This window comes from Mugil cephalus, chromosome 6 (genome assembly GCF_022458985.1).
Source record: "Mugil cephalus isolate CIBA_MC_2020 chromosome 6, CIBA_Mcephalus_1.1, whole genome shotgun sequence".
In the NCBI taxonomy this organism is placed as follows: domain Eukaryota; kingdom Metazoa; phylum Chordata; class Actinopteri; order Mugiliformes; family Mugilidae; genus Mugil; species Mugil cephalus.
Window position 1 is genome coordinate 23,430,173 of NC_061775.1, and position 113,913 is coordinate 23,544,085.

Genomic DNA, 113,913 nt, shown 5'->3' on the forward strand with positions numbered 1-113,913 from the left:
GATGAGCTCAATAGCTCACCTGGATGAGAGGCCACCTCTAACTGTTATTTTTTACATTTGTTAGATTTTTTGGTTTTTGAAGAAATAAATAATAATTAAGATTTGCAGTAGTCTGGTAGTCAGACGAACGTCCTCACCCACAACAGGCCTGGAACTGATCATTGCATCGGCTCAATTACTTTTTAATGTGAAAATGGACCAAAAAAATAGTCATACATGTCATCTGCACGCAACTGAATTCAATTTGTTTACAACACATTGTCTCTCATTGGTTGTAGGACTGTCCAGTTGCATGCAGAAGGGTTATTTTTCTCTGTATCAGTTGAAGTACGTCTCAAGATGAGATTAAAACAGCATGTTACAGTTGGCTGTACAAGGCTAGACTTGCAGCCTAAAGGAATGCTATGTTTTTTAAGTTTAGGCTCAATTCATTAGTAGTTTCGATGAAGTGTAGGAGTGTGATATAAAGTCAGGTTAATGGTCATGTACAGTGGACTTGGCAAAAATGCATGCAAACACATTTTCACCTCCACGCTCTGCCAAGTGAAGAACTGCAATATAACTTTAGGGCTCTCTGGGTATTTGCAAGCCTTCAAAATGTTTCCAGTTGCTCTTTAGGTCGGGTCAGGCGCAGGTTAGTACAGTGTGTGGTAGCGTTCGCACACTGCGTCTTGTGTAGAACCATAATAAGTTAGTTTTGGGCGAATTTGCTACGCAGTGTGGTAGCTGTGGCTTTTACGAGCGTTGCAGCCTCTAATGCGTCCTGCTGGTCATTAACGCGGCCCTTTTACCGCGACGCAGCGTCTCATTTGAAGAGCAAGCCGCAAAACCCCGGGCTCTGTCACTCAGTGTCATTTAAACCAGGACTGATTGGAACTATCTCTGGCCTTTGCTTTCCCACCTTCCTCCCCGCTTGCGTTCTTTCCTGGTCGGTTCATGAATAATGAATGAGGATATATGCAGGCTGGAGCTCAGATATTAATGGAGCTGAAAAACAGAAGCAGAACCATCCTTTGTGCTGCCAGCCATTCCTTCTCTACACTGCTGAAGCTGCCCCTGCCCGGTCACCCCTTTTTCTTACCTTTTCCTTCCTTTCCTTTCCGCCTGCTGCCAGTGGGCCGAGATGAGACAATGCTCTCTCTCTGTTTCTTTCTCTCTTGAATAGAGTTATTCACTTCTCTCCTGGCTGTCACTGCGGGGGCAAAGGGTGGGCAGCGACTATGAAATGAGAGGGGCTAACTTTCAAATTTTATATCTTAAAACAAAGATAAATGCTGGGAGATAAATGAAAAGTCCACTTGGCTGCAAATGCACGGGGGCTATTGTCCGTTCGAGCTCAAATTCATTCAAGGACATGGCAACGAGCTTCCTCCTTTGTTTGCCCCCGTCCTGTCTTTCTTCCAGCCCTTCCATGATCTGTCAACTCCGGCCAGAGAAGCCCCCGGCCAAACTGTGGCAGTCAAGGGCGAGAGGTACAGGGCTAATAGGTGGAGGGGCAGCAGAGTGAACACTAGCCTCAGCATGCACAGATAACCAATTGTTGTTGCAATATTCAAGACTTTTGTTAAAATGAATTGATAATAATGCAATTTGACACGTCAGTTGCAAAATAAATAAATAAATAAATAAATAATCTCAACTGTATTGCGCTCTGTCACGCAACCAACAAAGGCTTGCTGAGAGTGTCCATGTGGCAACGAGGGGGCTGGCAGTCAGTGAAGTCTGGCCCCGGGCTGGCAGAGTCGCATCCCAACTAGGCCAGAGGGCACAGATAATGGGCAGAGTCTTCTAACCCTTTATTTGTGCCAGAATGTCTCCGCATTCAACAATGTCACATCCACACCTTATAAGGTCAGACACAGACGGAGAGTCGCTATTCTGTGGTCCAGAAAACTGTGAATTGGCTACTGATGGAGGGGTGTGGTAGGCAGGGCAGACCTCAACCTCTGACCCAGAGCTGCATCATCTTCTCCTGTGGATCAACTCTCCTCCTTCACACACTGTACGTACAGTATAATGACCTATTTATTTGAGCGTTTTCATCAAATAATTTTTAGCACCGGAACCTCCAATAAAAAAATTACTTTTGCAATTAATTTAACATGTAACTAAGTGACTCCTTGTCCTCAAAGTCTTAACCTCCTTAGACCCCACGTCCTCATATGGGGACATTAGGTTTTAGGTTTTAGTGGAGTGCATTCAGCTTCATTTAAACCCTCATTAGTGGACGGTTTGGTGTGCCATCTAGTGGTAGCAAAGTTTAAAAATATTTATTTATTCTTATTAACATTTCTAGTTTGATATGATGTTAATGAAATTTAAAAATGTTGTCAAAAGCAATGAGCTACAACAGCGCTAATTAGCAGGTACTCGTTTGAGATGTTGGGACTTCATCTCAGTCTTTGCCATGTTCAGGTATTAAAATAATTATATTTTGTTACACATTGGGTGACTTTATTATATTATGAATAATGAAATAATCCACATGTGAAAACCTCGTTTCTTTTTTCAAAAACTACTACTTCCTGTTCAAAGATGATGCCTCGTTTTTATACACCTTAGGTCCTGCTAGTACCAAATACCTTGGAGAAATTAAAAAAAAGCATAGGAAACAAAAGCTCGGTTCTCAGGAGGTTAAAGGAAAATGGTTGAGACACTTCTCATATGCGGCTCATTTGGACGTTTCACGTTCAGAATAGCTGCAGTAAACAAAGGGCAGGGTAAAAATGACCCTGTCTTAAAACAACGGTCAGTGGATCCAATTACTTTCACTGTCACATTTCATCAATATATACATATATACTCACAGTCATTATTTTTCCTTTTTTTTTTCCACGCACACACATTGCACAGTTTTAACTTTGCACAACTTGCTAATGGGACTTGCAAGTTGGCAGCGCTGTTTTGCTGTCCACATACTCCAAAGACTCATATAAAATATATTTCTACCACGAAGCAAGGTTTTGATCTTGGAAGTGAAGCAGAGTGTCAGTGAAATACCGTTAAAAGGGAGTATAGTTCAAAAAGTTGAAAAATTTAACTTTTTTGTGCTCGCTTGGGTGAGCGTTTCAGCTAATTACGCACAAATCCCTCACGCTCACAGCTCCAATCCACCGGCGCCGCTGTCTCGGCAGAGGACAAAGAAAACAAAGGAGACTGACAAACAAACAGTGAGTGAAAAAAATATATAAAAGGGAGGGAAGCTTTCTTTCCATATAGCAGCTGAGCTGAGGCGACAGTGGCGTTTAATCAGTTGGTTTTTCCAGCGCCGTCAGCGTGAGCAGCCTCGGCAGTGCAGCCCTCTGATCAGCGCTGGGAGAGGAGCTCCCCACAGAGCTGCTGCCGCCCCTGAACCACAGGTCAGTCCTTGGTGAGTAGGTTTCATTCTGCTGTCGCCTTCATAGTACCATCTCCTTTTCTCATTAAGATACAGTGTGTGTCTGTGTATGTGCACATGCATGTATTTACGGGTGTTTGTTTCTCTCTGCGTCTCTGTGTGTGTGTGTGTGTGTGTAGTGTAACTGCACCCCAGGACTAGCCTAAAGGGGATGTGGATTCCCGGCCTCCGCTGAGATACGGCAGCACAACTAGGATTTCTACCAGTGGGGGGGGGGGTTGGTTGGCTGTGTGGGTGTGTGTGTGTGTGTGCGTGCGTGCATTCGAGTGTGTGTTAGACGGAGATGGAAGACGCATCAAGTGACTCGGTGCCTCGGGGTCAGACACACACACATGCAGAGAAGGAGCCGGTGCTGCGTCGGGGTAAACAAGAGCAGGCTGTTAGATCTCATCAGCCTCATCACACGCTTTATTATGCTGATTTGGGAGTATACTGTAAACTAATCAGGAATCCAGGAGTCACAGGGGGGCACCGGGCTTAAAGGTTAGGTGTACAGAGACAGAGAGAGAAAACTTGCTGCGAGTCTACACTCTTAACTTTTTTTCACGTTATCATTTTCTTCCTCGCAAAAAAAACCTCCACCGACACGGGGAGAACTCGGAGCTGAAATGCTGTAACCTTTCACCCAGGTTTGAAAGGTCCGCTTCACGTCTCACGCCTCGGTTCATTTCCGAGGTGTGGGGTGATTGACTGGCACCGCGGAGCCCGGCGCGGACTGGGGATTTTACGAATTGAAGTCAGGACCCCGCCTGCCTGTCGCTGTATGCTAATATTGGCCTTTAAACAAATTCACAAAACACACTTCTTCCAGCCGCACGCTTGTTCACTTGCATAAATGCATATGATTCTTATTCTCGCGCCGAACATCTATTTTGACTTACACAACGGCGCGGCGGAGGAGCGTCATAAAGTTCACAGCGTCTATTAATTTTGAGGCAGCTGAGTAACGTCTCGGGGTGTTTATTAAACCTGCCTCCGCGCTTCACAAATAATAAATAAACCCTCGCGCTTTGTGTACGTGTACTTTCTAAACCTTTCCGTTTGAGAACGACTTTAATAAAATGGTTCAACCTTTTCTAAACCAGGTTGTAAGAAGGAAATGTGCGTGTTGTGAGTGTTGCAAGTCAAAAGACAGAAGAGACAGAAGAGGCAGAAGAGCAGGTTAGAAAACAAGAAGCAGAACACGTTCTGGCGAGAAACAGCTGATGAGAAGTGGGGAAGTAATTCTTATCAGGTGTTACAGGCCGGGATATAAATTTGGCTCCAGACCCGTAACATCAGGTCATGGTGGCAGAGCAGAGACAGCAGAGCTGATGTGAGTTCTGGGTGAATGGGACTAGGGCACAAAAGCTGCATCTGGCAGGACTGTCACCACCATCCACAGCAGATTTAACATTTTAGACATGAAGAAATCGTTTCTGAAGAGGGTGTGAGCTCAGGCAAAATTAGACAAGAGAGTTTAAGTAAATGCCAGAAAATCCAAATTATTGTCCAAAGCTGTCCAGACAACGACAACACCACACAAACACGCAAGCACAGTGGTTAGTTCATTCATCAATTAGTTTTTTTTGTTGCTTGTTTTTCAAAAACTGAAAATGACATATATGTCATATTTAAAGGAAACACTGTACATATCATATACACTGATCAGCCAAAACATTATGACCACTGACAGGAGAAGTAAATAACATTTAAACCATGCTGTGTTCTGCTGGGAAACTTTTTGACCTGGCATTCATTCGTGTGGATGTTACTTAGACATGTAGGACCCACCTAGACCAGACCAGGCCCCCCCCCCACAGCAATGACACAGCAGGATTCAACCCTGACACAGACACAAATAATAATAATGAAAAAGTCACTAGATCCCAAACTGATCCAAGTACCACCATAGAGACCCATCCCTTCATCCCACAGGACCCAAAGACCCCCCCCCAACTAACAACATCCTGTTACCAGACACTGCAGGACCCCCTCAGATGTCCCATGTCCATTCCATGATGAGTCACGACTGTTCTGCACAGTGAATACTAACCGATAGTTTCTTCAGCTGGTAACAGGTCTGACCTTTTACATCATTGTATGGACTAGGTTCCTCACCTCTAAATGAACACAGTCAGTGGGAGTTTAATCACCCACAGAGCGTTTGTGTCAACATGTACAGCATGTGCTTTGCGGCGCGGTGGTGCACTTGTGCGGCCAGATGGAGAGAGCGTCGGTTTTAATCTGCACCTGCGTGCACTGGTGCACCTTGATATAATAAGCTGTCTTGAGTGCGCTCGCGTGGGCTGTCATTATCAGATTGTGTTTGTGTTCAACCCCAGCGGATCCTGCGCTCCCCCTCCTCTGACACAGGAGGCTCCAGCGGGGCTGTCTGTCGTTTAGGACTCGTAAACAAGGTGCATGTTGAGAGTCTAAGGGTCCTGCTGCTTTGGTGTCTCCTGTCTGCTGTCAGAGAACATGCAACACACGGAAGAGCGGCGCAGAGGAGGTGAGGACAAGACGGGAAAGGATGGACGAGGACAAGCCAGGGGGAGACATGCGAGACGGGGAAGGGACAAAAGAGAACATCACATGCGGGAATGACAGGAACGATGAGACAAATGACAGAAAAGGAAAAGATAAACAGAGAAACGAGACAGAACAAAATGACAGGAGACAAATTGGAAAAGAACACTATTGAACCGAAGACGGTGAATCCTTAGAGAACATGAGAGAAGAAACAGACATGACAGAAGAAGGGCTGCGACTGATGATTCTCGATAATGTTTTGGTCTAGAAGATGTGAAATCTTCAAAAATGTCCATCAAAACGACTACAGTGGAGGACAAATGCATAGAACAGGACAGAAGAAGACAAAGTGAGATGACTTGACAAAAAGAGCGTACTGATAGAAAGACAGAGGATAAAAAAACATAAAAAGAACATAAAATTCTGGGGGACAAGACAGGGCAAGACAAAAAAAGAGTGGACAAAACATTTAAAGACAGAACAGATAAAAAGACAATACGAAGTACTAAGACGGAACAAGACAGAAGAGATGATCAAAAGAAGGAAGAGGAAGTCAAAAAGGACAAAAGAAGAAGAAAGAATACGGCTCCAGAAGAGAGGAGAGACACGAAGAGGACAGAACATGAACATCTGGGGAAGAAAGATGTAAGACTGATTGAGTTGGAATAAAAAGGAATGAGGACATTAAAGCGGAGAAGACACAACACAAAGAAATAAACTAAAATAAAGGCAGAAGGAGGAAGACGACACCACAACACAAGACAGTTTAAGACAGTGTGAGACGGTTTAAGAGAGCGTGAGACGAGGGCCAGCTTCCTGTGTTACGACCTGCCAGCCTCACTGTGCAGCTCCTCTCTGATTTCTATAAAAGAAGTGCTTTTGTTTTTCTGTGTGCGCTCATGTATGTGTATAAAAAAAAATAAAAATCATTTGGGTTAGCCTGCACACACACACACACAGACACAGACACACACAGCTCACCTGGAGGTGGTGGGTGGGAGTGGGAGGATGGGGTCTGTGTTTAGCTGTGGGCCCTGCAGACAGGGCGATCAAAGGCTCCTCAGTCTTTGTCTGCTAACGTTGAATAGACAATAGTAAAGAGGGCTCGCTTTGATTTCAGCTCACTTTTATTGATCACAGAAGAGCAGGGATTGAAATATGAGAGACAACCCTGAACTGGATTCCTCTTCAGCTATTGATTATATCCAGAACAGACGGCATTTCACGATGATCCAAGTTTTTATTTTATCCTTTTTTTTTTTTCTTTTTTTTTTTTTGAACCATAAAAACGTGTGTCTGGCTCCTTGCCTGTCTTCTTTCAGGTGCAGCACCGGCTGCCATTATTTTACCAGACAATGCCTTGTCTTGAGTCTCATTTTTTAACAGCTTCTTAAAGTTGACATCCAAAACTTATGTAGGATATGATGACAGACCCCCTCCCATCGCACCCCAAACACACACACACACACACACACATACACACACACACTCTTTCTTCAGCTCTTTCTTCTCCAGCCTTAGCAACCTTTAAACCTGACTTTTAGGAGGACGTTCTGTTTCCATAACTTCAGAGGCGGTATGGTCTCGGCGTACTCGGGAAACCAAGGTGGGGGTGGAGAGGGTACAGGGGGCGGAGAGGGGCTGGCTGCAGCACAAAAAGCACCGTGGGAACGTGGAAACACAGCTTGGCCAGGTACAACAAACCTACCCCCACCAACCCTACCCGCCTTTCCCTTTCACAACACACGCACTCATTCTTCTCCCCGGTGTATTCGGCCTCAACTCATCTCACGGCAGCTGTGTTTAAATCACTCCTGAGACAGCAAACTGCATGGCCTAAATCTGAGACCAGCAATCAGTTTATTGTCCCGGGCTTTTACCGTTAGGAGGTGAGCTGCAGGAAGAGCCTTCTGTGCAAGTGTGTGATGGTTTAAATTTAACTTTGCTGGTAATAAAGCAAAAAAAAACAGAGAGAAACTGCAGTATTGTATAATATATAATGAGTGAATGGTTCAACCCCTATTAAAAAATGACACATATTCAAGTAATGCTGGTTTATAATCTCAAAAAAAAAAAAAAGCTAAAACATTTCTCTTGTTATCTAGGTAAGGACGTTCTCTGACTGAGTCTGCGTGCAGCCGACCGAGTCCCTTCATCTTTAAGCGTGAGTCTTTAGGGCCTGTTTAAGTTGAGCTGACAGATGTGGTTATTTGGGGACAGCTCATTGGCAAGTTTATGGCCAGAGTGCTTATTTTACTAGAGCCGAGCACATGTGCCTGTGACAGTGAGGGAAATCCTTTTGGAAGTCTGGCATACGGGTGAAATACTGACGACTTAAGAGGACGTAAAACCCACCTGATGTTTATCACTAAAGAAAAAAAAAAAAAAGAAGGAAAAAAGAAATCTCAGGGAGTCTTGTCCAAGAACAGATGATAAAATTGTACAGTGGTCACGAAACAATGAAACAGGATTTTAACCTCCTGAGATACAAGCTTTTATTTGGTATGCATTTTTAATTTCTCAGTATGTAGTAGGACCTAAGATGTATAAAAACTAAGCATTGTCTTTGAACAGGAAGTAGTAGTTTTTTTTCCTTTTTTTAAAAAAAAAATTATGATGTCTTCCTATATGGACACTGGATTCATTATTTATATTATAAAGAAGTCACCAATGTGTGACAAAATATAAAAATGTTTATTTTAACACCTGAACATGGTTGAGCAAAGACAGATTTGCAAACAATTAAGTCCCAATGTCCTCAAACGAGTACTTGCTAATTAAATTATAATATATAATAATATATAATATTATATATTATATCAAACTAGAAATGTAAACAAGCAAAAACAAATATGTTTTAACCCTTGCTACCACTAGATGGCAGACTAAAGCGTCCACTAATGAGGACAACTGGTTGAAATGAAGCAGAATAAGCTGCAATAAAACCTAAAACTTAACGTCCTCATATCTTTTTGCAAATTAACTCAATGAAATGGATTTTTTTCTAGAAATTTAAAAATCCAAACTGCAGGTGTTATTTAATGTGATGGTTTATTTTACAAACATACAGCACTATATAAATATAAGGATACTTTAAAAAGAACTGCATGAATAGGTCTGGGAAGGTTCTCAGTCTTTCAGGAAAGGCAAAAACTAAGTCCAGTTGCCTGTCTTTTTTTTTTTTTTTGGATATAATTGCATGATTTTTTTTATTTTTTATTTTTTTTGCATTCATAGACTCAGACTTGTGAGACAGACATTGTATCCTGTCTCTATGTGTGAGCCTAGAATCAGGAGGACCCTGGGGTTGGATCGCACCATCTGCTGCAGCAGGACTCCTTGTTCTTTTTGTCGGTAAAGATAGGTTTGTGTGCACGTAGAATGATTTTGGGACTGATCCTTGTTGAATATATTCTGCGACAGACATTAATCCAAACATCTAAAGTGCTTAAAACAAAAACAAAACCTACTGCACACGTCTGTAGCTGAGATCTTTCTCTATTCACAGGCTGTAGTGTGGTCAACACCAGAGGGGGCAGGGAATGCACATAGGAAGTAAAAAAATAAAAAAATAAATAAAAAACCGCAGTGGTGAGCGACTACATCTGACACACCCCCGGCCACCTGTAAAGCGTCTCTCTGAGGATCAGGTTTCTTTTGAACATGTTTAAGACGACATTTGTTCCCAATGGTTTACAGTTTGTGAAAAACGCCTGTTCCGGAAGGCTGGGCCGACGCTTCCCAGCTAAGTTTTTGCGGGCCGGAGTTTTATAAACCTCCTGTAGGCCTGCTGGATATTTCGAGGGAGAAGCAGTGCATGCCTTTTAAGAGCCCCCGACGGGTTTAGTGAGCCACTTGGCTTTTTTTATTCTGGCTCAGCTCACTGCAGGCTGCTTGTACTTTACTGTGCCCCCTCTGCGCTGGCCCGGTGGTTGCAGATTAAGGACGTGCAGAGCGAGAGTCACTCATTACGTCTGGGTTTGTGTGCGTACACATGCTTATTATGTGCAGTGTTTACTGTGTGTGTGCCTCTGCCTTCACATATGTTAGTGTGTCAGGAACGGCGCTGATGAGTGACGCCAGTTTCGGCCTGCTGGGTGTAGCTTCCAACTGATAAATGACTGCGGGGACCGTCTTTCACTACCTGAAGCTCACAGCGTTTTCCCCTGAGAGAAGCCGCTGACAAATATTCTAACCTGAAAAGGGAGCGGGCCTACAAGACAACAGTTTCATTCTAAATATGAGTTTAACCTGTTTAAAGTTACTGAAGTTCAAACAATAGCAGCTTTCAGATGATGAACAGGACCGTGCTGCCGTTTCCCGGACGTGTTTGGAGACCGTCCCTGGTGATTCTACTCTCCCAGCAAACTAATATGTTTGAAGCTCAGGCTGCCATCGCCAAGCATGCGCCACAAGCTATTTCAAATGTGCAAAAGATATTGATATTCCAAGCTTCTAAAAACAAAACAAAACAAACACGCGGGAGGGGGAAAAAAATCAAGTCAACGTCCCCTAAAACGGCCCCATTTTTCTGCCTCTGAACAGTGATCACCTGGGACAAACGATGAGCTGAGAGATTATTCTATTCCTTCCACCGTTCTTTTCTCTTAATGCGTGAACACAACACTTAGACCACGGCTCATGCAGGAACTTGAAGTCCTGACGTCTTCTCATGCTCTATTTAAAGAGTGAGTTTAGAACTTCCTCTTTTTCTAAATTTGTGATTTCAATAAATGCTCATGATGAAACCTTATGTGGTTTGATCACGGGTTGACCTTCACCAACAATCGAAAAAAACAACCATATTTGGTACACGCTTAGGGTAAGATACATACCATAACGCATTCGACTGTTCCGGCTTCCTCCCATTATTCTTTAAATAGTCTTTTACAGAGCATAGTCGTGCACATGCACATATAGTGACATCTACATTGTGCTCCCAGTACTGAATGTCTCATGTAGTACTTCTTTTTTGTGAGTGAGCCTGTAACATCATCTTAGTTTGACAATCGTGGTCTATCAGTCGGGGCCCATCAACCTAACAAACTGTGCGTCAAACATCCAGGTGGAGCTGGCCAACACGATGTAGTCATCAAAAGACAGGACAGGGTTCCTATTCCACTTTGAAGATTTTGGACTACATACAAGAATACATTTTGTTACATTATCTACATTGATGGTTTTTGTGGAACAGTTTGATTTTTGCTTTCTTTGCTTATTGAAATCCTTAGGAACAGAATTAACACATTTCTAACACACTAATGTGTCCACATATAAGGGCCTTACATTTGTGGCTCTTATATAGACACATTGGTGTGTTAATGTGTTAATATTAACACGTTTTAAGAGTGCATGTTATAACGTGACCAGTGGAAGAGAACTGCAGTGAAGGTATTTCACCACAAGATGGACTTAGGGATACGTGTTTCTGGGATGTATGGCAAACAAGAAGGGGAAAAGAAGCATGCTTTTTATTATTTCTTTTAGTGTCACTACACCTATAAATGCAGAGACAGTTTCCAACACTATACAAATATCTGTATACATACAGACAAGGAGTGCGTGAAGGTGGGGCTTTAGATAAGACGCCAAACAACTTGAGTATTAATTCTAGATATTTACTTTTTACTGTTTGTTTTCACTGTGTCCGGGCTCCATGGGAGCAATTTTTACTGTGATGAAACTGAACAGCAGTCTCTGTGGAGTTCATTACAGGGGAGAAAGCCTAGTGCCCCAGCCCCACTGCTCCCACGCCAAGAGGGAGTTGGAGGACCCAGAGGGATTGGGTTAGTTTGGTGGGTGGAGTAAAGGGAACCTACGGAATTGGGTGAAGGGGTGTGGAGGAAGAGGGTCTTACACATGGGACTCGAGCAGGAGGGAGACCATAGACACCAAGCTAATGACCTCCAACACACAAACAACACATCACCAACTAAACCACTCACTTATAATAGTAACGTTTTTTGGTTGATGATAAATTGTCTTAAAATAAAAGAGGAAATGAAACCTTAAAGCACTCATTTATAGTGAGAACATCTATTAGTCTCCTGTCAGAAAGGCACATACACTCCAACTCCCTGATATGGCAGGTTGCTGTGCTCTCAGGGTCCTGCTGCTGTGGGCCGGCATGGTTTCTGTGACTGTAAGTCAATGTAAGTGAATTCTTATTATTTTATTTCATTCATTCTAAAATCTGATCCGTTGGATATTGCACACGTTTTAGAATACGGAATATATGCATTAAAGTTGATTCCAAACTAAAAATTCCGGGATTTTTTATGAAAAAGAATAAGGTGGAGACGTCCCAACAAAACACAACGCTATGGAGCCAAAATACTGACTTTAATCTTTGGCATTGAAAATAATATTTGACATTGTAACAAAAATTACATTGATATTGAAAAAAAATATTGACATATTTTTAGTCGCAGTGGTTTTCAGTTCAAATTTTTTGTTTTTTCAGTTTCGAGCAGGGGTGGATCCAGAGTATTGTCAAGTGGGGGGCAGAAGGTGTAACAACAGTTAAACTCGGGGGCCACCTAAAAGTGACAAAAAAATTAAGGCTTTCACTGAACTCTGTCTTCAATATTTAGACTACTAAGTGGAAATTATTTCTTTTCTTACGCCATGTATTTTTGTATTCATCGTGCGTTTGTTGGCTACATTAGCTCTTATATTATCTTATAAAGATCTTATCTTGTTTACAATTTTCTCATCAACATCTGGCTATTATGTGCAACGAGTAAACTCACCACTAATAGCATTTATAGCACTGTCAACGATCACATAATGCAATATTTAATATCATTATGACATTGTTTGAATGATTATGATCAGTGTTCCTTAATTCTGTAAACAAGAAGTGTTCAGTAGAATAAGCAAAAAACATCTGAATATAATTTATACTAATTATAATTAATATAATTATAAGACACGAAGCAGTGACGCACTGCCAAATAAAAGAGGTCCAGAGAGGCCACATTTGACTATCAGAAAACGCTGATGACCAAATAAAAATAGAAAAAACTAAAATATTCCCTATTGTAGGCCTACTTTGTGTCCAGTTAATTGGCTTATTTTTTGTGATTAGGGACACATGAACGCACCTACAGGTTATAAAACGGGGCTGAGATAAATGGCGGTGTTGGTATATATGTCTGTTGGTACTAGATCCACCAGATCAGCTCGGGTAGCTGTGCTCACAGATGACTTCTTTTCTTTGATGACTGGTAGTCGGTAAGGATTTTATAATTGGACTGACAACAAGACGAAGCGGAAGAAGTTGGAATATTTTTTCTTCTTCTCATGAATTGTGAAATGTTATATATTCTTGTCTATATAGTCTATATTCATTCAAAACTTTATCAAGAAGTTTCTTTCAAACAGACCAGTCCTGAGCATAGGCAGTACATTTTTCATAGTAGCAGCCTACTACATGTACTACTTTATATGCTATTATTTCATAAAATTACCAAAAACCACTACAACGTATATAAAGCATATTAGTCAATGCAAAAACAACATTACACATCCCGTACCGAGCTGAAAAGGGACATGTCCCGTGTTTCCATGAGAATCAAAAAAAGTCGATAAAATGTCAATGTTGGGACTTTATATGAACATATAAGCCCTCTCTTGCTCTCTGACCACTGAACTGCAGCACACTCACATGTTAGATGACAATGCGGAATCTGCCTCATCTTATTGGTCGAGGTATCTGCTTGGAAACGATTGTGTAATTGTGTCCCCTGGAACGGCCCCATTTTCCTGATCACCTGTGACAAATAATGAACTTCCACTGTTATTTTCTCTTAATGCATGAACACAACATTTAGAACAAGGCCCATACAGCATCTTGAAGCCATGATGTCTGCTCACGCTCTATTTAAAGAGTTTAGACATTCCTCTTTTTCTAAATTTGTGATCTCAGTGGTATACAGTTATTATTCAGTAACACATTCATGTGTATGCATAGATCGCTCTAGTTTTGTGTAAATGCCAGTTCGTCAGGACCTCTCTATACGCCAGTAAGTTTGTTACTCTGTTTTACTGTTATTCACGTAGGACCTCTGTAGCGAGTAGTGTAGTAGTAATGTTGCAGTGAGTCGGTCCTTATATCCTTTTATTTTTCAGTTGATTATTTTTCAGTGCTATTACTTTTATTACACTTTTGTTTCAATGCCAAAGATTCTGTATTCAATGTCAGATATTAAAGTCATTGTTCTGGCTCCATACATGCGTAAGGTAGACAAGCAAGTGCATAATTTTTTACTTAACTTGTGCTCCTGAAAAGACAAGAAAGGGAAAAAAACGAACAAAAAACCCCCAGAAAATCTGATGTTCACACACTCCTCTTTACAATGTATTTATAATTAAATTCTATTTATTCTTTAAAAATGAGTGTCAAGTGAATGAATGAAGCAACAAGCAACAAAAGTAGCAAAATAAAACCACAACAAAACTTAACACATTTTTATGTCACATGCACTTAAATTTAGTGATTTGGTGGAGTTCAAAATTGCACATATTATGTTCAAAGTAAGAAATAATCTACTTTCTAACAGTATACAAAACATGTTCATGGACAGAGAGGGGGGTCATAATCTCAGAGGGAATTTAAACTTTAAACATTGATGTTTTCTCACAACACATGAAAGCATGTGCATATCCTTTTGTGGGGTGACTTTGTGGAATACATTGGGCGAGAAAATCAGGGACAGTGAAGACGTTACACAATATGAGAAGAAAGAGATCATTTTCACAAGGAAGAGGTATGTAAGTCACTTTAAATATTATCATTGTTTTTATTCTTCTTATTGTTGCTTATTATTTTTAAGAAAACAGTGAATTATGACATTAATACTGACAAGGGGTGGGGCCAGATAAGTGTGTTTCTTCCCCCAATGCCTTTTTGAACTTTGAATTTATGTTACTCAATGGGAGTATTTTATTTTTCTGTATTTTTTTTTTTAATTGTATATGCATTTGATGCATTTCTTTTCACTTGAATGATTGAAATAAATAAATTAAAACTAAACTAACGTGTAAAACTGTTGATAGTGTGAACGGCACCTGTTTCCCTCTTAGTAAAACGTTCATTGGACATTTGTTGAAAGTTTGGTTGAAAAGTGTGTGTGCAGTTCCTCAGTAATCTCATCCTCTGAACATTGTCAAGCAGCTTTTTACAAAATATTATTTACAATTTCACTATGAAACAAAAGCAAAAGAAATTTTTCAGTGTGTTTGTTCGAAGAGTGAAAATTACAGAGTGTACAGATCTGACTACCAGCAACTTATGTTAATGTTTTTCTCTTGGAAAGCTACTGTTTCATCCTCCTTGCCTCCACACACCACCACCAAACTGCTCCTTCATCTCAAGCAACCAGCCTTAATGTTACCACCTCACCTCCACTCACCACAGTAGCAGCTATTTACAAGTCAGAAGCTACTACCAATGGCACAGACATCCCAGCTCCTACCCCCATACCTCCACTCACCTCTACATCCGTCAACTCAACCTCCTCATTTCAGTCTAACATGACTACAGCACCGCCCATTAACATATCCAGACTCTGTTTACAGTTTTAATGCTGTAAGAAACATGATGAAATCATGACGTCTCAGTTTAGTGTCATGTCAGGTAAGACTGTTGGCAGTAGAGGTTTTCTGTCTGAAGGTGACCTCCAACATGCTCTCTATCCTGCAGACATCACTTCTCCTACAAGCATCTCAAACACAACCACTTTTCCTGCAAACACTTCATCCATCCTCCAGCCAACCTCTCTAACAGACAGAACTCAAAACCAGACCTCACCTCCAGTCACCAAGGAGAAAACCACCACCAAAGGTTTGAGTTCTCTCTATGATTTAATGGCATTGTGGTAAGATTGTGTTATTCATGGAAGTATAGACAATGGGCGCTCACACCACGAGGTACCTGCTGTAGTTTAGAAAAGTGTTTTAAATGACTCATGTCACAGAATCACATATTAATGTTTGTTTCCCTCTTTTTTAATCTCCTCTAAATGTGTCTTTCTGACTCAACACGTCCAGAGTGTGAGTATCACTTTAAAGATAATTCATCTCCTAGTATTTATGTCCAGCGTCTGTGTTTCTATCTTTACATTAACTCCAGTGAAAGTATATTTCTATTTCAGTCAGTGTACAGAATATATTTTATCAGCAGCAGACACAGAACCATGTTGATTTTCTGTGCAGGTTCTTACACTGTTACACCCATCAAGTTTGGTCTAAAGATTACAGTGATGAACTTCATCACTGGAAACTATAGCATCAGTATTTCTGAAGCAGATGGATCAGAGACAAAGACGTACAACCTTCAAAACTCAGTCCTTGAAATCAAACACCTGAAGCCCTGTACTGACTATGAGCATAGAGTTACTTTCATTGACAGTTATAGAAATCAAACACTCTGTGACTCTGACCAATATGTGACTGAAACTTTTACATTGAGTGAGTACAAATAATTAATACTGTTTCTGTTAATTGAAGAAATGTGAATAAAACAGACATGTGTTCATCACTTGTGTGTTTCAGGTGAAGTCGACATTAAAGTTGTCAGCTGCATGTCTGGATATGTTTGTTACCAAAGTGACTGGAACATCAGCTCTTCACTGTCAACACCAGATAAGATTCAATGCAACAGAGAAACACAAAATAAAACATGGTGTGTCAAACCTGGTTACGAGGACATTTGCTCAAATTTTACTTCAACCTTCACGTGTGGGAGCTCTTCTTTTAGTCGCACCACATTCATCTCTCTTGGTTTGTACAAACTATCAAACTTCATTTTCATACTCATGTGCTTTACATCTAAAGTTATCAAGTTTTATGTTTCTAATTCCCTTTTCTCATGGATTTCTTAGATCCAAGTGACATAAATCAGACTCCTCCCACTGACCTTCCTGCAGAAATTAAACCAGTGTTTCCACCAAAGTGTCAGAATCTCACCGTTGATTACACCTGTTCAGGTAAAGAAGAGAAGCAGAGAGAAGATTTACAGTGAAACAGATCAGATGTTCTTATTATTGTAAAACTGTGAACAGTGATGAAAATCAATGCTGCTTTTTGTTCTCTGTGATCTATTTATTTATCCTGAATGTGTCCAAATTTGAATTTAAACTTAAAGATAACTGCTCCTAATAATCACTGAGATATAAAAATCATGACTGAAGAAATCATCTCATCCTGGTTTCTCTTCAGAAAGTGGAAAAGTCAACGACTCCAAGAAACTGTCTGAGCTGGAGCCCTTCACAGAATACAGCTGTACTGGTCAGATCAAGGAGAACAACATCTCCATAAATAAAACAACTCCACCCATTAGAGTTAATATTGACTGTGGTGAGTTGATCTTTACTTTACCTCATGAATGGAATAAAAACGTTTATCCTCTGATTGTTTACAGATACTGAATTTATCCTTTCTGTGTCTGATGTCTGTTATATTCCAACAGGTTTTAAAATAACTGACATGAAGAGAAGCTCAACCAATACGTCCATTGAGCTGAGCTGGACAACAACTAGGGCCAAGTGTCAACGTTTAAACATTTCTCATGAGTGTAGCTGTCATGAAACCTACAATCATAAACCTATTCAAAGTAAGTGAAGTTGTTTTAGATTGACTCTACTTTGTGTTTATATTTTATTTATATATTTCCAACAAGTCACATTTTAGTTTCCTGTGTTATTAAAATACACATGAGACTGAAATCACGTTTGATTCTGTTTTTCTACTGAAGATGTGGTGGCAAAATGTGATTTGATGCTAAAATGTGTTTCCTTCAAAAATAGTGATAAAGGCAGTATCTCTACAGGTCATATAGTATGTAGTGTATGTATATATGTATATATAAAAGTTCATTTAATACATTTATTAAGTATATTTGCAACTCATTTTAATTGACTTTCATCTCGGATATAACTTAAAATTATTGTGTTTCTATTTTTATGAAGCACTTTGTAATGTTGGTGATGAAAGTGCTATAGAAATAAAGACTATTGTCATTGTTATCATTTGTTGTAGCTTGTAGGACCAGAATCAGAGCTCTAAAGCAGCGGTGACATATTAGTCATGTTCTTGTCATTTAATGTGTTAACACGACCTGATGACTTCATTTCTGAATTAACGGGATATTTCTGACACTTTAAGCTGAAATTCAGTCGATTTAAATAAAGCTGCTGTTATTAAATCAGACACCACTGATGACATTTCTCTGACATTTACAGTCGTCACAAATCCAGGCCGTGATGGAGGGAGATGTACGTTTACTGGATTAAAACCATTCACTGATTATACCTGTGAAGTCAAAGCCATCTACAACAACAAGGAAGTCGGTCAAAGACAAGTGGTTAAAGAGAGGACTCTGCCTGGAAGTAAGTGAACAAGAAAAAATAAATCTATGGAGAAAATTAGAATATCAATTCATGATCAAAATCATTTATTCATGAACATCTATGTTTTGTGATTTCTCTGTTAAGATAATGTCATGGATGTAAAAGCTTTGAAAGTTAGGGATCAGCTGACATGTGATGTTTAGTACCATAACTCTTTTAGGTCTTGTTCAAGACGTATGGTTGTGAAATTCTAGTAAAGATTTGAATTAGGATCCTCAACTCAACATAATAATGTAATGAAAAGCTCAGTAATTATTTAAGGTAATTTAATGCTAATAATTCTAGTCTTGATCATTATGAAGTGAATTAAAGAGTATACCATTCATTGATACCAGTAGTGTTTATGAATGAATGTTATAGATGACACTCTAAAACATTTCTAAAACGTACTAGGATCACAGTAATGATGGATCTTTAGAGTTAATTGTTGGTAATTTCTGTCAGTCATGGTTCAGACGTTATGTATCTTATTAGTCTGAAATACTAACACTTAAATACTGACATTTAGGTGTTGATTCAGTTCATTATGACAATTAGCATGAACTGAAAAAAGAATACGTGAAATAACAATTACAATAAACTATTACCAAAGTAAAAAAAAAATAAAACAAAAACAAAAACAAAACATTTTCCAGTAATGATTTTATTCTGATGCTTTGAATATACTTGAAGTATTGGATTATTAAATTAAAAATATATTTCTGAATATTTAGGTTATAAATAAAGTCAAAGCACCAAACTATAAAAGTTTGAGTTTATAAGGAATCATTGTTGAATATCAGATGTAACTTTCTTTCATTGGTTCTTTTTTATTTATTACATTTTTTATTTGTGTCACGACTGATGCACATGACAATAAATACAGAAATTTATTAATTATGCAAATATATATTAAATTTCTGTTTTAACATATTGATTTGTGTTCTCATTCTCTTTCAGTACCAGAAGGTATTCCACAACTTGATGTGTCTCATCCAGAGAATAATGTGATTATAGTGACCTGTAAATATTATGGTCCTTTGAATGGACCTGAGAATAGGAGGTTATACAGAGCACGTCTTAATGATGGCACAAGGTTGAGAAGAAAGAATGTGGCTTTGAATTCAGAGATCTGAGCTACTCTACGAGCTACGAAGTGAAGGTTAGTGTAATATTACTGTTTGGTTTCACTAGAATATGATCATTTCAATCCTTTATTATTAATTAACTTTCTGTCTTTTCAGGTGACTGTCTGGAATGGACACTTTGAGAGTAATCCCACAATACAAACAGTGACCACTTACTGTATGAACAGTTTTAATTACTAGCAAAACAAATAATAATAATAAACAAATGCCATATTTTTCATATATTTCTGCTACAACTATCATTTACAGACAATGATAAAGCTGTCATCGGATTTTTCGTCTTCCTAATCATCACCATCTCATGTGTGGCGCTGGTTGTGGTGTTCTACAAGATTTACAGACTAAAACACAGAAACTCCACAAAGTAAAGAACACACATCTAATATCCTGCATGATCATGATTACATTTTTTTTTTAAATTTTATTTTAAACTTTACTGATAAAACCATGTGTCAAACATTCATTTAAACTGAATGTCTCCACAGTGACGTGAATGAAGATATGGAAATGGATTCAGAACCAAGTGAGTCGACTTCACATTTATCATATTTTTACTAATGATAATGATTTGTTTCAAAGCAGGAGTTACCAATAGTTTGTAGTTTTAAGAGAAGTAAATCAATAAAATGTCTTATATAAGTATATTTTAAGAGTGTACTATGGTTGTATTGAATTAAATGATGTCCTGTCTGTTGTTGTAGTTTATGTGAATGCTCGACCTCCTGCACGGCGTCATAAAGAAGCTTACTGATAAAGAAACCAGATCACCATCAACTCTCAGTGCTCAGGCATGAAGTGTCTCAGTGTGGAGCAAATATTTAGTTAGTTTTTAGAACTTTAATTGCCTTTTAATCATTTGCTAATGTCTCAAATATTACATCTTTTTAACATGTGTGCTACCTTGATGTGTCATTTACAAAACTGCCTTTTTCTTACTGAGCTTTTTAATCTTCATGAAAATCTTGAGTCTGAAAAAAGTTGCTTATTTTTTTTTTTTAAATAATTTATCTAATTAATTCTTCTTGTTGTCCAACCAATTATAAGACGCGACTATAAGACTCATCCAGAAGCGCTGGATACTCAGGGCGAACAGGAAATGCTCGGGGAAACTTCAAAATAAAATCTCTGCACCTCCCCTGAAATTCATTTCTCAAAATAAAAGTGATTTTTTTTTTCGTGTAGATTAATTACTCAACAAACGTAACATCAAAACTACTTATTTCTTGAATGTAGGTTTTTGCCATTTCATCTATGTAACATGTGTGCCCCTTACTGGGTATTTATGCACATAAGAGATTGTATATTATATATTTTATCAGTAATATTATCTCTGCAGTATTGATTAATAGGACAAAATGCAATCCATACTGCCTTACGATATAAATTATTAAAGGAAAAGTCATAAAGCTCATGACTTGAACAATTTATGATGTGAAGAATTATTATTTCCTTAAAGCCTACACAGCATTTTAGAGTTTAATTCATTGGAGAAAAAATGGATAAATGTGGGTGATACATACTATATAGGGCTCACCGTTATTTTATTTTATTTTTTTTAACTGTACTGCTTTGTTGATTTTATTTAATGTATACTGCTCTAGTGCTTTTGGGCTATTCTGTATTCCTAGCCATTATTAATTTCATATTTGGTCCCAGTTATCTATTATCTGCTATTTTGTGCTTGTGTTCTGCTGTAACAGATACATTTACACCTGGGTGTGTCAATAAATATATTACCTTACCTCTGAGATGTCCATGGTATAGTTCAAGTTCACTAAAGTGACCTTGCACCAATAGTATCTGACAGACAGAGACTGGGAAACAAGACTTCCTCTTTCACTGTTGTCTCCCCATCTGGGGGAGGTACATCCAGTGGGAAACAAACATTAGTCTGCTGCTCTTCTCACTTCAAACTTTAAATCTTGATAACATATTATTTTAAATAACATGTAACCAGCTGTGAAAAACTCAGCTCCTTTACTTAAGAAGAACTGCACTGTGAAAAGACTCCACTACAAGCAAATGTCCAGCATTCAAAAACGCATTAAAGTTAAAGTGGGTAAAACAAGACACTTCAGTTGTAAGTTATCAGCCAAATATACTAAAGTAAAATTACTCATTGTGCAGTACTACTTACCAATTCCCCTTAGTGCAATAGAATAGCTATTGCACTGAGTGTTTATCGATGGCTAAACTCAAAACATTACTCTTAATAACTTTGTTTGTTTTATCTCCTGTTTTTAATATTAGTTTTTCTGTTTTTATGAAGAACTTTGACATGTTGATTGTAAAAGTGCTGTAGAAATAAAGATTATTATTTGTTTTAGCTCTAAAGTAAAGATGACATGAAAGTTGTCAGCTGCATGTCTGGATATGTTTGTTACCAAAGTGTCTGGGACATCAGTTCTTCAAATGCAATCAAAAATAAAAATAGGCCTCGTTCAGATTAGTACCTAAACATATATTATATCAAGATAGAGAAAATGCCGTAATAACTAAGAGTTCTGCAGCCTACATTAAAAATATAAAAAGATAACATCAACTTAAATAAATCTGTCCAATTCAGTCAATACAATTGTCTCATCTCATGCGCTGCGCTGGCATGTGACCCCGAAACAAACACATCCAATAAAGCCAGTCGCAGAAGAAGAAGAGAAACGGAGCAGCTAAAAGAACCGTCTGAGGGACAGCGCGGATTTAACCTGCACCAGAAATAGTGCGAACATTACGTATGAGATTAAAAAGTGTAGTATTATCCGTCTGGTTGTTGTTTGAAATGCCGGTCCGCCGCATGAACGACTCTTGTTTGTTATATTGCATATTAGGTCAACTGGAAATCGGGCCGTATTAACGTGGTATTATCCCGCTGAAAAGACATGTATCGCCACCTAGTGTGGAGGAGGAGAACAGTTATTCGATTTTCTTGCGCTGCATGTAAACTGGGACGAGGACTGTAGTCAGAAAATTGAATTTTGAGCATAGCTTGATTAAGCTCTACATGTAAACGCACAGACAGACACCGGTCGAACATGCAAACTGCACCCAGAAAGGCCTGGGCCGCACTCAAACCCAGTCATTCATGTTGGGAGGCATCAGTGCTAACCACCGAGCCGCTGTGTCGCCCAATACAATTGCTGACATTTTAAATGTTAAATTGTTTTAAATCATCTCCATACCCCCACCCCCTCGCACGTCGCAGCTTGCTGCATTCACCTGTGAACCTCATTTGCTCTTCTGTCGTCTCCACTCATTACTTTAAGTGTTCCTAAGTCTCTTAAAATAAAGGGGGCCGCATGTGTGCATTTGTTTTCATGTAGATTGACTCAACATTAGCCGTTAGCCGGAGAAACAGAAGTTATGAGAGCGTATACATGGCTTCACCGTGAGGAGGAAGCAGAGAACTCAGGGCAGGCAGAGTCATTCTAGTGAACCCTGACTGACTCAGTAAGTGAACCTATTCACTGGCTGATCCCCCGGACGCTTGGGTGAAGGGGTGTGGAGGAAGATGATCTTACGCATGGGATGCAAACAGGAGGGAGAATCATAGACACCAACCTAATGACCTCCAACACAGAAACAACACATCACCATCACCAACTAAACCAACGGTCCTAAGGAGGAAACTCACTTCTAAGGGTTCCTTTTGTGTGGTTTTACAATGAATCCTCTCAAAATAAAAGAGGAAATGAAACCTTAAAGCACTCGTTTGCTGTGAGAACATATTCTTTTGGTCTCCTGTCAGAGAGGCATATGCACCTCAACTCCCTGATATGGCAGGTCGCTGTGCTCTCAGGGTCCTGCTGCTGTGGGCTGGCATGGTTTCTGTGACTGTAAGTCAATGTAAGTGAATTCTTATTATTTTATTTCATTCATTCTAAAATCTGATGCATTGGATATTGCCGTACACATTTTAGAATATGGCACATATGTATTAAAGTTGAGTAATCGATTTGGGATTTTTTATGAAAAGAATAAGGAGAGGAAGTCCCAACCTAACACAACTGTAAGTATGGGGCCAAAATACTGACTTTAATATTTTGCATTGAAAATAATATTTGACATTGTAACAAAAATTATATTGATATTGAAATAAATATTGACATTGAAAAATAGGCATAGAAACAGCATAGAAAACTAATATTGTATTTCAAGCAGGGGCGGATCCAGTGTATTTTCAAGTGGGTAACAACAGTTAAACTTCACTACAAGTGACAAAAAAATGAATGACCTCTGTCTTCAATATTAAGACGTGGAAATAATTTATTATCTTAAACCATGTATTTTTGTATTCAACATGCTTTTGTTGGCTGCATTAGCTCTTAGCTTATAAGGATCTTATCTTGTTTACAATTTTCTCGTCAATATCTAACTATTATGTGCAATTAGTAAGCTCACCAACAGAAGCATTTGCAGCACTGTCAATGATCACATATTGCAATATTTAATATAATTATGATAACTTTTTAAATACTTCTTAACTGTGTAGTAAACAAGAAGAGAAAGAAGCACAATGAGCATAACCATAAATTTGCGCTACTGGTGTTCACCATTCACACTCTGAGAGAGCAGAGTGACAGCAAGTGCAAAATGACATTTGGTGCCGTCACATCAGAGGTGTCACCCAAACACATTATCGAGTTAGAGCAAAAACCATCTGAATATAATTATAAGACACGGTGCAGTGATGCAATGTCAAATAAAAGAGATCCAGAGAGGCCACGTTTAACTCTCAGAAAATGCTGATGACCAAACAAATAGAAAAAAGAAAAATATTCCATATTGTTACTTTGTCTACTTTGTTTCCAGTTAATTGGCTGTTTAGTTTATTTTTTTGCGACTAGGAACACATGAATGCGCCAGGTTATAAAACAGGGCTGAGATAAAAGGAGGTGTCAGTATATATGTCTGTGGGTACTAGATCCACCAGATCGGCTCAGCTAGCTGTGCTAACAGATTTTCATTCAAAACTTTATCGAGCAGTTTCTTCCAAACAGAGCCGGCCCTGAGTATAAGCAGTATAGATAAATGCTAAGGGTGCAGTGGATCCACAGGGGGCGAACTGAGGCTGCGTTGGTTATTTTTTTTCATAATAGCAGCCTACTACTTGTACTACTTTACATACTATTATTTCATAAAATTACCAAAACCCACTACAAAACCCCCTTTATCTAATAAGTGAAAAGTTATGCAAAAACAACATTACGCATCCCGTATTGAGCTGAAAAGAAACGCACTTTGTCCAGTGTTTCCATGAGAACTTGTGACAAATGTTGAGCTTCCACTGTTCTTTTCTCTGAATGTGTGAACACAACACTCAGAACACGACTCATACAGCATCTTGAAGACATGATGTCTGCTCACGCTCTATTTAAATGAGTTTACCTTCCTCTTTTTCTAAATTTGTGATCTCAATGGCGTGTAGTTATTATTCAGTAACGCGTTCATATGTATGCATAGATCGGTCTAGATTTGTGTAGCGTAAAAGTTCTGCTTCTTCGTGTTGTCTACCTAACGAAAGACAACATGGAAGGAACCAGTTCGCCAGGACGAACGCCAGTAAGTCTGTTACTCTCTTTTTCTGTTATTCACGTAGGACCTTGCAGCTAGTAATGTTGCAGTGAGTCAGTCCTCATATCCTTTTATTTTTCAGCTAATTATTTTTCAGTGCCATTACTTTTGTTACACTCTTGTGTCAATGCCAAAGACTCTGTTTTCAATGTCAAATATTAAAGTCATTGTTCTGGCTCCATACTTGTGTAAAGTAGACATGCCAGTCTTGGATAAATATTTACTTGACTTGTGCTCCTGATGAATTTATAATTAAATTCTGTTCTAAAAAAGAATAAGTGAATGATTGAAAATGTATTTCAACACAGAAGAAATAAAAGAACAAAAAACAAACAAACAAGCAACAATAATCAACACAACACAATTTTATGCTACATGCATTTAAATTTAGTGGAGTTGGAGTTTGGTGGAATTCAAAACTGTACATATCATGTTCAAAGTAAGAAATAATCTACTTTATGGGGAGAGGTATAAAGAGATGATTTTCACAGGTTAAAGGAATGAAGAAGACGTATGTAAGGCACTTTAAATATTATCATTGTTGTTATTATTTAGCAGAGGCAGAAGAAAACATTGAATATCTTTTTGCCTTTATCTTACGCCCGAACATTACCAGTAATTTATGTTACTCATTGGAAGTATTTTTATTTTTCTGTGTTTTTTTTTCTATTCATTTGATGCATTTCTTTTTATTTGAATGTTTGAAATATATAAATTAAAACTAAGCTAATGGTCAAAAGGACGAAAGTGTTGATAGTGTGAACGCCAACTGTTTCATTTGTTGAACGTTTAGTTGAAAAGTGTGTGTGCAGTTCCTCAGTAATCTCGTCCTCTGAACATTGTCTGTCAAGCAGCTTTTTACAAAATATTATTGACAATTTCACCCTCAACTATTAAAAAAGGCAACATAAAATTTTCAGTGTGTTTGTTCGAATGAGTGAAAATTACAGAGTGTACAGATCTGACAACCAGCAACTTGTGTTAATGTTTTTCTCTTGGAAAGCTGCTGTTTTATCCTCCTTGCGTCAACGCACCACCACCACAACTGCTCCTTCATCTCAAGCAACCAGTCTTAATGTTACCACCTCACCACCACTCACCATAGTAGCAGCTATTAACAAGTCAAAAGCTACTACCAGTGGCACAGACATCCCAGCTCCTGCCCCCACACCTCCACTCACCTCTACATCCCTCAACTCAACCTCCTCATTTCAGTCTAACATGACTACAGCACCGTCCGGTAATCTTCTGACACTTTTCAACTGATGTCTCAGTTTAGTGTCATGTCAGGTAAGACTGTTGGCAGTAGAGGTTTTGTGTCTGAAGGTGACCTCCAATATGCTCTCTATACTGCAGACATCACTCCTCCTACAAGCATCTCAAACACAACCACTCTTCCTGAAACCACTTCATCCACCCTCCAGCCAACCTCTCTAACAGACAGAACTCAAATCCAGACCTCTCCTCCAGTCATCCAGTCCTTCACCAAAGGTTGGAGTTCTCTCTATGATTTAATGACACTGTGGTAAGACTGTGTTATTCATGGAAGTATAGACAATGGGCGCTCACACCACGAGATACCTGCTGTAGTTTAGAAAAGTGTTTTAAATGACTCATGTCACGGAATCACATATTAATGTTGGTTTTCCTCTTTTCTAATCTCCTTTAAATGTGTCTTCCTGACTCAGCACGTCCAGAGTGTGAGTATCACTTTAAAGATAATTCATCTCATAGTATTTATGTCCAGCGTCTGTGTTTCTATCTTTACATTAACTCCAGTGAAAGTATATTTCTATTTCAGTCAGTGTACAGAATATATTTTATCAGCAGCAGACACAGAACCATGTTCAACATCAGTTTAACATGTTTAATAATTCTGTTGATTTTCTTTGCAGGTTCTTACACTGTTACACCCATCAAGTTTGGTTTCAAAATTACAGTGATGAACTTCATCACTGGAAACTACAACATCAGTATTTCTGAAGTGAACGGATCAGAGACAAAGACGTACACTGAGTTCCTCGATGAAAACTCATCACGTGAAATCAAACACCTGAAGCCCTGTACTGACTATGAGCACAGAGTTACTTTCATTGACAGTGATGGAAATGAAACACTCTGTGACTCTGACCAAGATGTGACTAGAACTTCTACATTGAGTGAGTACAAATAATTAATACTGTTCTGGTTCTGTTAATTGAAGAAATGTGAATAAAACAGACATGTGTTCATCACTTGTGTATTTCAGGTGAAGGTGACATTAAAGATGTCAGCTGCATGTCTGGATTTGTTTGTTACCAAAGTGACTGGGACATCAACTCATACCTGTCAACACCAGATAAGATTCAATGTAACAGAGAAACACAAATTAAAACATGGTGTGTCAAACCTGGTTACGAGGACATTTGCTCAGATTTTACTTCAACCTTCACGTGTGGGAGCTCTTCTTTTAGTCGCACCACATTCATCTCTCTTGGTTTGTACAAACTATCAAACTTCATTTTCAAACTCATGTGCTTTACATCTAAAGTTATCAAGTTTTATGTTTCTAATTCTTTTTTTCTCATGGATTTCTTAGATCCAAGTGACATAAATCAGACTGCTCCCACTGACCTTCCTGCAGAAATTAAACCAGTGTTTCCACCAAAGTGTCAGAATCTCACCGTTGATTACACCTGTTCAGGTAAAGAAGAGAAGCAGAGAGAAGAAGATTTACAGTAAAACAGATCAGATGTTCTTATTATTGTAAAACTGTGAACAGTGATGAAAATCAATGCTGCTTTTTGTTCTCTGTGATATATTTATTTATCCTGAATGTGTCCAAATTTGAATTTGAAGTTAAAGATAACTGCTCATAATAATCACTGAGATATAAAAACCATGACTGAAGAAGTCATCTCATCCTGGTTTCTCTTCAGAAAGTGGAAAAGTCAACGACTACAAGAAACTGTCTGAGCTGGAGCCCTTCACAGAATACAGCTGTACTGGTCAGATCAAGAAGAACAACATCTTCATAAATAAAACAACTCCACCCATTAGAGTTAATATTGACTGTGGTGAGTTGATCTTTACTTTACCTCATGAATGGAATAAAAACTTTTATCCTCTGATTGTTAAGAGATACTGAATTCATCGTTTCTGACGTCTGTTATATTCCAACAGGTTTTGAAATAACCACTGTGAGCAAAAACCCAACTCAAACTTCCATTGAGCTGAGCTGGACAACAACTAGTGACAACTGTCAACGTGTCCTCCACACACTTGAGAAGCTTTCTCATGAGTGTAGCTGTCATGAAACCTACAGTCATAAACCTACTCAAAGTAAGTGAAGTTGTTTTAGATTGACTCTACTTTGTGTTTATATTTTATTTATATATTTCCAGCAAGTCTCACATTTTAGTTCACTGTGTTATTAAAATACACATGAGACTGAAATCATGTTTGATTCTGTTTTGTTACTGAAGATGTGGTGGGAAAATGTGATTTGATGCTAAAATGTGTTTCCTTCAAAAATAGTGATAAAGGCAGTATCTCTACAGATCATATAGTATGTAGTGTATGTATAAAAGTTAATTTAATACATTTATTAAGTACATTTGCAACTCATTTTAATTGACTTTTGACTGGGATCTAACTTAAATTGAATGTATTTTACTGTTAACTTTGTTTTATGCACCTGTTATTTATACTACAGTGTTTCTGTTTTATGAAGCTCTTTGTAATGTTGGTGATGAAAGTGCTATAGAAATAAAGATTATTGTCATTGTTATTATTTGTTGTAGCTTATAGGACCAGAATCAGAGCTCTAAAGCAGCGGTGACACATGAGACATGTTCTTGTCATTTAATGTGTTAACACGACCAGATGACTTCATTTGTGATTTACTGGATATTTCTGACACTTTAAGCTGAAATTCAATGATTTCAAATGTCTTTAAATCAAGCTGCTGTTATTAAATCAGACACCACTGATGACATTTCTCTGACATTTACAGTCGCCACATATCCAGGCCGTGATGGAGGGAGATGTACGTTTACTGGATTAAAACCATTCACTGTTTATACCTGTGAAGTCAAACCCATCTACAACAACAAGGAGGTCGGTCAAGGACAAGAGGTTAAAGAGATGACTCTGCCTGGAAGTAAGTGAACAAGAAGAAATAAATCTATGGAGAAAATTAGAATACCAATTCATGATCAAAATCATTTATTTGTGAACATCTATGTTTTGTGATTTCTCTGTTAAGATAATGTCATGGATGTAAAAGCTTTGATGTGATGTTTAGTACCATAACTCTTTTAGGTCTTGTACAGGACGTATGGTTGTGAAATTCTAGTAAAGATTTGAATTACGATCCTCAACTCAACATAATGATGTAATGAAAAGCTCAGTAATTATGTAAGGTAATTTAATGCTAATAATTGTAGTCTTGATCATTATGAAGTGAATTTAGAGAGTATACCATTCATTGATATCAGTAGTGTTTAGGAGAGAATGAATGTTATAGATGACACTCTAAAACATTTCTAAAACGTACCAGGATCACGGTAATGATGGATCTTTAGAGTTAATTGTTGGTAATTTCTGTCAGTCATGGTTCAGATGTTATTGATCTTATTAGTCTGAAAAACTAACACTTAAATACTGACATTTAGGTGTTGATTCAGTTCATTATGACAATTAGCATGAACTAAAAAAAAGAATACGTAAAATAACAATTACAATAAACTATTACCAAAGTAAAAAAATAAAAATATAAAAATATAAAAAATATATTTCTGAATATACAGGTTATAATTAAAGTCAAAGCACCTAAAAGTTTGAGTTTATAAGGAATCATTGTTGAATATCAGATGTAACTTTCTTTCATTGGTTCTTTTTTATTTATTACATTTTTTATTTGTGTCACGACTGATGTACATGACAACAAATACAGAAATGTATAGATTATGAATATATATATATGTTAAAATTTCTGTTTTAACATATTGATTTGTGTTTTCATTCTCTTTCAGTACCAGCAGATATTCGAGACATGTCTGTGATTCAACCAGAGAATAATGTGATTATAGTGACCTGTAAATATTCTGGTCGTTTCAATGGACCTAAGAGGAAATACATAGCACGTCTCAGTAATGGTGTCACATTGGAGAAGGACAAATGTGAGTTTGAATTCAGAGAGCTGAGCTACTCTACGAGCTATGAAGTGAAGGTTAGTATAATATTACTGTTTGGTTTCACTAGAATATGATCATTTCAGTCCTTTATTATTAATGAACTTTCTGTCTTTTCAGGTGACTGTCTTGAATGGAGTCTATGAGAGTAATCCCACAATAAAAACAGTGACCACCCTCTGTACGTACAGTTTTAATTACTAGCAAAACAAATAATAACAATAAACTATAAATGCCATATTTTTCATATATTTCTGCTACAACTATCATTTACAGACAATGATAAAGCTGTCATCAGATTTTTCGTCTTCCTCATCATCATCATCTCATGTGTGGTGCTGGTTGTGGTGTTCTACAAGATTTACAAACGAAAGCACAGAAACTCCACAAAGTAAAGAACACACATCTAATATTCTGCATGAGCATGATTGCATTTTTTTAAATTTTATTTTAAACTTGACTACTGATAAAACCATGTGTTAAACATTCATTTAAACTGAATGTCTCCACAGTGACGTGAATGAAGATATGGAGATGGATTCAGAACCAAGTGAGTCGACTTCACATTTATCAGATTTTTACTAATGATAATGATTTATTTCAAAGCAGGAGTTACCGATAATTTGTTTTAAGGGAATTAAATCAATAAAATGTCTTATATTAGTATATTTTAAGAGTGTACTATGGTTGTATTGAATTAAATGATGTCCTGTTTGTTGTTGTAGTTTATGTGAATGCTCGTCCTCCTGCACAATGTCATAAAGAAGCTCAGTGATGAAGAAACCAGATCACCATCAACTCTCTGTGCTGAGGAATGAAGTGTCTCGGTGTGGAGCAAATATTTAGAAGTTTTAGAACTTTAATTACCTTTTAATCATTAGCTAATGTCTCAAATATTACATCTTTTAACATGTGTGCTACCTTGATGTGTCATTTACAAAACTGCCTTTTTCTTACTGAGCTTTTTAATCTCCATGAGGGTCTTGTTAAACAAATAAAAGTCAAACTGAAAAAAATTAAAGAAGTTGCTGATTTTTTAATAATTTCTCTAAACGGAAGAAAAAAAAAGTGCAGTGCTGGTTGAAGAGAACAGTTACACTGAGGTACAGCTTGTCAACCTCTCAGGGCCTCAGGCCTTAAAGAGACACGTGGTTGTTGAAAACTTCCTGTTTTAAGCAGCGTAGCAGAAATCCAAGACAGCCTGGCTGCAGACCTCTGTAGGTACCAGATCTGTTCAATCAGAGTATCTGCCGCTTCCAGATGACGTCACTATATGTTCGACCTGTTTATTTGGCTTCATTCGGCTCGGACTGCAAGATCGGTTCCTGGTTAGACAACTCAAGTATAATTTATAATTCACAATATGATTGTAAAAGTGCTATAGAAATAAAGATTATTATTTGATTTAGCTTGTACAACCAGAATCAGAGAATCAAAAAGTAAAGGTGACATGAATGTTGTCAGCTGAATGTCTGGATATGTTCGTTACCAAAGTGTCTGGGACATCAGTTCTTCAAATGCAATCAAAAATAAAAAAAATAGGCCTCATTTAGATTAGTATCTAAACATATATTATATCAAGATAGAGAAAATGCCATAAAAACTAAGAGTTCTGCAGTATACATTAAGAATATAAAAAACAACATCAACTTAAATAGACTTAAACATGCAATAAAAAAAGAAAATAAAAACATGCAAAATTTGCTATCTATCTATCTATCTATCTATCTATCTATCTATCTATCTATCTAATTCAGTCAATACAATTGTCTCATTTCATCCTCAGGGTGTGTGAATTTGATTTCATGTATATTGACTCAACATTAGCCGGAGAAACAGAAGTTATGAGAGCGTATACCCGGCTTCACCGTGAGGAGGAAGCAGAGAACTAAGGGCAGGCAGAGTCATTCTAGTAAAGGAAGAGGAAGAGGGTCTCACCCATTGGACGCAAGCAGGAGGGAGACCATAGACACCAAGCTAATGACCTCCAACACACAAACAACACATCACCATCAACTAAACTAACGGTCCTAAGGAGGAAACTCACTTCTAAGAGTTCCTTTTGTGTGGTTTACAAGGAATTATCTTAAAATAAAAGAGGAAATGAGTCTTTGAAGCACTCGTTTGCAGTGAGAACATATTCTATTGGTCTCCTGTCAGAGAGACATATGCACCTCAACTCCCTGATATGGCAGGTCGCTGTGCTCTCAGGGTCCTGCTGCTGTGGGCCGGCATGGTTTCTGTGACTGTAAGTCAATGTAAGTGAATGCTTATTATTTTATTTCATTCATTCTAAAATCTGATGTGTTGGATATTGCCGTACACATTTTAGAATATGGCACATATGTATTAAAGTTGAGTAATCCATTTGGGATTTTTTATGAAAAGAATAAGGCAGAGGAAGTCCCAACCTAACACAACTGTAATTATGGGGCCAAAATACTGACTTTAATATTTTGCATTGAAAATAATATTTGACATTGTAACAAAATTTATACTGATATTGAAAAAAATATTGACATTGAAAAATAGGCATAGAAACGGCATAGAAAACTAATATTGTATTTGGGTAATTTTTTTAGTTTTAGTCTCAGTGGTTTTCAGTTTCAAGCAGGGGCGGATCCAGAGTATTTTCAAGTGGGGGGCACAGGGGGTAACAACAGTTAAACTTCACTACAAGTGACAAAAAAATGAATGACCTCTGTCTTCAATATTAAGACGTGGAAATAATTTATTTTCTTAGACCATGTATTTTTGTATACATCATGTTTTTGTTGGCTACATTAGCTCTTAGCATATGAGGATCGTCAATATCTAACTAGCATTTGCAGCACTGTCAATGATCACATATCGCAATATTTAATATAATTATGAAAAATTTTTAAATCCTTAACTGTGTAGTAAACAAGAAGTGTTCAGCACAATATGCAAAACCATAAATTCGCGCTACTGGTGTTCACCGTTGAAACTTGAAGCAGAGTGACAGCAAGCGCAATGTGACATTTGGTGCCGTCACATCAGAGGTGTCAGCTGTAGAGGTCAATAAACACATCATGGAGTTAGAGCAAAAACCATCTGAATATAATTATAAGACACAGCGCAGTGATGCAATGCCAAATAAAAGAGGTCCAGAGAGGCCACGTTTAACTCTCAGAAAATGCTGATGACCAAACAAATAGAAAAAAGAAAAATATTCCATATTTTTGGCCTACTTTGTTTCCAGTTAATCGGCTGTTTAGTTATTTTTTTGAAAAGCAACGCACTATGTCCAGAGTTTCCATAAGAATGTGACAAATGATGAGCTTCCACCGTTCTTTTCTGTTAATGCATGAACACAACACTTAGAACACGACTCATACAGCATCTTGAAGACATGACGCTCTCACGCTCTATTTAAATGAGTTTACCTTCCTCTTTTTCTAAATTTGTGCTCTCAGTGGCATGTAGTTATTATTCAGTAACGCTTTCATATGTATGCATAGAACGCTCTAGATTTGTGTAGCGTAAACGTTGTGCTTCTTCGTGTTGTCTAACTAACGAAAGACAACATGGAAGGAACCAGTTCGCCAGGATGAACGCCAGTAAGTCTTCTACTCTCTTTTTCTGTTATTCACGTAGGACCTTGCAGCTAGTTATGTTGCAGTGAGTCAGTCCTCATATCCTTTTATTTTTCAGCTGATTATTTTTCAATGCCATTACTTTTGTTACACTTTTGTGTCAATGCCAAAGACTGTGTTTTCAGTGTCAAATATTAAAGTCATTGTTCTGGCTCCATACTTGTGTGAGGTAGACATGCAAGTTCTGGATACATTTTTACTTGAGTTGTGCTCCTGATGAATTTATGAATAAATTCTGTTGTAAAAAAATGAGAATTAAGTGAATGATTGAAAATGTTTTTGAACACAGAATAAAAGAAGAAAAAACTAACAAACAAGCAACAATAATCAAAGCAACACAATTTTATGCTACATGCACTTAAATTTAGTGGAGTTGGAGTTTGGTGGATTTCAAAACTGTACATATTATGTTCAAAGTAAGAAATAATCTACTTTATAGCGGTATAAAGAGATGATTTGTAAGGCACTTTAAATATTATCATTGTTGTTATTATTTAGCAGAGGAGGAAGAAAACATTGAATACCTTTTTGCCTTTACCTTACGCCTTTTCGAACATTACCAGTAATTTATGTTACTCATTGGAAGCAATTTTACTTTTCTGTCTGTTTTTCCCAATTGTATTTGCATTTGATGCATTTCTTTTGATTTGAATGTTCGAAATATATAAATTATAACTAAGCTAAGCCTCAGTAATCTCGTCCTCTGAATATTGTCTGTCAATCAGCTTTTTACAAAATATTATTTACAATTTCACCCTCAACTATGAAACAAAAGCAAAAGAAATTTTTCAGTGTGTTTGTTCGAATGAGTGAAAATTAGTGTACAGAGTGTACAGATCTGACTACCACCAACTTGTGTTAATGTTTTTCTCTTGGAAAGCTACCGTTTCATCCTCGCCTCCACGCACCACCAACACAACTGCTCCTTCATCTCAAGCAACCACCCTTAATGTTACCACCTCACCTCCACTCACCACGGTATCAGCTAATAACAAGTCAGAAGCTACTACCAATGGCACAGACATCCCAGCTCCTGCCCCCATACCTCCACTCACCTCTACATCCCTCAACTCAACCTCCTCATTTCAGTCTAACATGACTACAGCACCGTTCGGTAACGTATCCAGACTGTTTACAGTTTTAATGCTGTAGGAAACATGATGAAATGATGATGTCTCAGTTTAGTGTCATGTCAGGTAAGACTGTTGGCAGTAGAGGTTTTCTGTCTGAAGGTGACCTCCAACATGCTCTCTATCCTGCAGCCACCACTTCTCCTACAAGCATCTCAAACACAACCACTCCTCCTACAACCACTTCATCCACCCTCCAACCAACCTCTCTAACAGACAGAACTCAAAACCAGACCTCACCTCCAGTCACCACGGAGGAAACCACCACCAAAGGTTTGAGTTCTCTCTATGATTTAATGGCATTGTGGTAAGATTGTGTTATTCATGGAAGTATAGACAATGGGCGCTCACACCACGAGGTACCTGCTATAGTTTAGAAAAGTGTTTTAAATGACTCATGTCACAGAATCACATATTAATGTTTGTTTTCCTCTTTTTTAATCTCCTTTAAATGTGTCTTCCTGACTCAACACGTCCAGAGTGTGAGTATCACTTTAAAGATACTTCATCTCTTTTTTTTTTTTTACAAAATATTATTTACAATTTCACCCTCAACTATGAAACAAAAGCAACATAAAATTTTCAGTGTGTTTGTTCGAATGAGTGAAAATTACAGAGTGTACAGATCTGACTACCAGCGACTTGTGTTAATGTTTTTCTCTTGGAAAGCTGTTGTTTCATCCTCCTTGCCTTCACACACCACCACCACAACTGCTCCTTCATCTCAAGCAACCAGCCTTAATGTTACCATCTCACCTCCACTCACCACAGTAGCAGCTAATAACAAGTCAGAAGCTACTACCAATGGCACAGATATCCCAGCTCCTACCCCCATACCTCCACTCACCTCTACATCCCTCAACTCAACCTCCTCATTTCAGTCACACATGACTACAGCACCGCCCATTAACATATCCAGACTCTGTTTACAGTTTTAATGCTGTAAGAAAATTGATGAAATGATGATATCTCAGTTTAGTGTCATGTCATTCATCCACTCCTCCAATCAATCTCTTTAACAGACAGAACTCAAAACCAGACCTCTCCTCCAGTCACCATGGAGACAACCACCACAAAAGGTTTGAGTTCTCTCTATGATTTAATGGCACTGTGGTAAGATTGTGTTATCTAGGAAGTATAGACAATGGGCGCTCACACCACGAGATACCTGCCGTAGTTTAGAAAAGAGTTTTAAATGACTCATGTCACAAAATCACATATTTCTTATCTCCTTTAAATGTGTCTTCCTGACTCAACACGTCCAGAGTGTGAGTATCACTTTAAAGATAATTCATCTCGTAGTATTTGTGTCCAGCGTCTGTGCTTCTATCTTTACATTAACTCCAGTGCAAGTATATTTCTATTTTAGTTAGTGTACGGAATATATTTTATCAGCAGCAGACACAGAACCATGTTCAACAACAGATGTCAGCTGCATGTATGGATATGTTTGTTACCAAAGTGACTGGGACATCAGCTCTTCACTGTCAACACAAGATAAGATTCAATGTAACAGAGAGACACAAATTAAAACATGGTGTGTCAAACGTGGTGTCAACGACATTTGCTCAGATTTTACTTCAACCTTCACGTGTGGGAACTCTTCTTTTAGTCGCATCACATTCATCTCTCTTGGTTTGCACGAACTATCAAACTTCATTTTCAAACTCATGTGCTTTACATCTAAAGTTATCAGGTTTTATGTTTCTAATTCTTTTTTTTCTCATGGATTTCTTAGATCCAAGTGACATAAATCAGACTCCTCCCACTGAACTTCCTGCAGAAATCAAACCAGAGTTTCCACCAAAGTGTCAGAATCTCACCATTAATTACACCTGTTCAGGTAAAGAAGAGAAGCAGAGAGAAGAAGATTTACAGTGAAACAGATCAGATGTTCTTATTATTGTAAAACTGTGAACAGTGATGACAATCAATGCTGCTTTTTGTTCTCTGTGATCTATTTATTTATCCTGAATGTGTCCAAATTTGAATTTAAACTTAGAAAGACAACTGCTCCTAATAATCACTGAGATATAAAAATCATGACTGAAGAAATAATCTCATCCTGGTTTCTTTTCAGAAAGTGGAAAAGTCAACGACTCCAAGGAACCGTCTGACATGGAGCCCTTGACACAGCCCTTTCTTGTCTTCCTCATCATCATCAAGTCATGTGTGGTGCTGGTTGTGGTGTTCTACAAGATTTACAGACTAAAGCACAGAAACTCCACAAAGTAAGGAACACACATCTAATATCCTGCATGAGTTTGACCATGATTGCATGTTTATATTTTATTTTTACCTTTACTGATAAAACCATGTGTTAAACATTCATTTGAACTGAATGTCTCCACAGTGACGTGAATGAAGATATGGAGATGGATTCAGAAGCAAGTGAGTCGACTTCACATTTATCAGATTTTAACATCAGTTGCTAATGATAATGATTTGTTTCAGAGCAGTAGTTACCAATAGTTTGTAGTTTTAAGAGAAGTAAATCAATAAAATGTCTTATATTAGGATATTTTAAGAGTGTACTATGGTTGTATTGAATTACATGATGTCCTGTTTCTTGTTGTAGTTTATGCGAATGTTGAATCTCCTGCATACCATCATCATGAAGCGATCTTCAGTGATGAAGAAACCAGATCACCATCAACTCTCAGTGCTCAGGAATGAAGTGTCTCAGTGTGGAGCAAATATTTAGGAGTTTTTAGAACTTTAATTACCTTTTAATCATTAGCTAATGTCTCAAATATTATACCTTTTTAACATGTGTGCTACCGTGATGTGTCATTTACAAAACTGCCTTTTTCTCACTGAGCTTTTTAATCTCCATGATGGTCTTGTTAAACAAATAAAAGTCAATTAAAGAAGTTGCTGATTTATTTATTTATTTTTCTCTAATTAAATGGAAGTAAAAAAAAAATAAAATAAAAGTGCAGTGCTGGTTGAAGAGAACAGTTACACTGAGGTACAGCTTGTCAACCACTCAGGGCCTCAGGCCTTAAAGAGACACGTGGTTGTAGAAAAGTTCCTGTTTAAAGCAGCATAGCGGAAATCCAAGACAGCCTGGCTGCAGACCTCTGTAGGTACCAGATCTGTTCGATCAGAGTATCTGGCGCTTCCAGATGACGTCACTATATGTTCGACCTGTTTGTTTGGCTCTATCCAGCTCGGACTGCAAGATCGGTTCCTGGTTAGACAACCCTAAGTTTAATTTATAATTCACAATATGTTTGAAAGACATAGTTCGATAACGTTTTTATTTATAAGTTTTAATTTTGCACAAAACAAAAAAATATGAAAGCACATTATTGATAAAAAAATAATATGATAAAATGTCAAAATAATTTGAGTTTAATCCATTTATTTGTACATCAGGCGCAAAAGGATTTAAGAAGTTTTATCCTGAAAAAGCATTAGCTATTGCATAGAGGGTTTACTCTTAATAACTAATAGACATTTGTTTTGCTTTCTGTTTTTAATATGACAGTGTTTCTGTTTTTATGAAGAACATTCACATGTTGATCGTAAAAGTGCTATAGAAAAAAAAGATAATTATTTGTTTTAGATTGTACAACCAGAATCAGAGCTCTAAAGTAAAGATGACATTAAAGTTGTCAGCTGCATGTCTGGATATGTTTACCAAAGTGTCTGGGACATCAGCTCTTCAAATGCAATCACAAAAAAACAAAAACAAAAAAAAACAGGCCTATTTTAGATTAGTATCTAAACATATATTATATCAAGATAGAGAAAATGCCATGAAAAATAAGAGTTCCTGCAGTCTACATTAATAATATAAAGAAACATCATCAACTCAAATAGAGTTAAACATGCAATAAAAAATAGAATGCGATCTATCTATCTATCTATCTATCTATCTATCTATCTATCTATCTATCTATCTATCTATCTATCTATTTCAGTCAATACAATCGTCTCATCTCATCTTCAGAGTTGCGGGGGTTGCTGAAGTCTATCCCAGCTATCATCAGCTGAGAGGTGGGGTACACCCTGGACAGGGTCCATAGGTCCTGTCTATCACAGGGCTGACACAGAAACAAACAACCTCTCACACTCACATCTAGAGTCAATTTAGAGTCACCAACTAACCTAAACTAACCAAACAAGCATGTCTTTGGAGAAAACCAGAATACCCAGAGATAACCCACACAGACACAGGAAGAACATGCAAACTCCACCCAGGAAGGCCTGATCTGATCTCAAACTCAGTCGTTCTTGCTGGGAGGCAACAGTGCTAACCACCGAGGCGCTGAGCCGCCCAATACAATTGTTGACCACATCACGCAGCTTGCCGCACTCACCTGTGAGTCTCATTCGCTCTTCTGTCTCCTCCACTAACTACTTTAAGTGTTCCTAAGTATTTCTGAGGGTGACTGCATGTGTGAATTTGATTTCATGTAGATTGACTCAACATTAGCCGGAGAAACAGAAGTTATGAGAGCGTATACCCGGCTTCACCGTGAGGAGGAAGCAGAGAACTAAGGGCAGGCAGAGTCATTCTAGTGAAGGAAGAGGAAAAGGGTCTCACCCATTGGAAGCAAGCAGGAGGGAGACCATTGACACCAAGCTAATGACCTCCAACACACAAACAACACATCACCATCAACTAAACCAACGGTCCTAAGGAGGAAACTCACTTCTAAGAGTTCCTTTTGTGTGGTTTACAAGGAATTATCTTAAAATAAAAGAGGAAATGAATCTCTGAAGCACTCGTTTGCAGTGAGAACAAATTCTATTGGTCTCCGGTCAGAGAGGCATATGCACCCCAACTCCCTGATATGGCAGGTCGCTGTGCTCTCAGGGTCCTGCTGCTGTGGGTCGGCATGGTTTCTGTGACTGTAAGTCAATGTAAGTGAATGCTTATTATTTTATTTCATTCATTCTAAAATCGGATGTGTTGGATATTGCCGTACCCATTTTAGAATATGGCACATATGTATTAAAGTTGAGTAATCCGATTGGGATTTTTTATGAAAAGAATAAGGAGAGGAAGTCCCAACCTAACACAACTGTAATTATGGTGCCAAAATACTGACTTTAATATTTTGCATTGAAAATAATATTTGACATTGTAACAAAATTTATACTGATATTGAAAAAAATACTGACATTGAAAAATAGGCATAGAAACGGCATAGAAAAGGAATATTGTATTTGGGTAATTTTTTTAGTTTTAGTCTCAGTGGTTTTCAGTTTCAAGCAGGGGCAGATCCAGAGTATTTTCAAGTGGGGGGCACAGGGGGTAACAACAGTTAAACTTCACTACAAGTGACAAAAAAATGAATGACCTCTGTCTTCAATATTAAGACTTGGAAATAATTTATTTTCTTAAACCATGTATTTTTGTATTCATCGTGCTTTTGTTGGCTGCATTAGCTCTTAGCATATGAGGATCGTCAATATCTAACTATTATGTGCAATTAGTAAGCTCACCAACAGAAGCATTTGCAGCACTGTCAATGAACACATATCGCAATATTAATATAATTATGAACATTTTTTAAATCCTTAACTGTGTAGTAAACAAAAAGTGTTCAGCACAATAAGCAAAACCATAGATTTGTGATTCTGATGTTCACCTTTGAAACTCAGAGAGCAGAGTGACAGCAAGCGCAAAATGACATTTGGTGCCATCACATCAGATGTGTCAGCTGTAGAGGTCAATAAACACATTATTGAGTTAGAGCAAAAACCATCTGAATATAATTATAAGACACGGCTCAGTGATGCAATGCCAAATAAAAGAGATCCAGAGAGGCCACATTTAACTCTAAGAAAATGCTGATGACCAAACAAATAGAAAAAAGAAAAATATTCCATATTTTTGGCCTACTTTGTTTCCAGTTAATTGGCTGTTTAGTTATTTTTTTGAAAAGCAACGCACTATGTCCAGCGTTTCCATGAGAATGTGACAAATGATGAGCTTCCACCGTTCTTTTCTGTTAATGCATGAACACAACACTTAGAACACGACTCATACAGCATCTTGAAGACATGACGCTCTCACATTTTATTTAAATGAGTTTACCTTCCCCTTTTTCTAAATTTGTGCTCTCAGTGGCATGTAGTTATTATTCAGTAACGCTTTCATATGTGTGCATAGAACGCTCTAGATTTGTGTAGCATAAACGTTCTGCTTCTTCGTGTTGTCTACCTAACGAAAGACAACATGGAAGGAACCAGTTCGCCAGGACGAACGCCAGTAAGTCTTCTACTCTCTTTTTCTGTTATTCACGTAGGACCTTGCAGCTAGTTATGTTGCAGTAAGTCAGTCCTCATATCCTTTTATTTTTCAGTTGATTATTTTTCAATGCCATTACTTTGTTACACTTTTGTGTCAATGCCAAAGACTGTGTTTTCAATGTCAAATATTAAAGTCATTGTTCTGGCTCCATACTTGTGTGAGGTAGACATGCAAGTTCTGGATCAATTTTTACTTGAGTTGTGCTCCTGATGAATTTATGATTAAATTCTGTTCTAAAACAATGAGAGTTAAGTGAATGATTGAAAATGTTTTTGAACACAGAATAAAAGAAGAAACAAACAAACAAACAAGCAACAATAAACAAAGCAACACAATTTCATGCTACATGCACTTAAATTTAGTGGAGTTGGAGTTTGGTGGAGTTCAAAACTGTACATATTAAGTTCAAAGTAAGAAATAATCTACTTCATGGGAAGCGGTATAAAGAGATGATTTGTAAGGCACTTTAAATATTATTATTGTTGTTATTATTTAGCAGAGGAGGAAGAAAACATTGAATACCTTTTTTGCCTTAACCTTACGCCTTTTCGAACATTACCAGTAATTTATGTTACTCATTGGAAGAAATTTTATTTTTCTGTCTGTTTTTCCCAATTATTTGCATTTGATGCATTTCTTTTGATTTGAATGTTCGAAATATATAAATTAAAACTAAGCTAATGATCAAAAGGACAAAAGTGTTGATAGTGTGAACGCCAACTGTTTTACTAGTTGGACATTTGTTGAAAGTTTAGTTGAAAAGTGTGTGTGCAGTTCCTCAGTAATCTCGTCCTCTGAACATTGTCCGTCAAGCAGCTTTTTACAAAATATTATTTACAATTTCACCCTCAACTATGAAACAAAAGCAAAAGAAATTTTTCAGTGTGTTTGTTCGAATAAGTGAAAATTACAGAGTGTACAGATCTGACTACCAGCGACTTGTGTTAATGTTTTTCTCTTGGAAAGCTGCTGTTTCATCCTCCTTGCGTCCACGCACCACCACCACAACTGCTCCTTCATCTCAAGCAACCACCCTTAATGTTACCACCTCACCTCCACTCACCACAATAGCAGCTAATAACAAGTCAGAAGCTACTACCAATGGCACAGACATCCCAGCTCCTGCCCCTATACCTCCACTCACCTCTACATCCCTCAACTCAACCTCCTCATTTCAGTCTAACATGACTACAGCACCGCCCATTAACATATCCAGACTCTGTTTACAGTTTTAATGCTGTAAGAAACTTCATCCACCCTCCAATCAATCTCTCTAACAGACAGAACTCAAAACCAGACCTCACCTCCAGTCACCACGGAGAAAACCACCACCAAAGGTTTGAGTTCTCTCTATGATTTAATGTTATTGTGGTAAGATTGTGTTATTCATGGAAGTATAGACAATGGGCGCTCACACCACGAGGTACCTGCTGTAATTTAGAAAAGTGTTTTAAATGACTCATGTCACAGAATCACATATTAATGTATGTTTTCCTCTTTTCTAATCTCCTTTAAATGTGTCTTCCAGACTCGACAAATAAAACAACAAGTGCTAATATTCACTGTGGTGAGTTGATCTTTACTTTAACTCAAGAATGGAATTAAAACTTTTATCCTCTAATTGTTTAGAGATACTGAATTCATCGTTTCTGATGTCTGTTATATTCCAACAGCTTTTAAAATAACTAGCAAAACAAATAACAGTAAACTATAAATGCCATCTCTTTCATATGTTTCTGCTACAACTTTTGTTTACAGACGATGTCGAAAAAGCTGTCATCGGTTTTATCATCATCATCATCATCATCATCTCATGTGTGCCGCTGGTTGTGGTGTTCTACAAGATTTACAGACTAATGCACAGAAACTCCACATAGTAAAGAACACACATCTAATATCCTGCATGAGTTTGACCATGATTGCATGTTTTTATTTTATTTTTAAACTTTACTGATAAAACCATGTGTTAAACATTCATTTAAACTGAATGTCTCCACAGTGACGTGAATGAAGATATGGAGATGGATTCAGAAGCAAGTGAGTCGACTTCACATTTATCAGATTTTTACTAATGATAATGATTTATTTCAAAGCAGGAGTTACCAATAGTTTGTAGTTTTACGAGAAGTAAATCAATAAAATGTCTTATATAAGTATATTTTAGAAGTGTACTATGGTTGTATTGAATTAAATGATGTCCTGTCTGTTGTTGTAGTTTATGTGAATACTCGTCCTCCTGCACAACGTCATAAAGAAGCTCAGTGATGAAGAAATCAGATCACCTTCAACTCTCAGTGCTCAGGAATGAAGTGTCTCAGTGTGGAGCAAATATTTAGGAGTTTGTAGAACTTTAATTACCTTTTAATCATTAGCTAATGTCTCAAATATTATATCTTTTTAACATGTGTGCTACCTTGATGTGTCATTTACAAAACTGCCTTTTTCTCACTGAGCTTTTTAATCTCCATGATGGTCTTGTTAAACAAATAAAAGTCAATTAAAGAAGTTGCTGATTTATTTATTTATTTTTCTCTAATTAAACGGAAGTAAAAAAAAAATAAATAAAAGTGCAGTGCTGGTTGAAGAGAACAGTTACACTGAGGTACAGCTTGTCAACCACTCAGGGCCTCAGGCCTTAAAGAGACACGTGGTTGTAGAAAAGTTCCTGTTTAAAGCAGCATAGTGGAAATCCAAGACAGCCTGGCTGCAGACCTCTGTAGGTACCAGATCTGTTCGATCAGAGTATCTGGCGCTTCCAGATGACGTCACTATATGTTCGACCTGTTTGTTTGGCTCTATCCAGCTCGGACTGCAAGATCGGTTCCTGGTTAGACAACCCTAAGTTTAATTTATAATTCACAATATGTTTGAAAGACATAGTTCGATAACGTTTTTATTTATAAGTTTTAATTTTGCACAAAACAAAAAATATGAAAGCACATTATTGATAAAAAAATAATATGATAAAATGTCAAAATAATTTGAGTTTAATCCATTTATTTGTACATCAGGCGCAAAAGGATTTAAGAAGTTTTATCCTGAAAAAGCATTAGCTATTGCATAGAGGGTTTACTCTTAATAACTAATAGACATTTGTTTTGCTTTCTGTTTTTAATATGACAGTGTTTCTGTTTTTATGAAGAACGTTCACATGTTGATCGTAAAAGTGCTATAGAAAAAAAGATAATTATTTGTTTTAGATTGTACAACCAGAATCAGAGCTCTAAAGTAAAGATGACATTAAAGTTGTCAGCTGCATGTCTGGATATGTTTACCAAAGTGTCTGGGACATCAGCTCTTCAAATGCAATCAAAAAAAAAAAAAAAAAAAACAGGCCTATTTTAGATTAGTATCTAAACATATATTATATCAAGATAGAGAAAATGCCATGAAAACTAAGAGTTCCTGCAGTCTACATTAATAATATAAAGAAACATCATCAACTCAAATAGAGTTAAACATGCAATAAAAAATAGAATGCGATCTATCTATCTATCTATCTATCTATCTATCTATCTATCTATCTATCTATCTATCTATCTATCTATCTATCTAATTCAGTCAATACAATCGTCTCATCTCATCTTCAGAGTTGCGGGAGTTGCTGAAGTCTATCCCAGCTATCATCAGCTGAGAGGTGGGGTACACCCTGGACAGGGTCCATAGGTCCTGTCTATCACAGGGCTGACACAGAAACAAACAACCACTCACACTCACATCTAGAGTCAATTTAGAGTCACCAACTAACCTAAACTAACCAAACAAGCATGTCTTTGGAGGAAACCAGAATACCCAGAGATAACCCACACAGACACAGGAAGAACATGCAAACTCCACCCAGGAAGGCCTGATCTGATCTCAAACTCAGTCGTTCTTGCTGGGAGGCAACAGTGCTAACCACCGAGGCGCTGAGCCGCCCAATACAATTGTTGACCACATCACGCAGCTTGCCGCACTCACCTGTGAGTCTCATTCGCTCTTCTGTCTCCTCCACTAACTACTTTAAGTGTTCCTAAGTATCTCTGAGGGTGACTGCATGTGTGAATTTGATTTCATGTAGATTGACTCAACATTAGCCGGAGAAACAGAAGTTATGAGATCGTATACCCGGCTTCACCGTGAGGAGGAAGTAAAGAACTAAGGGCAGGCAGAGTCATTCTAGTGAAGGAAGAGGAAAAGGGTCTCACCCATTGGAAGCAAGCAGGAGGGAGACCATTGACACCAAGCTAATGACCTCCAACACACAAACAACACATCACCATCAACTAAACCAACGGTCCTAAGGAGGAAACTCACTTCTAAGAGTTCCTTTTGTGTGGTTTACAAGGAATTATCTTAAAATAAAAGAGGAAATGAATCTCTGAAGCACTCGTTTGCAGTGAGAACAAATTCTATTGGTCTCCGGTCAGAGAGGCATATGCACCCCAACTCCCTGATATGGCAGGTCGCTGTGCTCTCAGGGTCCTGCTGCTGTGGGTCGGCATGGTTTCTGTGACTGTAAGTCAATGTAAGTGAATGCTTATTATTTTATTTCATTCATTCTAAAATCTGATGTGTTGGATATTGCCGTACCCATTTTAGAATATGGCACATATGTATTAAAGTTGAGTAATCCGATTGGGATTTTTTATGAAAAGAATAAGGAGAGGAAGTCCCAACCTAACACAACTGTAATTATGGTGCCAAAATACTGACTTTAATATTTTGCATTGAAAATAATATTTGACATTGTAACAAAATTTATACTGATATTGAAAAAAATACTGACATTGAAAAATAGGCATAGAAACGGCATAGAAAAGGAATATTGTATTTGGGTAATTTTTTTTGTTTTAGTCTCAGTGGTTTTCAGTTTCAAGCAGGGGCAGATCCAGAGTATTTTCAAGTGGGGGGCACAGGGGGTAACAACAGTTAAACTTCACTACAAGTGACAAAAAAATGAATGACCTCTGTCTTCAATATTAAGACGAGGAAATAATTTATTTTCTTAAACCATGTATTTTTGTATTCATCGTGCTTTTGTTGGCTGCATTAGCTCTTAGCTTATAAGGATCGTCAATATCTAACTATTATGTGCAATTAGTAAGCTCACCAACAGAAGCATTTGCAGCACTGTCAATGAACACATATCGCAATATTAATATAATTATGAACATTTTTTAAATCCTTAACTGTGTAGTAAACAAAAAGTGTTCAGCACAATAAGCAAAACCATAGATTTGTGATTCTGATGTTCACCTTTGAAACTCAGAGAGCAGAGTGACAGCAAGCGCAAAATGACATTTGGTGCCATCACATCAGATGTGTCAGCTGTAGAGGTCAATAAACACATTATTGAGTTAGAGCAAAAACCATCTGAATATAATTATAAGACACGGCTCAGTGATGCAATGCCAAATAAAAGAGATCCAGAGAGGCCACATTTAACTCTAAGAAAATGCTGATGACCAAACAAATAGAAAAAAGAAAAATATTCCATATTTTTGGCCTACTTTGTTTCCAGTTAATTGGCTGTTTAGTTATTTTTTTTGAAAAGCAACGCACTATGTCCAGAGTTTCCATGAGAATGTGACAAATGATGAGCTTCCACCGTTCTTTTCTGTTAATGCCTGAACACAACACTTAGAACACGACTCATACAGCATCTTGAAGACATGACGCTCTCACATTTTATTTAAATGAGTTTACCTTCCCCTTTTTCTAAATTTGTGCTCTCAGTGGCATGTAGTTATTATTCAGTAACGCTTTCATATGTGTGCATAGAATGCTCTAGATTTGTGTAGCATAAACGTTCTGCTTCTTCGTGTTGTCTACCTAACGAAAGACAAAATGGAAGGAACCAGTTCGCCAGGACGAACGCCAGTAAGTCTTCTACTCTCTTTTTCTGTTATTCACGTAGGACCTTGCAGCTAGTTATGTTGCAGTAAGTCAGTCCTCATATCCTTTTATTTTTCAGTTGATTATTTTTCAATGCCATTACTTTGTTACACTTTTGTGTCAATGCCAAAGACTGTGTTTTCAATGTCAAATATTAAAGTCATTGTTCTGGCTCCATACTTGTGTGAGGTAGACATGCAAGTTCTGGATCAATTTTTACTTGAATTGTGCTCCTGATGAATTTATGATTAAATTCTGTTCTAAAACAATGAGAGTTAAGTGAATGATTGAAAATGTTTTTGAACACAGAATAAAAGAAGAAACAAACAAACAAACAAGCAACAATAAACAAAGCAACACAATTTCATGCTACATGCACTTAAATTTAGTGGAGTTGGAGTTTGGTGGAGTTCAAAACTGTACATATTAAGTTCAAAGTAAGAAATAATCTATTCATGGGAAGCGGTATAAAGAGATGATTTGTAAGGCACTTTAAATATTATTATTGTTGTTATTATTTAGCAGAGGAGGAAGAAAACATTGAATACCTTTTTTGCCTTAACCTTACGCCTTTTCGAACATTACCAGTAATTTATGTTACTCATTGGAAGAAATTTTATTTTTCTGTCTGTTTTTCCCAATTATTTGCATTTGATGCATTTCTTTTGATTTGAATGTTCGAAATATATAAATTAAAACTAAGCTAATGATCAAAAGGACAAAAGTGTTGATAGTGTGAACGCCAACTGTTTCGTTTGTTGGACATTTGTTGAAGGTTTAGTTGAAAAGTGTGTGTGCAGTTCCTCAGTAATCTCGTCCTCTGAACATTGTCCGTGAAGCAGCTTTTTACAAAATATTATTTACAATTTCACCCTCAACTATGAAACAAAAGCAAAAGAAATTTTTCAGTGTGTTTGTTCGAATAAGTGAAAATTACAGAGTGTACAGATCTGACTACCAGCGACTTGTGTTAATGTTTTTCTCTTGGAAAGCTGCTGTTTCATCCTCCTTGCGTCCACGCACCACCACAACTGCTCCTTCATCTCAAGCAACCAGCCTTAATGTTACCATCTCACCTCCACTCACCACAATAGCAGCTAATAACAAGTCAGAAGCTACTACCAATGGCACAGACATCCCAGCTCCTACCCCTATACCTCCACTCACCTCTACATCCCTCAACTCAACCTCCTCATTTCAGTCTAAAATGACTACAGCACCGCCCATTAACATATCCAGACTCTGTTTACAGTTTTAATGCTGTAAGAAACTTCATCCACCCTCCAATCAATCTCTCTAACAGACAGAACTCAAAACCAGACCTCACCTCCAGTCACCACGGAGAAAACCACCACCAAAGGTTTGAGTTCTCTCTATGATTTAATGTTATTGTGGTAAGATTGTGTTATTCATGGAAGTATAGACAATGGGCGCTCACACCACGAGGTACCTGCTGTAATTTAGAAAAGTGTTTTAAATGACTCATGTCACAGAATCACATATTAATGTATGTTTTCCTCTTTTCTAATCTCCTTTAAATGTGTCTTCCAGACTCGACAAATAAAACAACAAGTGCTAATATTCACTGTGGTGAGTTGATCTTTACTTTAACTCAAGAATGGAATTAAAACTTTTATCCTCTAATTGTTTAGAGATACTGAATTCATCGTTTCTGATGTCTGTTATATTCCAACAGCTTTTAAAATAACTAGCAAAACAAATAACAGTAAACTATAAATGCCATCTCTTTCATATGTTTCTGCTACAACTTTTGTTTACAGACGATGTCGAAAAAGCTCTCATCGGATTTTTCGTCTTCCTCATCATCATCATCTCATGTGTGGTGCTGGTTGTGGTGTTCTACAAGATTTACAGACTAAAGCACAGAAACTCCACATAGTAAAGAACACACATCTAATATCCTGCATGAGTTTGACCATGATTGCATGTTTTTATTTTATTTTTAAACTTTACTGATAAAACCATGTGTTAAACATTCATTTAAACTGAATGTCTCCACAGTGACGTGAATGAAGATATGGAGATGGATTCAGAACCAAGTGAGTCGACTTCACATTTATCAGATTTTTACTAATGATAATGATTTATTTCAAAGCAGGAGTTACCAATAGTTTGTAGTTTTACGAGAAGTAAATCAATAAAATGTCTTATATAAGTATATTTTAGAAGTGTACTATGGTTGTATTGAATTAAATGATGTCCTGTCTGTTGTTGTAGTTTATGTGAATACTCGTCCTCCTGCACAACGTCATAAAGAAGCTCAGTGATGAAGAAACCAGATCACCATCAACTCTCAGTGCTCAGGAATGAAGTGTCTCAGTGTGGAGCAAATATTTAGTTAGTTTTTAGAACTTTAATTACCTTTTAATCATTAGCTAATGTCTCAAATATTATATCTTTTTAACATGTGTGCTACCGTGATGTGTCATTTCCAAAAACTGCCTTTTTCTTACTGAGCTTTTTAATCTCCATGAGGGTCTTGTTAAACAAATAAAAGTCAAACTGAAAAAAATTAAAGAAGTTGCTGATTTTTTTTGATTTTTTTCTTTTTAATAATTTCTCTAATTAAACGGAAGTTAAAAAAAAAAAAGTGCAGTGCTGGTTGAAGAGAACAGTTACACTGAGGTACAGCTTGTCAACCTCTCAGGGCCTCAGGCCTTAAAGAGACACGTGGTTGTAGAAAAGTTCCTGTTTAAAGCAGCATAGTGGAAATCCAAGACGGCCTGGCTGCAGACCTCTGTAGGTACCAGATCTGTTCGATCAGAGTATCTGGCGCTTCCAGATGACGTCACTATATGTTCGACCTGTTTGTTTGGCTCTATCCGGCTCGGACTGCAAGATCGGTTCCTGGTTAGACAACCCTAAGTTTAATTTATAATTCACAATATGTTTGAAAGACATAGTTCGATAACGTTTTTATTTATAAGTTTTTAATTTTGCACAAAACAAAAAATATGAAAGCACATTATTGATAAAAAAATAATATGATAAAATGTCAAAATAATTTGAGTTTAATCCATTTATTTGTACATCAGGCGCAAAAGGATTTAAGAAGTTTTATCCTGAAAAAGCATTAGCTATTGCATAGAGGGTTTACTCTTAATAACTAATAGACATTTGTTTTGCTTTCTGTTTTTAATATGACAGTGTTTCTGTTTTTATGAAGAACGTTCACATGTTGATCGTAAAAGTGCTATAGAAAAAAAGATAATTATTTGTTTTAGATTGTACAACCAGAATCAGAGCTCTAAAGTAAAGATGACATTAAAGTTGTCAGCTGCATGTCTGGATATGTTTACCAAAGTGTCTGGGACATCAGCTCTTCAAATGCAATCAAAAAAAAAAAAAAAAAAAACAGGCCTATTTTAGATTAGTATCTAAACATATATTATATCAAGATAGAGAAAATGCCATGAAAACTAAGAGTTCCTGCAGTCTACATTAATAATATAAAGAAACATCATCAACTCAAATAGAGTTAAACATGCAATAAAAAATAGAATGCGATCTATCTATCTATCTATCTATCTATCTATCTATCTATCTATCTATCTATCTATCTATCTATCTATCTATCTATCTATCTATCTAATTCAGTCAATACAATCGTCTCATCTCATCTTCAGAGTTGCGGGAGTTGCTGAAGTCTATCCCAGCTATCATCAGCTGAGAGGTGGGGTACACCCTGGACAGGGTCCATAGGTCCTGTCTATCACAGGGCTGACACAGAAACAAACAACCACTCACACTCACATCTAGAGTCAATTTAGAGTCACCAACTAACCTAAACTAACCAAACAAGCATGTCTTTGGAGGAAACCAGAATACCCAGAGATAACCCACACAGACACAGGAAGAACATGCAAACTCCACCCAGGAAGGCCTGATCTGATCTCAAACTCAGTCGTTCTTGCTGGGAGGCAACAGTGCTAACCACCGAGGCGCTGAGCCGCCCAATACAATTGTTGACCACATCACACAGCTTGCCGCACTCACCTGTGAGTCTCATTCGCTCTTCTGTCTCCTCCACTAACTACTTTAAGTATTCCTAAGTATCTCTAAAGGGTACTGCATGTGTGAATTTGATTTCATGTAGATTGACAGAAACAGAAGTTATGAGAGCGTATACCCGGCTTCACCGTGAGGAGGAAGCAGAGAACTAAGGGCAGGCAGAGTCATTCTAGTGAAGGAAGAGGAAAAGGGTCTCACCCATTGGACGCAAGCAGGAGGGAGACCATTGACACCAAGCTAATGACCTCCAACACACAAACAACACATCACCATCAACTACACCAACAGTCCTAAGAAGGAAACTCACTTCTAAGAGTTCCTTTTGTGTGGTTTACAAGGAATTATCTTAAAATAAAAGAGGAAATGAATCTTTGAAGCACTCGTTTGCTGTGAGAAAATAGTCTATTGGTCTCCTGTCAGAGAGACATATGCACCCCAACTCCCTGATATGGCAGGTCGCTGTGCTCTCAGGGTCCTGCTGCTGTGGGCCGGCATGGTTTCTGTGACTGTAAGTCAATGTAAGTGAATGCTTATTATTTTATTTCATTCATTCTAAAATCTGATGCGTTGGATATTGCCGTACCCATTTTAGAATATGGCACATATGTATTAAAGTTAAGTAATCCATTTGGGATTTTTTATGAAAAGAATAAGGCAGGGAAGTCCCAACCTAACACAACTGTAATTATGGGGCCAAAATACTGACTTTAATATTTTGCATTGAAAATAATATTTGACATTGTAACGAAAATTATACTGATGTTGAAAAAAATATTGACATTGAAAAATAGGCATAGAAACGGCATAGAAAACTAATATTGTATTTGGGTAATTTTTTTCTTTTTAGTCTCAGTGGTTTTCAGTTTCAAGCAGGGGCAGATCCAGAGTATTTTCAAGTGGGGGGCACAGGGGGTAACAACAGTTAAACTTCACTACAAGTGACAAAAAAATGAATGACCTCTGTCTTCAATATTAAGACGTGGAAATAATTTATTTTCTTAAACCATGTATTTTTGTATACATCATACTTTTGTTGGCTACATTAGCTCTTAGCTTATAAGAGCTATCTAACTATTATGTGCAATTAGTAAGCTCACCAACAGAAGCATTTGCAGCACTGTCAATGATCACATATCGCAATATTTAATATAATTATGATTTTTTTTTTTTTTAAATACTTCTTAACTGTGTAGTAAACAAGAAGTGTTCAGCACAATAAGCAAAACCATAAATTTGCACTACTGGTGTTCACCGTTGAAACTCTGAGAGAGGAGAGTGACAGCAAGCGCAATGTGACATTTGGTGCCATCACATCAGATGTGTCAGCTGTAGAGGTCAATAAACACATTATCGAGTTAGAGCAAAAACCATCTGAATATAATTATAAGACATAGCGCAGTGAAGCAATGCCAAATAAAAGAGGTCCAGAGAGGCCACATTTAACTCTCAGAAAATGCTGATGACCAAACAAATATAAAAAAAAATAATAAATATTCTATATTTTTGGCCTACTTTGTTTCCAGTTAATTGGCTGTTTAGTTATTTTTTTTTAAAAGCAACGCACTATGTCCAGAGTTTCCATGAGAATGTGACAAATGATGAGCTTCCACCGTTCTTTTCTGTAATGCATAACACAACACTTAGAAAAACGACTCATACAGCAACTTGAAGACATGACGCTCTCACGCTCTATTTAAATGATTTACCTTCCTCTTTTTCTAAATTTATGATCTCAATGACATGCAGTTATTATTCAGTAACGCTTTCATATGTATACATAGAACGCTCTAGATTTGTGTAGCGTAAACGTTGTGCTTCTTCGTGTTGTCTAACTAACGAAAGACAACATGGAAGGAACCAGTTCGCCAGGACGAACACCAGTAAGTCTTCTACTCTCTTTTTCTGTTATTCACGTAGGATCTTGCAGCTAGTTATGTTGCAGTGAGTCGGTCCTTATATCCTTTTATTTTTCAGTTGATTATTTTTCAATGTCATTACTTTTGTTACACTTTTGTTTCAATGCCAAAGACTGTGTTTTCAAATATTAAAGTCATTGTTCTGGCTCCATACTTGTGTGAGGTAGACATGCAAGTTCTGGATATGACTTGTGCTCCTCCTATAAAAATGAGAGTTAAGCGAATGAATGAAAATTTATTTCAACACAGAATAAAAGAAGAAAACAAAACTAAACAAACAAGCAACAACAATCAACGCAACACATTTTTATGCCACGTGCACTTAAATTTAGTGGAGTGGAAGTTTGGTGGAGTTTAAAACTGTACATATTATGTTCAAAGTAAGAAATAATCTACTTTCTAACAGTATACAAAACATGTTCATGCATGTGCATATCTGTTTGTGGGGTGATTTTGTGAAATACATTGGGTGAAGAAGTCAGGCACAGTGAAGATGTTACACAATATGGGAAGAGGTATAAAGACATGATTTTCACAAATTATAGGAATGAAGAAGACGTATGTAAGGCACTTTAAATATTATTATTGTTGTTATTCTTCTTATTATTGTTGCTATTATTATTTTAATTTAGCAGAGGAGGAAGACAACACTGAATAATGACATATTAATACTGGCAGGGGGTGGGGCCAGATAAGTGTGTTACTTCCCGCGACACCTTTTTGAACATTACCAGCAATTTATGTTACTCAATGGAAGTATTTTTATTTTTCTGTCTTTTTTTTCTATTGTATATGCATTTGATGCATTTCTTTTCATTTGAACGTTTGAAATAAATATAGTAAAACTAAACTAATGTTAAAAAGTAATGATTGTGGGAATGCCAACTGTTTCCCTGTTTGTTGGACATTTGTTGAAAGTTTGGTTGAAAAGTGTGTGTGCAGTTCCTCAGTAATCTCGTCCTCTGAACATTGTCTGCAAGAAGCTTTTTACAAAATATTATTTGCAATTTCTCCCTCAACTATGAAACAAAAGCAAAATAAAATTTTCAGTGTTTGTTCAAACGTGAGTGAAAATTACAGAGTTTACAGATCTAATAACCAGCAACTTGTGTTAATGGCAGCAGCTCCTAACGATGGCACAGACATCTCAAAAACTCCCTCCATATCTCCACTCACCTCTCCATCCCTCACCTCAATCTCTCTAACAGACAGAACCCAAAACCAGACCTCACCTCCAGTCACCACAGAGAAAACCACCACCACCAGATGTTACAATCCTTTGTGCCAAGACCCCAGACAAAATAAGAACTTAGTAATGTTGACTGTAAAAGCTATAGGAAGATTATTGTCATTGTTATTATTTGTTTTAGCTTGTAGGACCAGAATCAGAGCTCTAAAGCAGCGGTGACACATGGGTCATGTTCTTGTCATTTAATGTGTTAACACGACCAGATGACTTCATTTCTGATCTGCTGGATATTTCTGACACATTAAGTTGAAATTCAGAAATTTCAAGTCTCTTTAAATCAAGCTGCTGTTATTAAATCAGACACCACTGATGACAATTCTCTGACATTTACAGTCACCATAAATCCAGGCCGTGGTGGAGGGACCATAACGGAGAGAGAAAGAAAAAGAAAAGAAATGAGAAAAAACAAAAACAAACAAAAACAGGTACACACACACATTTGGGTTACATAGGAATGTCAATAGCTGCTGTGCCTTCTACAAAGGAAATAGATGGCTAACAGAATTTTCTGGTGGTCCCTCTTACAGTATATCTATTTTTTTCTAAATGAACATAACTTATGACCTCCCTAATCCATTGGCCATAACCACTCATTACTTTAAGTGTTCCTAAGTCTCTTAAAATAAATGGGGCCGCATGTGTGCATTTGTTTTCATGTAGATTGACTCAACATTAGCCATTAGCCAGAGAAACAGAAGTTATGAGAGCGTATACATGGCTTCACCGTGAGGAGGAAGCAGAGATTCTCTTAAAATAAAAGAGGAAATGACACTTTAAAGCACTCGTTTGCTGTGAGAACATATTCTACTGGTCTCCGGTCAGAGAGGCATATGCACCCCAACTCCCTGATATGGCAGGTCGCTGTGCTCTCAGGGTCCTGCTGCTGTGGGCCGGCATGGTTTCTGTGACTGTAAGTCAATGTAAGTGAATGCTTATTATTTTATTTCATTCATTCTAAAATCTAATGCGTTGGATATTGCTGCACACGTATTATAATATGGCACATTTGCATTAAAGTTGATTCCAAACTAAGGAATCAATTCAGGACTTTTTATGAAAAAGGAATAAGGTGGGGAAGTTCCAACCAAACACAACTGTAATTATGGAGCCAAAATACTGACTCTAATATTTGGCATTGAAAACAAAATCTTTGGCATTGTAACAAAAATTATATCGATACTGAAAGTAATATTGATGCTGAAAAATGAGCATAGAAAATTAAATATTGTATTTGTATTGTATTTTTTTTTAATTTTTTTTTAGTCTCACTCGTTTTCAGTTCAATTTTTTTTGTTTTCAGTTTCAAGCAGGGGCGGATACAGAGTACTGTCAAGTGGGGGGCATATGGGGTAACAACAGTTAAACTGGGGGGCCACCTAAAAGTGACAACAAGAAGAAGCGGAAGAAGTTGAATTTTTTTTCTTCTCATGAATTGTGAAATGTGATTTATTCTTGATAAAGTCTATTTTCATTCAAAATTTTATCGAGCAGTTTCTTCCAAACAGAGCCAGCCCTGAGCATACGCAGTACAGACAAATGCTAAGGGTACAGTGGATCCACAGGGGGCGAACTGAGGCTGAGTTGGTTATTTTTTTCTTAGTAACAGCCTACTACTTGTACTACTTTACATACTATTATTTCATTCAATTACCAAAACCCACTACAAAACTCCCTTTATCTAATAAGTCAAAAGTTATGCAAAAACAACATTATGCATCCTGTATTGAGCTGAAAAAAGATGAACTTTGTCCAGTTTGACAATTTTTGACAAATAATGAGCAGAACACGGCTCAGAACACATACAGCATCTTGAAGACATGATGTCTGCTCATGCTCTATTTAAAGAGTTTAGACCTTCCTCTTATTCTGGGTTATGTAGCTCCTTCGTGTTGTCCAGCTAACGAAAGATAACATAGAAGGAACCAGTTCGCCAGGATGAACGCCAGTAAGTCTCTTTTTCTGTTATTCACGTAGGACCTTGCAGTATATCAGTATTCCTATATATATCCTTTTATTTTTCAACTGATTATTTTTCAATGCCATTACTTTTGTTACACTTTTGTTTCAATGCTAAAAGTTCTGTTTTCAGTGTCAAATATTAAAGTCATTGTTCTGGCTCCATACATGTGTAAGGTAGACATGCGTAAGGTAGACATGCAAGTTCTGGATAAATTTTTACTTAAGTTGTGCTACTGAAAAACACAAGAAGGGAAAAAAAAAACAGAAAAACTGATGTTCACAGACTCGTCTTTACAAAGTATAAAACAAAATGTTTGACATGATTTTATAGGAATGAAGAAGATGTAAGGCACTTTAAATGTTATTATTTATTTATTTATTTTTTTAAATTAAATTATCATTATTTTTATTTAGCAGAGGAGGAAGACAGGCAGGGAGTGGGACCAGATAAGTGTGTTACTTCCCCCAACGCCTTTTCGAACATTACCAGTAATTTATGTTATGGAAGTATTTTTATTTTTCTGTCTTTTTTTCTGTTAGATATGCATTTGATGCACTTCTTTTCATTTGAATGTTTGAAATAAATAAATTAAAACTAAACTAATATTCATTTGTTGAAAGTTTGGTTGAAAAGTGTGTGTGCAGTTCCTCAGTAATCTCGTCCTCTGATCATTGTCTGTCAAGCAGCTTTTTTACAAAATATTATTTACAATTTCACCCTCAACTATGAAAAAAAGCAAAGAAAATTTTCAGTGTGTTTATTCAAATGAGTGAAAATACAGAGTGTACAGATCTGACTACCAGCAACTTATGTTAATGTTTTTCTCTGGAAAGCTACGTTTATCCTCCTTGCTCACGCACCACAAACAACTGCTCCTTCATCTCAAGCAACCAGCCTTAATGTTACACACTACCTCCATCACCACAGTACAGCTAATAACAAGTCAGAAGCTACTACAATTCAGACAACATCCACTACTGCCCTATACCTCCACACACCTCTACATCCCTCAACTCAACCTCCTCTTTCAGTCTAACATGACTACAAGCACTGTCTGTAACGTATACCAGACTGTTTACAGTTTTAATGCTGTAAGAAATTGTGAAATGATGATGTCTCAGTTTAGTGTCATGTCAGGTAAGACTGTTGGCAGTAAGTTTTGCTGTCTGAAGTGACCTCAACATGCTCTCATCCTGCAGCCACCACTTCTCCTACAAGCATCTCAAACACAACCACTCTCCTACAACCATTATCCACCCTCCAACCAACCTCTCTAACAGACGAACTCAAAACCAGACCTCACCTCCAGTCACCACGGAGGAAACACCACCAAAGGTTGAGTTCTCTCTATGAATTTAATGCAACGTGGTAAGATTGTGTTATTCATGGAAGTATAGACAATGGGCGCTCACACCACGAGGTACCTGCTGTAGTTTAGAAAAGGTTTTAAATGACTCATGTCACGATCACATTTAATGTTTGTTTTCCTCTTTCTAATCCCCCTTAAATGTGTCTTCCGACTCAGCACGTCCAGAGTGTGAGTATCACTTTAAAGATAATTTATCTCTAGTATTTATGTCCAGCTCGTGTTTCATCTTTACATTAACTCCAGTGAAAGTAATTTCTATTTCAGTCAGTGTACAGAATATATTTTATCAGCAGCAAACACAGAACCATGTTCAACATCAGTTTAACATATTTAATAATTCTGTTGATTTTCTGTGCAGGTTCTTACACTGTTACACCCATCAAGTTTGGTTTAAAGATTACAGTGATGAACTTCACCACTGGAAACTACAACATCAATATTTCTGAAGTAAACGGATCAGAGACAAAGACGTACAACCTTCAAAACTCATCTCTTGAAATCAAACACCTGAAGCCCTGTACTGACTATGAGCATAGAGTTACTTTCATTGACAGTGATGGAAGTGAAACACTCTGTGACTCTGGCCAAGATGTGACTGGAACATCTACATTGAGTGAGTACAAATAATAAATACTGTTCTGTTTCTGTTAATTGAAGAAATGTGAATAAAACAGACATGTGTTCATCACTTGTGTATTTCAGGTGAAGGTGACATTAAAGTTGTCAGCTGCATGTCTGGATATGTTTGTTACCAAAGTGACTGGAACATCAGCTCTTCACTGTCAACACCAGATAAGATTCAATGCAACAGAGAAACACAAAGTAAAACATGGTGTGTCAAAGGTGGTAACGAGGACATTTGCTCAGATTTTACTTCAACCTTCACGTGTGGGAGCTCTTCTTTTAGTCGCACCACATTCATCTCTCTTGGTTTGTACAAACTATCAAACTTCATTTTCAAACTCATGTGCTTTATATCTAAAGTTATCAAGTTTTATGTTTCTAATTCTTTCTCTCCACAGATTTCTTAGATCCAAGTGACATAAATCAGACTCCTCCCACTGGACTTCCTGCAGAAATTAAACCAGTGTTTCCACCAAAGTGTCAGAGTCTCACTGTTGATTACACCTGTTCAGGTAAAGAAGAGAAGCAGAGAGAAGAAGATTTACAGTGAAACAGATCAGATTTTCTTATTATTATAAAACTGTGAACAGTGATGAAAATCAATGCTGCTTTTTGTTTTCTGCGATCTATTTATTTATCCTGAATGTGTCCAAATTTGAATTTAAAGTTAAAGATAACTGCTCCTAATAATCACTGAGATATAAAAACCATGACTGAAGAAATCATCTCATCCTGGTTTCTCTTCAGAAAATGGAAAAGTCAACGACTACAGGAAACTGTCTGAGCTGGAGCCCTTCACAGAATACAACTGTACTGGTCAGATCAAGAAGAACAACGTCTTCATAAATAAAACAACTCCACCCATTAGTGTTTATATCAAGTGTGGTGAGTTGATCTTTACCTCATGAATGGAATAAAAACTTTTATCCTCTGATTGTTTAGAGATACTGAATTCATCGTTTCTGATGTGTTATATTCCAACAGGTTTTAAAATAACCACTGTGAGCAAAAACCCAACTCAAACGTCCATTGAGCTGAGCTGGACAACAACTAGTGACAACTGTCAACGTGTCCTCCACACAGAGAAGCTTTCTCATGAGTGTAGCTGTCATGAAACCTACAATCGTCAACCTACTCAAAGTAAGTGAAGCTGTTTTAGATTGACTCTACTTTGTGTTTAAGTTACAGCAATATATTTGAATGAGGTCTTTGAGATGAACTCTCTGGTCAGTCTGATAAGACGTCTGAATCATCAGTGAGCTTCTAGAATATATTTTTTCTTTATTTTAGTCAATTAAAGGAAAACAGATGAAAATATGTTTATTACATTTTAGTTTATTTATTTTAGTTTTCTGTGTGTTAAAATACACATGAGACTGAAATCATGTTTGATTCTGTTTTTCTACTGAAGATGTGGTGGCAAAATGTGATTTAAAGTTAAAATGTGTTTCCTTCAAAAATAGTGATAAAGGCAGTATCTCTACAGGTCATATAGTATGTAGTGTATGTTTAAAAGTTAATTTAATACATTTATTAAGTAAATTTGCAACTCATTTTAATTGACTTTTGACTCAGATATAACTTAAATTTAATGCATTTTACTATTACTAACTTTTATTTATGCACCTGTTTTTAATATTACAGTGTTTCTATTTTTATGAAGCACATTATAATGTTGGTGATGAAAGTGCTATAGAAATAAAGATTATTGTCATTGTTTTTATTTGTTTTAGCTTGTAGGACCAGAATCAGAGCTCTAAAGCAGCAGTGACACATGAGACATGTTCTTGTCATTTAATGTGTTAACATGACCAGATGACTTCATTTCTGAATTAACGGGATATTAAAAATCAAGCTGCTGTTATTAAATCAGACACCACTGATGACATTTCTCTGACATTTACAGTCGTCACAAATCCAGGCCGTGATGGAGGGAGATGTACGTTTACTGGATTAAAACCATTCACTGATTATACCTGTGAAGTCAAACCCATCTACAACAACAAGGAAGTCGGTCAAGGACAAGTGGTTGTAGTGAAAACTGAGCCTGGAAGTAAGTGAACAAGAAAAAATAAATGTAATGGAGAAAAATTAGAATACCAATTCATGATCAAAATCATTTATTTTTGAACATCTATGTTTTGTGATTTCTCTGTTAAGATAATGTCATGGATGTAAAAGCTTTGAAAGTTAGGGATCAGCTGACATGTGATGTTTAGTACCATAACTCTTTTAGATCTTGTACAGGACGTATGGTTGTGAAATTCTAGTAAAGATTTGAATTAGGATCCTCAACTCAACATAATAATGTAACGTAAAGCTCAGTAATTATTTAAGGTAATTAAATGCTAATAGTTCTAGTCTTGATCAATATGAAGTGAATTAGAGAGTATACCATTCATTGATACCAATAGTGTTTATGAGAGAATGAATGTTATAGATGACACTCTAAAACATTTCTAAAACGTACCAGGATCACAGTAATGATGGAGAGTTAATTGTTGGTAATTTCTGTCAGTCATGGTTCAGACGTTATTTATCTTATCAGTCGGAAATATTAACACTTAATACTAACATTTAGGTGTTGATTCAGTTGATTAAGACAATAAACACGAACTGAAATAATAATTACAATAATCTATTACTGAAGTAAGATAAACAATTTTCTTCAAAAACAAAACATTTTCCAGTTAATGATTCTATTCTGACGCCTTAAATAGACTTGAAGTGTTGGATAATTCAATGAAAAATATATCATATATATATTATAATATAATATTATATATTATATTTCTATACAGGTTATAAATAAAGTCAAAAGCACCAAACTATTGTACAGTAAAAGCCTCACCAGTCATGATTCAAAGATTTGTTGAAAGCATAAAAGCATAAAAGTTTGAGTTTTGTTGAATATCAGATGTAACTTTCTGTCATTGGTTCTTTTTTATTACACTTTTTATTCATGTGATGGCTAGAAACTGATTAATTATGAAAATAAATATTAAAATTTCTAAATGTATAAATACATTTTTGTTTTCATTCTCTTTCAGTACCAGAAGCTATTCCAAAAGTTGATGTGACTCATCCAGAGAATAATGTGATTATAGTGACCTGTAAATATTATGGTCCTTTGAATGGACCTGAGAGGAAATACAGAGCACGTCTTAATGATGGTCGACACAGTGAAAGACAATGTGAGCTTTGAATTCAGAGATCTGAGCTACTCTACGAGCTACGAAGTGAAGGTTAGTATAATATTACTGTTTGGTTTCACTAGAATATGATCATTTCAGTCCTTTATTATTAATGAACTTTCTGTCTTTTCAGGTGACTGTCTGGAATGGACACTATGAGAGTAATCCCACAATACAAACAGTGACCACTTCCTGTATGTGCCATTTTAATTACTAGCAATAATACTAAGAAACTATAAATGCCATCTTTTTCATATATTTCTGCTACAACTGTTGTTTTCAGACAATGATAAAGCTGTCATCGGTTTTCTCGTCTTCCTTATCATCATCTCATGTGTGGCGCTGGTTGTGGTGATTTACAGACGAAAGCACAGAAACTCCACAAAGTAAAGAACACACATCTAATATCCTGCATGAGTTTGACCATGATTGCATTTCTATTTTTAACTTTACTGATGAAGTCACGTGTTAAATATTCATTTAAACTTAATGTCTCCACAGTGACATGAATGAAGATATGGAAATAAAATCAACAGCAAGTGAGTCGACTTCACATTTAACAGATTTTAACATCAGTTACTAATGATAATGATTTATTTTGGTGCAGCAGTTACAAATAGCTTATAGATGAGAGTCAATAAAAGAAGTCAATAAAATGTCTTATATGTCCTGTTTGTTGTTGTAGTTTATGTGATTGCTCGACCTCCTGCACGGCGTCGTAGAGAAGCTCGTAATGAAGAAAGACCTGATGAAGCTGCAAACTAGGAGTGGAAAGTTGTTTCACTAGTTTCTCAGAACTGAAGAAGCTACTTGGTTAAGTGGCAAAACGTCTCAAGAAATTCTACAAGTCCAGTTGCCTTTCTTCAAACACCTTTTGGAATGAATACCTGCAGTGTGTTACAAAAGCGTCCCAGAAGCCGTGTCACTAAATATAGGTGGCTGTTCTATTTTTCCAGCTTGACGCTTGGAAACTGCGTCAATGTGAGCAGATTGAATCATTCAGGCGGGAAGTCCATCATTGAAAAACATTGGAAAATAGTGGATCCAGGGTTATTGTCAAGAAACAAGACGCATTAAAGTGAATATTTCCTGCTGTGTGGGGCGTGCCCTATCTGTCACGATGCCGTTCCCCACCAGTGGGGCGCGTCCCACACTTCGAGAAACACTGCATTACACCAAGGCACAGCTTGTGAGCTCCTCGGGCATGGTTGTAGATAACTTCCTGTTTTAAGCAGCGTATTTGGTCTAACACACGCTTGTTAAACTGACACTCAGAACACCGACACACCCGCTTCCTCTCGCCCTCCCTCAATCAATCACACACGCACACATGCAGTGTCCTCTTGACTTGACTTAAATATCTTAATAATTTACTCGACCGCCCACTCAAATGCACAGCCGGCAGCTAAATGCACAGTGCAGATTTAATCGGGATAAAAATTCATTCACGAACACAGTCACAAGTCAAACATGACTTGTGGATTTTCCACATCACCTGGTCGTTTGATAACCCAAATATTCATTAGACTGCATGACCCAAAAGGCAGTAAGAGGAGAACACAGTGGTCGACCAGTGACTAAAACAGCACATTCGACACGTACATCTACGGCATAAAAGGCCTCTGTTTATAGTGCTGGTTTTCTCAGCATGAACAACCACAATAAACAGTAACTTCAGTAGAGTGACACATGCAGCTTAACCGAGGCAAACAAGGCACGACAGAAATATAACCACATTAAAAATAACAGGTGTAGCTCAATAGACTGTACAGTAACCAGTAAAGCACAGAAGAGGTGTGAACTTTATTCACCCTGTTTGAAAAGTAACGCCATTCGCTTGTCTTTCACGGTGGAAAAGTGGACAGTAAACATGTTGTAAAATTTCTTGCTGGCCTTTAGGTGCTGCAGGACAAGAGTCAATGGACATCTTGGCTAAGTTGACAAGTCTCTGTCCACATGTATTTCTAAGATATGTTTTTATCCTTTTAAGACAGGAAAATGAGGGCTCTGCTGATGCACTGGTGGCCGGGATCATGAGCATGTTTGTAGACCTTGGAGAATGTGCCCTGTAGGTCATTGTCAAATGTTGACACACACTACCGTTCTCATTAATGTATCAGATTACAATGGTGAGATGTTGGAAATGTCCACTTGTACAGCAACAAAAGGCATTTGTTTATTTCTTTATCAGTCTCATCCGATGATGTGAGCTCTGCTTTCAATGATGCAACAATAAATCTCATTAGAACATCCTGGTTCCTCTTCGCCTGCTCATTGTGGTTCTTTGTGCTAATACAGGGAAGGCTGTAACATATCCCAGGTGTCAATGGAAGAGAGATGGGGTACACCATAGACAGGTCTCCGTCCGTCACAGGGCCAACACAGCGAAACAGACAACCATTCACACTCACACCTACGACCAATTTAAAATAATCTCATCTCATCTTCTAATACCTCTTATCCTCACTTGTGGTGGTTGCTATCCCAGCTGTCATCAGGCGAGAGGCGGGGTACACCCTGGACCGGCTGCTGTCTGTTTCAGGGCTAACACAGAGACACATAACCAGTCACTAATTAACCTAACAAGCATGTCTATGGGGGAAACCACAGTACCCAGAGAAAACCCACACAGACACAGGTAGAACATGCAAACTGCTCCTAGAAAGGCCTGAGCCGGACTCAAACCCAGTCATTCTCGCTGGTAGGCCTCAGTGCTAACCACAGAGACACCGTGTTGCCCCAATTTATAATAATAAAAACAATAATATACTTTATTTGTATAGCACAGTTCATACGAATATTACAGATGAATGCGGAGGGAGGAAGAGCACCTAGTGAGTTCCCATGCAGACACAGGGAAAATATGCAAACCCTACAGTCAGCTGATGGATTCAAACCCAGAGTCTTCTTACTAACCACCACACCACTCAACACACCAGGACAGTTCATTTAAAATCAAAGAAATTCTACGTGCATGGAATTGTAATAACGTAAGGAATAAACATGGAGGCTTGGCCATTTGAATGAAACAACAGCTCTATTCATTGTCAGGCAAATGGAAAATATTATATATATTTGGTCGTATCATACAGACCCCGAACTGCACCATAACTATCGTACATCAGGTAACACTGACATGCTCATTCCTATACTCTCAGATTTTCCTTTGCCATCCAATTTATTACACCACCTGCCCGACCAAACTGTGATCTGAATGACTGAGAACTTTCACTCTTCATCAGTTGGAGATACACACATATATATATATACACATATGTTTGTGTATATATATCTGCTAACATTACACCTACGAGAGAGAAGAATTATATTTTTCCAGCAAGCTGCATGATACAAGTCACCAAGTATTCAATTTTCTCTTCAGCTGTTTCTCCAAATTGCAGCCATGACTCGCTGACTGTATATAACGTACCCCAGCGAAGAGAAGAGAAGAGAAGAGAAGAGAGAGAGATAAGAGTAAAGAAGAGAGAAGGAAGAGAAGAGAAGCTTAACGCATTCTTTGTTGAATATCCAATGTGAGATGACTATTTCAGGGTAACCTGGTGACTTTGCTAAAGTCATAAAATATGGTATGTGTCAGTAAATATACAGTAGATTGTATTAAATACTGATGTTCCACTAGTAAATATACAGTATCATAAATTAAACCAAAGGACAAAAACAACTAAACTTAAAGCATTTCAATTCACATCTCCTCAGTTTGTATGTACAGTATATTTATCACACAATACACGTACCAGATACTGACAATGGAATCAAAGTACAGATGCATGCAACGTGTGAGTGAATAAAAATGTATCAACCAAACACATGTGGTCGTCGAATATTTTTCGGCTCGAAGCAGCTTAGCGGAAATAAGGCTTCCTGCCACAAAAGTTAAAGAGATGTCTATACGTGAGACTTAACAGTCCTCCTTTTTCAAATAATAAAAAACAACACCTACTGTGTTGGTATTAGTAGGCTACAATATACTGTACGAACACCTTTGCTCCTGGATATGGCACATCTCTGCACTCTCCAGATTTTGGTGTTCTGGACCTCGGTCATCAGTTTGGCCGAATGTAAGTATTAAATCAAGACAACTTTATAAATGACACATGAAAGGAAAAACTTCTAGAACCTGTGATGTGAACTGATAAATTAAAGAGGATTATTTTCCTAGATCAGAAGTTTATCGTCAAAATGTTTGTTTATTGAAATAGTAAGTTCAAATGTAAGTCAAATAATTCTATATCAGGAGTTTTAATATTTAAAGTTAGTTTTGCTCTTTTTATATTTCAAGAACTGAATAACTAATTAAAAGATTAATGAAATCAAATACTTCAGAAATATATGTATACTGAGTAATTATCACAGCTATCTAAACATTTTACAATCTGCGTAAAATATATAAAACTTGATTATGAAAAATTAGACAAAGCAACTATGTTATAAAATTATCTACTTAGGTTATAATTTGATTCATCATAGATTATTTTTTGATATTTAACAACCAACGAAGAATGAGAAACTGCAAATCTGTTAAGCAGATTTACTAAATGACTTATATGACTTAAATTAAATTAAAGGATTTAAAGTAATAATAAATAATCACATCATTTGGAAGAACTAGAGTCAGATTTTCTGAGAGACATTTACGTTATCAGAACATTAAACTTAAATTAAAACTCTCTCTTGAAATAAAAGCATTAGCTCTGATGAACTATAGTAAGTTATATGAGTGACTGAGAAACTCACGTATTACTAAACTGATATGAGCTGATACAAATAATTAATACTGTTTGTTATAATTATAAAGATACAGAATTTACAATACTGACAAAGTGACAAAGTTGACAGCAGATGTTCTTGTGCCATAAGTGAAGAAATAGTCTACAATTCCTAAAGTTCATGAGAATAAAAATATCTGTTCATCAAAAATAAGACAATAGACCAACTAACAGCGCACTTAACACCAAAATTATTAATTTTGTTTTCCCTATCAATCTCTTTTAAATGTGTCTTCCAGACTAACACGTCCAGAGTGTGAGTATCATTTAAAGATATTCATCTCGTTATATTTATGTCCAGTCTGTGTTTCCCATCTTTACATTAACTCCAGTGAAAGTAATTCATGAGTCAGTGTACTGATATATTATGCACAAACAGAACATGATTAAATCAGTTTAACATATTTATAATTCTGTTGATTTTCTGTGCAGGTTCTTACACTGTTAAAACCCATAATTTGGTTTAAAGATTACATATGACTTGGAAACTCATCAGTCAGTATTTCTGAAGTAAAGGATCAAGACAAAGACTACAACCTTCAAAATCTCACTCTTGAAATAAAACACCTAAGCCCTGTACTGACTATGAGCATAGAGTTACTTTCATTGACAGTGATGAAGTGAAACATTACTCTACCTAATGATGAACTAAAACTCATATGTGAGTACAAATAATTAATACTGTTCTGTTTCTGTTAATTGAAAAATGTGAAAAAACAACAAGTTGTTGACATCAACTGTGTGTATTGTCCATCGACCAGGTTCATTAAGATGTAGCTGCATGATCAATCATTGTACCAAGAGTGACTGTGATGACATCACTCTTTTTTCAACACAAGATACATTAGTTCATGTAAAAAATACACAAATAAAACATGTGTTGTACTGAGTTGGGACATATTTGTCAAATTTTTCCTTCAAATTTGATACAAGGAGTCTTCAGTGCCCCATTACATCTTTATGTTTGTCAAACTAAGTCAGAACTCATTTTCAATACCTTTGCTCATTAACATTAAATATCAAGTTTTATGTTCTAATTTTTATCAGTTTTATACAGTTTCTTAGATAGACTTGACATATAAAAATCTGCTTTGAGAAATTAACATGTTTCATTTTATTATCTTGATTCTTTGCATGTAAGAAGAAGAGAAGCCAAAGAGAGAAAGATTACGTAAACATGTCATTGTTCTTATAATTGTAAAACGTTAACAGTGATAATGGAATCAATGTGACCTTATAGTTAAATCTTATGTATTTATTTTAGAATGGTGTAATTTATTTAAATCATGAACAAACTGTCATCTCTGAATGTTGACATTACAAATCATGCTGATAGAAATATTCATACTGGTTTTACAGAAAGTGAAAAGCCACTCAACACAGAAGTTGGCGGAGCCCTACAAAACAGCTGTACTGGTCAGATCAAGAAAAAAATCTTGATAAATAAAACAACTCATTCACATATGTTATTATGACTGTGGTGATTATCTTTAAGCATCATGACATGAATAAAATTAAGTTAATCCTCTTGATTTAGTACTATAAATATTATCTTTAGTTGTTAATATTCAAAGTTTTAATAACTCATTGTGACAAAAATCAATGAAACTCAATTAGTCTGAGCTGGTATCTAAGCAAACTAGTGACAAATGTCAACTTGATCTACAATTGAAAGCTTTTCATGTGTGTATGCTGTCATGAAACTAGTCAAAACCTAAAAGTAAGTGAAGTTTTTGATGACTCTACTTTGGTTTATTATTATATTTCAGCAAGTCATATTTAGTTCACGTGTTATCTAAAATACACATATCTGAAATCATGTGATCTGTTTTCACTGAGATGTGTGAAAATGTGATTTGAACTAAAATGTGTTTCCTTCAAAAATAGTGATAAAGGAGTATCTTACAGTCATATAGTATGTAGTGTATGTATAAAAGTTAATTTAATACATTTATAAAATATATTTGCAACTCATTTTAATTGACCTTTGACTCAGATATAACTTAAAATTACAATGGTTCTGTTTTTATGAAGCACTTTGTAATGTTGGTGATGAAAGTGTTACAGAAATAAAGATTATTGTCATTGTTATATAATTTGTTTTAGTTATAGACCAGAATCAGAGCTCTAAACAGCAGTGACACATGATCATGTTCTTGTCATTTAATGTTTAACACGACCTGATGACTTCATTTTGATTAACGGATATTCTGACATTTCAAGTTGAAATTCAATGATTTCAAGTCTCTAAATCAAGCTGCTGTTATTAAATCAACACCACTGATGACATTTCTCTGACATTTACAGTCGCCACAATCCAGGCCGTGATGGAGGGAGATGTACGTTACTGGATTAAACCATTCACTGATTATACCTGGAGTCAACCCATCTACAACACAAGAGGTCTCAGGACAGAGTAGAGATACTCTCTGGAAGTAAGTGAACAAGAAGAAATAAATCTATGGAGAAAAATTAGAATACCAATTCATGATCAAAATCATTTATTTATGAACATCTATGTTTTGTGATTTCTCCGTTAAGATTATGTCATGGATGTAAAAGCTTTGAAAGTTCGTGATCAGCTGACATGTGATGTTTAGTACTATAACTCTTTTAGGTCTTGTTCAGGACGTATGGTTGTGAAATTCTAGTAAAGATTTGAATTAGGATCCTCAACTCAACATAATAATGTAATGAAAAGCTCAGTAATTATCTAAGGTAATTTAATGCTAATAATTGTAGTCTTGATCATTATGAAGTGAATTAGAGAGTATACCATTCATTGATACCAGTAGTGTTTATGAGAGAATGAATGTTATAGATGACACTCTAAAACATTTCTAAAACGTACCAGGATCACAGTAATGATGGATCTTTAGAGTTAATTGTTGGTAATTTCTGTCAGTCATGGTTCAGACGTTATGTATCTGAAAAACTAACACTTAATACTGACATTTAGGTGTTGATTCAGTTCATTAAGACAATTAGCTTTAACTGAAAAAAGAATACGTAAAATAACAATTACAATAAACTATTACCAAAGTAAAAAAACAATTTTCTTAAAAAACAAAACATTTTCCAGTTAATGATTTTATTCTGATGCTTTAAATAGACTTGAAGTATTGGATTATTAAATGAAAAATATATTTCTGAATATACAGGTTATAAATAAAGTCAAAGCACCAAACTATAAAAGTTTGAGTTTATAAGGAATCATTGTTGAATATCAGATGTAACTTTCTTTCATTGGTTCTTTTTTATTTATTACACTTTTTATTTGTGTCACGACTGATGCACATGACAATAAACACAGAAATGTATTAATTATGCAAATATATATTAAAATTTCTACTTTAATAAATTGATTTGTGTTTTTATTCTCTTTCAGTACCAGAACCTATTCAACAACTTGATGTGTTTCATCCAGAGAATAATGTGATTATAGTGACCTGTAAACATTCTGGTCGTTTGAATGGACCTGAGAGTAAGAGGTTATACATAGCACGTCTTAATGATGGCACCGAGCAGCAGAATAAAGACTGTGGCTTTGAATTCAGAGATCTGAGCTACTCTACGAGCTACGAAGTGAAGGTTAGTATAATATTACTGTTTGGTTTCACTAGAATATGATCATTTCAGTCCTTTATTATTAATGAACTTTCTGTCTTTTCAGGTGACTGTCTCAAATGGACACTTTGAGAGTAATCCCACAATACAAACAGTGACCACTTACTGTATGAACAGTTTTAATTACTAGCAAAACAAATAATAACAATAAACTATAAATGCCATATTTTTCATATATTTCTGCTACAACTGTTGTTTTCAGACAATGATAAAGCTGTCATCGGTTTTGTTATCGTCTTCAACATCATGTCATGTGTGGTGCTGGTTGTGGTGTTCTACGAGATTGAAAGACATAAGCACAGAAACTCCACAAAGTAAAAAACACACATCTAATATCCTGCATAAGATTGACCCTGATTGTATTTATTTTTAACTTCACTGATAAAACCATGTGTTAAACATTCATTTAAACTGAATGTCTCCACAGTGACATGAATGAAGATATGGAAATAAAATCAACAGCAAGTGAGTCGACTTCACATTTATCAGATTTTAACATCAGTTACTAATGATAAGGATTTGTTTTGATTTTATGTAAAGTATGATTTAGTAGCAGTTACCAATAGTTTGTCGTTTTAAGAGAAGTAAATCAATAAAATGTCTTATATTAGTATATTTTAAGAGTGTACTATGGTTGTATTGAATTAAATGATGTCCTGTTTTTTGTTGTAGTTTATGTGAATGCTTGTCCTCCTGCACGACGTCGTAAAGAAGTTCGCTGATGAAGAAACCAGATCACCATCAACTCTCAGTGCTCAGGAATGAAGTGTCTCAGTGTGGAGCAAATATTTAGGTATTTTTTAGAACCTTTTAACCATTAGCTAATGTCTCAAATAGTATATCATTTTAACATGATGATATTTGCTACCTTGATGTGTCATTTACAAAACTGTCTCTTTCTTACTGAGCTTTTTAATCTTCATGAGGGTCTTGTTAAATAAATAAAAGTCAAACTGAAAAAATCCAAAAATAAAGTAGCTGATTTTTTAACTTTTTTTTTTTTTTTTTTTTTAAATATATCTCTCATTAATCAGAAGTAAAAAGGTGCACTTTTGGTTGAAGAGAACAGTTACAGTGAGGTACAGCTTGTCAACCTGTCGGGGCCTCAGGCCTTAAAAAGACACGTGGTTGTAACTTCCTGTTTTAAGCAGCGTAGCGGAAATCAATCATCATCCTGTCACCAAAGTAAAGGCGAATGCAGATTCTCAGTGTGAAATTGAACAGCCCTCCTTTGTTTGTAACATCTCTTTATGTTTAGTAATTTTGAGTTGGAGTTCACTGTAGAGACACCTTAGCTCCTGGATATAACACGTCTCTGTGGCCTGAAGGTTGTGCTGCTCTGGACCAGGGTCATTAATTAAAGCCACATGTAAGTAATTATCTTCAGGATTGACTACAAGGCATCTTTAGAAATAACTTCTGAAACGGATGATGCTGGGTCTCTGATCATATGTTGGAAATGTTTCAATGTCGTAAAGATGTGATAATTCTCTAATTCCAGGACAATAGATCTCAGAGGTCTACGCTCAGTAATGATTTTATTTAAAAGATGATAAAATCCAAACAAAGAGGCTACAATTTATTGAATGAACAAATGAAAACTTTCAGGAACGAGCTCTAGACTACACAATTACATTACAGATTAACTGCAGTATTAATAAGAGCTGCATTTTAGAAAATTTAAACTCATATATTATTTGAATAACATCATCTAACAACTTGAGAGCAGAAGATTATGATACTTAAATTCTTAAACAGATAATATGTAGTAAAACTTCTTAAATTATATTAGAAACTTTCTTCTTACATTACTGTACTAATTAATATAAAAATATGACAAAAGTACAGAATTAAATGTATGATTCTTAGGAGTGATTTCTTAACTTTAGATTAGAGTGTGTTTAAGAGCTGCATTTTAGAAAATTTAAACTCATATATTATTTGAATAACATCATCTAACAACTTGAGAGCAGAAGATTATTATATTTAAAGTTAAATTCTTAAACAAATAATATGTAGTAAAACTTCTTAAATTATATTAGAAACTTTCTTCTTACATAACTGTACTAATTAATATAACAATATGACAAAAATAAAAAATTTAATGTATGATTCTTAGGAGGGATTTCTTAACTTTATAGTGTGTTTAAAAGCAACTTAATTTGACATGAGTGTAAACATCTCTTTCTCCTGAGAAATCCAGAAGGCTACATTTATCAACTTTATACAACATGTGAGTTTTTTTTCTTCACTATTTAATATTCTGATTGTTTGCTGATGTGTAACATTGTGCAGTAAACAGTAACATCTGACTCCTCACACTGTGATTTGTAGCTGAGCAGACAACAGAGAACATGGAGGAAGAATAATCTACGGCTACGGCCACTAACAACCCTGCGGCCAAAGACCTTGGGACACTGCTTAAAAGTTCAGTAGAAACATGACGTGAACAAATACTCATTTTAGTTTGTCGGTTCACCTGTTCTCTTTGTGCTCTGAGAACTGAAGAAACGACTGCAAGGATTTGGAAAAACTAAATGCATTGTTGCTTGATGAAGGATTTCAGCTGCTCAACAGTTCAGAGCCTCCTTTTGTAAATATTATCTCATTATTTACTTATGTATGCTGTTGCAAACTGCAATTTTCCCCTTTGTGGGACAAATAAAGATTTCTATTCTATTCTATTCTATTCTATTCATTGTTATAGTTGCAGTTTTTCCATCATGCGCTCAATGTTGTCAGTAGGTGACCGATCGGTCTAGACTGCATACCAGCCAGCTCAGCACCCGGAGCCACACTTTTCACCAATCAGCTCATATTTCTCAACAAACTAAAGCATGTATTAGTCCTGTACTTCACATGTTGTTTTTGTTCTATTTTCAACGTAATTTAAATAACTTTCAAATCAATTAATACTGTTTTTTTCTTTTTTTAAAAATGTACACTTTTTCCTTTTTCTTTGTAACATGAGGTGTTTTACAAACTGATCACCATTTTTGTTTTTGTTAGATTTTTGCTGAATTCAGATATTGAATGATATTTTGTTACTCCCAAACTACGAGTGAAATGTTTATTAAGGATAAACTTTATATAGTTATGCTCATTGTATATTATAAACAGTGTTACAAACTGGGTCAAAAATCTACAATTCTAACTTTAGTGTCACCCATAATATACCCTTCTCTATTCAGCTGTACAACTACTGACCCGTCTGTAACAGATAACTTGCTCTCTGTTGCTATTAATCAACATTATTGCACCTTATTAAACCTTCCTATATATGTAATTCATATTTGTCTGGCTCTATTTCTTGTACATTTTCTCACATGCAAATGATGTAATTTGCTTCTTATACTGTTTTATTTTATCCATATATTTTAAAAGTGTACTATGGTTGTGTTGAATTAAATGATATCCTGTTTGTTGTTGTAGTTCATGTGAATATTCAACCTCTTGCATGCCGCCATAAAGAAGCTGGCTGATGAAGAAAAGACCTGACGGAGCTGTAAACCAGATCACCACTAACCCTTTCTGTCCTCATTAGCTAAAATCTAAAAGATTTGTTTCTTTTTATGAGTCTGCTGTCATGATGTGTCAGTTTCACCAAGTTACAAATCTTTTTACTTTATGTTTTTAATCTCCATGTAAATAAATAAAAGTTAAACCCACTAAATCCCAACAATGAATAAAAAACATCTCTCTCTCTACACATCTCTACAATTGAACATAAATAAAAAGTGCAGCTTTAGTTGAAAACTATAGAACAGTTTTACCGTGGCCATTTAAGGAACTTCAGTATTTGGTCCTTCCACGGTGGCTTAAGTGTTTAACTTCCATCCAATCAAAATCCTGAGAGCCGTGAATCTTTAAACGCAACACAATCACACTAATGCTTCATCCGTTTTTTACACAATACTGGACTCTCTCTTAACTGAAGGTGTCTCACCCAGTTACATTTAAAAACTTAAGGAACAAGGGACCTGGAGGCTTGACCATTTGAAAGAACAGCTTTATTCACTGTCAGGCAAATGGCAAATTGTCGTATATTTTCCCTTTGCACAGAGCCTGAACTATACGATAACTATCGTACATGATTCAACACTGATATACACCCTCCTGATCCTCCTCAACCACCCAACTTATTGCACCACCTGCATGATACAAGTCACCTTCTGCTGTTTCTCCAAATTGTAGCCACAGTGACTTATGACTGTATATAATGTACCTCAGCACAGAGAAGAGAAGAAAAACTTAATGCATTCTTCGTTGAAGTCAGAAAATACAGTATGTGTCAGTAAATATACAGTAGATTGTATTAAATGCTGATGTTTCACTGATACAGTATCATAAATTAAACCAAAGGACAAAAACAACTAAACTTAAAGCATTTCAATTCACATCTCCTCACTTTGTATGTACAGTATATTTATCACACAATACGCGTACCAGATACTGACAATGGAATCAAAGTACAGATGCATGCAACGTGTGAGTGAATAAAAGTGTATCAGCCAAACACATGTGGTCGTCGAATATTCTTCTGCTTGAAGCAGCTTAGCGGAAATAAGGCTTCCTGCCACAAAAGTTAAAGAGATGTCTATACGTGAGACTTAACAGTCCTCCTTTTTCAAATAATAAAAAACAACAACAGTGTTGGTGTTAGTAGGCTACAATATACTGTACGAACACCTTTGCTCCTGGATATGGCACATCTCTGCACTCTCCAGATTTTGGTGTTCTGGACCTCAGTCATCAGTTTAGCCGAATGTAAGTATTAAATCAAGACACCTTTATAAATGACAATTTTAAAACTGTTTTATTTTTCAAGTTAGAATGTTCAGTCTATCGTTGCTTTTTAATTAAATCGTCTATCTCCTGCGACTTTAATCAACTAATTGATGTGTTTCTAATCACTTTAAACTTTTTGTTGCTTTTGAAATCAGAAAGAATTGAATTGTGAAAATTATGATAATTCTATACTTTCAGGAAATATATGTTGAAGGTTTAATATCTACTCTATTATTATTTATAGATCTGAAAATGCTCTAAAAATGAGTATTTGATAAAATCCAAACAAAGATATGTCAATAAAACAACACACTGGATTAGCTGTAGTGTTAATACGGACGGCATATATGCATATATAAAACATCTATACACGTATATTATTTGCATAACATCATATAAGAACAAACACACAAAAAACTGAAGATTATGACATTTTAACTTAAATCCTTGAAGAGATTTACTTAAAATAATAATAAAAATAATAATAACAAAAAGCATTTAGGAAAGGCAACTAGAGTTGTAGAGTTTTCGTGAGAGGATATTTTACCGTTCATCCGAACAACTTTTTTATTTCTAAGAACTCTTAGAAATGAAGAAGCTGCTCTGATGTAAGTAATTATTATAATTATGACCTGGATGACTGAGAAACTTCACGGCCATTATTAATATTAATAAGAGTATATTAATATATTTTACTTCTTATTGATGTAACAATACTAGAGCCTCCTTTTGTAAATATACTACTAGTTTGTATTGTGTATAATAAAATACACAATACAAACTGAAAATGTATGATTTAAGGACAGGTTTCTCGACTTTTCTGTATTTTATATTGTTTGCAAGAACACTGAATTCAGCATGAATGAAAAAAAAACACTTTTCTAAGTACATCTATGTATGATATATTTCAGATTCTGATTATTTGCTGATATATAAACTTGTGCATTAAATGGTCAAATATGACTCCTCACATGTGATTTGAAGTTCATCAGATACTAGAGAACATGGAGGAACAATAAGCTACGTACGACTACCTCCACTAACAACCTGATTAAGCTGAATATAAACAGAGTTAAATGTTAATAATTTAAAGCCTATGTTTAAAAATATCCTCGTTCATGAAAATATGGACAATAGACACTAACAGCGCACTAACACTAACATATTAATGGTTGTTTTTCTCTTTTCTAATCTCCTTCAAATGTGTCTTCCAGACTCAACATGTCCAAAGTTTAAAGACTAGAAAATTCCCTCTGGGATATTTTGAAGGGGCTACGGGAGCTAATGCTGGGGGTACTGTCTCTGTCAACATGGGAATTAGCACACTTTGCCTACATTTAGCACAATTAGCTTATGGTTACCACAGTTAGCTTACAGTGAGCACAGTTGGCCCACATGTCGCACACTTAACCCACATTTAGCACAGTTAGCATACGGTTAGCAGAGTTAGCTTACGGTTAGCACAGTTGGCCTGTGTGTGAGAAAGTAATGTGCGCATATGTGTGTTTTTGTGTGTGCGTCCTCTTTGTGTGTATTTGTAACTGTTATAACATAAAGCTACCTGTGTGTTTCTGTGTATCATGCTTACGCTTATGTATGTGTGTGGGTGAGGAGGGCGCGCTTGCGCCCACATGTGTGTGTGTAACTGTAATCACAAAGTTACCTGTGTAGTGTGTGTGTGTGTGTTGGTATGTAATATTGTAACATGAATGTGTGGGACACAGGGATCAGCTGTATTAACAGCAGAGACAACTGATTAATGAACTGGTCTCAGCTGTGGCCCAGAGCTGAGGCTCAGGGGTTGCCATGGCAACTCAAAGTGGTCGTCAATGACACAGAAAAGAGCTAGATTTTCCCCCTTTTCGCTGGTCTCACATTTTGGCTTACTGTGACAAAACGGTAGCGCCTATCAGAAAAACAAGCAGACTGTGGGCATCCTAAGACATTCCCGAAGACTTTGATATGTTTTTTGTCCTGCTGGAGAAAATATTTTGGACACACTTGCGAGTTAAAGACAAAGCTCCTTCTCCCTTTCTCAGGAAACCATTGCATTGGAGTGAATGGAGAGCAGACAGGTACTTTACCGCAAACAGAGGCTCCCAGTTTAAATTCTGTATGTCTCACTGCTTTGCCGAGTACATTGTGAGAGACACAACAAGTTTGTCTACAACTGTGGAAAAAATCATGTGTCTAGTGTGTAAATTGTGGCCGGGCCGAGCGTGAAAATAGAAAAATTTCAGGCGATTTCACACACGTTCTCTCACTCTAAGAAGCAACATTCTGCACTCTAAAACGAGATTCGAGAGATATTTTCATGGTCATTGAGCAGTGATTGATCAACAACTGCTCAATGTTGTGTATTGGAAATAATACAACAATACATAAGGCTTGTGTCTACATTTTAAAGTTTAAATGAAGTCTGTAGGTGAAAGTATGCCTGAGCAGTAGACCTTTGAAAAACTGTGTTTTTTTCTCGGCCGGCCCATTAATTTTCTAGTACAAGTAATAGCACACCAATCCCGATCGAGCCACACGTTTTGACATATGAAGAACGAAAATGGAAAGGAAAGGGAAAAAAAAAAAGAAGAAGAAACACGTGGGACAACAGGTTATCGTAACTATGCTGTAGACTGGAGGCTCGGGCGTTGCCCCGTAGTCCCTAATAATTCATCTTGTAGTATTTATGTCCAGCGTCTGTGTTTCTATCTTTACATTAACTCCAGTGAAAGTATATTTCTATTTCAGTCAGTGTACAGAATATATTTTATCAGCAGCAAACACAGAACCATGTTCAACATCAGTTTAACATATTTAATAATTCTGTTGATTTTCTGTGCAGGTTCTTACACTGTTACACCCATCAAGTTTGGTTTAAAGATTACAGTGATGAACTTCACTGGAAACTACAACATCAGTATTTCTGAAAAAGACGGATCAGAGACAAAGACCTACAACCTTCAAAACTCATCTCTTGAAATCAAACACCTGAAGCCCTGTACTAACTATGAGCACAGAGTTACTTTCATTGACAGTGATGGAAGTGCAACACTCTGTGACTCTGACCAAGATGTGACTAGAACTTCTACATTGAGTGAGTACAAATAATTAATACTGTTCTGTTTCTGTTAATTGAAGAAATGTGAATGAAACAGACATGTGTTCATCACTTGTGTATTTCAGGTGAAGGTGACATTAAAGTTGTCAGCTGCATGTCTGGATATGTTTGTTACCAAAGTGACTGGAACATCAGCTCTTCACTGTCAACACCAGATAAGATTCAATGTAACAGAGAAACACAAAATAATACATGGTGTGTCAAACCTGGTTACGAGGACATTTGCTCAGATTTTACTTCAACCTTTACGTGTGGGAGCTCTTCTTTTAGTCGCACCACATTCATCTCTCTTGGTTTGTACAAACTATCAAACTTCATTTTCAAACTCATGTGCTTTACATCTAAAGTTATCTTGTTTTATGTTTCTAATTCTTTCTCTCCACAGATTTCTTAGATCCAAGTGACATAAATCAGACTCCTCCCACTGGACTTCCTGCAGAAATTAAACCAGTGTTTCCACCAAAGTCTCAGAATCTCACCGTTGATTACACCTGTTCAGGTAAAGAAGAGAAGCAGAGAGAAGAAGATTTACGGTGAAACAGATCAGATGTTCTTATTATTGTAAAACTGTGAACAGTGATGAAAATCAATGCTGCTTTTTGTTTTCTGTGATATATTTATTAATCCTGAATGTGTCCAAATTTAAACTTAAAGATAACTGCTCCTAATAATCTCTGAGATATAAAAACCATGACTGAAGAAATCATCTCATCCTGGTTTCTCTTCAGAAAGTGGAAAATTCAACGACTCCAAGAAACTGTCTGAGCTGGAGCCCTTCACAGAATACAGCTGTACTGGTCAGATCAAGAAGAACAACGTCTCCATAAATAAAACAACTCCACCCATTAGTGTTAATATCAAGTGTGGTGAGTTGATCTTTACTTTACCTCATAAATTGAATAAAAACTTTTATCCTCTGATTGTTCATAGATAATGAATTCATCATTTCTGATGTCTGTTATATTCCAACAGGTTTTAAAATAACCGCTGTGAGCAAAAACCCAACTCAAATGTCCATTGAGCTGAGCTGGACAACAACTAGTGACAACTGTCAACGTGTCCTCCACACACTTGAGAAGCTTTCTCATGTGTGTAGCTGTCATGAAACTTACAGTCATAAACCTACTCAAAGTAAGTGAAGTTGTTTTAGATTGACTCTACTTTGTAATATATTTGAATGAGGTCTTTGAGATGAACTCTCTAGTCAGTCTGATAAGATGTCAGAATGGTTACTGAGCTTCTAGAATATATATTTTTTTCTTCTGTGCTAACATTTTAGTCAATTAAAGGAAAACAGATGGAAATATGTTATATGTTAATATTACATTTTAGTTTCCTGTGTGTTAAAATACACATGAGACTGAAATCATGTTTGATTCTGTTTTTCTACTGAAGATGTGGTGGCAAAATGTGATTTGAAACTAAAATGTGTTTCCTTCAAAAATAGTGATAAAGGCAGTATCTCTACAGGTCATATAGTATGTAGTGTATGTACAAAAGTTAATATAACACATTTATCAAATACAATAAAATTATAACTCAACTTTTATTGACTTTTAACTGGGATTTGATTTAAATTTAATGTATTTTACTGTTAACTTTGTTTCATACACCTGTTTCTAAAATTACAGTGTTTCTGTTTTTTATGAAGTACGTTGTAATGTTGATTGTAAAAGTGCTATAGAAATAAAGATTATTGTCATTGTTATTATTTGTTGTAGCTTGTAGGACCAGAATCAGAGCTCTAAAGCAGCAGTGACACAAGTCATGTTCTTGTCATTTAATGTGTTAACACGACCTGATGACTTCATTTCTGATTTACTGGATGTATTTGACACTTTAAGTTGAAATTCAGTGATTTCAAGTCTCTTTAAATCAAGCTGCTGTTATTAAATCAGACACCAGTGATGACAATTCTCTGACATTTAGTGACACAGTCGTCACAAATCCAGGCCGTGATGGAGGGAGATGTAAGGTTACTGGATTAAACCCATTCACTGATTATACCTGTGAAGTCAAATCCATCTACAACAACAAGGAAGTTGCTCGAGAAAAAGATGGTCCACTGAAAACTCTGCCTGGAAGTAAGTGAACAAGAAAAAATAAATCTATGGAGAAAAATTAGAATACCAATTCATGATCAAAACCATTTATTTATGAACATCTATGTTTTGTGATTACTCTGTTAAGATAATGTCATGGATGTAAAAGCTTTGAAAGTTAGGGATCAGCTGACATGTGATGTTTAGTACTATAACTCTTTTAGATCTTGTACAGGACGTATGGTTGTGAAATCCTAGTAAAGATTTGAATTAGGATCCTCAACTCAACATAATAATGTAATGAAAAGCTCGGTAATTATCTAAGGTAATTAAATGCTAATAATTCTAGTCTTGATCATTATGAAGTGAATTTAGAGAATATGCCATTCATTGATACCAGTAGTGTTTATGAGAGAATGAATGTTATAGATGACACTCTAAAACATTTCTAAAACGTACCAGGATCACAGTAACGATGGATCTTTAGAGTTAATTGTTGGTAATTTCTGTCAGTCATGGTTCAGACATTATGTATCTGAACTAACACTTAATACTGACATTTAGGTGTTGATTCAGTTCATTAAGACAATTAGCGTTAACTGAAAAAAGAATACATAAAACAATAATTACAATAAACTATTACCAAAGTAAAAAAGTAAAGGTTTTCTTAAAAAACAAAACATTTTCCAGTTAATGATTTTATTCTGATGCCTTAAATAGATTTTAAGTATTGGATTATTAAATGAAAAATATATTTCTGAATATACAGGTTATAAATAAAGTCAAAGCACCAAACTATAAAAGTTTGAGTTTATAAGGAATCATTGTTGAATATCAGATGTAACTTTCTTTCATTGATTCTTTTTTATTTAATACATTTTTTATTTGTGTCACGACTGATGCACATAATAAACACAGAAATGTATTAATAATGCAAATATACATTAAAATTTATGTTTTAACATATTGATTTGTGTTTTTATTCTCTTTCAGTACCAGCAGATATTGGAGAGAAATTGTCTGTGTCTCAACCAGAGAATAATGTGATTATAGTGACCTGTAAATATTTTGGTCCTTTCAATGGACCTGAGAGGAAATACAGAGCACGTCTTAATGATGGTGACCTGTTTGAGAAGGACAAATGTGAGTTTGAATTCAGAGATCTGAGCTACTCTACAAACTACGAAGTGAAGGTTAGTATAATATTACTGTTTGGTTTCACTAGAATATGATCATTTCAGTCCTTTATTATTAATGAACTTTCTGTCTTTTCAGGTGACTGTCTCGAATGGACACTTTGAGAGTAATCCCAGAATACAAACAGTGACCACTTACTGTATGAACAGTTTTAATTAATAGCAAAACAAATAATAACAATAAACTATAAATGCCATCTTTTTCATATATTTCTGCTACAACTATCATTTACAGACAATGATAAAGCTGTCATCGGATTTTTCGTCTTCCTCATCATCACCATCTCATGTGTGGCGCTGGTTGTGGTGTTCTACGAGATTTACAGACGAAAGCACAGAAACTCCACAAAGTAAAGAACACACATCTAATATCCTGCATGAGCATGATTGCATTTCTTTTATTTTATTTTAAACTTTACTGATAAAACCATGTGTTAAACATTCATTTAAACTGAATGTCTCCACAGTGACGTGAATGAAGATATGGAGATGGATTCAGAACCAAGTGAGTCGACTTCACATTTATCATATTTTACTAATGATAATGATTTATTTCAGAGCAGGAGTTACCAATAGTTTGTCGTTTTAAGAGAAGTAAATCAATAAAATGTCTTATATTAGTATATTTTAAGAGTGTACTATGGTTGTATTGAATTAAATGATGTCCTGTCTGTTGTTGTAGTTTATGTGAATGCTCGACCTCCTGCACGACGTCATAAAGAAGCTTACTGATAAAGAAACCAGATCACCATCAACTCTCTGTGCTGAGGAATGAAGTGTCTCAGTGTGGAGCAAATATTTAGTTAGATTTTAGAACTTTAATTGCCTTTTAATCAATAGCTAATGTCTCAAATATTACATCTTTTTAACATGTCTGCTACCTTGATGTGTCATTTACAAAACTGCCTTTTTCTTACTGAGCTTTTTAATCTTCATGAGGGTCTTGTTAAACAAATAAAAGTCAAACTGAAAAATAAACAAATATATGTTGCCGATTTTTTAACATGTCTCATTAAACAGAAGTAAAAAGGTGCACTTTTGGTTGAAGATAACAGTTACAGTGAGGTACAGCTTGTCAACCTGACGGGGGCCTCAGGCCTTAAAAAGACACGTGGTTGTAACTTCCTGTTTTAAGCAACGTAGCAGAAATCAGGCGTCCTGTCACCAAAGTAAAGGCAAATGCGGATCCTCAGCATGGAATTGAACTGCCTTCCTTTGCTTGTAACATCTCTTTGTGTTTAATAATTTTGAGTTGGAGTTTACTGTAGAGACACCTTAGCTCCTGGATATAACACATCTCTGTGCCTGAAGGTTGTGCTGCTCTGGACCAGGGTCATTAATTAAAGCCACATGTAAGTAATTATCTTCAGGATTGACTACAAGGCATCTTTAGAAATAACTTCTGAAACGGATGATGCTGGGTCTCTGATCATATGTTGTAAATGTTCCAATGTCTTAAAGACGTGATAATTCTCTAATTCCAGGACAATATATCTCAGAGGTCTAAGCTCAGTAGATGATTTTACTTGAAAGATGATAAAATCCAAACAAAGAGGTTACAATTTATTGAATGAAGGATGAAAACATTCAGGAACGAGCCCTAGACTACACAATTACATTACAGATTAACTGCAGTATTAATAAGAACTGCATTTTAGAAAATTTAAACTCATATATTATTTGAATAACATCATCTAACAACTTGAAAGCAGAAGGTTATGATATTTAAAGTTAAATTCTTAAACAGATAATATGTAGTCAAACCTTTTAAATTGTATTAGAAACTTTCTTCTCACATAACTGTACTAATTAATATAACAATATGACAAAAATAGAATTAAATGTATGATTCTTAGGAGTGATTTCTTAACTTTAGATTAGAGTGTGTTTAAAAGCAACTGAATTTGACATGAGTGAAAACGTCTCTTTCTCCTGAGAAATCCAGAAGGCTACATTTACCAACTTTATACAATATACGTTTTTTTTTCTGCACTATTTTATATTCTGATTGTTTGCTAATGTGTAACGTTGTGCAGTAACAGTCACATCTGACTCCTCACACTGTGATTTGTAGCTGAGCAGACAACAGAGAACATGGAGGAAGAATAATCTACGGCTACGGCCACTAACAACCCTGCTGCCAAAGAACTTGGGACACTGCTTAAAAGTTAAGTAGAAACAGGAAACAGTGATTTATAAATAATTTAATGGGCAATGACACCACGACTAATACTGACATGAACAAATACTCATTTTAGAGTGTCAGTCACCTGTTCTCTTCATATTCTGAGAACTGAGGAGGCGACTGCACTGATTTGGAAAAACTATTATTATTATTATTTATTTTTTACACAGTCCACTCTCAGCTGGGCTAGGCTCCAGCAACCAGTAACGGTAGTAGAAGATGAGATGAGAGTAGACAGTCCACTCTTTATTCTTGTTTACTTTTCTGCCCCTATGTATGCTGTTGCAAACTGCAATTACCCCATTGTGGGACAAATAAAGGCTTTCTATTCTACTCTATTCATTGTTGTAGTTGCATTTTTTCCATCATGCGCTCAATGTTGTCAGTAGGTGACCGACCGGCCTAGACTGCATACCAGCCAGCTCAGCACCTAGAACCAAGCTTTTCACAAATCAGCTCATATGTCTCACCAAACTAAAGCATGAATTAGTCCTGTACTTCATATGTTGTTTTTATTCTATTTTCAACTTAATTTAAATAATTGTGTTTTTTTTTTATACTTTTTTGTTCTTCTTGGAAACGTGTTGCTGACAGCGTACATGCATATTGTTCTATTTTTGAGTTTTTTTGTTTTGTTTTTGCTGAACCCAGATATTGAAAAATATTTTGTAACCCACAGACTATGAGAGAAAAGCTTATTAAGGATTAATGTTATATAGTTATTCTCATTGTATATTGCAAACACAGTGGTGAACAGTGTTACAAACTGGGTCAAAAATCTACAATTCGAACTTAAGTGTCACCCATAATACACCCTTCTCTATGCAGCTGTACAACTACTGACCTTTCTGTAACAGATAACTTGCTCTCTGTTGCTATTAATCAACATTATTGCACCTTATTAAAACTTCCTATGTATGTAATTCATATTTGCCTGTCTCTATTTCTTGTACATTTTCTCATATACAAATTATGTAAATTCTTTGCTTATACTGTTTTATTTTATCCATATTTTAAAAGTGTACTATGGTTGTATTGAATTAAATGATGTCCTGTTTGTTGTTGTAGTTCATGTGGATATTCAACCTCTTGCACGCCGCCATAGAGAAGCTAGCTGATGAAGAAAAGACCTGATGGAGCTGTAAACCAGATTACCATTAACCCTTTCTGTGATCATTAGCTAAAATCTAAAATATTTGTGTTGTCTTTTTATGAGTCTGCTGTTGTGATGTGTCAGTTTCACCAAGTTACAAATCTGCCTTTTATTTTATGATGTTTTTAATCTCCATGTAAATAAAAAAAGGTAAACTGACTAAATCCCAACAATGAATAAAGGTGTTGCTGTTTTTTAAACATCTCTACAATTAAACATAAATCAAAAGTGCAGCTTTGGTAGAAAACTATAGAACAGTTTTACTGAGGCCATATAAGGAACTTCAGTATTTGGTCCTTCCACGGTGGCTTTAGTGTTTTACTTCCATCCAATCAAAATCCTGAGAGCCATGGATCTTTAAATGTAACACAATCACACTGTCACTGTCAGGAAAATGGCAAACTGTCGTATATTTTCCCTTTCATATATTGTGCAGACCCTGAAACTTCATGCATTGTTCATTGAACATCCCATGTGAGATGACTAGTTCAGGGTAACCTGGTGAGCTAAAGTTTGAAAATATAGTATGTGTCAGTAAATATACAGTAGACTGTATTAAATGCTGATGTTTCACTGATACAGTATCATAAATTAAACCAAAGGACAAAAACAACAACTAAACTTGAAGCATTTCAATTCACATCTCCTCACTTTGTATGTACAGTATATTCATCACACAATACACATACCAGATACTGACAATGGAATCAAAGTACAGATGCATGCAACGTGTGAATAAAAATCTATCAACCAAACACATGCGGTTGTCGAATATTTTCCTGCTCGAAGCAGCTTAGCGGAAATAAGGCTTCCTGCCACAAAAGTTAAAGAGATGTCTATACGTGAGACTTAACAGTCCTCCTTTTTCAAATAATAAAAAACAACACCTACTGTGTTGGTATTAGTAGGCTACAATATACTGTACGAACACCTTTGCTCCTGGATATGGCACATCTCTGCACTCTCCAGATTTTGGTGTTCTGGACCTCAGTCATCAGTTTGGCTGAATGTAAGTATTAAATCAAGACATCTTTAAAACTGACACATGAAAGAAAAAAACTTTTAGAACCTGTGATGTGAACTGATAAATTAAAGAGATAGCCAGATGTATGTGATGAAATAATATAATAGATATAATCTATTGTGAGTTTTTGTTGATGCAGAATTAGATTTATACATATATGATGAGAAATAGTCAGAATTTTAAGTGTTTTATTTTATTATCAAGTAGAGTTTTCAGTCTATCATTGCTTTTTCATTAAATGTGTGAAAAAAGATCAGTAACAAATAAGATCATCTACCTCCCGAGACTTTAAATCAACTAACTGATATGTTTCTAATCACTTTAATCTTTTTTGTTTTTGTAATTAGAAAGAATTAAATTGTGAAAAGTCAAGATAATTCTATAATTTCAGGAAAATATGTTAGAGATTAAAGTTCTACTCTGTTGTCAATTACAGATCTGAAAGTGATCTAAAAATTTGTATTTCACAAAGATATGTCTACAAAATAACACATCGGATTAACTGCAGTCAATACGGATGGCATATATACATAAACCATATATTATTTGCATAACATCATTTAAGAACTTGATTAGGACATTTTAACTTAAATTGTAAAAGGGATTTACAACAAAAAAAAATGCTTACGAAAAGCCACTAGGGTTGTAGAGTTTTTTAAATGGACGTTTCGCCGTTCATCAGAGGATTTTTTTTTTTTTTGTAAGAATGCATTAGACTATGACCTGGATGACTGAGAAACTTCACAGACTTAAAGAGAGTTAGCGTAAAAAAAACTTTGACTGAAATTGTATAAGAAACTTTTTTATAATCTTATATAACAACTATGTTTATAGATTTTGCTTTTAATTGTAACAATATAATAACAATATACTAATCAAGAATAAAAATTGTAAATGTATGATTTAAAGACAGATTTCTTGACTTTTCTGTATTTTATATTGTTTGCAAGAACACTAAATTTGGCATGAATGAAAAACACTTTTCTTATTCTTGAGAAATTCAATAAACTGCATTTACCATCTTTGTATGATATATTTCTGATTCTGATTATTTGCTGATATACAACATTGTGCTGTAAATGGTCACATTTGACTCCTCGCATTGATTTAAAGTTCAGCAGATACTAGAGAATGTACATCGAGGAGGAATAAACTACGTATGGCTACCTCCACTTGTTGTTTTCCTCTTTTCTAATCTCCTTTAATGTGTCTTCCAGACTCAACAACTCCCCATCGTGAGTATCACTTTCACTGAGTATAATTCATCTCATAGTATTTATGTCCAGCACCTGTGTTTCTAACTTTGGTCAAAGTGTATTTATATTTCAGTTAGTATACAGAATATATTTTAGCACCAGTGGACATAGAACCATGTTTTAGCTTGTAGGACCAGAATCAGAGCTCTAAAGCAGCAGTGGCGTGTGTTTACATGACCAGATGACTTCATTTCTGATTTACTGGATATTTCTGACACTTTAAGTTGAAATTCAGTGATTTCAAGTATTTTTAAATCAACCTGCTGTTACTAAATCAGACACCACTGTTGACAATTCTGACATTTACAGTTGTCACAAACCATGACATGACAATAAATACAGAAACATATTAATTATGCAAATATATATTAAAATGTCTGTTCTAACAAATTGATTTCATTCTCTTTCAGTACCAGCAGATATTGTAACACTTGATGTGACTCATCCACAGAATAATGTGATTATAGTGACCTGTAAATATTCTGGTCCTTTCAATGGACATGAGAGGAAATACAGAGCACGTCTTAGTAATGGTGTCACATTTGAGAAGGACAAATGTGAGTTTGAATTCAGAGAGCTGAGCTACTCTACAAGCTACGAAGTGAAGGTTAGTGTAATATTACAGTTTGGTTTCACTAGAATATGATCATTTCAGTCCTTTGTTATTAATGAATTTTCTGTCTTTTCAGGTGACTGTCTGGAATGGACACTCTGAGAGTAATCCCACAATAGAAACAGTGACCACTTTCTGTATGTGTAGTTTTAATTACCATAAAATAATAAACTATAAATGCAACCTCTTTCATATATTTCTGCTACAACTATTGTTTTCAGACAATAATAAAAAGTGCATCAGTTTTGTCGGCGTCTTCAGCATCATCTTCCGTGTGATGCTGGTTGCGGTGTTCTACGTGATTGCAAAGTAAAGTAAAACTTTTCTTTTGTGAAAAATGCACTTGAAAGAGTGGCTGCATTTTGCCAGTAGTTTTTGGGCTTTTCTTTGTGCCTTTGACCCAGAGGGAGTGTGTCATGAGAAGGTTCTTTGGAGACATGGTCGCGATGCATGCCGCGGTTGCTATGCAACTGGCCAAACAACCACATCACCTTGGACACTGTTTTTGCCAACTACTATAAATTTGTTTATTTTGCTAGATAACAGTTTTAGTCTAATCTTATTTTATTTTATATATATATATATTTATTTTATTTATTTATTTATTTATTTTACTTTTGTTTGTGTTTACTTTTATGTGCAACAAAGCGGTGACAAAGCAAATTCTCTCGTGGATCATTTAAGTCTATCTAAGTCTAAGTCTAAGTCATATCCTGCATGAGTTTGACCATGATTGCATTTGCAGTTTTTACTTTACTGATAAAGCCATGTGTCAAACATTCATGTAACTTTAATGTCTCCACAGTGACGTGAATGAAGAGATGGAAATAGAATCAACAGCAAGTGAGTCGACTTCACATTTATCAGATTTTATAAGTATAGTGAACTGACGTGTCATTTTGCATTGAATTAAATGATGTTCTTTTTGTTGTTGTAGTTTATATGAACGGTCAACCTCCTGCACGGCGTCGTAAAGAAAGGCATGATGGAGCTGCAAACCAGATCATCATTTACACTTAGGAGCTCCTTTTATCACATTTTAATCAACAGCTAAGGGCTCAAATATTGTGGCTTTGCATGTGTCTGATACTATGATATGCATATTTCACCAATCTGATGCCTTTTTTTGTTTTGTCTGGATTTGTCCTCATCGTTTAACACCACAGGGAGAGTCCACTTGAATCAATAAAAGCTGAACCAGCTACAACAAGTGAAGGTGTTGCTCATTTACCATCTCTACAAGTTAGAAGTCAACTTTGGCTGAAAAACTATAGAATAATTAACTACGATCTCAACTTCTCCTCGTCTTTGTTTCTCTATGTTTCTCATCTGTGGTCCTCGCCCCACTCACCAGCCCAATGTTGTCCGTTTACAGTTCTTCATGTAACAGTCGTAGATTATTCTCTGACCTGCCTATGATACCACATATTTTGCAGCCTATTCACTTGTGATAATCACTGACTTTCTGCAGCTTGAAAGCAAACGGGAGATCTACACCCTTATTAAGAAGGTGGTCATTATGTTACGCCTGTTCAGTGTATGATTCCTTTATAGAAAACCCTGAGTGGGATGTAAATAACGGCCCAGTGCGTGCGAAACTGTTGCCTAACAGAAATATCATGAGAAGATTTGTAGTTGAGACATGAAAATGATTTCTGATTTGATGCAGCACGGCGGAAATGTAGCTTCCTGTCACCACAGTAAAGGTAAGAGAAGTTACTGTGGGAAACACTAAGGAGTTACACTTCACTTAGCAGTCAAAGAAATGAATTAGTGTTGTTATTTGTCAGTGGGAATTTAACGTGCAAACTCCTCAGCTCCTGGATATGGAAGGTCTCTATGCTCTCAAGATCCTGCTGCTCTGGACTGTGATCGTCAGTTTGACCAGAGGTAAGTTATAATCTACACCTTGTAGGGATCTTTATAAATGATACTGAGGAGAGAGGAACTTGTATCATGATGCTGGGTGTTTGTATCTGTGATCGCTAACTAAAATGATTTTAAATGACACTGAAAATTAGAATTATATGTAAATAGATGCGCGTTTGTGGCGAAATCTCCCGTTCTGTACACATTTACATTTGCAATTACAGATCACTATTACGTCTTTGTCTCAGGACAGTTGGATTAGTTTTATCCGAGGCCTCCACACTAATTTACATGTTTCAGTGTCACCTATGTTATCTTTTTTTTTTCTTTTTATTTTAGTAAATTAATTTATTAATTAAATTAAATCCAGCTTCTTAGACATGATTAAATCATGATTAAACCCCCCCCTCCCAACTTTGATTTTATGGTCTCTCTATATTATCGACTTCTAAAGACAAACTATAGAATAAAAAGCCGTGACTGGATTAAAACGAGTTTAGAACAGGCGTAACATAATGACCACCAAGAAAAAGTTCTTGAGAATTTCTTGGTAACAGGAAACCACAGGCTGTGGTAGAAGTGCACTCTTCATCTTGATAAGGGCTAAATGCTCCATTTCTCACACGATTATCTGAAAGCTCACGCCAGGCACACATTATTTGCTAAAATCACCTGAAAGAATCCCCACACTTATCCCTGTTAGGGGACAGGTCTCTTATGCCACTGGTCCTGGCTAAAGCAGGGACTGGAGTGATGATAACACGTAACACAGCAACTGCCAGAATTATTTTACGTAAGCGGAATACAACGTGAAGGGAGCAGAATAACTCAAACAAAACCAGCTAAGCATGGACGTAATATGACAACAGTATCAGTACAAACTCTTAGAAGGGATGCAGGACGTTAATGAACATAACACAATCTTCTACTACTACTACTGCTACTACTATTACCATTAACACTGCTTAAGATCGGGCCATACTGTAGGTTACATGGGTAACAACAGACAGCTGGGCATAGAAAATATGTTCGTGCTGATGTTGCATAATCACTTCTTGTCTAATTTAAATGTCTCATTTAAATCTGTTTTCCAGGCCTCAAATCCTCCCCTACACATCCACATTGTGAGTATTTGTTTCAAAGATTATGATTTCAAGTACTTTTATCATATTTGCGTTTAGAGTTGTTTACAGTCAGAGCCTGTCTTTCATTGACAAAGGAGACGGACGTAGGAAGTGTGTGTGCTATGACCACTGACAGGAGAAGTAAATACCATCAACCATCTCATGATAATTTCATGTTCTGCTGGGAAACTTCTGGACCCGGAATCAATTTGTGTTGGTGTTAGACCAGACCAACCCATAGCAACGACACTCCTTGATGGCAGCAGCCATCCCCAGTGGGATGCAGCCTGACACAGGCACACAGAAAAACAGTTTAGGAACAGCTTAAAAATAAATAAATAAATAATCGAAAAAACATTAACAACAGCATAAGGTGTTCACCTGGCCTCCAACTTCACTAGATCTCAAGCTGATCAAATATCTGTGGGATGATCCACAGAGGCCCTCCGCCTTTCAACCTAAAGGCCCATGTCAATTCACTAATGAGTCACAACTGTTTTGGAGGCACAAAGGAGACCAACACAATATTAAGAAGGTGGTCATAATGTTATGCCTGATCGGTGAAAGTGCTGCCTTTTAAAAGTTATTGCCTATTGTTAACAAATCAAAGTAAACAGATTTAGTGATTCTGTTAAACTCTGGTGCAGGTTCTTACACCATGGGAGATTTCAAATCTGGTTTCATCATTGACATGAAGAACTTTTCCAGTGGGAACTACATCGTAAATATTACGGAAGAGGGCCGAGCAGGAACTGGAAAGAATTTCAACGTTCAGTTCTCTGACCGGAGCTCATCACACGAAATCAAACACCTGAAGCCCTGTACTGACTACAAGCATAGAGTTGCTTACATTGATAGTGATGGCCGAGAAAAAGTCTGTGACTGTGCTGAGAATAAAACTCGAACACCTAAAATGAGTGAGTACAAACAGTTAATAACATTGTTGTGCAAATATTTTTCTGTTCATTTAAGATATGACACGTGTTCATCCCTTGTACATTTCAGGTGAAGGTGACATTAAAGATGTCAGCTGCATGTCTGGATATGTTTGTTACCAAAGTGACTGGGACATCAGCTCTTCACTGTCAGCACCAGATAACGTTCAATGCAACAGTGAAACACAAAATAAACCACTGTGTGTCAAACCTGGCTACAAGGACATTTGCTCGGAATTTACTCCAAACTTCACGTGTGGGGACTTTACTCTCACCACACCCATCTCTCTTGGTTTGTATAAACTGGTCCATCTTTGCTTTAAACCTCATATGCTTTACATCTCGTTTTATTAGGTTGTTCTTCTTCTTTCTCTTCATAGATTTCTTAAATCCTAGTGACATAATTCAGATTGCTCCCACTGGAATTCCTGCAGAAATTAAAGCAGTGTTACCACCAAACTGTAATGATCTCACTGTTGATTATACCTGTTCAGGTAAAGGAGAGAAGCCTGTTTTACATTGAAATAGGTGGACAAATAGAAGCTCACATTACATATATATATATTAAAATAACATAACTGCTCATAATAATCACTGAGATATAAAAACTATGACTGAAGAAATCATCTCATCCTGGTTTCTCTTCAGAAAGTGGAAAAGTCTACGACTCGAAGAAACTGTCTGAGCTGGAGCCCTTCACAGAATACAACTGTACTGGTCAGATCAAGAACAACAATGTCTTCATAAATAAGACTCAAAGCATTAGTGTTAATATTAAGTGTGGTGAGTTGATCTTTACTTAATCTCACGAATGGAATAAAAACTTTTATCCTCTGATTGTTTAGAGACACTGAATTCATCCTTTCTGATGTCTGTTATATTCCAACAGGTTTTACTATAGCCATAAATACCAGCACAACCAATACATCCATTGAACTGAGCTGGACAACAACTACTGACAACTGTCAAGATGTTTTCCACACATTTGAGAAACTCTCACACAGGTGTGAATGTCAAACCTCCAACAAGAAACTCAGTGAAACACCAATTAAAGGTAAGTAAAGTAGTTTTAGATTCACTTGTGTTTCCCTGTGATCTCTTTACAGATTTTTATCTTTTATCTTTTTGAGATTAACTTTCTGTTCAGCTGAGAATTGAAACATAGGTTTTTAAATCCTCAATGAGCCTCAAGGATATCATGTTAATGACACAGATGGAGTATCTTCCTTGCCACTTTCCCCCTTCGTGTATGCTCTAGGGGTTTCAGACCTCATTTTGTCTTGAGACATTTTGTGCTGTTATTGACGCGATGTGAATAAATAAAATTGAACTGAACTGAATCATTCTACAGAAAACATGGACAAATATGCAATTTATAGATAAAACTTGACCAGGCACCCCCACCCCATTGCAATGACACCCTCGATGAAGGTTAAGGAAAATGTTTAAAAAAAACAAACAAAAAAACAAGGTGTTGACCTGGCTTGATCTGTGTACAAATCTTGTCTTTCCACCAGCCCTCACGACAGCCACTTCCATGTATACTTTATTTCATATGATGTAGATGTCCATGTTTACTTCATACAGATTGAACATGGTCATACTTACTGTGAACAAATAACAAAGACGTTTGCATGTGTACCTGTCGATCTATGTATGAATAATCCTGTACACATACACTTCACTATCTTACAGCCCCCACAAATCAACATGATAGAGGGACGTGTAAGTTTATTGGACTAAAACCATACACTGATTATACTTGTGAAGTCCAACCGACCTACAACAAGCAAGTCACTCAGCAAAAAGAATTCAAAGAGAAAACCAAGCCTGGAAGTGAGTGACACTGTCGTCGTTCAATTCATCACTGGATTAAAAAATGTTGCTTTAGAAATACACAACCCAGAAGTTAATTTACTTCTGATGCACAAGAAATGATGCTTATCAGACTGGCGAGAGCTAAATGGCATGAAGGGTTCTCTCTGAGGGAAAATATGATTTACGTTTTCATTCTTTTACAGTACCAGAGGATATTAAGGAAGTGAATGTGATACTCTTCGCAAATACCCTTAATGTATACTGTTCTACATACCAGCATGTTTTCAATGGACCCGAGAAAATATACAAAGCTGAAGTTGTTGACTTTGATACACAGAAGAACAGCAACTGTGACTTTTATTTCAAAGGTCTGGCGTACTTTAAAAACTACACATTGAAGGTTGGTATAATACTCTTTCATTTTCATCGCATTAAGAGTCCAGGCCAACTGATGAATGCATCTTTTTCTTTCGTTTTTCAGGTGACTGCATACAATGGACACTTTGAGAGCAAAGTGGCAATCAGATATCTCTACGATGACTGTAGGTGCAGTTCAAACGACAACCACACTGTAGAAATAAACCATGAATGTCACCTCTTTGATAATCCTTCAATTTTTTTCAAAGCTATCATCAATGTGATAGTCGGCTTCACCATCGTCTCACTTGAGGTGCTGCTTGTGGCGGCCTACGCAATCTATGTTTGGAGGCACAGAAAGTAAAGAACAAACATCCAATCTATCACAACAGTTTCTCATTCGTTTGTCAAGTTAATGTACAGGAGAGCTAATAAAATGCATTCACTGTTCCAAATTATATTGTATGAAAAATGTAAATAAATTAATTAGCACCTCCCTATTTTCTCAACAGGGTTCTGAATGAAGATACAAAGCTGAAATCAACAGCAAGTGAGTAGGCATCACATTTAGCCAATCAGCTACATATGATTCATGTTTTTGTTTTTTTAGGTTTATTTTAGTTTCATTTAGTTGCAGTTATCAATAGTTTGTAGTTGTTGGAGAAAACTTCTTATATTAGTACTTTTTATTTTTTTAAGTGTAATTATTTGTTGTTTTAGTTTATGTCCTCCTCCTGCCTGTGGAAGACCCAACGGAGCCCGATGAACAGACTCTCACAGACTCTGAAGTATTGAAATGTTTCACTTTATAGTACACACACAGATCAGAAAAGTGACTGAAGCAGCTCTGAATATGGCGCCCTGAACAAGCAATGATACCTCATATATTCATAGATGATGCTACTTTAGCAACTATAATCACTGACGTAGTTTTCTGCCTCGGAGCATCTGATCAATGTTATAACAAGGATCTTTATGAGCACACTGTGTAACCAATGAGCTTCTTATCCATTATTAATCTCCCATGTATCACCTAGTATCCTGTAACATTGTTTGCATCACATTTAAATGCGTTATCCTGATGTATGTATGAATTTATCTGATTGTTTTTGCAGCTCTCTTCTCCTTCTATCGCTTTTTTTCTGTCTCTCCACTGGGTCAACCTCAAACAGATGTATCCCCCGTTCTGCTCGAGGTTTCTTCTTGTTAAGAGGGACTTTTTTCTTGCCAAAGTGGCTTCATTGCTTGGTCTGTAGGTTTCAGGCTTTGGATTCTGTAAAAGCTCCTGAGATATAGGTGTATATGTGTTACTGAGGCAATGTAAATAAAAATAAATAAATAAATAAATAAAATTAAAAAATTAAAAAAGTTTTTTAGACGCATCTGGAACTGTTTTGGTACTGGTTCGCAAACCTTCCACCAACAGAAATTAAGAACTAACCTGTGTTAGTGCTTTTCTTTAGTCATCACGTACCTTATGGTGTAAAGCCAGAGTCTAGGTTGTCCAAGATGGTTGATTTCTAGAGTTAATAAGTCACAGTGGTTCAAATGTATTGGCTCCTTCAAATACGGCAGTTAATGAAGACAGTTACAGTTATAGGTATGGGGGTTAAGACTTCATTAACCTACGACACATCGTGTTATGACTAGTTTAAGAGTGATCCTTATCAAAGTCAGGAAGTACATCATGTGACAGATAAACAGACTAAAACTCAAGCAAAGCAAACAAATAATCAGTTATTATCTTAGCACACTGGCTACAGCATGCATACACTGATCAGGCATAAAATTATGACCACCAGCCTAATATTGTGTAGGTCTCCCTTGTGCCTCCAAAACAGTTGTGACTCATCAGAAAATGGACATGGGCCTTCTGAGGGTGTCCTGTGGTATCTGGTAACAGAAGGTTGTTAGTTGGGTGGAGGGACAAGGCCTCTGTGTTATCATTCCACAAACAGTTTGGGATCTAGTGACCAAGTGTCTCATTACTTATGGGGTGGAGGTGTCTGATTTGGTCTAGGTGGGTGCTACATGTCTAAATAACATCCACATGAATGAATGCAGGTCCAAAAGGTTCCCAGCAGAACACTGAATTGTCACAAGATGGTCGATGTTCTTCACTTCTCCTTTCAATGGTCATAATGTTATGCCTGATCACTGTATGTATACACAGCAATCTCATTTGCATATTAACAGACCAACTACTGGAAATATATATAAAATACTCATCTGTGGTTTTGACTTGACAAACAAGGTTTGCTCATTTCATGCAGCAGGGCGGAAACGTGGCTTCTTGTCACCAAAGTAAAGGAAGGAGAAGATACCGTGTGGTACACCTAGCAGTACACAAAAATATGTAGTACCTTTCTCACTTAAAATATACTGAACAAACATCTTAGCTCCTGGATATGGAAGGTCTGTGTAGTCTCAAGATCCCGCTGCTCTGGATCGGGATCATCAGTTTGACCAGAGGTAAATAATAATCCTTATTGTCAATTTATAGGCATCTTTATAGATGAGGGAAAAATAATTTGAAGCATTGGGTCTTTTTATCAGTCATCTTAAAGACGCTAAAAAGGCTAAAAACATGTACAGAAGTTTCCAGTTCTATGATCTATTCGGGCTGTTTGTGTTGCTGCTGAATAACTTGATGAGAAATAATTTAATTTTTATTTCTGAAAAACAAATTTCATGATATTCTTAGTAGAAAAAAAGTAGAAAGGACGCAATAATTCTGTCATCTCGGGATAAGAAGGGAGGTTGTATTCTGGGGCTTTGAACATTACTTATAGTCGTCAGAGGTTTACTTTCAATTATTTAAAATTATAAACACAGGTCAAATTAAAACCCATGCTTAGAAGGGAAAATATTTAGAAGAGAAAACTTTTCTTTAAAATTAAACTGTATTTTTAATCATAATGAGTTTTTAAAAATGTGTCTTTATATTGTAACTACTAAACAACAATAAGGCAAAAATATTTGAATGCAATTCTGACTAAAAAATAAGCCAGAGAATTTAACAGAAAACTAATTAAATTTAGGAAATGTAATCTTAAGAAACACTAAATTGATATTTGCTACCAAATGGGTATGCACTGTTATATAATTACTGATTGTTCATTACAGTATATACAACGATCAATATATATTATTATTTCCTTATATTCTTTTCAGATGACGCTGGTTGCGTGTGGTGCCTTGAAAACATCATATGTTAACCTTGTTTAAATTGTCTTCCAGCCCTCGAATCCTCCCCTACATCTCCACAGTGTGAGTATCATCACAAAGATTATTCAGATTATTGGTCTAAACGCTTTCATCACATCTGGTTCCACTATGTCTTACTGACTGCAGTGAGTTTTTATTTTATTTTTATTTTTTTTGAAGATGATACTCTATGTATTTTCTCATTTATAATGATTCTATGCCTCTACATCCATCTGACCTACAAATTCAAAACTTTAAAAAGGGATGTGATTGCGGCTGCTGCCAAGACTTACTCCTGCTGTCTGTGACTAAAGTTTGTACTATCTATGATAGTATGGTGCTCCCTATGATTGAAATAAGTTGCAATAATGGTCTCTTTGGAGGCCATGGCTGTAAAAATTTTAAGGGTTCACATTACCCTCATCAGCCATGACGTTAAGTACCTGGTTAAAACTGTGTGCGTACCTCTTTTGCCACCATAAACAAAAAGCCATGACTCTATGATGCATGGGCTTCACTAGACCTCTGAAACTGTACAGATCACTATTACCTCTTTGTCTCAGGACAGTTAGGATTAGTTTTATCTAAGGTCTCCACACTAATTTATATGTTACAGTGTCACCTACGTTATCTTTTTTTTTTTTTTAGTTAATTCAGTTATTAATTAAATTAAATTCAGATTCTTAGACATGATTAAATTTATAATTCCAGGACAACAGCAAATATTTTCTAGAATACTTCAAATGTATAAGAAAATCATTGCATGCTGAAAATTCAGGAAATATGTCAGAGGTTAATCAAAATTTGTATTGTTACACAATCATAGTATGGTAGTATGAGCCCACTTCTTTATGAGGAAAAACCTTTATCTCAACTGCAACATTTAACTTTAACAGTACTTTTAAACAAGTGAACAAACTCCCTATTGCAGACACAGACACATTCAAAACCACCTTAAAGACCCATCTATTCACTTTGCCTGCCCCCACACCCCAACTGACTATTTTGATTTTATGGTCTGTCTATATTATCAACTTCTTGTGTATTTAATTACTTATTTAGATGTTCTGTTATACATTATTGTTGTCATGTTTATTTTATTTTGTAACTCACCTTATTTCATTGTAAAGTGACCTTGAGGTTCTGAAAGGCACTTATACATAACATGTATTATTATTATAATTATTATTATTATTATTATTATAGATAGCACAAAGACAAACTACAGAACAAAAAGCCGTGACTGGATTAAAACGAGTTTAGATGTTCAAGAAAAAGTTCTTGAGAATTTCTTGGTAACAGGAAACCACAGGCTGTGGTAGAAGTGCACTCTTCATCTTGATAAGGGCTAAATGCTACATTTCTCACACGATTATCTGAAAGCTCACGCCAGGCACACATTATTTGCTAAAATCACCTGAAAGAATCCCCACACTTATCCCTGTTAGGGGACAGGTCTCTAATGCTACTGGGCCTGGCTAAAGCAGGGACTGGAGTGATGATAACACGTAACACAGCAACTGCCAGAATTATTTTACGTAAGTGGAATACAACATGAAGGGAGCAGAATAACTCAAACAAAACCAGCTAAGCATGGATGTAATATGACAACAGTATCAGTACAAATTCTTAGAAGGGATGCAGGACATTAATGAACATAACACAGAGGGGTGTATACTGTATGTATGTTAGACTTATATTTTATAGTAAATTTATATAATGGGCTGCAACCAGGGTTCATATGGGCTGACATTCTGCTTTGGTTTTATATTCTTATTTGTGTTTTCTCTTTCAAATGGCTGATGTCCTTTAAATCTTGTGTAAAATTGCAAAAATTAAATGACAAACAAATATAAAATGAAACACTTAAATTTACTCTTTTTTAAAAGATGTTTTACAAATTGACTCTTATTACAGGACATGAAGACAGCTATACAGACAAAGATTATGCTTTGAAGTATTTCTATCATATTTGCGTTTAGAGTTGTTTACAGTCAGAGCTTGTCTTTCATTGACAAAGGAGACGGACGTAGGAAGTGTGTTCTGGATTACAGAGGTGGTGTAGACATGTATGCATCCTCCCAATACTTACAGTACATATACTGGACACTGTAGGTTTTTAATCATAAGGATTTTTTATGCAACTATCAGCTGGATAGACACAAATCAGCCACAACATTATGACCACTGACAGGAGAAGTAAATACCATCGACCATCTCATGATAATTTCATGTTCTGCTGGGAAACTTCTGGACCCGTAATTAATTTGTGTTGGTGTTAGACCAGACCAACCCATAGCAATGACACTCCTTGATGGCAGCAGCCATCCCCAGTGGGATGCAGCCTGACACAGGCACACAGAAAAACAGTTTAGGAACAACTTAAAAATAAATAAATAAATAATCGAAAAAACATTAACAACAGCATAAGGTGTTCACCTGGCCTCCAACTTCACTAGATCTCAAACTGATCAAATATCTGTGGGATGATCCACAGAGGCCCTCCGCCTTTCAACCCAAAGGCCCATGTCCATTCACTAATGAGTCACAACTGTTTTGGAGGCACAAAGGAGACCAACACAATATTAAGAAGGTGGTCATAATGTTATGCCTGATCGGTGAAAGTGCTGCCTTTTAAAAGTTATTGCCTATTGTTAACAAATCAAAGTAAACAGATTTAGTGATTCTGTTAAACTCTGGTACAGGTTCTTACACCGTGGGAGATTTCGAAACTGGTTTCATCATCATTGACATGAAGAACTTTTCCAGTGGGAACTACATCGTAAATATTACGGAAGAGGGCCGAGCAGGAACTGGAAAGAATTTCAACGTTCAGTTCTCTGACCGGAGCTCATCACACAAAATCAAAGACCTGAAGCCCTGTACTGACTACGAGCATAGAGTTGCTTACATTGATAGTGATGGCCGAGAAAAAGTCTGTGACTGTGATAAGAATAAAACTCGAACACCTAAAATGAGTGAGTACAAACAGTTAATAACATTGTTGTGCAAATATTTTTCTGTTCATTTAAGATATGACACGTGTTCATCCCTTGTACAATTCAGGTGAAGGTGACATTAAAGATGTCAGCTGCATGTCTGGTTATGTTTGTTACCAAAGTGACTGGGACATCAGCTCTTCACTGTCAACACCAGATAACGTTCAATGCAACAGTGAAACACAAAATAAACCACTGTGTGTCAAACCTGGCTACAAGGACATTTGCTCAGAATTTACTCCAAACTTCACGTGTGGGGACTTTACTCTCACCACACCCATCTCTCTTGGTTTGTACAAACTGGTCCACCTTTGCTTTAAACCTCATATGCTTTACATCTCGTTTTATTAGGTTGTTCTTCTTCTTTCTCTTCATAGATTTCTTAAATCCTAGTGACATAATTCAGATTGCTCCCACTGGAATTCCTGCAGAAATTAAAGCAGTGTTACCACCAAACTGTAATGATCTCACTGTTGATTACACCTGTTCAGGTAAAGAAGAGAAGCCTGTTTTACATTGAAATAGGTGGACAAATAGAAGCTCACATTACAAATATATTAAAATAATAAAAATAACCAATAAAACCTGACTCAAATAATCATCTCATCCTGGTTTCTCTTCAGAAAGTGAAAAAGTCTACGACTACAAGAAACTGTCTGAGTTGGAGCCCTTCACAGACTACAACTGTACTGGTCAGATCAAGAACAACAATGTCTTCATAAATGAGACTCAAAGCATTAGTGTTAATATTAAGTGTGGTGAGTTGATCTTTACTTTATCTCACGAATGGAATAAAAACTTTTATCCTCTGATTGTTTAGAGATACTGAATTCATCCTTTTTGATGTCTGTTATATTCCAACAGGTTTTACTATAGCCATAAATACCAGCACAACCAATACGTCCATTGAACTGAGCTGGACAACAACTACTGACAACTGTCAAGATGTTTTTCACACATTTGAGAAGCTCTCATACAGGTGTAGATGTCATCCCTCCAAAGAGAACCCCAGTGGAACACCAACTGAAGGTAAGTAAAGTAGTTTTAGATTCACTTGTGTTTTCCTGTGATCTCTTTACAGATGTTTATCTTTTATCTTTTTGAGATTAACTTTCTGTTCAGCTGAGAATTGAAACATAGGTTTTTAAATCCTCAATGAGCCTCAAGGATATCATGTTAATGACACAGATGGAGTATCTTCCTTGCCACCTTCATCTTCGTGCTTGCTCTAAGGGTTTCAGACCTCATTTTGTCTTGAGACATTTTGTGCTGTTATTGACGCTATTTGAATAAAATAAAATTGAACTGAACTGAATCGTTCTACAGAAAACATGGACAAATATGCAATTTATAGATAAAACTTGACCAGGCACCCCCACCCCATTGCAATGACACCCTCGATGAAGGTTAAGGAAAATGTTTAAAAAAACAAAACAAACAAAAAAACAAGGTGTTGACCTGGCTTGATCTGTGTACAAATCTTGTCTTTCCACCAGCCCTCACGACAGCCACTTCCATGTATACTTTATTTCATATGATGTAGATGTCCATGTTTACTTCATACAGATTGAACATGGTCATACTTACTGTGAACAAATAACAAAGACGTTTGCATGTGTACCTGTCGATCTATGTGTGAATAAACCTGTACACATACACTTCACTATCTTACAGCCCCCACAAATCAACATGATAGAGGGACGTGTAAGTTTATTGGACTAAAACCATACACCGATTATACTTGTGAAGTCCAACCAACCTACAACAAGCAAGTCACTCAGCGAAAAGAATTCAAAGAGAAAACCAAGCCTGGAAGTGAGTGACACTGTCGTCGTTCAATTCATCACTGGATTAAAAAATGTTGCTTTAGAAATACACAACCCAGAAGTTAATTTACTTCTGATGCACAAGAAATGATGCTTATCAGACTGGCGAGAGCTAAATGGCATGAAGGGTTCTCTCTGAGGGAAAATATGATTTACGTTTTCATTCTTTTACAGTACCAGAGGATATTAAGGAAGTGAATGTGATACTCTTCGCAAATACCCTTAATGTATACTGTTCTACATACCAGCATGTTTTCAATGGACCCGAGAAAATATACAAAGCTGAAGTTGTTGACTTTGATACACAGAAGAACAGCGACTGTCGCTTTTATTTCAAAGATCTGGCGTACTTTAAAAACTACACATTGAAGGTTGGTATAATACTCTTTCATTTTCATCGCATTAAGAGTCCAGGCCAACTGATGAATGCATCTTTTTCTTTCGTTTTTCAGGTGACTGCATACAATGGACACTTTGAGAGCAAAGTGGCAATCAGATATCTCTACGATGACTGTATGTGCAGTTCAAACGACAACCACACTGTAGAAATAAACCATGAATGCCACCTCTTTGATATTCTTTCGTTGTTTTCAAAGCTATCATCAATGTGATAGTCGGCTTCACCATCGTCTCACTTGAGGTGCTGCTTGTGGCGGCCTACGCAATCTATGTTTGGAGGCACAGAAAGTAAAGAACAAACATCCAATCTATCACAACAGTTTCTCATTCGTTTGTCAAATTTTAAGTTAATGTACAGGAGAGTAAATAAAATGCATTCACTGTTCCAAATTATATTGTATGAAAAATGTAAATAAATTAATTAGCACCTCCCTATTTCCCCAACAGGGTTCTGAATGAAGATACAAAGCTGAAATCAACAGCAAGTGAGTAGGCATCACATTTAGCCAATCAGCTACATATGATTCATGTTTTTGTTTTTTTAGGTTTATTTTAGTTTCATTTAGTTACAGTTATCAATAGTTTGTAGTTGTAGGAGAAAACTTCTTATATTAGTACTTTTTTTTAAGTGTAATTATTTGTTGTTTTAGTTTATGTCCTCCTCCTGCCTGTGGAAGACCCAACGGAGCCCGATGAACAGACTCTCACAGACTCCGAAGTTATGAAATGTTTGTTTTTGTTATGAAAGTGACTGAAGCAGCTCTGAATATGGCGCCCTGAACAAGCAATGATACCTCATATATTCATAGATGATGCTACTTTAGCAACTAGAATCACTGACGTAGTTTTCTGCCTCGAAGCATCTGATCAATCTTATAACAAGGATCTTTATGAGCACACTGTGTAACCAATGAGCTTCTTATCCATCTCCCATGTATCACCTAGTATCCTGTGACATTGTTTGCATCACATTTAAATGCGTTATCCTGATGTATGTCTGAATTTATTCTGATTCTTCTGTCTCTCCACTGGGTCAAACTCAAACAGATGTGTCCCCCGTTCTGCTCGAGGTTTCTTCTTGTTAAGAGGGACTTTTTTCTTGCCACAGTGGCTTCATTGCTTGGTCTGTGGGTTTCAGGCTTTGGGTTCTGTAAAAGCTCCTGAGATATAGGTGTATATGTGTTACTGAGGCCATGTAAATAAAAAATAAATAAATAAAATAAAATAAAATAAAAAAAAAATCATTTTTATGCTTGCATCTGGAACTGTTTTGGTACTGGCTCGCAAACCTTCCACCAACAGAAATTAAAAAAAATCACTAAAGATCTTATGGTTGCGGTCATCAAGATGGTTGATTTCTAGAGTTAATAAGTCACAGTGGTTCAAATGTATTGGCTCCTTCAAATACGGCAGTTAATGAAGACAGTTACAGTTATAGGTATGGGAGTTAAGACTTCATTAACCTACAACACATCGTGTTATGACTAGTTTAAGAGTGATCCTTATCAAAGTCAGGAAGTACATCATGTGACAGATAAACAGACTAAAACTCAAGCAAACAAATTATCTGTTATTATCTTAGCACACTGGCTACAGCATGCATACACTGATCAGGCATAACATTATGACCACCATCCTAATATTGTGTAGGTCTCCCTTGTGCCTCCAAAACAGTTGTGACTCATCAGAAAATGAACATGGGCCTTCTGAGGGTGTCCTGTGGTATCTGGTAACAGAAGGTTGTTAGTTGGGTGGAGGGACGAGGCCTCTGTGTTGTCATTCCACAGACAGTTTGGGATCTAGTGACCAAGTGTCTCATTACTTATGGGGTGGAGGTGTCTGATTTGGTCTAGGTGGGTGCTACATGTCTAAATAACATCCACACAAATGAATGCAGGTCCAAAAGGTTCCCAGCAGAACACTGAATTGTCACAAGATGGTCGATGTTCTTTACTTCTCCTTTCAATGGTCATCATGTTATGCTTGATCACTGTATGTATACACAGCAATCTCATTTGCATATTAACAGACCAACTACTGGAAATATATGTAAAATACTCATCTGTGGTTTTGACTTGACAAACAAGCTTTGCCCATTTCATGCAGCAGGGCGGAAACGTGGCTTCTTGTCACCAAAGTAAAGGAAGGAGAAGATACCGTGTGGTACACCTAGCAGTACACAAAAATATGTAGTACCTTTCTCACTTAAAATATACTGAACAAACATCTTAGCTCCTGGATATGGAAGGTCTGTGTAGTCTCAAGATCCCGCTGCTCTGGATCGGGATCATCAGTTTGACCAGAGGTAAATAATAATCCTTATTGTCAATTTATAGGCATCTTTATAGATGAGGGAAAAATAATTTGAAGCATTGGGTCTTTTTATCAGTCATCTTAAAGACGCTAAAAAGGCTAAAAACATGTAGAGAAGTTTCCAGTTCTATGATCTATTCGGGCTGTTTGTGTTGCTGCTGAATAACTTGATGAGAAATAATTTAATTTTTATTTCTGAAAAACAAATTTCATGATATTCTTAGTAGAAAAAAAGTAGAAAGGACGCAATTATTCTGTCATCTCGGGATAAGAAGGGAGGTTGTATTCTGGGGCTTTCAACATTACTTATAGTCGTCAGAGGTTTACTTTCAATTATTTAAAATTATAAACACAGGTCAAATTAAAACCCATGCTTAGAAGGGAAAATATTTAGAAGAGAAAACTTTTCTTTAAAATTAAACTGTATTTTTAATCATAATGAGTTTTTAAAAATGTGTCTTTATATTGTAACTACTAAACAACAATAAGGCAAAAATATTGAATGCAATTCTGACTAAAAAATAAGCCAGAGAATTTAACAGAAAACTAATTAAATTTACAGGAAATGTAATCTTAAGAAACACTAAATTGATCATTTGCTACCAAATGGGTATGCACTGTATATATATACTGACTGTTCATACAGTATATATACGATCAATATATATTAATATTCCTTATATTCTTTTGAGATGACACTGGTTGCGTGTGGTGCCTTGAAAACACCATGTGTTAATCTTGTTTTAATTGTCTTCCAGCCCTCGAATCCTCCCCTACATCTCCACAGTGTGAGTATCATCACAAAGATTATTCAGATTATTGGTCTAAACGCTTTCATCACATCTGGTTCCACTATGTCTTACTGACTGCAGTGAGTTTTTATTTTATTTTTTTTTGAAGATGATACTCTATGTATTTTCTCATTTATAATGATTTTATGCCTCTACATCCATCTAACCTACAAATTCAAAACTTTAAAAAGGGATGTGATTGCGGCTGCTGCCAAGACTTACTCCTGCTGTCTGTGACTAAAGTCTGTACTATCTATGATAGTATGGTGCTCCCTATGCTTGAAATAAGTTGCAAAAATGGTCTCTTTGGAGGCCATGACTGTAAAACGTTGTACGGGTCCACATTACCCTCATCAGCCATGACGTTAAGTACCTGGTTAAAACTGTGTGCGTACCTCTTTTGCCACCATAAACAAAAAGCCATGACTCTATGATGCATGGGCTTCACTAGACCTCTGAAGCTGTGCTGTGGTATCTGACACCAGGACGTTAGCGGCACTTCCTTGAAGAGGCTGGGTGGGACTTGTTTGTCTAGTATAGTTAGATTGAGGCCCAGTCAGCACCTTAAAGTGTTCTATTTTTTTTTTTTCATTCCTGAATAAGACCACTGCTGTCAGGAAGATCCAATTTGAGGAAAGTGCATACATGGTTGACAACAATGCTTAGTACATGTCATAGTATCCACACAGAACCCAGCAGAACATTGGCTAATGCATCACACAGCCTTCCAACTTCCTGGTGCAATGTGTTCCCCAAGTAAATAGCGGCCCAAAACACACGCCAGCTATCGGCCACCTTCTTCTATTGCTCTGTGGTTCAGTTCTGATGCACTGGACAGGGGTCCAACTGCACTAGGCTGTGTTCTGACATCTTTCAGAGCCAGCACAAATTTATCTTTAGTTTGAGCTACCGTAGCCTGTCTGTCACAAGGTTTCTTCCTGTTAATAGGGACTTTTTCTTGCCACTGTCGCTTCTTTGCTTGCTCTGTGGTCACAGCGGTTAAAATGTAATACCAAAACTCAAAGGAGACAGTTAAGTTATAGGCTTGCCCCTTTTTCATGCTTCTAACAACATCACATTTGAGTACAAAATGTTCAACTGATGTCTAAAACAAACAAGATAATCAGTTGCCTGTGGACACAATGTTATGGCTGGTCATTTTACATGTGTTCTATCCTAACAAAACAAAGGTTTGATTTAAAATAAAACAAATGAAATGATTGTGTTGATTTCCTGTGCAGGTGTTTACACCGTTTCGCCCATCATGTCTGGCTTCAGCTTTGACATGAAAACCTTTACCACAGGTGACTACGTCATAAATATCACAGAAGAATGTGAAGAAGAGAATGAAAAGACATTCGTTTTTCAGTTCTCTGATCAACGCTCGTCGCATACAATCGAACACCTGAAGCCCTGTACTGACTATGAGCATAGTGTTGCTTTCATTGCCAGTGATGGCCAAGAGACACTCTGTGATTCTGATGTAAAGATAATTACAACATCTAAAATGAGTGAGTAGAAAGAGTTAATGATTAGGATATGTGTCTTATTAATTGAAAAAATTGTTTAGTTTACATATAACAGATGCCTTTGTGCATCATCTGTGTATTTCAGGTAAAGATGACATTAAAGATGTCAGCTGCATCTCTGGATATGTTTGTTACCAGAGTCCCTGGGACATCAGCTCTTATCTGTCAAGTCTAAATAACATTCAGTGCAACAGTGACACATTGTGCTTCAAACCTGAGCACGAGGACATTTGCACAGACTTTACTGCGACTTTCACTTGTGGGAAATCCTTTAGCCTAACGACAAGCATCACTTTGGGTATGTATGCATTATAAAACATTACAGCCGTAATGCTATGTGAACGTTTCTTCTCTGTAACTTCAAAAGATCAAAGTTCATTTAACTCAAGTTTTTAAGCTGTGAATGGAAAAAAAGGCTATGTGGGAGGAGGAGGAGGAGGAGGAGGAGGAGGGGTGGTATGATATAAATACAAGGAAATATAGAGGATGCTGACAGTTTTGCATTTTTTAATTAGACAAATATACCACTATAATGCCAGTACTCTTTTTGAAACAGGACTATATAAAAGAAGATTCAACCACTGTATTACATCAATAAAAATATCATCAGCATAAGCGTAATGTCCTCCCCTCTAAATAGCCTAAAAAACATTAATTGAATGCACTGTTTCAAATGCCAACCTTTGTAAATCTTGTCAGTGTATTTTAAAATAAATGTTGAACAAAACATGTGAGTTGGATATGTTTTAAATTTAAAAACTTACCATTAGATTAGGTATCTGTTTCTGTAATGGATAATGTTACAACTTAGCTTTTTGAGTTGAAACAGAGGTTTTCCTCAAGTTGAGTTTATTTGCACTTTTTAAAGCAGCAGGTGAACACTGTAAACCCAGATAAGTAGAATGTACTAAAAACAACAACAACAAAAAAACAAGGTAAATTGTTGCCTTAAAATTTTACTTAAAATTTTCAAGTAGGAAGCATTAGTTGAATAAATGAAGTGGATTACATTCAATGTACCCGAGTCCATAATACATTGTAAAATACACTGTAAAAACAAAATTAAGGCAACATTTTCCAACCACTGAAACAGAAAGAGAGGTATTCATTTCAATAAACAAATAAGATATAGTCATGCTCAACAATGGAGGCAGATGTGGCGACACTACTGGTGTTTTGCTAGCTAAACAGAGGCAGGAAATGATTTGAGACTGAATAATTCATAATCATCGAGGATAACGTTATCTTATAGCCAACTTTCAACTGCCCAAACATCTTTGTTTTCACCATCGCTACAAATGTTTTCAGTTATTTCGACGTCTCTCCGACACAGAATTCCAGGCATTTTGGCCACAGGAAGAACGGCAGATTTCACTGAAAGGTCAGACTAAAGCGAACAAGTGGACGACGTTTGTTGTTTGTAAAAAGTCCACAAACTAAGTAGAAACAACATTATCTTAAGTTCACGTTAGCGATAATTGTTTGAGATTAGTGTTAGCGTTTAACATTTGCTAAAGCCTCATGCCGCCTGCAAAATTGGCACATTTAACGCTACTGGATGAAACCGAGTGATGCTACTGAATTAAATAATGCGATACATGTGTGCTCATTCGGCTAAAATCAAACTTTATTCAATGTAAATAGTTACTTACATGTGTTGGCCGTTGTATATAGTCCTCACAGACTCCACACAAATCCAAAGAAATGGCGACGGTAAGGAAAAGGTGAGAGTGACAAACATCTCCTTCCACTGTTGCTGCATGTAGGCAGGTCATAATGTTTCTATAGAAGTCCTTAAATTAACTTTTGTATAAACAATTAACTGTGACGTTCAGTAAAATCTGATTTATGGTGCATAATAATAAGTTCTCAAAACATTCACACTTTTTACTTATATGAAACTTAACTACATTCAAAAAGAACAAATAAGTAATTTATTTAATGGAAATGTACTTTTTAAAACAAATTCCTATGGACAGCACCACTGAAAGGCTTTTTACTTTGTGGAATGGAATATAACATTTAAGTTGAACGTATTAACTTACAGTAACTTAAGATACTTCAACAATCATGCCCCACCCATTTATTTAACTCAGCTTTTAAAGTAGACATTACTCCATTACCAACGCCACTAAATTATTTATTCTAACTGACCAAACCTAATATAGTTTACTTAGTTCCCTCAACTCATAATAAGCATTTGAATCGATAGCCGTTTGAAATACAAACCGTTCAACCGTTGCTAAGGCGCGTATTCTGCCCAGGGAGGAGGAGGAGGAGAGGGAGGAGGAGGAGGAGGAGGAGGGGCGGGGGGCGGCGCAAGGCGGCGCAGGGGGCCTGGAGCAATGGCGGCAGCATCGGTAGCTCAACGGGGGACGGGGGGCTGACATCCCGCCATCAGCCCCCCCAACGAAATCTCACTCCGTCCGTGCGGTCATAAAAATTGAGCCGGAATCTCAACCGGGCGGACTTGTAGTCGGCTTCGCACAACCGACTCCGTTAACACGTTAGCTGTGATCTGTGCCGACTTACCGTGACGTTCGCTGGTTCGCTGGTTGAGCAGAAATTGCATTTGTTGTCTGGCACAACATAACATTTCTATTACTGGCCTAGCTAACGTTAGCGGTGAACAGAGGGCTAACGTTAGCGGTGAACAGAGGGCTAAAGTTAGCTAAGAACGCGTAGGACGGACCAACGCGTAAAATTAGCTGGTTAGCTACCTTGCTAACTAGCTTTTTTAAACTAGCTTTTTATTTTATTTTTTTATAACTACCTTAGTTTTTTAAAAAAATAAATAAATAACTTACCTCAGGCAGCAGTCGGGACTACAATGGCAACCGTTGCTAGGTTTCTTACCGTTTTGTGGCTGAACTTGGTGGGTCGTAGGTCGAACAACTTACTGTTTGCTCAAATATTTCACAACTGATCAAATTAAAACTGGTATAAACCAGTGCGGGCGCCAGCGCATGCGTGATGCAGTTAGCGAAACTCGATATTGACTTGACTGAGCTCAAACACGTCAATTACAATAAGATGAGCCATTAAAAAAGTACAGTTTACTTAGAATTCGTAATTAATGTAAAGAAATGACACATGTTTAAAAAATGCAAATTTGGTCTGTTTGTATTGTATTACAATAAGAACATGAAAAAGTTCATTAATAACCAGAGTTAACAAGTAATGCCACTTTATTCTTTATTAAAACTTTATTTTGAACTGGGTTCTGCTCCAGACTTCCTCCCGTTAAAAGAGTTTTTCTTGCTCTGGGGGTTTCAGGCTGGATTTTGGAAAGCGTCTTGAGGAAATTTGTGTTGTTACTCGTGCCACATAAATAAAACTGAATTTAATTATTTTGAAACAAAAGTGCTTTAAACCTAATTCAATTAATTTTTATATTTCTTAATTTTTTCCTCCGCAGATTTCTTAGATCCAAGTGATATAAACCAGACTGCTCCCACTGGAATTCCTGCAGAAATTAAACCAGTGTTACCACCAAACTGTAAGGACCTCACTGTTGATTACACCTGTGCAGGTAAGCAGAGAGAAGTGCAAAGAATTTGACTTAAAGCAAGATTACATGGTTACCGTGAGGAGTTGCTCTGTGCTTTCTTTTTCCCTGAGTGGGTCCAAATTTGAATCTACATTAAACCCCTTTTAGCTGAAAGCATCTCACCCTTGTCTCTCTTCAGAAAGTGGAAAAGTCAGTGACTCCAAGAGGGTGTCTGAGCTGGAGCCGTTCACGGACTACAACTGTACTGGTCAGATCAAGAACAACAGCGTCACCATACATAAGACAACTTCACCCATTAGTGTTAATATCGACTGTGGTGAGTTGAGGTTTACTTCACCTCAGTGCAAAGCTTTTATTCTCAGATTTAGGACGTCTACTGTGTTCCAGCAGCTATTACAATAACGGACATAAAGAACATCACGACTGATTCTTCCATTGAGCTCAACTGGAAAACATCTAGTGCCAACTGTCGAGGTGTCCTCCACAAATATCAGAAGCTTTCTCATGAGTGCAGATGTCATGTTTCTTCCTCCAATCAGGAACGTAGTCACATACCAGTCGAAGGTAAGTGAAGTCGTCCCGATTCATTCGGGTTTGTATGAGTCACGGTAACACACGTTTGGAGTTTTGGAGCTGAACTCAACTGAAATGGGTTCAGTTTGATCTGTGCTGACATCTTCCAAAACGATGAGATAGCAAGTCACATTTTGGTTTACACTGATATACCAGATATGCTTTCTGGAACAGGACAAACACTGATGTCAGAGTTCATGTTTTTTCTGCGAACACGCCTCGTATGTTCAGTTTATAGATATGAAGTCTAACTCCGCAGAAGATTAACAGATTTGAAAAAAGAAAAAAAAGAAAAAAAAAAAAAAGATCTGTGATATAAGTAGTTTCTGAGGCTGCAGGTCGTGCACCCCGCAAGTTTTACCATCCCGAACCAGAATCAGTGCTCTCCAGAATATAATGGTAACTTTGGAAATTGGGAAATTTGGAAATTTAGGAACAATGTGCACTGATCAGCCACAACATTAAAACCACTAAAACCATGCAACCTGATACAAACACACACACACACACACACACACACAAAAAACATGGCCAACATCACAAGGCCTCCACACCTGGAAAGTATTGGTGATGTGCAGATCGACACTTCCGATACCTGATTTATAGTAGTTCTTAATAGTTAAACAATCATTTATTTCAATGGCCGGATTATTTTACTTATTTTTTTCCGTGTTTGAAACAACATTTTCACATATTTTGATGATTTTATGGTATTAGCTCGGCTATATGGTAAATGACGCCGCTACCTCAATGTACTTCTGAGTTTAAAATAATCGTAATCAGCTGAATTTTACTCAGTATCCGATCAGAAAGGAAATCTGTGGTATCAAACATCACTACCAAGTATCCCGCCCCCACTATCACCACAGGACACCCTCAGAAGACCCACGTCAATTCTCTTAAGAGTCACAACTATTTTGGATACGCAAAAGGGAGACCTACACAATATATTGGGAAGGTTTCAAACCTGAACCAGAATTGAGCTGATGACAATTATGTCTGTTACAGTAACCACAAATCCACAACGTCATGGAGGAAAATGTAAGTTTGCTGGACTAAAAGCGTACACCGTCTACACCTGTGAAGTCCAACCCACCTACAACAACAAGAGAGTTGCTGGTGGAGAAGTGGTTATTCTGAAAACAAAGCCTGGAAGTAAGTGAACGAGGCAGCAGCATGTGATAGTTTGGACTTGTATATGCAACTCAGATCAATAACATAAGACTAAATCACTGTTGACTACCGACGCACTGAAAACAAAAACAGGGTATCAGGGTAAAAACACCACCATCTGTTGTCGTTGTCCTGCAGTACCAGCAGATATCACAGACGTGAGAATGGAGCTTGTCGAGCCCACGGTGATCAGAGTAACCTGTACCTATTCATCCGATGGCTTCAGAGGCCCTGAGAGAATATACAGAGCGCGTCTTAATAGTGACGGCGACAAACTTGAGAACATCAAGTGTGAGTTTGAATTCAAAGACCTGAGCTACTCTACCAGCTACACAGCGGAGGTTAGTATGATACCACTGGTTTGGTTCTCTGAGGTTTGCAATTAATGGATCACACTGACGACGCGTTGGTTTCCAGGTGACTGCTTTCAACGGAGACTTTGAGAGTAAGCCCAGGATAAGACGCATGCGCAGACTCGGTATGTGCCGTTTTATTGTTAACACTAGCTACACACAAATTAACCTTTGATGGACCATCTTTATTTTCTCACTGTGTCTTCGGCTTGAGTGTCTGATATCCTTATGTTTCATTTTTACAGAAAATGAAATAGGCATCATCAGTTTTCGGGTCTTAATCGTCATCATCACACCTGTGGTGGCCCTGTTTGTGTACAAGGTTATGAGGCGCAAGAAGAATAGGCAGGAAAAACTAATGTAACACCCGATCGTTAATGGAAGAAAGAAAAGCCTGCCAAGAACCAGCCACAACATTATGACCACTGACAGGAGAAGTTAAATAACATCTTGTGACAATAAGTTCTGCTGGGAAACTTTTGGACCTGGCATTCATTCATCTGGATGTTACTTAGACATGTAGCCCTCACCTAGACCAGACAGGGCACCATCATCCCATAGTGATGACACACACACACACAAACCCTTTAGGAACAATTAAAAAAAAACATGAAAAACAAATTCACTAGATCCCAAACTGATATTTGTAGGATTATCCACAGAGGACCCCAACATAACAACATCCTGTTTCCAGACACCACAGGACACCCTCAGAAGGTCCATGTCCATTGTCTTATGAGTCACAACAGTTTTGGAGGCACAAATATTAGGAAGGTGTATATACAGTAGTTGCTTCATATGTACTAGACCTTTTACACCCTTTCCTATATTTGCAGTATTGACAATGGTTTGCCTGACACGGCTCTGACATGCTTCTTTTTAAAGCTTGTACGATTTTTCTATTAGTTTTTCTCATTTTTTTTTCTCCAATGGTTTTGTTGTGCACCATCTAAATCACTGTCTGTGCTTTTTCACTTTTTAAAACCTGCTTTTAAATGAATGTTACATGAAAATAGATAATTTGTTATAAATAAAAAAAACTACTGCTACTTGCCACTTGCCATTTCACTTTTAATTCTGACTCTGTGTAACATGTTATTACTTATCAAAATAAAAATTTAATTAAACCTCACACTCGCTCAATTTGTCTTACTGGGTACAATAAAGTATTTAGGCCTTTACTACACAGATTACATAAAACTAACCTGCCGTTTACCTGCAGTCACACCCACTCGGTAGAAACAACCATTTCTTCATAGTCACCAGATATTCTGACACTAAATTACAAACGGGTGAATTATTTAACGGACCTCTTAGTTTGTATGAGATAAGATTTAATGCAAGTCTAATCCAGCCTCTCTGTTCTGGAGGCTTATAAATGGTTAAGTCTTGTCTTGTGTTTTTGATTTTGCAGCCTAGTGACGGCTTGTTCCACTCAAGGCCTTTCACCTGCACAACTTTATAGGAAACTCTTGTTACTTGTAAAGTCTAAATTTCAACCCCACAGTGTTATTGTAGGGCATAAGAAGACTGTTTTACTTTTCAACATATTTCAGTTTTGTTTTTTTTAATTTTCATGTAGAAAATCAAGATGAATGATGTTACCACATGATTTCCTGTGCTTAACCTCCTGAGACCAAGTGTCCTCATACGGGGACATTACATTGTAGATTTATGGTAGCTTATTCTGCTTTGTTTAAACCTGTAGTATTCATAAGGAGACACTTTTGTCTCATTAGCAAAGGGTCAATGCACTTCTTTATTTATATTTATCAACTATTTTAGGTTTGATATGACATGCGAATTCAATAAATTTCACAAGTGCTTGTTTGAGGACTATTATATTTTGGTTCACATTGGTGACTTAAATTGTAATATACAGTGAAATAATCTGTTGCCACATAATTTCTTTCAAAAACTA

General features: G+C 36.5%; 2 protein-coding genes and 3 long non-coding RNA genes across 5 annotated transcripts; all 5 read left to right on the forward strand.

Annotated features, from left to right (window-relative positions):
* The first annotated feature begins 15,473 nt into the window (after positions 1-15,473).
* LOC125009195 (receptor-type tyrosine-protein phosphatase C-like) lies at positions 15,474-30,585 on the forward strand. Its single transcript, XM_047586923.1, has 11 exons — positions 15,474-15,755; positions 15,947-15,964; positions 26,912-27,175; positions 27,265-27,492; positions 27,595-27,699; positions 27,935-28,072; positions 28,179-28,337; positions 29,089-29,157; positions 30,032-30,228; positions 30,311-30,371; positions 30,467-30,585. The coding sequence occupies exons 1-11, from the start codon at positions 15,521-15,523 to the stop codon at positions 30,583-30,585; spliced, it is 1,593 nt and encodes a 530-aa protein (XP_047442879.1). The 5' UTR covers positions 15,474-15,520.
* On the forward strand, positions 19,267-20,378 carry LOC125008847. The gene is made up of 5 exons (XR_007112918.1): positions 19,267-19,462; positions 19,545-19,605; positions 19,698-19,812; positions 19,934-19,971; positions 20,150-20,378. It is a non-coding gene; the product is annotated as an uncharacterized LOC125008847 (long non-coding RNA).
* A 4,094-nt stretch (positions 30,586-34,679) lies between the features above and the next one.
* Positions 34,680-81,074, forward strand: LOC125008845 (receptor-type tyrosine-protein phosphatase C-like). The gene is made up of 10 exons (XM_047586177.1): positions 34,680-34,921; positions 35,070-35,210; positions 35,402-35,419; positions 57,970-58,224; positions 58,314-58,541; positions 58,634-58,747; positions 58,983-59,120; positions 59,220-59,375; positions 60,142-60,288; positions 80,782-81,074. Exons 1-10 carry the CDS (start codon positions 34,903-34,905, stop codon positions 81,018-81,020), a joined length of 1,455 nt encoding a protein of 484 aa, XP_047442133.1. The 5' UTR covers positions 34,680-34,902; the 3' UTR covers positions 81,021-81,074.
* Positions 81,075-92,979: 11,905 nt separating this feature from the next.
* LOC125008846 lies at positions 92,980-94,659 on the forward strand. Its single transcript, XR_007112917.1, has 5 exons — positions 92,980-93,361; positions 93,443-93,503; positions 93,588-93,678; positions 93,831-93,868; positions 94,039-94,659. It is a non-coding gene; the product is annotated as an uncharacterized LOC125008846 (long non-coding RNA).
* A 5,511-nt stretch (positions 94,660-100,170) lies between these two features.
* Positions 100,171-102,949, forward strand: LOC125009743. The gene is made up of 7 exons (XR_007112978.1): positions 100,171-100,282; positions 100,389-100,553; positions 101,199-101,721; positions 101,803-101,863; positions 101,947-102,037; positions 102,197-102,234; positions 102,400-102,949. It is a non-coding gene; the product is annotated as an uncharacterized LOC125009743 (long non-coding RNA).
* The last annotated feature ends 10,964 nt before the right edge of the window (positions 102,950-113,913 follow it).

Bases quoted from the DNA above. Each gene is read 5' to 3' on its own strand.
- LOC125008845 (XM_047586177.1), top strand. The intron at 58,225-58,313 runs GTGAGTACAAAT...TGTGTATTTCAG, and splicing joins GACTGGAACATCTACATTGA to GTGAAGGTGACATTAAAGTT. The intron at 58,748-58,982 runs GTAAAGAAGAGA...GTTTCTCTTCAG, and splicing joins TGTTGATTACACCTGTTCAG to AAAATGGAAAAGTCAACGAC.
- LOC125009195 (XM_047586923.1), top strand. From the start codon at position 15,521: ATGACGTCTCAGTTTAGTGTCATGTCAGGTAAGACTGTTGGCAGTAGA. The intron at 28,338-29,088 runs GTAAGTGAAGTT...ATACCTGTGAAG, and splicing joins CAGTCATAAACCTACTCAAA to TCAAACCCATCTACAACAAC. The intron at 29,158-30,031 runs GTAAGTGAACAA...ATTCTCTTTCAG, and splicing joins AGAGATGACTCTGCCTGGAA to TACCAGCAGATATTCGAGAC.